The sequence below is a fragment of the Globicephala melas genome, chromosome 14 (assembly GCF_963455315.2).
Source record: "Globicephala melas chromosome 14, mGloMel1.2, whole genome shotgun sequence".
NCBI classification, from domain to species: domain Eukaryota; kingdom Metazoa; phylum Chordata; class Mammalia; order Artiodactyla; family Delphinidae; genus Globicephala; species Globicephala melas.
In genome coordinates, this window is record NC_083327.1 from 80,935,449 (window position 1) to 81,055,318 (window position 119,870).

The 119,870-nt window shown below is 51.0% G+C and overlaps 1 protein-coding gene across 2 annotated transcripts; it reads left to right on the forward strand.

Moving 5' to 3' along the window:
* Positions 1-2,875: 2,875 nt before the first annotated feature.
* On the forward strand, positions 2,876-111,622 carry IGF2R (insulin like growth factor 2 receptor). 2 transcript variants are annotated; one of them, XM_030853009.2, is made up of 48 exons: positions 2,876-3,189; positions 23,466-23,605; positions 33,036-33,160; positions 34,734-34,832; positions 40,230-40,362; positions 41,607-41,736; positions 43,503-43,608; positions 46,140-46,302; positions 46,465-46,639; positions 47,476-47,579; positions 52,899-53,063; positions 55,490-55,630; positions 56,742-56,882; positions 57,948-58,085; positions 58,666-58,813; positions 59,317-59,494; positions 60,165-60,280; positions 60,723-60,891; positions 62,424-62,603; positions 64,908-65,009; positions 66,160-66,261; positions 68,555-68,750; positions 71,598-71,768; positions 72,567-72,710; positions 72,791-72,966; positions 73,229-73,316; positions 73,771-73,986; positions 80,948-81,078; positions 81,307-81,404; positions 87,053-87,189; positions 88,325-88,515; positions 89,999-90,125; positions 90,798-90,917; positions 91,214-91,470; positions 91,734-91,952; positions 93,907-94,056; positions 96,164-96,325; positions 97,445-97,652; positions 97,982-98,128; positions 99,394-99,628; positions 100,335-100,471; positions 102,678-102,792; positions 103,523-103,669; positions 104,238-104,425; positions 107,293-107,479; positions 107,964-108,116; positions 109,088-109,157; positions 109,876-111,622. In XM_030853009.2, exons 1-48 carry the CDS (start codon positions 3,041-3,043, stop codon positions 110,272-110,274), a joined length of 7,473 nt encoding a protein of 2,490 aa, XP_030708869.1. In that variant the 5' UTR covers positions 2,876-3,040; the 3' UTR covers positions 110,275-111,622. The 2 variants fall into 2 exon arrangements, with proteins under 2 accessions (XP_030708869.1, XP_060139265.1); XM_060283282.1 differs by lacking the exons at positions 2,876-3,189; positions 23,466-23,605 and adding an exon at positions 30,534-31,663.
* The last annotated feature ends 8,248 nt before the right edge of the window (positions 111,623-119,870 follow it).

Consider the following 119,870-nt stretch of genomic DNA (forward strand, 5'->3'; position numbering starts at 1 on the left):
CAAGGACCCTCCCTTGGCAGCCCATCCCAGGAACTCTCCAGAGACCTGGGAATTCTCTCACTCACCCTTTTGCGACAGTGGTTCTCATACCATCATGTGTATTAGAATCCCCTACCAAGCTTATTGAAACAATTTTCTGGGGCCCATCTCCAAAGATTCTGAGTCAACAGGTTGGAGTGAGGCCCATGAATTGGCATTTCTTTTTTTTTTTTATTTGTTTGTTTGTTTGTTTGTTTTGCGGTACGCAGGCCTCTCACTGCTGTGGCCTCTCCCGTTGCAGAGCACAGGCTCCGGACGCGCAGGCCCAGTGGCCACGGCTCATGGGCCCAGCCGCTCTGCGGCATGTGGGATCTTCCCGGACCGGGGCATGAACCCGTGTTCCCTGCATCAGCAGGCGGACTCTCAACCACTGCGCCACCAGGGAAGCCCGAATTGGCATTTCTAACAAGCTGGTAGGTGATGCCGAAGCTGCTGGTCCAAGCACCACACGTTTGATAACTACGGATCTAGAATGAGGGTTGGCAAGTTTTTTCTGTAGAGGCCAGATGGTAAAATACTTTAGACTCTGTTGCAACCAGTTAATTCTGCCATTGTAGGCAAAAGCAGCCATAGGAATACATAAGTGGGCGCTGCTACATTCCAGTAAAACTTTATTTTTTATTTATAAAACAGCTACCTGGTCAGATCTGACCTCAGTCTGTTGTTTATTCTTGCTGTTTTTTTGGGGGGGCGGTGGGTGAAGGAGGGAAGCGGGACATCTTTCAGAGCACTGACATTTTTGAATTGTCCAGTTCAGTTTTCCTGTAGAATGTTTCACAATCTGGATTTGTTAGTTTTATCTTTATTAGATTTAGGTTAAACATTTTGGCAATAACACCACATAAGTGATATTGTGTACTACAGGGGGAAATTGTGAAAGACTTTGAAATGGACCAAAAAAATTATTGGGTAACTTCAGTGGAAAGCTAGCTGCTGCCTAATGCAACTTTGGGCATTAGCTGATTCTATGGGGTTTTGAGCCTTTCATTATCATTGAGCTATTTTACAACTCTCTAAATTGTGGAATACTGATGGTAATGTCTAGCATTCTTGTCTTTAGAAATGCAAATTTTGTTCCTTTGACATTCATTTGACCTATAAGCATTGACTAATCTTCCATCTATTAGGCAACTTAACTTCAGCATTCCTGACTGCATGTGTATGTGTTGGATCGTCTTTGGATTCTCTTTTGAACCAGTTGGAACATGTTAGTGGTCTGACATTAAGGAGTTAAGTATTATCTTTGACACATGTTCATTTTACACCTGCATCTGAGTCATGATTATACTCTTTTACATATTATCCTTTAGCAGTATTTTTCATTGCATCATTTTAGGAAGCAGAAAATGTTATTTTTCCAAATCTTGGTGATATTAACTTTAATTTCTCGATAAAGGTGGTTCTACCAGACCTTTCCATTGTAAAGATATATTTTTCTTTATTAGGGAAATATCCTTTGAGACAAAGTGAATATTCCGATTTGCAATTATTTTTCACCTGATGGTTTTAGTTTCCACTGAAGATCTTTGCCTGTATCAATTATAACACTGGAGTTGCAAAATATGAACCCTTTCATGATGCCCACAGTTGGATATCTGAGCACGCCCTTTGAGCCACCACACCAACTTTCCTTTCTTGGGCCATATTCCTCTTTGGCAATAGAGCATCGTGGCCAAGCCACACGCTCTGGGACTGTCTAGCTTGAGCTTAAACCCTGGCTTCTCCGCTTACTAGCCGTGTGACTTGCAAGCTTTTTAATCTCTCTGTGCCTCAGTTTCCTTATCTGTAAAATGGGTGCTATAAAGACACATCTCTTATAGGATTGTGTTAAGATTAACTGAGCTAGATCAAAGCACCACAACCGTACTTGGCACATAATTACCTGCTCAATAAATGTTAGCTATTATTGTATGCGTTTGAATTCCTGCTTTGCCACATCAAAGTGGCTTTGGGTAAGTTACTTAACATCTTTATGCCTTCGTTCCTCATTTATAACGGTTCCTGGATTCATGCATGTTAAGTGCTAACACAGTGTCTGGTATGGAGTAAGCATTAAAAAGGATGAGCAGTTACCATCATGATTATTCTGTATAATAATCAGATTATTCTGTGTAAGGTAAACTTTTTGAGTTCATGTCTTTTCGGATTTACCTTCTCATTTTCATTGTGCCTAGCTCAGTCAGTCACATAGTATGGGTTTAATAAAATACTTGAATAGAGGGATTAATAAAGCTTTGCTGAGTGGCACTCGTTTGATAGTTACATTTTTGCCTCCTCTATATTTCAAGTTCCTATATTGGCGCCGCCCTTCCTTATTGTAGGAAGCCCACGCTTGGGAAATAACATTGTCACACAAGGTTGTGAGAAGCTCTGCTGGGCAATGTTAAAGCCTCTGTTAGGGCTCTGCGATCTACTTCCGTAGGGCAAGAAAAGTGGGTTCCCATTCATCAAGGATCCGAAATAACAGGGCTGTGCGGTGGCATTTACGGCACCTTAAGTCTAAGCCTTATTTTCCCCTCCCTAACGGTCGAGGGTGGGAAACGGTGACTCCAAGTTGGGAAGCACCTACATCGCGACCCAGAGCGCGCGCTGGGAGAAACTGACGCGGTGGCCGGGTCCCCACCGTGGCAGCATCCGAGACGCAGGCCTCGAGCCCGCACCTGCGCCCGCGAGGCCGCCGCGCCGCTTCCTGCCCGGCGCGTGCAACGCTCACGTGACCGGGCCTGGGCGGAGCCCGGCGGGCGGGGATCACCTGAACAAGCGAGTCATGTGAGCTGGGCGGGGGAGGGGGCGGTGCCGCCCGGCGGTCACGTGACCGGTTCCGGGGCCGCAGCTGAGTCCAGACAAGCCGCGCGCCTCTCGGGCTCCTGCTCTGATCCAGCTCCTCGCGCTCCTCTCCGCCTCCGCCTCCGCCCTGGCGGCGCAGCCATGTCCCGAACGCGGCCCCCGGCAGCCGCGCGCCGCTAGCTCCGCTCCAGCCGCGCAGCCGGGGCCCGGCGCGATGGGGGCCGCTGCCGGCCGGAGCGCCCACCTGGGGCCCGCGCCCTCTGGCCGCCCGCCGCGCTCCCTGCTCCTGCTGCAGCTGCTGCTACTGGTCTGGGCCCCGGGGGCCGCGGGGACCCAGGGCGCCGAGTTCCCCGAGCTGTGCAGGTGGGTGGCCCGCCTGGGTGCAGGCTTCTGTCGCGGTGCCCCAGCGCGCGGCGGGCGGGGTGGGGGGCAGGGGCGCTCGGGGGAGGGGCCGGGGTCCCCGAGTCGCCTCTCGTCGGGGCTTGGGTCAGCCCGTCCCCGAGGGAAAGTTGCCCGCGTGGTGGCGGAGGATAAGAGACTGGGGGTCATGGGCGCGGGCGGGGGGCGCGGGGGGCGCGGGGGCTCCGGCGGCCCGGCGCTGGCTGGGGTCCGTCGCCGGACCACTTGTGGCTGTCACTAAGTCCGGGGCGGCTTTGTGTGCGAGCGGCCGGCCGCCGCCACCCGCCCGGGTGACACACTGCGGCCACCTCACGCCCAGCGCTTGCCCTCTCAGCGGCGTGCCTGCGAAAGTTGGAGGACGCAGGAACTGCCGCTCTGCATTGTTCCCACTCCACGTTTTCCTCAAAGTTCCACCAGCGGGGCTTTAGAGGGGCCATTAGTGTGGAAAGACTCACCCGCACCAGTGGCCGTGGAGTTGGGGGGTTTTGGTTTCATTTGCTGATTGCTTTCCTCCATGTGGGTTTTCCATTTTTTCTTTAAAGTAGCCTTTCTGCAGAAGGTGACTTTTTGGGTTTTTTTTTTTGGATCGGGGGAATGGAGGGTGGTCATCCAGTATTGGCTTTCAAGACTTCACCCTTCACTTCTCCGAGCCTAACTTCCTGTCTAGTTGTTCACATGATGTCATTGTCTCCGGGTGGATTATTCTAGTGGAGTCTTTTGCTCTGGGAACCATGATTGTATAATCACACGTCCCAATGAGGGCTGTTAGTGTCCTGCCATGGCCGGGAGTCCTGGGGCTGGGGAACTGCCAATTCCGAGAATTTTCTAACCAACTTTCTCTGGACTGTTTAGGATGATGGAAAGTACAACTTTTATTTATTTTTTAAACTTTGGTTAAAAAAAAAGTATGAAAAGTTCTGAAAGATGAGTGAACAGTCAAGTTATCCCTGGTGTTAGCAAGTTACTTCGCAGAATGAAGTGAGGTTTAGCCCACTTTGAGCTGAATTTTGAGTTTGTGGTGCCGTTTATGGGGTTCATATTCTTCCCTGGCATCAGAGATGGTCCTATTACCCCTGAATTCAGAACTTGGAGAGTGAGGCCGAGCTCACAATCGAAACGGAAAGGCCCGTATTCTTTCTTTTCCCTTTTTTGGAAAGGGGTAGCGGAGCGGGAGGGAGAGTTTACAGCACATAAGTTAGTAGGCCAGTTAGCCGCCCTAAGATAGTAGTTACTCACGGAAGCCCCCGTTACAGAGAAAAAGGCCCTAGCTGACACAAGGTCAAGCTGCAACTGACCTTTAAAGGAGGACGTTTTGGAGTAATGGCTGCTGTGACCAAACGCATCTGTGAGAAGTTAGCTCAGCTGGGCTCGTGGTGTTGAAGTCTTGGTGGTGTTAGCAAATTGGAATTGATTTCTTAATAGTTGAGGTTAAAGTTGGCCTCGAGGGCAGACCCCTACTCCGCGGCTGCTGCGGGGGCCCTCACTTCTGCGTTAGGGTGGTATTGTCCCAGCGCCTGGAACCTGGTTTATGATCCTCATCTCCAGGTGGACTTTGGCCTCTTGGTCCAGTAGGAAATGGCCGTTGTATCTTGAAATGCTTCGCCTCATGGTCACACGTGGGCATAACTTAGGAAGTGCTCCATGGTGTTCCGAGGGGATATGCATTTAGCGTGTGCCCTCTGAGGTCTTAGGAGAGCTTTCACGTTGGTTTGGGTCCTTTCTGCCAGCCTTCCTCAGGACCGCAGCCCCAGGCAGGTCACAGCTGGGCTTGTGCACGTTTCTTTGCCGTTACTGCTCTGTGGTTTCTCCTTGAGCCTTCCCCATAGCTGTGTTTAAAAATCTACACTTCAAACTCCCTACCTGCAAAGTGAATTCTTTCTATTTGTTCCTGTTTCAAATGGATTCCTTGGCTTAAATACTCATTAAGACTTGTTTCTTTTTTTTTTTTTTACCCTTGGGGAGGGGGTTTAAAAAAATTGGTTTTCGTGAATGAGGTAACACTGGCTAAAAGTTCCTTAACTCTAGCGCATATTTGAATGGGAACGTGGGCTGAACGTCTTTTTAAATGCAGTTTGAAAAATTCTACCAAGTAGCCCCAAAGCCGGATGTTTTCAGCTGCCTTTTATTCCACCCCTGGGCGTCCACTTGTAAATAACTCCCCAGGTCTCACTGTGAAAAGCAGACTTCTGCTGTTACTGTTTGTGCAGCTTGTCGGTGGTAGCAGTCCCCATAGACACCGGGTCACGTTCCAAATGTTTGTAAATTGGTTGCTTGTAACGAGAAACATGTTTTTCTGTGGAAGACTCTCCTGTTCCTGGTGGTTTGGTGCCTGGCGCGGTTTCCAGATCCCCTCAGGCGCAGGTTTGGGGTGCCCGGATGCCACCCAGCATCAGCTAGAGCCCTGGCAGGCAGTTCTCGTGTCACTGGAAAAGGGAGTTGGATTTCTGGGAAAACCACCTCTCCTCCCAAGCCCAGCTCTCTAGAACCTGAGAGGGTACTTTTCACCTGCAGTCCCTTAGGACCGACACGAGGGAGGTCTGGGCCTGCTTCAGGGTTGCCTGCAGGGCACCCGTGTGGCTCTGACCCCTCCTGGGGTGTGAGGGTGGTGGGCAGGGTGCTGTCCCCTTGCAGTTCGTTAATGGCGGGGATGAAGGCAACAGCGAAGCAACTGACTCAGCAGCAGCTTTCATATCTTTGTGTCTGTGGAGAGAGCTGGGCAGTGAAAAGCAGGCACGACAAAGGCAAGTTTCCCAAAGTGTATCTGCGCTCTCGGCACTTTTAGCGCTTGTTCGTTGGAGAGCCTCAGTTGTGTGTTTTTTAAGCTTCACAAGGATTGACGCACCAGGTGAGTCCTGTGCTGTGCAAAAAGTCGGTGATTCTTATCACTCACCTATTTCTCGGGAGGTGGTGTGTAGTAGAAAGAAAGCGCTTGAATCCAGAGGCCAGCGTGAGTGCCCGTGGGACTGGCACGCATGGAGGGCCTGGGGCCCGAAGCAGTGCTGTGCTGGTGAGGGATGTCCAAAGGTCGCTGGGGCAGGACCCACGAGAACAAGAGGTGAGGGGGGCAGAGGGCAGCCATGCAGAGTCACCAGAGTGACCAGAAGGCCCTCCACTTGCCCACAGCTTTACTCTTTACTGTGTGAGATACATTTTGTAAAAGGCCATCTTACATATGTAATCGGTTAGTTTCCACCCTTTATTTTGGTGTTAACGTTCTCAATGAGTGCGGTTCTAACAGTTTGTACTAGTTATAAAGTAACGCTTTGGGCTGGCTTGATTTAGTTAGTTAAGTACCTTAAAATTTATTCAGAACAAGTTTTCCCCCAATTGTTTGGGTATAAATGCTGGAAAGTTTTTGTTACATTGAGGACAAGAGAATAATGAAGCCAGCTGGGAGTTGAGGTTGGTTTAGTTGATGTTTCTAAGGAGATATTTTTTTTCCCTGTGATTTTTCTGAAGGAATAGTGCTTATATGCCTAATTTAGGCCACATGTTGAACCTGGACCACATCCATTTGTGTATGTTTCTTGCAACAATAAGTGTGTGTAGCCCAAGATTGTTAATTAGGGGTATGTTAGACCGCATGCTTTAATTCTTAGAACAGCCTCCTGACAGATTCCCAGGAAATGAATTCCTGATTGGGCTTCATGTCTTTTATCAGTGTTTCACGGAGGGATTTTTAAAAGATGGGGTTGAGTAAAATAATTTAGATGTCTCATCTTTATTTTGATCTTGGCCTATAAAACTGTAGTGTGCTGGGCAGAGAGAATTCATGAGGGTCGAAGAGCTGGGACTGATGGTGGAAAGTAGCTTGTTCCTTTGCAGATACTGTTCTTTTTCTCCTTTTTCTTTTCTCTTTCCTTTTTATTGTCCCAGCCACGAGCCCTCTTGGTAGTGCCCCCGCTGGTCATGGAGGTGGAGGTAGCTGAGATCCAGTATACCTGTGGGTCCTTTGTATCTTCCTCATAGCTGGCTCATGACCAGTGAGGGACAGAGGCCTGAATTTATGCTAATGGTGTCTCCTCCCTTTTAATCCTGGCAGGGTGACACAGGATTCATTTATTCTCCAAGTATTCCTTAGGCATTTCTTAAGCAGAGGGGAAAACTGGGAAGGGCCAGAGCTGGAGTGGAGACACCACCAACTGAACAGATCCAGGAGACTGCTCCCCCCAGGGAGGCAGCAACAAACGTCCTTTTCCCTTTAGTTTTGCTAATTTTATTTTATTTATTAAAAAATTTTTTTTTTTGCAGTTTTTAAAATTTATTTATTTATTTATTTATTTTTGGTTGCGTTGGGTCTCTGTTGCTGTGCACTGGCTTTCTTTAGATTCGGGGAGCGGGGGCTGCTCTTTGTTGCAGTGCGCGGGCTTCTCATTGTGGTGGCTTCTTTTGTGGAGCACGGGCTCTAGGCGCGGGCTTCAGTAGTTGTGGCACGCGGGCTCTAGAGCGCAGGCTCAGTAGTTGTGGCACACGAGCTTAGTTGCTCCATGGCATGTAGGATCTTCCCGGACCAGGGCTCGAACCTGTGTCCCCTGCATTGGCAGGTGGATTATTAGCCACTGCGCCACCAGGGAAGCCCTGCAATTTTAAATAATGTGTAGTCTTAGTTTTGATTTTCTTTTTGACCCAAGACTCATCTACATGTTACTAGTTTTTGGCTATTATGAAACAAAGCTGTTGTGCATATTTGTGTGTAAGATTTTGTGTGGACATACGCTTTTTTTTTTTTTGATACCTAGGAGTGGGATTGTTCAGTGAATGGGGAGTGAGTGAGTTGTCAAACTGACTTCCAAAGGGGTTGTCCATTTTGTATTCCCATCAGCAGTGTGAAAGTTCCAGTGTTTCTACATCCTTAACAACACTTGATCGTATCAGTCTTAATTTTAGTCATCCTAGTGCGTGTCTAGTGGTACCTCAGTGTGGCTTTAATTTTCATATCCCTGCTGACTCGTGGTGTTGGGCATCTTTTTCTGTATTTCTTGGGATGCCTAATGATGAACATCTCTCATGTGCTTATGGACCATTTGGATATCTTTTGTAGTGATTCTTTAAGAAAAATTGTTTTTGTTTTTCCCTCTCATCCCTTAACACACTTTTTTGGGTGGTCATTTTACTGTGTTTTAGGAGTTCTTTATATATTATGGATCAAGTCCTTTCTCAGGTACGTATAATGTGTATTTTCTCCCAGTCTTTGGCTTGCTTTTTTATTTTCTTAATATATTCTTTGAAGAAAGGATAGTTCTTAATTTTGATGGGCTTCAATTTATCTTTCTTTTTTTTTTAATTGTTTGTGCTTTGTGTAGCCTAAGAAATCTTTGCCTGTACCAAGGTTTCTCAACCTCAGCACATTTGACATTTGGCCTGGATAAATCTTTGTTGTGGGGCCCGTCCTTAGCATTGATAAGAGCACCCCTGGTCTCACCCATTAGATGCCAGGAACAACCCTTCCCCCCATTTGTGACAAACAATAATGTCCTCAGACATTTTAAATGACCCCAGGGGGTGGGGAGGAGGCAAAATTACCTGCAGTTGAGAACAGCTGGTCTACTCTAAGGTCAAAAATATTCTCTCCTATGTTTGTTTCTGGAAGTTTTACAGTTTTAACTTTATGTTTAGCCCTGTGATCAATTTTGCTAGTTAATTTTTATGTGTGATGTGAGGAAAAGGTGAAATAGAAATAGATCCGTTTCTATTTCTTGATGTTTTATATAGGAGGCTTGCAGCTGTGTTTTTAAGTGAGCTTGGGCTATAATTTTCTTTGCTGTACTATTCTTGCCTGAATTTAGTATAAAGAATGTTTGCTTTGTGGAGAGAGCCAGTTAGCTTTTAGTATTTTATATGCTGTGGAACAGTTTTTGTATAGGATGGACAATTTCTCTTCCTTAAATTTTGGTAGAACTCACTAGTAAAACTATCTGGGCCTGGTGCCTTTGTGGAGGTAGAATGTAGTGGAAGAGGAGTTTTGATTATGGTTTCCATTTCATCTACTTTGTTTATTAAGATTCTGTACTTTCTTTGAGCCAATTTTGATGATCTGTATTTTCTGAGGAAATTGTCATTTTAATTATGTATTCACATATAAACATGTAGCATGCTACATATTTGCTTTTGGAAATACTTTTTGAATCTGTAGGTACATTTTAAAAATTCCTGGTTTTTTTTCCCTTAACATATTTACTAAAGACTTTTCTACCCTTTTTTAGTCTTTTCAAAAGAACTAGCATTTTAATTAGTTAATTTATAGTTGACTGCATCGGGTCTTCGATGCTGTGCGCATGGGCTTTCTCTAGTTGCGGCGAGTGGGGGCCACTCGGTTGCGGTGTGCGGGCTTCTCATTGCGGTGGCTTCTCTTGTTGGGAAGCACGGGCTCTAGGTGCACAGGCTCAGTAGTTGTGCCTTGTGGGCTCAGTAGTTGTGGCTCACGGGCTCTAGAGTGCAGGCTCAGTAGTTATGGTGCACAGACTTAGTTGCTCCGTGGCAAGTGGGATCTTCCCGGACCAGGGCTCAAACCTGTGTCCCCTGCATTGGCAGGTGGATGTTAACCACTGCACCACCAGGGAAGCCCATAGCATTTTTTTTTTTTTTTTTTGGTTCACCATCTCTATCACCATTAAATCTTGATTTAATTAATTTCTGCTATTTCTAACTTCTACCTAATTTTTATTTTTTCTTTTTTTAAATTTGTTTAATTGAAGTATAGCTGATTTGCAATATTGTGTGAATTTCTGCTGTACAGCAAAGTGATTCAGTTATACATATATATTATTTTCCATTATGGTTTATTACAGGATATTGAATATAGTTTCCTGTGCCACACAGTAGGATCTTGTTGTTTATCCTCTTTTTTTCTAGTTCGAGTTGAAAGCTTAGATCTTTTAAATCAGTTTACGTAACTGAGGGATGAATTTAAAGCTACGTGTTTCTTTGTCCTGAGTCCTATACTACTTAGGTTTTGATACATAGTTTTTTCCTCCTTCAGTTCTAAATATTTCCTTCTTGTACCCAAAAGGTCTAACTATTTAAACTTCCTGGGCCCACTAATTTTTAAAAATCTTTTCTTTCCCCAGGTAGATGGAATCCCCACCCCCACCCCACCCCCGCACTGTGGGCAGTAAATGTGGTGAAACTGTGGCCTAGCACCTGGTCAAGTTAATAGTGTTCTGTGTGTTTGGAAAAAATGTTCTCTGCTTGGGTCAGAGTTTCATTAATTGTGCTGTTCAGCCGTTCTTTATCATAACTTACATTTTGTTCTGCTTGGTTTCTCTTTTATACTTTGTATCCGACTACCACTTTGGTCAGGGTTCCAGAAGAATGTCTCGTGTTCTGGCTCCCAGGCCAGCAATTCTCCTGTTGTTCATAAGCTCTTCAACTTTCCTGTTTTTTAAAAAAATTCCAACAAGGTTTAGAGTTGATATATATTCACAGCTGCCTGTTCTTCATGGATGCCACAGCTCTTCTCATCCCGTGGGAGATGCATTGTGAAGTCCTGCTCCGATTGCTCTATTAATTCTCTTTCCTTGGGCCCAGTTTCTTTGTTGGCATTTGTCATCTCATTTTCATGGTGTTGGTGCCCTCGTGACGACGGGTGCTTCTTGATCGTGCTCTTTGCAGTAAGCCTTCTCCGGGACATTTGTGGTCTCTTTTTGTGCAGCTGTGCAGGATCGAGCTGGGAGCAGTTGTTGGAGCTTGGCTGCAAGTTGCTGGGGGGAGACTGGGGGATGGGCAGGGCGTTCCTCTGGCTGGTGTGTCTGTGTGGCTGGTCTGAGGTGCTTTTCTGTCCCGAGTATCACGCCCAGCCTTGTTCCTGCTTGGAGACAGCTGCTGGATCTCTGTTGATTGCGGTCGGCAGGGTACAGTGAGGGCTGCCTGCAGGTGGAGTCGGGAGAGCCGGGTTCCTGTGCTGGTGTGGCAGATCACCTCTTTTCTCTGGATCTCCGTTTCCTCCTCAAGAGGGCCGAGAGTGGAGTTTTGGAAGTCAACTGTCCAGCTTTTGAATGTGGATAGTTACCGATCTGCTGAGTTTTCGTTTCCTTCTGTGTCAAATCAGGGTGCTAATCGGGTTTTTAGGGTGGTGTGAGAACCAGAGTGCGTTTAAGTGCCTGGCCATCCTCAGTGTTCATAAACGGCGGTGGCGGCAGTGATTGCTTTATTTCTATAGGTTAAGAGTCTCTGCGTTAGGTCAGTGATATTTTTAGCTGGTTACTCTGAACCCCTGGCTTCTCCGTTAGTGCCTAGGGCTTTCTGCCTCAACCAGAGGGCGTTTCGTCTTTATCCATTCTAGCCATTGGCACTCCGTGTAAGAGTCCTTTTGAGAAAGAAACATCTCCATCATTTAAAAAAGCTTTAAAACCACTGGGCTGTGTGACTCTCAGGGTCCATTTTGCATCCAGAATTCTGTGGTTGCGAGGTATGTATCCTTCAGGATTCCTTTAGCTCTGAGTAGCAGAAAGCCCAACTCGAGTTCGCTTGCACAAGGAGGTGTAGGGTTGGGCGGGTGCCAGGTGCCATATGTCAGGCGGCCCCAGGCCCTTTCCTGCCGTTTTCTTGGCATCGCCCTCCTTCCTGTGGTGGCTGCATTAGTCCACCATCCAGGGGAGAAGAGAGAGCCTCCTTGTTTGTCTTTTGTAGGGGCCCTGGAGGCCCAGAGGACTAATGCACGGTGTCCGTGGTCAGAAGGGGCTCCCATCCCGGCTTCCCTGGAGGGGGTGGGTGCTGGGTTCTGGGGCGTTTGTTGTAGGTGGGGAGCGGGTGCAAGAATGCGGCCAGCGGGATGGATGTGAAAGCCCTTCGTCAGCTCCACTTTGCCGTACAACTTAAGAACCAGCTGCTGCTGCTGGGGTTTTGAGGTGCCCGAAGCAGTGTGTCACATGCCTATTTCTGTCCTTATGGTAACCAGCACGGGGGGGGGGCGGCCTGTGTGCAGGGTGGGGAGATCCCAGTCCCTCTAGTTTCTGGGAGCATGAAACTTGCCTTTCAGATCGACCAGAGACCTTCGCTGGCATTTTGCTGTTGCTTTTAGATCCTTTGGTGAACCTGCGGAGGGCAGCTTCCCCAGGGCTACAGAGCAGAGTCCTGCACGTGTCACTGCTCATTGGGGGCCAGGAGAGTTGCAGGAAATCAGAGGTTGTGAAAGTATCAATTCTAGTTTTGTTTCAGGATATGGAGGGGCCAGGGAAAGACGAAGGAATGTGGAAAGAGTGAAATGTGGCCTTTGCCGGTGGCAGCCTGGGAGGAGCTGTCTTTTATATCAGAGCCTTTGTGCTTTAATGCTGTAAATATCCTTCGCACATACGTGTGTGTGGTAATAAAACATGCGGAGCGCACACGGAGAGCTCATCCAGGGGTCGACAGCCCACTGGGTCTTGATCGTGTGTGACGTTAATTTGTTACCATCTGTGTGATTCTCTAGTTGAAAACCAGTTAGACATTTAAAAAACACTGTTCTGTACTGAAAGCCACTCCCCAGCACTCCTGGCCTCTCACCCCTGGCCTGCAAACAGAAACCCAAACCACCAGCTTGGACGTGCTGAAGGGGTGGCTTCCTAGAAGTGACAAGGGCGCGCCTCCACCGAGCCACCTTCTGTGTCCTCTGAGGCCCCTCCACCTGCTGTCTGCCGGAGGAGTGTTACCACAAAACAGAGTGAGAAGCCCACAAGGCTCTCTCTCTCTCTGCCTTTTGAGGGTGGATCCTTTGCAGGGGGCCGTGTGAGTTAGACACTTGGGTGGATGGGCTGAGTGAGGCAGGGGAGAGGGTCTGTGGGTGGAGCTGTTGCATGGAGGGTGCACTGTCCCGGGGTCTTGCTGTAGGCGGAGACCTGCGCGTCTAACAGGGGAAGGGTGTTCTAGGCAGAGGGACCCACGTAGCAGTGCTCCGGCGAGGATGCTGGCTGACGTGGCTGGAACACCGTGAGCAAGGGAGAGGGTGGAAGGCAGGAATGTTTAGCAGAGGATTAGCTGGGGGCCAGGTCCCACAGGCCATCAAGATGACTCTGAAAAAGAACGTATGTGTACGTATAACTGAATCACTTTGCCGTACAGCGGAAATTAACATTGTAAATCAACTAGACTTCAATAAAAAAATGAAAAAAAAAAGTACAACTCTGGCTTTTATTCTGAGGGAGGCGGGAGCCTGGGAGGATTTTGAGCACAGGAGTGACCTAGAGGGGAAGCTGGTATTTCTGATGGACCAGGTAAGAAGTTATAACAGATTGGACCAGGGTTGTGGTGACAAGTGGTCAGATTGTGGATACTTTGAAGGTGGAGCTGATAGGATTTGCCCATGATTGGGTATGGGATGTAAGGAAAGAAGGAGAAAGGCGGACTCTTAGGTTTTTGGTCTGAGCAATCGAAAGGATGGAGTTCCGTTTTCAGAGGTGGGCAGGGTTGTGGGGAAAGCAGGTTTAGGGACTGCCTGGAGGGATTGGGTGGAGGTTGTGACAGTGTTCGCAGGTCATTCAGGGAAAGTGCTTGGGGAGGGGTGGGGGGATATAGTAGTTCTTTTAGATGAACGCAGGAAGGTGACCGCTGACATGGCACTGTGCTTCCGGTCCCCAGCTGGGTGTTAGGGTTTCTGAGTTGTATGACCCCAGCATCTTGAAGGCAGAGTCTTCTCCTGTGACAACATCACTGGCCTTTGTGAAGAACTCCCCCCAGAGAGTGGCTTCATCAGTATCGCGAGCTAACCAGCTGAGCTGACTGCCCGGAAATTAGGAAGGCAGACTTCCTCTTGTACTGAGGGCTCTGAAGGAAGGGTACCAGATCTGGGAGGGTTTGGGGGACATTGGTGATGGCGTATGAGGGGACCGAGCCTTAAGGTTTGATATCTTTGCTGTGGGCTGGGTTGACATTAAAGGCAGTTGAATTCCGACATCCACATAATTAAGGAGGAGGCTTAGGCTGGAATTCAACCCTTCTTTCTGCATTTGAGGAACAAGGTATGAGAGCATCTAGATTTTAAAAAGGTCCTCAGCGAGCAGGGTTTCGGGTTGAAATCCTGGCCTGCATCCTGGTACCATAGAGTTGATGGGAGGAAATACGGCAGGTGTAGCAGAGGCAGGACAGGCGGTCCTTCGTGGTAGATTTCTGTTGTGGAGGGCCGTGCCGATTCACCAAGAAGCCCAGCCTTGCAGTGCGGTGAAACCTCTTGAGGGAGAGTATGACCTATCCTTTTCCACAAGGTTCCGATTCATCGGACCTCTGTTCTGGTGGCAGCTGGTGGCTGCATGGTGCAGGCTTGGGTGCTCCCAAGTGCCTGTTCTGTCTTCTGAGACGTCCCAGGAGGTGGCTGGTGTGTGCGCGGATCTCTGTGTGTGTGAGCGCGTGTGTGTCCAGAGCCCCCGGTCTCTGTCTTGAGCTGCTCCTGGAGATGGCCCCCAAACAAGGGTCTGCCCCCCCCCTTTCCGTCTCCTCTCCAGGGCCTGGCAGTGTCGTGTGACAGTCCTTTAGGATGGACTCAGCAAGGTAAGTCGGTGAACTCAGTTTTTAGGCAGTCTGAGTCCTGCTGTTGATCCAGGTGAGAGCTTAGATCGTAATAGTCTCAAAAGCTCCACGTTCCCAGTCTTGATTTTCCTCGCTGTGGCTGTGAGGTAGACAACTTTGTAGACTGGAAAGGTGGGGCTCACAGAGCTTAAGTGTGTCCCACAGGGCTGGTCAGGGCGAGGCAGGATTCAGGCCCAGGTGTGTGGGCTCCTTCCCCTGCTGCCCTGGCACCTTTCTGGGGGAGCTTGCCTCTAGATCACGTGACCTCTCCCGGTCACTCACTCACGATGCCGGGTTTAAAAGCATCCCTGCCAACCCCCTGGTGCCTCGGGCCCTAACGCTGACTTAGAGCCTCGCCTCCAGCGGATCCCTCTCCAGACACTGGCTTCCTGCTCCCAGACCCTGCGTAACTACCAGGGAAAACCAGAGACTAAAGTCTGGCATTTCCTTGCTTTTTTTTTTTTGCTGGCTCCATATCTTTATCCACAGCTTTGTGGGTTTCTTAGAATAGGAAGTGAAGTACTTCCTATATAAGCGTTGGCCGTGATGCTGTGTCAGACTCATGTGTCCCCCGGCCTTCAGATCAGGGTGCATATTTATTGTGTCAGATCAGATTTTTCTCTCTTAGTGTCAGCAGCAAAAAGTTATTGACAACAGTGGTTACATTATGCTCTTGACATTTCTGCTGCAAATGTCCGTTTTGGAAACCCTGCCTCTTTCCATGACCTCCTTTCCCTCTGCCATTTCCCACCACTCCCTCCCCTCTTCCTATTTTAGGAGACTGTTGCAGATTTTGAAGGTTGGTGGTCTGGAGGTATGAGCTGAGAAACTATCTGATGATGATAAGGGGCAGTAGTGAGCCAAATGTTTCCTGAATGTTCTGTTAGAGGACTTGGATGCAGGCCAGAAGCAGAGAAATCCTTTTTGATGTTCAGGTTGCAAAGACTTTGCATTCCCCTCATCCCCCAGATTTGGTATTCGCTGCTCACTCTAGATTCAGAAAAACATTCCCTTTAGCCAGTGACCATGCTATGTGACTTTAGCTTGTATATCTTTTTTTTTTTTAAAAAAGGAAGCCAAATTATAGATTCGTACATGCTTACTAATTTTGTTACTGATTACATCGTACCTCTATCCTGCTTTATGTACCAATGATTGTAGGCCGGTAATCAAGTGTTTAACAGCCACATGGCCATTACCATAACCCCAAGACTCATGGCGAGTGGGGGAACTAAGATTTCAAAAGAGTGTGGCCGTGTGGCCACATGTGAGTGAAGGACAGAATGAAGGTTCATGGAGCTGTTTTGGAGGGAAGGGACTCAGTTTTCTTTTTTAAAATATTTTAAAAACTTTAAAAAATTATTAGTATTTTTGGCCACACCACATGGCTTGTGGGATCTTAGTTCCCTGACCAGGGATCGAACCCACGCCCCCTGCAGTGGAGGCTTGGAGTCTTAACCACTGGACCACTGGGGGAAGTCCCAGGGACTCCGTTTTCTAAGATTTTTTTTTTTTCTTTTCTTTAAGGGGTTGGGCATACCATACGTTTTATAGTGGGACTTTATATACTTCATTTTAGATGTTAGCTCTTTTAAAAATTTAGAAAGAACCGCAAATTATATTTGCAAGGTGTTGCAATTTTGCAGGTATTCAGTGATGATAATATATGAAAACTTGAGAGGTGTCACATTAAGACACCAGTGTCACATAGTTGAGAATAATTGTCCAGTTGTAGCCTTCTGGCTTTTTTTTTTTTTTTCGGTACGCGGGCCTCTCACTGTTGTGGCCTCTCCCGTTGCGGAGCACAGGCTCCGGACGCGCAGGCTCAGTGGCCATGGCTCACGTGCCCAGCCGCTCCGCGGTAAGTGGGATCTTTCCGGACCAGGGCACGAACCCGTGTCCCCTGCATCGGCAGGCGGACTCTCAACCACTGTGCCACCAGGGAAGCCTGGCTTTTTCTTCTGACTGCTCTCTTTTGGACAGACGTTTGCACCGCATTCAGTGGAGATGGCTTTGTGTTTCTCTTCATGACGCTTTCTGATCTCTAGGCACTTGTGATAGCCAGTTAGATTTGCTTCTTCCTTGCTACCTCTAGCTTGGTCCCGTTTTGACCAGGTTGCGTTCTCAATGTGGCATTTGCCGAACAGGACTGGGAAAGTAGAAATGCCTTCCTGCCTCTGGGTTGGTTGACACAAGTATGCTACTTGTGTACTTCCTTCTAATTGGTGATCTGCCAACACCTTTCAGGATATTATGAAATGTAAACCAAACGAGGTTAAAATGGAACCTCTGTGCCACCGAATAGACGCAGACTGACTGCCATCGTCCAGGGTAGTTTCGGCAGAAGCGGTGGGATTACAGTCAGGGGCAGATGGTCTCAAGTTTTCTTTAACCAAGGGAACGACATCCTGTGTGCTCACCTTATACAGTGAGATGAATTGTCCACCTCCAGGGCATATCTCAGCCACAGAATTCATTTTATTTTTGTATTTTTTAATATAATTAATGAATTTTGGCTGAGCTGGGTCTTTAGTTGGGGGATGTGGGCTTCTTAGTTGTGACATGCATGTGGGACCTAGTTCCCCGACCAGGGATCGAACCTGGGCCCCCTGCACTGGGAGCGTGGGCCACCAGGGAAGTCTCCAGAATTCACTTTAGAATCAGATGTTATCTCTTAAAGCCATTTGCCTTGTGTGCGACTTCTGTCCTCTCCCCTGCTCCCTGCTGGCTCGCTGGTTCGATCGCAGAATGCTTCCCAGTTACTGATGACGCTATTGGACTGTTGGCTGAGGTTTTCGGAGGGCAGCTTTCTGCTGAGCTAAGGAGTCATTTTAAAGGAGGGTGTGCATCTGAGGCGGGGAAAACAATACAGATGTGTTCCTCCTTAGTGGAATCCTCAACCGGCCTGGATACAAAAGTGAGGTGAGGGCAGCCCATGGGGAGGAGGGGGCTGAGGGAATTGATATTCTTTCCATGGAAACCAGTTGGGTGTGGGAAATAGGTTGCTGAAGGCAGTGCCTCTGGTGTGTGGCAATTCAGACTGTGCAAAAGAGGAAGCAGAACTGGACGGGATGGGGGGGAAATAGTAGCAGAAGTTGAAAACTTAGGCAAGAACTTGAGCTCAGAAAAGTGTCTCATCTGTTGATCAGTTTCACATAGGGTAGCCTGGATCTTCACAAAGGTCACAGCCTCTCTCTTCTCTTGTTGTGGAGCATGGGCTATAGACACACAGGCATCAGTAGTTGCAGCTCGTTGGCTCAGTAGTTGTGGCTCGCGGGCTCTAGAGCGCAGGCTCAGTAGTTGTGGTGCACGGGCTTAGTTGCTCCACGTCATGTGGGATCTTCCTGGATCAGGGCTCGAACCCATGTCCGCTGCATTGACAGGCGGATTCTTAACCACTGTGCCACCAGGGAAGCCCCTGGAGCTGCCATTTTAGGGGCATCTATTGTGACAAGATTTAAATTGTAAAGTTTCCTGGAATGGTTTGCCAGCTTCAGTGTTATAATTGAAAGCAAATATTTTCTGAAAAGTTAAAAAAAAAAAACGTAAAAAAATTGAAAGTAAATGAGGCAGTTTATCTTAGTGTAAGCGCTGGCCCGTGGGGCCGAGACAGGCCTGGCATAAGCCTGGCCTTGTCATTTCATACTTGGGTGATGTTGGGCAAGGAGCTTCAAGTCTCTGAGCCTTGGAGTCTCTGGCTCTGAAGCAGAGGAGTTCGGGAGAGTTGATTAATGGCGTGAGGTGCTTGGGTGGCTTGCTGAGTGGCCGTCAGCACCTGTGGTTGAGAGTTTGCTGTGACGCGTTCTTAGTTCACTGACCGGCTTCCTTCCCAACCTGCCAGCATATATTGATTCTGTCCATATATATGTCCATATGTCATTCTGGGGCAGAGGACACTCCTGTCCAGAGCCACGGGGCAGTTGGGGATGCCAGACACCTAAGAAGATCTAGTGATGGGTGGTGGGAAATGCCAGGAGGGCTGGCATCAGAGCTAAGGATGCAGCAGGGACTAGCCCACGTGGTCTGGGGGGCATTGCATGCGTACCCGTGTGTCTAATCGTCAGGTTTGCTTTCAAATGAATTTGGAGTTTTTAAGAGGGCGAGGGGGACATTGGCTAGCAGCATGTTATACTCTGGAAAATGAGGTAAGAATGGCAAGGATTTTGCTTGCTTTTGCTGATTTTCGAAGCCAGGGTTCTAACACAGGTGGTTTTGTGTCCGGAGGAACATTTCTAACCGGGATTAGGCTGCCTCCACAGAGGATATGAACTGAATTTTGCAAGACTTGGAAGTGGGTGGGGCTTCTGGGTGATGCTCCCCGGGGGCCACCCGCTTCCTCCGGCCTTCGTGGTTCTTCTGCGCCACCTCTTTGCATCCCTGTTTCTCACAGATGAGATGGAGGACGGCATAGAACCATGGTGTCTTTTAGAAGAAGACTTGACCTGATATGAGTGTCAGAGTTTCATGAAAATGCCCGCTGGGCTTTCATACCTATCCTGCCGCAGGAGATGCTTGTAGCGCAGATGTATTTAAAACATTTGTGTGTGTGTGTGTGTGTGTGTGTGTGTGTGTGTATCTCTGAACGAAGACTACATTTCCACACAACTTGCAGGTATTTTATTCCACCGTTTGTTTCCTGCTAAAAGTTTAAAATTTTAATATTACAGCTTAGTTTTCTCTTTGGTCTAATATGTTGGTCTCATTTTTTTCCTGTTAGTTTTTTTTTCCTCTTTATTTGTGTAAGTCCAAGTAGCTTAGTTTAGAATGTAGACTTCCCTGGGAATCTCAGCTGAACAGTCTCAGTTGCTTGGCTCTTAAATAAATCATACTGTTGGGTTTCCTCATTTTGGCTGTACATGTTCACTTTATCGCAGAGAATTTTCTAGTGGAAAACTTTTGGACAGAAGATTATTATTCATTAAATGTATCATGAAATGTTATTTAGTCTATGAACTTTTATTTCTGAAGCCATTCTCTGGTTCTAGAATATGATCATGGTGCTTTAAAACTTTAGCATAAATTTAAAGAATGGTTTCAGCCTAGGCCATTCTGGTCATGTGGCCTTCAATCTGGCCAGGAGTGTAGGATCATCTAGTTCCAAACATGTAATTTTCTTAAAAAGTGCTATCAGATATTTCTGTGATTTTCAAGTTTAATGAAGTCATCTTTAAAAAATATTCCCTCCTAGTGAAAGCTTATCTAGATGATACTTGAATCTAACTGGGGGCATAGCAGGATACACTGTAGTTTTGGGAGTATGCTCCGTGAGTTTTCAGATCGATGATTTCAACGGAGTGATTATCCCTGAGCTCCTGTTGATACAAGGCACTGGGCATGTGTATCTGTTTTAAAGCAAAACGCGTCCATTGGAATCCAAGCGTTTCAAGCCCTGACAGCCTGCAGATGCCCTTTCTCCAGTTTTAAGGGAGATGACTAAGGACTCTTTGCCCAGGTGCTGCAGTTTGGATTTGTGAGTTGCTGCCCTGTGGTGCGTGGTTAAATGAAAGTCCTGAAGAAACCCAGCACTCACGTACTTTCACAGGGTCCTCACCCCTTAATCTGATAACCGCTTATCATTTTTTTTTTTTTTTTTGCAGTACGTGGGCCTCTCACTGTTGCGGCCTCTCCCGTTGCGGAGCACAGGCTCCGGACACGCAGGCTCAGCGGCCATGGCTCACGGGTCCAGCCGCTCCGCAGCATGTGGGATCTTCCCGGACCGGGGCACGAACCCGTGTCCCCTGCATCGGCAGGCGGACTCTCAACCACTGCGCCACCAGGGAGGCCCACCGCTTATCATTTTGATAAATCTTGACAGAAAGCAAATATGATGAGATACAAATAGAGAAAAGAAATATAGTTGACTAGAGCAACGTCTTTCTTTCTAGGAACGCTGCTTTCCAGATAATCAGGACAACATCCCGCATTTTACTCTTTTCCATCTCTTTTCTGCTCCACAAACACAGGCACTTTCCATCTAGCTTACTTAACTATCACCTCTGCAAAAACAGCAGTGGGTTTCTGTTTTAAGAAAAGCGTAGCATTTTCAGTAACCACATGGATGTCTTTGGAGTTGATTCCTACTCATTCAGTCATTCTCAAATACCTTCACACACCTCTCATGTTCTTAGGATTCTGGAACACTTTAATGATGCCATTGCTTTAAATTTGGCTTTAAATCTGACGTCTGCTATCCTGGAAAAACTTAGGGGTCCTGAGTAAGAGATTCACGATTTTCCTTAATTAACTATAATTAATAGAAAAGTTTACTAATACTCTGCACATGAAAACCCTAGCTTAAATTTTTAAGGAAAGATCCGCAGAGTGGGTCTTTGAGTGGCCTTTCTTTGCTTCAAGTACAAAATCAAAACTGCTTCCTTTAATCTGTGTGACCAGGTGTCCCCATCTCCTGGGCGTCATCTTCTCCTGGTCTCTCTATCCACCTTGCTCCAGCCACAGGGCCTTCCTTTCTTTTCCATCCACATGCTGAGTTTATTCCTGCCTCAGGACCTCAAAAGGGCTAGTAAGTCTGCTGGATATTCTGCCCACCACGTCTCCCCCTGGGTTGCTCTTTGTCATTCAAGCCCCAGGGTGAGTATGATCTCAAAAGACTTCCCCAACGACATTAAGTAACTACTGGGTCATTTCCTATCCCATTCTGCTATTTTGTTTTCGTAAAAGCATGCTGGTGTTAGGAGATGGACTTTTCCTGTGTATTTCTTTACCTGTTTATTTTCTGTCCTCCCCTGGAATATACACTCCAGGAGGGCAGGGGTTTTTTGGTCTGATTGTTGTTTGATCATCGCTGTACTCCTCACTAAGTACTTAAGAAAATACCTTGTGAAGCGAAATGAATGAGGGTTAGTGTAGGTCAAAAGAAACAGGCCTTGATGGCTGATTTTCTCGTGCCTGGTATTATTTGGGTCATTTCCTCGGGCCATGTAACTCTCCTGACTCTGGGAGGTATCTCTAAGGTGTTACCGATGAAGAAGCTGCGTTCAGTGGTAACTGCTTTTGAGCCCAGCTGGGCCCTCACCAAAGCAGCCCAGCCTGTTTTTCAGGTTTCTTGCACTTCAGAGGCTGTCAGAACTCCCAGGGGAGCATTCTGCAGCCCTGCCTGCGTGCTGACTGTGCCCAGGTCCTTGGCTTCCTAGCAGGTGGAATTGATGGGTCCCCAGACCTGGGTTCAGGAGAATGCTTGGCTCCTTGCCTGCCAGTAACCCTGGGTTAGGGCTCCTCCATTGCTGGGCGGGGCTCTGGGGAGGCGGGCTCTGGTCAGGGAGGGGTGTGTTGCCTGGTGTTTTGTCTCCGCTGTGGTAAGTGGACTCCTGGGGGAGTGCATTCTCTCATCCAGCTGGTACTGCTTTGGATACTCCTGACACACACACAGGCTCTTAGGGTTTAGCACCCTCAGGGTCTCACACCCAGGCCCTCCACAATTCCAGGATAGGCCTAGCCGAAGCAAGTCTGATTTGATTTATCTTCCGTTCAACAATACTGTTGCATGAATGTATCCTTGCGTTTTGCGGGGAACTTTTTATTTTCTTTCCTCATTTCCTGTCTACCCTTGCTGAGGAAGTTTTACAAAATGGACACAACATTTTCCCTGGGAAGAGTGGAGAATTGAGAAGAATTTTTATGACAGGACTGACAGAGCATTATCGTTGACCCTTGCACAGTGTGGGTGTTAGGAGTGCCACTCCCCTACCCTGCCCACCCCCATCGAAAATTCGCATATAACTTTACAGTTCGCCCTCTGTATCCGCAGTTTGCTTCTGTGGATTCAGCCAACCGTGGATCATGTAGTTCGGTATATGGCAGTACAGTACTTAGGGGAAAAAATACACATATTAAGTGGACCCATGCAGTTCAAACCCATGTTGTTCAAGGGTCAGCTGTGTTTTGTCCCAAGTGTGCATTTTGGTTCATAGGCAGTTTGCTCAATATCTACTTTGCCAGAGATTTGAACAGACAGCAAGTTTTTTTTTTTTTTTGCGGTACGCAGGCCTCTCACTGTTGTGGCCTCTCCCGTTGCGGAGCACAGGCTCCGGACGCGCAGGCTCAGCGGCCATGGCTTCATGGGCCCAGCCGCTCCGCGGCATGTGGGATCTTCCCGGACCGGGGCACGAACCTGTGTCCCCTGCATCGGCAGGCGGATTCTCAACCACTGCGCCACCAGGGAAGCCCCAGACAGCAAGTTTTAATGCATGTAAAATGCTGGATAACATTGAATCAACCTAAAGTAAATTTTGTCTGATTTTGGATCAGTTGCCTCATGGCACAGCTTCATCTTGTCAGTTCAGATCTGAACTGTAGCTGTAAAAAGTAAAACCAGAGCTAGAACTGTCTTTCATGCCATAACTAGTTTTTAACTAAGATGAAGTTAAAAACAATCATCTGGCTTTTCAGCATTCCAGTGTGATTGGAAAGGTCACTATCTTAAAATTCAACATGATTCTTGAGCAATGACTTAGACATCTGAGCTGCTATTCTTAAATTAATGGTAGAATTTTAAGTATTTCAATGTTCATGGAGTCTTGAGGCTGCTTCAGGGTGGATTGAACCAGAGTGAGGTGGTATTTAGCGGTTTCTGCCCTGGCTTCTATTCAACTTAACATAGTTTGACTTTAGTATTTTTGGCTAATGAAAGTGTATCTTCTGGGTTATGGTAATCTTAAGCAACTGTGGCTTGAATATGAAACTAGAGAGAAGTTTAATTATTGGCAGATCAGTGACAGTGACAAATTGCTTTTCTTCCTTTCTAGTTATACATGGGAAGCTGTTGATACCAGAAATAACATGCTTTATAAAATCAACATCTGTGGAAATGTGAATACTGCCCAGTGTGGAACATCAAGTGCTGTTTGTATGCACGACTTGAAGACAAACAGCTTTCGTTCCGTGGGTAAGTAAAACTACCCTTAAATTACTGGATGTGCAGGAGCCCAATTTTGCAAAAATGACTCTATGTATATACAGCTGTCTATACAATTACATATGCTTATGTACATAATATACATTTTATGCTGTATAGGAGTTAAAAGTGGTAACAATTTAAACGTCCAATTTGAGACCAGATTAGGTTACTCCCATCTAGCGGATACTATGCAATCATTGTGAAGAATTACGCACGTTTGTGTTTATTGATATAGAAGGATGTTTTCTCCATGGATCTGCCTCCTCATGTTTTTCTTAAACCCTGTCCTTACTTTTCTCCCTGTTTCACCTCATTTCCTCTAGTACCTAGATCCCTTCCCCCTTGTATCTTTCCGCCTTCTTCTGTGGTGGTTTGAGTCTCAGGCAGTCTGTATTCACATGGGGTCAAAGACGGTCACTGGTTTTGGGCTTACACTAAAAACTAAATAGTCCTAAGGACTGCCCATCCCAGAGGAAAAAGCACAGACCTTTCTCTCCTAGGTAGGGCTCATTTCATTTCCCCCAAAGCCCTCTTTTTTTGGTCAGTATCCCTTTCCTTTGGCAGGGTAATCCAAGTGCTTGACAGCCCTACCAAGTTACATGGAGTGGGAAAGGGGCAGATGCCTAAAGAGACGTAGGGCAGACATAAAGGCAGCCAGTGCCATCCTTGGATGTGATGTCATGGATGTCGGTGGGTGGTGACCTTTTGACCAAGGTGTTCTCAATGGTGAGGTCTGATGGTGAGGGTCAGTCATGAAGTGGAGACAGCGTGTGACCGGGGACAGTGCAGCAGTGAGAAGAGGGAACTCGGTAGGTTTTTGGAGTTGGGAGGGGCAGCTTACTTTGGTAGCTCCATCTCTATCTTGAATGGAAATTCCTAAGCACAGTTCAAAAGGGCTTTTTAGAAAGTAATGGTTTAGAGTAAGAAGAGCGAGGTCTGGGAGGTCTCCTGGTCAGGTCCAGCGTGTGTTTGATTTCCCTCTCTTCCAGCACGGAGACGGTTTAGATTGAAAACACTGCTAAGAGGGATTTGAGGCCCTGGGTAGAGATCTGAGAAAGCACCAGGTTGTTCTGAATTCTTGGACCAAATTTTATTACTTTGTGATATACTTAAAAAACTTGGAAATGAGATCACCAGTTTCCTGGTTGGGATCTTCTGACCATTCAGAGAGAGAGGCCACAAGTGGGCCTGTTGGCCAGTGTTACTTAGGTTTTCAGAAAGAGGAAAAGTAGTTTTCCTCTTGACTTTATTATAATACTTCGCTATAGCATTTTTGGCTAATGAAAGTGTGTCTTCTAGTTTGTGGTAGTGCAGTATAGTGTAATGTAACGTAGATGTATACCAGATGCACACAAGTCACTAGGAGGGTGATTTGTGAGGTTGGCACAAAATTTGAGAATGACCAAGTCAGGTCGGCTTTGAAAGCCAGGCAGGAGAGTTGATATTTTCTGGGGTAGGTAGTGGATCTGTTATAGGTTCTTTGTGATGATAATGGGGGAGGTAATCTGATAGAATGTGTTTTTAGAAAGCTGGGCCTGATGGACTAGGAAAGGTTGGTTAAAAGGGAGAGTTAAAAAGATAAATTGTTACTAGTTGATGATGATATAAACCAGCTGTTTCTAATCTCATTTTACCCCCAGACACACATGACATACTTTTCCTAGGGCCTCAAACTCCCTGAGGGAGAGAATGGTATGCTAGATGATGTGTACTTTCAGCACTAGTGGTTATTACCCTGTCCTTCAACTCGGGAAAGCACACTACTATGAACGAATGAGAGGGACATTAACATTATCACAGATAATCTTGAATCTGATCTAATTTTGCTAATTTGTGTTGTACGGTAGAAATAACTAAATTTGTTATTGTAAATTTAGTTTTATAACTAAATAATAACGAAATTTGGTGTGCACTTACATGCCAGGTGTTATGTTTTTAAGTAGACTATCTCATTTAATTCATTCAACAACTTTTGCAGTAGATGATCTCATTTCCCTCATTTTATAAATGAAGAAACTGAAGCATTAAATGAATAAGCAGCTTGCCAGAGGTTGCATGCTTATGGATTTGAATGCTGGCAGGCCAGCTGCAGAGCCTGTCGATTTATTCAGGGTTCTTGTTCTGCTAGTCACAGGGTCACATCAGACAGTTGTAGAGCTAATATGGGAACTACGGTGGGTAACCTGAACTCCTGGCTCTTAGAGGACAGCTGGAAACTAACATGAACTTCCTAGAAAGGAAAAAAAATGTGAATTTTGAAAATAGCCACAAAAACTGGAGCAGATCAGAGGAACAGAAGAGTTAGTTTAACAATAGATCCAAATACATACGAGAACTTAACGGATAACCTAAAATTTGTATGTAATTAAGCTGTTTATCTGTTAGGAAACAACGTTAGACCTCTCCTTCATATTGTGTAACAGAAATTATGGATTAGTTAAAATTAAAAGTAAAAAGACAGTAGAACATTGGGAAAAACCTAGTAACATAGAAACTTAATCTGGAGGAGGTAGGAATTTCTCTTAATAAATGGTAAGAAAACCCAGTAGAAAAACGGCAAAGTCTAAGAACAGGCAATTCACAAAAGAAGAAATCCAGATGGTCAATTCAGCTTCATTAGTAAGCCAGGCGTAAATGCAAATCAAAGCAATAATGAAATCTAGTTTTCCTTCAGTCACATTGGCGGAAGTTTAAATGGTTGAATCATGGACTACTGGCAAGGAGCCTAGAAGCGGGCACATTCGTACATTGCTATAGGAAGATGGTTGTCTGTAACGCTCTGGGAAGATCGTTGTTGATGTGAGTTTTATAGTGCCCGCAAGGGCAGTTTTTGTACTTAGAAACAAATATTAAGACCTCAGTTTTGGTTTAAATAATATTACATTATTTTTGATAAAAATCCTGTGTTAGTTCTTCCTTAGGCCAAGGATATTATATTGTTACATGTATAAATCTAACAGAGTTTAGCAGTCATTTATATGGGGTCTGTGAACAACCATTTGGTTCCATTTACAACCGAGTTGAATCATCTTCACATTTTAAAGTGATTTATACATTTTATATATTTGATTTCTCTTTAAAGTACTTCAGATGTCTGATCTGACAGTAAAAACTTAAGGACTAATAATAATTCTTAAAAATTTAATAGTTTAAATGTAGAAATATGATAAACCTGAAGTTCCCTTAGTTGTTCAAATACTGTCACAATTCTAAATCAATTGCTTAGTTATAACCTTTGAATTAGTTATAAAATTAGACATTGCAAGTATGTAAAAATACTGAATATGTTCACATTCCTCCTAAAATCCTAAATATTAATACCATGGTTTTCATTTAATTAATCTTTCTGAGGGTTAAAAACTAGGTGTCCACTTCGTGAAGGCTGTTACCAGCCCATTTTAACCGAGGTAGCAGACCCACTAAGGAAGGATGTTACGTGAGGTTACTCACCACCAAAGCCTGGGATGCTGCCTGGCTTTTTTATAGGTGACCTGGGTGTAGGATAGAGTGAATTCAATTGTAGTTGCTGGTCATGTGACTTCATTTACTCTTAAGGAGCCTGACCCTTGACTTCAGGTGATACTTACTGTCTGATTCTTGTGTGCACTCACAGAAATCTACAACAGCTATCCAGGTTGATCGCTAGATTCAATTTTGTGTCTCTATTAACATGTGAAAATACCTTTTCCTCTTGTATCTTTAACTTTCTAAAATTATATAATTCTATTGGATATTTAAGGTGATATCTGGTTGATTTTTAGGTATAACTCATGTTTTCATCTCATTTATAGTCTCTCCTGGTTGTCTGGCATTGTCCATCAAATTTAAAAACTTAGATTCCTGTAATGTACTTTTGTAATCTTACCAACAATGGAGGAATTAATACTGTACATAGATTTTTGTACAAAAAAATTACTTGGAGCATTGGTAATGGTGGCAAATATGCTGAAACAGCCTAACTATGGGGATAGTTCAATAAATTTTAGTGTACTTTATTGATTTACTTGGTTAAATCACACCATGACAGATATATGTATATATAAATATTTTTAAAACAGCCAACGCTTAATATTCATTTATTTATTTGTAACAAATACTTGAATCAGTCACCAAAACAGACAAAAATCCCTTTTCTCATGGAGCTTACATTCTAGTGGAGTGGGAGACAGACAAGAACAAACAATGGCTCAGTGGTATATCAGACTGTGATGAATGCTGTAAAAAAGAAAAGGAAGGAGTGTCAGGAGTGCTGGGGGTCTCAGGAGTGTGTGTTCAGGAATATTCAGTGGGGTAAGTGTCGCTGAGAAAGTGACATTTGAGCAAAAGACTTGAAGCCGAAAAGCCGTGGGTCACGTGGCTCTGGGGGAACAGCCAGTGCAGGGGACAAGGGGAGGGGAGTGTCTGGTAGAAGCGAGAGTAGAAATCTCAGAGTGTTCATATAAAGAGGAGCGGAAAAGTGAGGCAGTATAGCTGTAGGGGAAAGTTGGACAGAGGGGACTCTTAATTTGGTGAAATAACACGTGAACAGCACACGTCGAAAGACACGGTACAATAGAGAAGGGAGAGTGGACAGCGAGGGAGGCCTTCCTTGCTGGAGCACGTCGGAGACTAGCACGGAGAGGGCTGGCGGCCTGGCTGGCAGGCTCTGAGCGAGGTGCTGAGGAGGCCCGGCGGCCGCGAGCTGGGCCCCGAGGCAGCAGGGGGAGGCGCGATTGCCAGGCCCGGCAGCCTCAGCGAGGCCGGGTTGCGAGCTCGGCTGGGCTCGGCCGCGGACGGCGAGGGTGGCAGGCGAGGCCTGGCAGGCCCGGAGCGCGGCCTGGTCGGGCGGGCTCTGGTGAGCGCGGCCTGGCGCGCAGGGTCTGCAGGACCCGGCGCGGCCTGGCTGGCAGCGCGTGGCCGGGGCTGGCGGGCGCGGGCGAGCGCGGCCGGGCGGGCCTGGCGCGCAGGGTCGGGAGGACCCGGCGCGGCCTGGGCTGCGGAGCGTGGCCGGGTCTGGCGGGTGCGGGCGAGCGTGGCCTGGCGGGCGCCCTGGCGCGCAGGGTCGGGAGGACCTCCCGGGGCCTGGCCGGTGGCGCGTGGCCGGGTCTGGCGGGTCCGGGTGAGCGTGGCCTGGTCTGGCGGGCCCGGGCGAGCGCGGCCTGGAGGGCCCGGCCTGGAGAGCGCTGTCTGGAGGGCCCAGCGCGTGGTCTGGCGGACCCGGCGCGGTCTGGTGGCCCCGGCCTGGAGACCGCGGTCGGGCGGACCCGCCACGGCCTGGCGGGCTCGGCAAGTGCGGTTTGGTCTGGCGGGCCCAGGTGAGCGCGGCCCGGTCTGGGGGGCCCGGCCTGGAGGCCGCGGTCGGGCGGGTCTGGCGGGCCCGGGGTGCGTGGCCTGGTCTGGAGGACCCGGCCTGGAGAGCGCGGCCTGGAGGACCCGGCGCGGTCTAGTCTGGTGGGGCCTCGCCAGTGCGGTCTGGTCTGGTGGGCCCGGGCGAGCTCGGCCTGGTCTGGCGGACCCGGCCTGGAGAGCGCGGTCTGGATGACCCGGCGCGGCCTGGCGGGCCCTGGTGAGCGCGGCCTGGCGGGCCCGGGGCGCAGGGTCTGAAGGACCCGGCGCGGCCTGGCCTGGAGAGCTCGGCCTGGTCTGGCGGACCCGGCCTGGAGAGCGCCGTCTGGTGGGCCCGGCGCGCGTGGCCTGGTTTGGAGGACCCGGCCTGGAGACCGTGGTCTGGAGGACCTGGCGCGCACGGCCTGGCGCGGTCCGGAGGACCCGGCGCGATCTGGCGGGCCCGGCGAGCTCGGGCTGGTCTGGCGGGCCCAGCGAGCGCGGCCTGGTCTGGCGGACCCGGCCTGGAGAGCGTGGTCTGGAGGACCTGGCGCGCGCGGTCTGGTGGGCCTGGCGCGGTCCGGCGGGCCCAGCGCGCGGTCTGGAGGACCCAGCGCGCGGTCTGGCGGGCCCAGCGCGGTCTGGCGGACCCGGCCTGGAGAGCGCGGTCTGGAGGACCCGGCGCGGCCTGGCGGGCCTGGGCGAGCGCGGCCTGGTCTGGCGGGCCCGGCCTGGAGACCGCGGTCTGACGGGCCTGGGGCGCGCAGCCTGGTCTGGAGGACCCGGCCTGGAGAGCGCGGCCTGGAGGACCCGGCGCGGTCTGGTCTGGTGGGGCCCCGCCAGTGCGGTCTGGTCTGGCGGACCCGGCCTGGAGAGCGTGGTCTGGCGGGCCCGGCGCGCGGTCTGGAGGACCCGGCGCGGTCTGGCGGGCCCGGCGAGCGCGGCCCAGCCCATTTGGCGCCGTCCTCGGGAGCTGGCCGTGGGCCTGGCGTGCTGGCCGCCGCCCCGCAGTCCTCGCCCGGCTCTCGTCCGGGGAGGACGGCCAGGCTGGCCGGTTGCCGCGGTTGTCTGCCGCGGTTCACTGCCGCGGTGCACTGCGGCCTCTCTCCGAGTGCCGGGGTCGGCAGTCGGTCCTGGCCGCCAGGTGGAGCGGGCAGAGGAAGAAGGCAAGGTGGACAGGCGGGCGCGATGCCGATGGGGCCTGACGCTGAGGGATGCCGGTGCCCCGCGCCGCGGTGGCAGAGGTCGGCCGGATCCCTCCCGGCCTGAGGCCAGAGCCCTCCTCGTTTTCTTTTCAGGGCGAACCCAGCAGTTATGAGGAGCCCCCAGGAGCTCTGGGCACAGGGCCGGATGGGGCCGCCGTGTGGGGGGACAGGAGGCGTGGGGGGAGGGTCTTTAAGGTGGGGGACCCGCAGCCTGGGAGCGCCCCCTCCTGGCCGCTGCGCGCCGCTTCCCACCGGCCTAGCCCGCCCTCCGTGTCTCCCGGAGCGCAGCGCTGTAGGGCGCGTCGAAGCCCCACCCTCTCTCCCGGTCCCAGGCACGCCCACTGTGGGCGGGGCTACGGGCGCTGTCCTCGGTCCCGCAGCCGCCTCAGGGCTTTTGCGCCTATGCAGTCGAAAAAAGATTTTCAAACAGAACCTTGGAGTTTCTGGCAGAGAAGGACGATTCTGGCAGGCCGAATCACGTAGGCAGGCAGGAGAAAGAACCGCTGTACTGTTGTTGGTATGGTGCTGTGGGTCTGAAAGCCATTATCCGCTCTCCATTGGCGTCTTAATTTTTACCCTTTCTACTCTGTCTCTCTCTTTTAAAGATCTCTGGTGTATTTATCAAATTGGACCAGTTGTAATCCTGAGGTCATGACACGCACTCATCATCAATCTGTGAAGTCACCTCTTTCTGTTTTTTAATTAGTTGTTTTGGATAATGCAACGAACCCCTTCTCTAACAAAATCCAGGACCTTGACAATAACCACTGTCTGTGTGGTCTTCCATCCTCCTGTCTCTCTTCACTGGAGGTAATCATTCGCTCACATCCTGTATTTGTGAGCGAATGATTTTCTTTCTTCTTTCCTCTCTTTTCCCAGAGTCTGTCTGTCTTTCTCTCTTTCTCAAATGTCTGGCTGTATGTGGTGTTTTCAACTTAATAGAAAGTATGTATCACGCTGTGTGTAATGTTTTGGGACTTAAGTGGTAACAATATTATATTGTTGAAAAACAACTATATTATCTTTCACTGTGATTTATTCCTCTGATTCCTACGTAATATTGTAGATCTACCAGAGTTAATTTGTCCACTCTTCTCCTGATGGGCATTTGAGTTGTTTCCAAGCTTTTAAGAAATTAATTAATTAGGTTGCTCTGGGTCTTAGTCGCGGCATGCGGGATCTAGTTTCCTGACCAGGGATAGGACCTGGGCCTCCTGTGTTGGGAGCGCAGGGTCTTAACCACTGGACCACCACGGGAGTCCCTGTTTCCAGGTTTTTGCTAGTGTGAAGAACACGAGATGGTCTTTCACATGTTTCTTGTCATGTATACGTCTATGGCTTTCGCTTATGTATTTACCTAAGAGTTGAATAGCTAGGCCGTAGGGTACATGAACGTTCAATGATAGGACACAGTGCCATGCCCACTTATGTAGTGGTTGTACCAGTTCACACTTCCACCAGCAACACAGGAGAGCTCTGGAGCTTCTCTTCTCCCACATTTGGTGTTTAATTTTTGTCGATAGAATGGCTGGAATTGGTAAGTCGCATGGTCTTGATCACCAGTGATGTTGAACATCTCTTTATTTATGAAGGTGTTTTTCTCCTGTCTGATCATGTCTTGTCCATTTTATATTGAGTTATCTATTGCATGTGATCAATTCTTTCCCTCTAGAAGCTTTAGAATTTTATCTTTGCCTTTGATATTAGAATCACCATACTGTGACTAGGTGTGGGTTTTCCCTTCTCTCTCCTCTCAGTGTGTTCTCTCTGTCATACGTCGTTCATTTTATTTCCTAGAATTATAAAAAAACTTTTTTTGTTTTTGTGTGTGAGTATATATCTTCTTGATGCTAGTTCTTTGCCAGCTCTTTGTGTCTCCTAGTTTATAACTTGTTCTAAACTTTTTTAAGCTATTTTTTAAAAATAGCTTAAATAGTTTTCCTTAAGCTACTTTTTCATGAATATAAACTTTTTAATAAGCCACAGTATAATTTTTTTTTGTAGTTAATGCTTTTGAGTCTTCAGTATTTCCCTACATTACGATCTAAAAGATAACTCCAGCTTTTACTGAGTTAAAATTTGGTTTCTGATGTTTACATCTTTTAATCCATTTAGAGTTGATTTTTGTATACAGTGGTAGGTAGGGATTCAGTTTTTATCCTTTTTCCTGTATGGATTGCCATTTTGTTTCCAGTATCATTTATTGAACAGTCTCTTTGCTCACTGACCTGATACGTTACTTCTATTGTGTATCAAAGTTTGACTCATAGATATGTCTGTGTGCTCTCTGTTCTGGTGTCTTGATCTTTGTTACAGTCTGTTTGTCAGTTTATTTGTTCCTGTGCCAACTACCATCATATTGATATTATGGAGACTTTTTATTGCAATAATATCCCAGGCAGACTGAGAAGTGATCAGCGTACTTGTGGACCATTCTAAAGAATTTTGATTCTATAGCATGTATGATGGGAAGTTATTGAAGAATTTCAGCAGCCAAGCTATATGTTCTGATTTATGTTTTTGGTGCAAGATGGATGGGGAAGAGAGGATGGTGAGGAACGAGACAGGAGTTGGAGGCAAGGGGCCCAATTAGGAGGCTGTTGCCAGAATACAGGTGGGAGGTGACAGTGGTTTCAGTAGTTGTAGAGAAGGAGAGAGGTGGACGCATTTGAGGTGCAGGTAGAAGCAATACAACTTTCTGATGTGACAGGTGAGAGGAAGATAGGACTGAGTGCAATGTGTTTGGGGCTGTGTGGGGATGCCATTCCTGAGACGGAGAATTCTGGGGAAGGGGCCGTTTGTAAGCTTTCAAATGAATTATAGTGCCATTTTTACTTTGCTGATGCTTGGAAATAGCTCTATGGTTATGAATGTTTTATGGCTTGTTCATACTCTTTTCTTTCGAATAGGTGACTCTCATTTGAAGAACGCAACCAGATCTCTCCTGGAATTCAACACCACAATGAGCTGCGGGCAGCAGAGCACAAATCACAGAGTGCAGAGTAGCATCACCTTCTTATGTGGGAAAACCTTGGTGAGTCCACACAGAGGCACTTTATAATCTTTCTTTTAAAAACGTTTGTCCTTGGGGTGTTCTTGCTGTAGCGGGTATTCTAGGACGACCAAGGGAGCAAAATTAAAAACACGAGCAAACAGATGAACAGGAACCCCAGCCTAATTACCGTCACCATTAAGAACCAATAAGTAAACAAATCCTAAGCCTATAGTTACAACGTTTCAGTGAAATTTGACCCACATCCTGTGTAAAACTCCAGTGTAAAGGTTAGGGTGTTTAAACTCAAAGCACTGTTGAATGTTTATGTTGCAGCATAAATTTTTTTTTTTCTTTCTGAAACTTCTTCTCCCAGCATTTTATTTTGATAATTGTCAAGGCAATGTGTTTATTGTTTTAAACATTTGTCGTCATTTACATTAAATGGAACATATTAACATCTGTCTAGAAGAAGCCTTGACCAGTGGGTAATGGGGTTCCCAACTTTTGGGATATCACTAGTGTTGAAATGGGACCTAATTGTCGAAAGCGTGATGCTGGTGTTCTCACTATCTGCATATTGTATGTGATTTTTTGATTTTAATCTTTAGTGTTTAGAAAGGGGCTCTCAGCAAATGGTTGCTGGCTTTTAGCAAAAGCAATTTGTGTACAAACCCTGTGAATGTTCTCTAATAAGAGTAAGAATCCAAGTGTTCAGAAAAATCAGGTTGAGTGAAACTTAGGCGGTTACCAGATTGCTTTGAAGTATCATTTTTAGAATTTGGTGCTGTGACTGTTGCATTTTCAGGGCCATACTGTCTTGTCTGGAGAACTTTAAAAATAGAACTTATGTTGTTAATTTTGGACCAGCCTATCAGTTGCACTGCTGCCCATGTTGAAACCTTGGGAAAAAAATCTGTTTGCAGTGGTATGAAATCTGGAGGTCTGAGTTACAGAATAAGCTAGCTTGTTGTTTGAATTTTAACTAAATTGTCTTCAAGAATTCTGTGTTCACCCTGTGAGAACCAGAATTCACAGAACTCTTCAGATTTGCACATGGGCGCCCAGAGGTAAGTCCCCGCCACGTCTCATCAACCAGCCACACTGTGGCTGACCAGTTCGGAGTCCTCGCTGGTCCCCTTCTGCTGGGAGGGGCCGCCCTCAAGTGCAGGGGCGTCTGAGCAAGGCTGGTGTACGAGCTCGGTCAGGTCCAGATGGGCCTCCTCCCGCGGCTTCCAGGAAGCATGAGGTCACATTTTCTGGCTTCGGTTTTGTTGGCTTTTGGTTCAGAGAACATTTGGAGTTTGAGAGTGGGAGGTCAGTGAAGATTACTTCCCATGAGCTTACTGTACTTACATAGTTGGGGCAGTAGAACAGTTTTGGATCATTTATAGCCAAATTCCAACATGATTTTATGAAGCTTTTGTCTCAGAAGTTTTGGGTTTGGGAACTTCTTGATGACCTTGTTTAACTAAAACAGTTGTGTGTCATTCCCCGCCTCCCGCTGCTAGTTTAAGATTTTTCGTTAGCCTTCACTGTTTCTGACTTAAAAAAAAGAACACTTTACAATATGCAGTATGCTAACTTATTTTTCCTTTTTTTTTTAAAAAAAAAGGGAACTCCCGAATTTGTAACTGCAACAGACTGTGTGCATTACTTCGAGTGGAGGACAACTGCAGCCTGCAAGAAAGACGTTTTTAAAGCGAATAAAGAGGTAACAAGGGCCCTTCAAGGTTACATGCTTGTGCAATACATCTTGGGACCTTTAGGATTTGAAGTACTGACGCCAACTTTTTGGGGTAGAAATCTTATTGTGGTTTTCAAACTCCATTTGAGCAGAGATACCATGTGATTTAATTGTTCAGTTGTCCTGGGTGGTTCTTATTTCTACGACGGGGCATTTTAAATACACAGGACGGACTGGAAATGGAATGGCTCACTTGCGTAGAGCAGGTTAGCTCTTGGTTTCTGATGCCATGCAACTCAAGAGCCGAGTCCCAAGTCGAGCTTGGGTTTAGGTGCCATGCCACCTACAGATGGCATTTCCTCAGCCTTGGGGTGGCTTCTGGACGCCTTGTGGATCCAGGTCAGGTGTGCCTGGCCCTTCAGTTCTTTGCCAGCTCACCTCAGAGACTAGACGACTGTCATCATTACTTCCCTTCTTTCTCTGGTATCTGGTCAAGTGTTCCTGGTGGTTGATGAAGCACCCTCTTCCCTAGCCTAGAGCCTCTGACTTCCCCTGGTGCTGGAGGGGGCAGAAGACAGTTTCCTCTGCCGCTTCCCCACTCCCACCAGCCCGGGTCTTAAAGGTGACTTCCTGTGTTCACCCAGACAACAGTCTTCATGGGTTGAGTTTTCTCACTTTTCTCCGTTAGTTTTCTGTTCTGAAGAAGGGTTGAGTTCAAAGACTCTCAGGAACTAGGAACTGACAGATGGGAGTCATCAGTCATTTCTGCTGATGACCTAATGTGTTGTCATTTAAGAAGGGCAAAAAGAGATGTTTGTTCTTAAAAAATAAAACTGAATTTAGGGATTCGCAGGGGGAGGGGGAGGGAGCGGGAGATTAAAAAACAAAAACAAATTTAGTTATGAATAGTAAGTTATCACCGACTCTTCAGCTGTGGCAATCTACAAAAGAAAAGGCAGTCGGAATGCTGCCTCCATGGGTGTAAGGAATGTTCCATGGGAGGAAATTTCAAAGTGTGGGAAGAAGTAAGGCCTAATGAAATGACACCGATATTTAGTAGGAGATGGTGTCAAATTTAAACTTTGCATTTTGAAACTTAGCTTCAACTATTTGCCAATGTACAGTTAACGGCAGGAAAAGCATCTCTGAACCGCAGTGCCAGACACCTTCTGCTCTCCTGTGAGACCCCAGGCCTTCCAGGCCCCATGGAGGCTCCTTCTCTTGGGCCCTGGTTCTCCAGCTGACAGTTATTACACCCATTTTCCCTGTTTTAACCGAGCGTCCTTTTTCCTTGCTTTGCTGAACTGACAGTTGTTTCCCACCACCTAGGGAATAATTGCTTCCCCAAAGAAATAAAGAAATAGTGACTTGTTTTTGATTTTCTTTGTGCTATAGGTCAGAAGTCACAAACTACATCCTGTGTTTGTACAGCCTCAGAACTAAGAATGGTTTTTACATTTTTATAGGATTGTAAAAAAAAAGCAGAGAAGAATACACAGCAGAGACCTACGTCACTCACAAAGCCTAACATGTTTACAGAACAAGTGTGCTGACCCCTGTTCTAAGTCGTTTTGGGGGGTGGGGACGGGAAGATACAGTCTGTGTTTTTCTCAGAAGTGACGTTTAGCTGATCCAAAGATGCAGGAGGAGTGCTGGTATGTTCCCAGTGATCAGTTCTTTGGGCCTGGTTGGCAGCCGGGCTTTACTTGTGGAGTTTTCATTTATCGAGGGCATGTTGTGGGCTAAGCATTAGGAATTTCCTTACATTTTGAAAGGGTTGTTGCATTCATGGAACTCATAGACCGAAGGTATGGAGGGCGTCGCTCTGCCTTAGGTGTAGCTAGATTAGACGGGAAGAACCAGAGAGCATGATGGCTGCAAAAGCAACGCTGTCACCGCCAGCGGATCACTGTGAAGCATAGTCCCTTTTCTCTGTCTTCAGTAGGATTTGATTAGACCTTGCAGGCTATGATAGAACTTCAAAAATTACATGAAATGTCGAAACACTCATCATTCCTTAAACCCCTAGATCCCACACCTTATCGATAGCTCCTCATTTCTTCTGTTGGTTTGGCTTTGTCAGATTTAGAATGGTGTGATGAGCAAAGAACACGGTGGTTCCAAAAAGTGCCTTTTAAACCCACCGGTGTAGTGCTTGTTCAGTGGATTCTGGTGGGGTCGTTTTAGATCGTAATTTCCGTAAAAGCTCGTGGACACACATCCCCTACCATCCTACTCTTGGGACACGCAGAGAATGCAGAACTGGCAAGCTAGTGGTCTTACCGGAGTTACATAAATACGGTTAATGTACATCCGTACACCGTTAACAAGGGTGACTCAGTGCGCAGTGTGGGGAGCTGGCACCAGCCTCCTTCCCCGGCCGCTGCATTCCTGCGCTGATGAATGTCTCCATTGCTCTGCTCGGGGGAGCAGGAAGTGGGAGGACTTTCCCCAGGAGCCTTGCTTGTTTTTCCGATGCTCCCTCTAGTTCTGGGGGGCGCTGCACTGGGCGTGTCTCCTGTTCCTTCCTGGAGTCGGGAGACAGCCAGAAGTTGCTCACGGCCTTGAGCCGGGTGTCCGCATCAGGCGTGGCTCACTGGAAGCCTTCAAGCCTTTCGGTGACATCGAGCTAGTTTCAGGAGTGTGGCCCCATCTTCCCTCCTGCTGTGTGCCGTCCCGCTCCCTCGTCTTTATTTTGTAGCTGGAGAGTTGCTGCTTTGTCTCCTTTCTTGAATTGCTGCCCCGTTGGGTTGAGTTCATGTTTCTGTGTTATCCTGCTAGGGGTTGACAAGCTCTAGATTTGCAGGATTATGGACGCGGGTTACTTTTACTGGAGCCTCCTCCGGGTCTGCAGTCCTCCCTTTCTTGCACTTCCGTTGCCTTTCTGCAGGACGTAGTGCCAGGCGTGGTTCTGGCCTCCTGACCTCACCTGCTCTGTGCCCATGCTTGCCCTCCTTGGTTGGCGTCAGCATCTCTGGCCAGCGTTGTAGGCAACGGGAGACTTTGCTTTAAGGGTTTGGTTGAAGTGAGTTTAGGTGCCCCCCTGAGGCTCCGAGGGGGTGCAAGTCCTTGGGTTCCATCCGTTTGCTCTCCGCGAAGTCTCTGCAAACAGGACAGGGGAAGAGGGTTAGTGGGTCAGCGCATTCCTGCGGGTTTGATAGCATCTTTCTGAGAAACATTTAAAAGCTAAACATTAACTTTTGTAAACGGACCTGCCTGTGAATAGCTTCAGTTTTCTAAAAGCCAATTTAAGGAAAATTATCCATAGGAAGGGATGAAACAAAGTATTTTGAAATGATTGCAGCGAACATGAGTTTTTAGAATACTCCTTGGCCGAGGAGATTAAAATGATATGGGGATGTTTCACGTGAAGACTGGGCGACCCGGGCCTTTACTCGGGGTACATCTCTGGGCTGGGACGCCTTGCCTTCCGAATTTGGTGGAACTTCGAAAGCACAGGGTCTTGCCACCTGTAACGGGTTCCTTGACATTCTTCCTACACCCCTTTTTCTCCCGCTAGCGTTATTGAGGTATAATTGACAAATAAAACTGCATATACTTAAAGTGTATAACGTGATTTGATATACTCCTTGACTTAAAAAAAAAATAAAAGACCATTCGTTCATAGAGATTAGAGAGTGCTCATAAGTTAGAATCCAGCTAGAGGCCCAGAGGAGGAACTGCTCTTCATGTTAGTGAGCAGGTGTTCAACGGACCCCTGTTAGGTTCTGGGTACTGTCCTAAGCCTTGCTTAGGGCTACAGCAGTGACAAAGGCCCTGTCCTCGGGGAGCTTACACTCAGGTTAGCAGGTGGAGGTGCCCGGTGATAGACACCAGTGCTCTGAAGAAGAGAGCTGGCGATGTCAGAAACGGCCCCACTACGCAGGTGGCCCTTCACCTGAGGCCGGGACGCAGTGAGAGAGCCGTGGGGCTCTAAGGGAATCATCCCAGGTAGAGGCAGCATCACTTCCACGGGGCTGATCTGTACCCAGAAGCCAGTGTGGCTGCGTGGAGGGTCCCCGAGGTTGGAGACCGTGGAGGAGCTGAGATTTCACCCTCAGTGTGATGGGAGGCCGCTGGTGGATTTTGAGCAGGGAGTGATGTGACCCAATGGAATTGTAAAAGGATTGATCTGGTGCTTGTGGAGACATTGGCTGGGGGAAGGGGACACGGAAGCTGGAACCAGGGGTCCCGTTAAAAGAGACTGTTGCAGGTGAGAGGTGATGGCAGCTTGGACACGGGTGGTAACGGAGGAGCTGATCCAGGGTTGGGTTTGAAGCGCTGAGAGGACTTGCCGATGGTTTGGATGTGGAACGTGCGGGTTCTCCATGGCCTTCATGGTTTGGCCCTGAGCAACGGGCTGAATGATTGTGCGTTACTGAGGTGGGGAATGCTAGGATGAGAGCAGGTTTTGAGGGGAAAAAAGGCCTATTTTAAATATGTTAAAATTCAGATGCTTTTGTGTATCTAAGTGACAATGGTAAATAACAGCAGGTGACACTTACATCGACTCACCAGCACCTGCACCAAGAGCATTACGTGTATTAACTCGTTCAGTCTTTACAGCAACCCTGTGAAGTATCGATAGTTACTGTTATTATTCCCACTTGACACATGGGGAAACCGAGGCACAGAGGCTCGATTGGCTCGTGGTCATACTAAGTGTCAGCCCCGGAGTTTGGACCCTGGCGTTCTGTCTGCAGAGTCTGCTCACGAACACATCTTTTGTGCTGGCGTTGGCTGTGAAGTCTGGGCTTGCGGGGAGAGGTCACGGCTAGAAACATACACTTGGGAGCCAGTGGCGGGTACCTAATGCGTCGTGCACGAGGTCACCAGGGGAATGAGCGGCCGAGAAGTCAGCCGTGGGACACCTCTGCACTTAGGGTCCGTTCAAAGGAAGTTGAGGCACATTCCCAGCAGGCTGAGAAAGCAGGCTGTGGGCACAGGGACCCCAGGAGCCCCTGGAGGCCAGGCAGCCAAGTGAAGAAAGAGTTTCGGGCAGGGGAAGGCCATTGGCGTGAGGCCGGGGGGGAAGGCCGAGAGTGGTAGTGAGGTCAGAGTGGGTAGTGGCTGCGTCCAGCAGAGGGTGACGGAGAGGGAGAGAGGACAGTGAGGGTGGGCAGGCGGGAACGTCTGCGCTGGTTGCAGGGCTGCGGCGTGGTGGCCGTGGGGGTGTAGGGACGGGATGACGTGCGTGAGAGGCGGCAGCAGGACAGCACGCCAAGGGGGGACGGGGATGGAGCGGCTGGGAGGGAACAGGTGGGCAGAAGCAACCGGAGCCCTGTCGGCCTTGGCTTTGCTGTCATCGGGGAACCTCACGGCGTGGAGACTGGTGTCCCATGATGTGGGGCATCGGCTTTGCTGAGCCCCTAGCCCCCAGGAAGGTGTGTGTCAAAGCCTTGTGTTCTCTCCTGTCTCTCCTAGGTGCCGTGCTACGTGTTTGACAGAGAGCTGAAGAAGCATGATTTAAACCCACTGATCAAGATCAGCGGTGCTTATTTGGTGGACGACTCTGACCTGGACACTTCTCTGTTCATCAACGTTTGCAGAGACATAGGTCTGAGTCCGGGGGCGTTGTGGGTGGGGATGGTGAAGGATTTCTCTGGAGGCTTCAGTATTTTTGCCCCTGCACCGTACTCCTTTGTGGATAACCCTGTCGCTGATTGGGCCCTCTAAGAAAGCTTGTCCCCAAAGATGCTCTCTGCACAACCCTTCCCCTTTGCCCCCAGGAAATTCTGATGCCATCGCAAAGTCCATTCTGACCATTGGCCATGCCAACATGTTCTGTCTGCTGGATGCTTTGGGTTTCAGGATTCTCAAGTAAACCTTCCTTCTCACGATGAGGGGAGAATTGGCTGATTTGGGTACTGGGGGTGCTGAGAGCTGCCGGGGCAGAGGAGACATGGAAACCCTGCCCTCGATGAGTGCTATAAGACTTGAACTAGGTAGAGCCCAGGCTGGGTGATATTTACCCATCCACGGCAGAACTATTTTAGGGCCCCTGTTACGTGGTGGCCTCTAATTTAGGCGCTGAGCTGCAGCACTGAGCACGTGGAGGTTCCTGCATTCTTGGAGAAGATGCACAGTAAACCCCCTGTAACGTGTAAGGTGGCAGGTGACGATAAAAGTAACGCAGCCTAAAGAGAAACACAGCTGTAGTCATTGTGGTATTGCTGCCGGCAGGCTGTACTGTCTGGCTGTTATCCCAGGCACATCTAGTTTGTTCTTTTCTTTACTCCTCCCCCGGACTGGTGAGGTAGCGCCCTGACAATTGGATCCGTCTGCAGTTTGACCAAAGTTATAGAGACAGAAAGGAGTGGATCTAAGATTCGAACCCAGAACTGTCCATAGGTTGTTTCCATGAATCTACTCATCCTTCCACCAATCCACTCCACGGAGACCCTGCCTTTTCTTGTCTGTAGGTGATTCTAAGGTTCCTGTAGCTCTAGGAGAAGGGCTGTGTCCCTTAACTACCAGTAGCACCTTAGTCCCTGTTTATCGGCACCTCTTATGTACCAGGTACAGAGTGAGCATCTTACATTGTTTCGCCCTCACTTCCCGGCTGCCCTGCAGGGCAGGAAAGCTGTTCCCATTTTCCACTTTCAGATTGGTCGTTGGCTTGCCCAGGGTCTCGCGATGGGATGGGATCCTACTCTTCTGGGTTTCCAGACCTCTGCTACCTTATATCACTTATGGAGACTTAAAAAAATTTGATAATTTTTTCAAGGGACCCTGGACCTAAGGTTAAGTGTGATTGCTACACTTGACACATTCTCTGATTCAATGTCACACATTTTACAGAGGTGCTACGGGCCACGAGTCCGGAGGTGCGTTCCTGTCCCACCGGCACTGCCGCCTGCCTGGTGAGAGGGGACCGGGCATTCGACGTCGGCCGGCCCAAGGAGGGACTGAAGCTCATGAGCGATGACAGGTCGGTCTGCTGGTGGCATGTGTAATCTTCAGCAAGAGCCTGGCTTTTCGGGGAGCTGCAAGAATATCCCTTTTCAGCAGGGCTTGCAGAGTTACTACTTCGCATAGGCTTGTAAAGTTAGCGGTCGTTGCTTGAGTCACGTAGGCTTGGTGACTTAGGCAGGAAAATGTGTATCAGGATCCAGCCCATGTCCATACGGGTATCCACTTCATGAAGTCACGCCTACCTTAAGGTGTGTTTGGGTATCTCCCTTGCTTTGTCACCTGTGACGTTGGTTTTACGTCCGTGGTTTTATCTGTTCTTTAAAAAACACCGTCCTGGAGGCGAGTGACAGGAGGGCCGCTTTGCCACCGCCCTTCTGGGTGCAGAGTTTGCTTCCCGACTGGGACGAGGGGGCGCTCCTTAGTTCCCGGTGGGGATGTTTCATTTCTCCTGATAAGCTGTGTTGTTTACACACGTTTTTCTCATGCGTTTGTACCTCTCTCGGTGGGGAGAGGTTTTTCTCCAGTGTGTCACACGTGGCCACATCCTGAACTTGGATCGAGGACTTTGATTTTCTCCCTGTTCCAGGAGCCTTTGGTAGACGCCTCGCTGCACCTGCTCTAGTCTGGAACTAGTGGTGTGTCACCGTGTGCAGTAGATCACACTTCTGTCCCCAGGGAGAGCTGGGGCATAACCTAAATTTAAAAACGTCTGGGAGGTTCCTGTACGTGCGTCTGAATTCGTTTGCCAGAGCGGCCACGGCGGTGCCGCAGACTGTGCGGCTCCAGCAGCAGAAGTTTGTTTCCTCTCAGTTCCGGAGGCCGAGCTGTCAGCGGGTCCTTCTGAGACCTTTCCTCTCGGCTCGTAGACAGCCACCTCCTGCGTCCCCTCACAGCCTCTCCTCTGTGTGTCTGTGTCCTGATCTCCTCTCCTTATAAGGACACCCATACTGTCCGATTAGGGCCCACAGCAGCGAACTCAACTTAATCACCTCTTCCAAGGCCCCGTTTCCAAATACGGTCACATCCTGAGGTCCTGGGGGTTAGGGCTTCAACATACGAAGTTTGAGGGGACACAGTTCAGCCTGTCGCACCGTCCTAAGTGATAAATGGGTGTCTTTCCCTACTGGGAGGGCTAGAGACGAATTCGGAAAGCGTGGGCGTCGAGCGAAAGCCTGAGCGTGTATTCAGAGGAAAGGAAGATCATCTGTTTTCGGTGGTCCTGTGGCCGGTGCACCGGGAACTGTGGCCACAACCCACAGCTAGGCCAGCACCCCCATGGGCGGTTCCAGGCTCTGCCTGGCCGCGGGAGGCCGTGTCGCCAGCACGCTGGGCTGTCTTCAGGCTTAAAAAAAAAAAAGATCTTCCGCTTGCACTGAGAAGTGGTCGTTTAGAGAAGAAGTGGTTGTGTAGCCTTGCGGGCTGAAATGCAATTGGCCGGCCGGGCGGTGTTTGTTTTGTTTTGTTAGATTGTTTATAATATTTTTTGTTGTACTCAAACAGCTTTTCTTAGTATTTAAGTTTATATGTTGGTTGTTCTACTTATTTTTTTAAAGCACTCATTGAAGTTTACTTAAAAAAATTTTTTTTTTCCCAAATGGAAATAAATTTAACTGACTTCGTACTATGGCTCCTTTCACAGCGTAAGCTTCTGGTCTCCCTTTCTGCACACGTGGGGAAAGGGAGAACAGACGCTTGAGCTGACGGCTCAGGGCAGCAGACTAATTGGAATGTAATTTGTACTTTCGTAACCCTAACCCTCTTTTCTCGACGTGTGTCCTCCAGGCTTGTCCTGAGTTATGTGAAAGAAGGGGCAGTTCACCCAGACTTCTGTGAGGGTCACAGCCCGGCAGTGACTATCACGTTCGTCTGCCCGTCGGAGCGCAGAGAGGTGAGTGGCTTGTCTGAGAGGACGCCCCAGTGGCGTGAGCACAAGTCAGGGTGGGGCTGGTGCAGGACAGATGCCTCCGTGGAGGTGGCAGCCATGCTTCCCGGGACTGACTCGGACGCACGTGCTTGGCTTGCTGTTTGCTGTTTCTCAGCGATCCGGGGGGTGTCTATGCTAAGAGAATGGTGTTTTGTTCAGGGTTCGAGTGCGGTGTTAAGTGTTTCATAGACGGATTTAAAAAAATTGTAGAGCGATGCTGGTTGGAATGAATATTTGAAAAGACCGTACGTATCATCCTAAACCTGTGATTTCACGTCTGTTAGTGCTTCAGATGAGGCACGGTAAAAATAGCTAATTGGTTTCTAGCAACATAGTGAGAAGGGAGTAGTACAGATGGCATGTAGACCTGGCAGAAGTGGCTCGGGCCAGCGGCTGAGGTGCCGGGGGTGGGTACCAGTGTAGGAGAATTAGAGCCAGAAGCGGGGAGGTTCCTGCCAACTCAGAGTGGAGCGTGTCACCCCGTCGCCTGCCCGCCTCCGCCCTGCCCCCCCACACTCTCCCAGGCAGTTGACCACCCTGTCCTCTGGCTGTTTACTCAATTCGAGTGCGGTTGTAAACTCCTTGAGGGTAGGGCCTGCGTCTGGGGTGTCCTTGGGCCCCGTGCCCAGTGGTGTCTCACCGGTCCACTGCTGCTTAAGTGTCTTTGCAGATGCGGTGCAGATGAGGGGAGACATCCCCAGGGAGGAAGGAAGGGTAGGGCTTTCCTCCAATTTATTTCTGCCTTCTCCTTGTAGAATGAAGTAGGAGGAACTGAATTCTTTTGCCAAAGAATGTCCTCCCCTCCCCCCAAACAAACATGGAATTTGCTCTGGTTTCTGGCAGGCAACTGGCCTGTTGTGTGCGTGTGCGTGTGTGTGTGTGCGTGTGTGTGTGTGTGTGTGTAGGGGGGTGTGTATGGAGACAGAAGTGCAGTCCAGCCAGCTTTCCATTCGTTGTCCCCAGACTTCTAGGGTCGCGTGATGTCCGCTCAGCAGAGACCTGACTGACCAGTAATCAGCGTTAGTCCTGAACGTGATATTGAGGACTGTTTATTTATACTATCCATCCTACAGATGTGAATCAAAATCTTTTGAGCCTGATGAGATGTTCTAAGCCGGCAGTGGTTTCAGTGTTTCCCTTTCTTACTTGTGCTGCATTCAGTGAGAAATCATTTCACACTATCACGAGGGAGAGAATGGAGAGTTCCCCTCTGTTCTCCATGGGATGTGAGGCCGTTGGGCTGGTGGGCTATCAGTGGAGCTGAGGGTTCTGTTTCCAGCCTGACTGTTCCCTGGGTAGAACTCGGGTGACGTGGGCTTGGACCCCTTAATACTTGAAGGTTTACTGAAGAATTTCCACTGGCTCATTGAATGCCTCTAGGAGCCGGAACTTGAGTAAACATTCACCTTGCCACACAGATCTTTTTAGAAGAGTTTTATTGAATTTATGTACTATAAAAATACACCTGTTTTAAGTACAATTTAACGGTTAGTAGTGTACTAACAAAATTGCACAGTCAGCGCCACGGTCCGTGTTAGAACTTTTCCATTACCCCGGAGAAGCCTGCTGCCCAGTTGCCATCACTCCCCTGCTCCCCCAGCCCCGGCAGCTGGGGACCACCTTTCTGTCTCGCCTTTCCTGACATCCCACACAAGTGGAGTCGCACAGCACGTGGTGTCCAGCTTCTCTCACTCAGCACTTGGTCCACATCCCTGTATGTATGTCTGACTGCTCTGAGCCAAGGGCTTAACGCGTAGATTCTGAGTCAGTAGTCGGGGCTGGACTGCAGCTCCGCACCTCACTAATCATGTGACGGGAAACCCGGCGCTTAGTCCCGTGCCTGGCACGTAGCAGGTGCTTAGACGCTTGCAGAGTGAGGGGCCTGGAATCAGCACAGCTACTCCTGATGCTAAGGCCAGGGAGACGTTTCTCCCAGGGAAGGTTAGAAAGATGACACCGCCCCCCGGTGAACAGTGACTTCGTGGCATCCTTCCCAGAAGCCGGGTGTGTGGTGGGCGATACCCTGGCTTCACCCAGGGGCAGGAACAGTTGTGAATACAGGTGAAGTGTGCCCTAGAGCCATGGACGTTCCCGTGGAAAGGGGTTAGGGACCATCTCCCCAGATGCATGCAGGCTCAGTGATGTCCACCCAGCGGGCAGGGGCGGGGGGGGGTCCATCTGGCACAGGCTCAGCGGCACCTGTGATTGAAAGGAGTGCACGGACCACAGGCCCTTCACACGTCATGACTGCTTGCCAGGGGCGTGGTGGGTGGGTGATACCGCGTTCAGGGCGGGCTCACAGGCTGACGCTTGCGCGTGACTCTGGAAGGGACTGGAAGGGTTTCAAGGAAATGCAGTCGTTGTAAGGCAGACAAAAGAACAGAAAAATGTCAAACCCCAGTAACATACCTTTGGCTTTTCAGCAGCACAGAAACATCTGCATTTAAGCTTCATGAAAAGAATTAATTTGATTCCTTTCACCCCGTCCACGATAGGGCACCCTTCCCAAGCTCACGGCGAAATCCCACTGCCGCTTTGAAATCGAGTGGATCACTGAGTACGCCTGCCACAGGGATTACCTGGAAAGTGGGAACTGCTCTCTGAGCAGCGAGCAGCACGACGTCGCCATTGACCTCCAGCCGCTCAGCCAGCTCGGAGGTGAGTGGGTGCCTGGGGGCCGGGAAGTGGGAGAGGGAATGAGAGCCCAGGGGCCGAGCTCCCCCTGCCTTGGGGTGGGCGTTTCGAGTTTGATGCTGTCACTTTGCCACCCACACCTGTGTGCGTAACAGGGCCTCTTCTTGTTTATTCCCTTTTCCTTAGCTTCAAACTCCTCGTACTATACCGCAGAGGGGGAGGAATATGTTTTTTATTTGAATGTCTGTGGAGGAACTGAAGCACACATCTGTGACAAGAAGGATGCTGCAGTTTGCCAAGTGAAGAAGTCAGATTCCACTCAAGTCAAAGTGGCAGGGAAGCTCCAGGGCCAAACCCTTCGGTGCGTACGGCCTCCACGTAACTTCCGGTGCATCGCGCGTGTTCCTGTGGAACGTAACATACTCCCCCGCCTTCCTCCTCCTTCCACCTTCCGCAGAGCACAGGGAAATCAGTTAAGCTGGCATGATTTTCCTGCATGAGTCAGGCAGGTGCCGTTTGTCCCTGACCAGTGGATGCTTTTCCTGGCTTTACAGTAAGAATGCTTCTGTTAATGTGGTTTCGCTTTATAATCTGTTGTTTGCAGGGAACCGTACTGTAGGAAAGCTATTTCATTAGTTGATATGGCTTTTGTATGTTACAATTTACGTTTCCGAGGAGTTTTGATTTTTCTCTGGTGGTTTGAGAATCTGAAACACCATTGGCATCACACACAAGCGTTGAACAACTAGGAAAACGCATTCATCACAATTCTCGTGACCCTTCCCTCGGTAGCTACCTTCACAAAAGCTTTATCAGAATGTAGTTTCTCTGACCTGAGGGACCAGGATCCCTCAGGTCAGACTTCATGGCAGCTGCTGGAAAAGCTGTGTCTTCTTGGGCGTTACTTATCTTGTACCAAATCCGAAAATGAGAGCAGAAGAGGCCTCATGGTCCTAGCAAAACCTTCAGTGCCTTTTCCCAGCCAGTTATTACTTTGAAGTAAGAGGACGAGAAGCCCGTCCATTTGGAACTCCTCTCCTGTAGACGGTTCTTCCCCAGCCTGCGAGAGGGCTCGCTGTTTTGTGTCGCTGCTGCTCTGTGGATGGTATGCGAAGGCTCACTGTAGAAATGTTTAAGGATTCAAGTTTCTTTCTTGGTTCTACCAAACACGTGCGTGTGTGTATCACAAAAACCTAGGTACTCAGACGGAGACCTCACCTTGGTATATTTCGGGGGCGACACGTGCAGCTCCGGCTTCCAGCGGATGAGCGTCATCAACTTCGCGTGCAATCAGACCGCGGGTGAGTGCGCCCTGGGTCAGCCGCGTCCCTGCGCGGGTGGGCGGGCTCCGTGGAAACGTGGAGCGCTGAGTGGGGTGCTCAGACGTCCTCCTGCAGACGTGGCCCCTTTGAGGCCCCCTCTGTCGTAGCGGGTAGGAGTACCCCACCCCGCCCTGCCGACGCCTGACACACACGTCTTGTTTCCGTTTTCTGTTTGTGTGGGGACTGGGCCCAGCGTCAGGCTCGCTGGGAAAGCCTCTCTGTCCTGAATGCTGGCTCTCCCGGAGTGCGCTCAAAGCCGGCAGTCTGGGTTTACTCACCACCTTCTGATGGCTTGTCACTAAACAACTCTTCTTTTAGGAACTGAGTTTCTAGGTGACCCTTTTTGCAAATGGTGGCCCTGCTGTAGAGGTGGGATTTGGGGATCTCGAGAGACCCCAGGGCAACTTTAAGTGGAATGTTTGGTTTTTCTGAGTGACTCGGAGAAGCTACCTTGACATCACAGTGGCACTGGCATTTCACAGAGCCGCACTGCCGTCCGTATCTCAGAGATTCTGAACACAGTTTGCATCTCTTGAGAGGTGATGGGATCCCACCATCTTGAGAGAGCCGTCCAGTCAGTGGACCCCCAAGCCGTGACCCCAGGTGCCTTGCAAGCCGGCTGAGCCCCCGCACAGAGCTCCGGTCTGGGAGCCGCCTGGGTCTGGCCCCGTCCGCAAGCCGGCACAGTCTCGCACGGCTGCCCCACCCCTGAGGGTCTCCTGGCCCCTCACTGTTTGTTTTGTGTGTTTCTATGGTAGAGCTCTTAACCATCTGGTCACGGGGCAGGTTCCTTCGTGACTCACTGCAGGGCCTGGGGGAGGCAGCTGTGCGTGACGGGAGCCGTGCTCCAGAAGCAGGTCTGGTGGTGGAGGCAGGCAGGAGGGGTGGTGACCACCGCCGAGCGCTGGTAACCCGCCCGGAGAGTCGGCAGAGAATCACCTGGGCTGAAGCAGGAGGGAGACCTCACAGCAGGACACCCCTTGACTCCTGGCGCCGCTGGCCATCGTCACCGTTGTTCTCAGCCCACTGTTGCCTGTCAGCCCCCTACCCCTGCCACGTGCGCTCTGAGCTTACGTTGGAGGCATGTTCTCAGTTGATGCGTTGAACACATTATATTAGTACCTGTTTGCTCAGACCCTGCGAAGCCTAGGGATGCCGTGATGGCTGAGAGCTCCCCGGGCATTTACACGCCAGCAGCAGAGAGAGAGATGAGGACGGTGATGACGTAGTGCAGGGGACGCGGGCAGGCTGCGGGTGCCTGGCAAGGTCTGTCACCTGGGCCTTTATCCAGAGGGAGGCCCTGAGGTCAGGGGTCTGGGGTCTGGCTGCCCCCGAGGACCGAGGCAGTTAAGAGGAGGTGCTGGGTGAGGGAGCCCTGCAGGACAGTTAGGGGCAAGCTGGGCGCAGAAGCCGGGTGGCCATGGGGGCTGGTCTTTGTGGCAGGAGGAACAAACAGCTCATGCAGAGGCGGGAATTTGGGTAGCCGTGAGCAGGTCAGAGCTGGGTGTCCAAGCCATGGCTAAAGAAGGGGGTGGAGCAACGTTGTGAAAAGCTTGTGTGTCCTGCAGAGGAGTTGGACTTTATCTAGAAATCAGCGTGAAGGGACTAAGCAGGGGTGGCCATGCATCTGGCTTGGACGTGGCCTTTGGATCCATCTCCCTTTGGTTTGAATGCCCGCCTTGCCTTCCCCAGATTCTCCATCTTTCTTCCGTCATCCTCACCTCTTCCAGGCTCGTAGGAGACCCTCTCCAAAGTCCACCCCTTCTACTCCAGGCCCTTGGGAAATGCAGCCTCCTTCTTATCCCAAGTCCCCAGACCCTCAGGCACTCGGGCTGCCCGGGTCTCCCAGACTCCCCTGCTGCTGGGCTGCTCTGCGGTGGGTGACTTGTGTGGGCCGAGGCTCCCTCTGTCCTGTCGCTACCTCCTTTGGCCCTGTTCTGTCCGCACTTTTTATAAATGACTTGGCCGCGATCTTTGGGAATGCGCTGATCTCATTTGGGCATGTTGGGAGGATGGACTAATGATCCAGAAAGATCCCAGCAGACGAGGAGGATGTTGAGAAGGGCCCGTGGTCAGGGGCTCCCAGGGAAGAGGGATGGACATCCAGGAGTCGTGCCAGGAAGGTAGAGCCCAAGGGGGCTGAGACGGGAAACAAATAGGAGAGGCCATTTGTTTTTCCTTTATTCCTTTTTGTCATACACGTTTTCGAATGTATAAGTAGAAAGAACATTATAGTGAAAACCTGCACACCCACCACTCAGGCTTAACAGCTGTTAATGGTTCACCAAACTTGCCTCACGTTTATATGCTCTGTCACGTCACCAGTGGATCGTAACACTCCACCCAGACTGCAGGAAAGGACGTCCCTTCACGTAACCTCAGTGCCATGATCAGACCTGACAAAACTAATGGCAGTGCCTTAATCCTGAAGACTCATGTCATGGTGATCGTGACACGGAGACCAGATCCAGAGACTTTAGGTGTTTTTGAGCCTCCTCTCAGGCTGGAGCTGGATTATGAAATATTTAAGACTCCTTCCAGCTCTGTGATTTGGAGCCAACTGTAGGTACTATGCTCTGTGTATGCTAAAACTATTCCATTATTACCTTGTTTGAATTTAAATTTAGAGTTTTTAGAGAAAACCCCTTGGTGGATTCTGTGTTTACTGGTAATTATGTATTTTTGCATGTTGAATTGGGTGTTGATTGGCTATGGAATATTATGAAATGTGGCTTACAGGAATTATTTATGCTTCTGAATCTAGGGTTTCATGCATTTCAGGACACAGAGGTGCATAAGTTTATTTTTTTGTCCATAATATATATATTTTACCATTTGTTTCAATAACTTATATCTAGTTGGATGTAATGTGATACCTGATCATTGGTGATCCCGTCACATAAGGACATTAGACCGTTTTGCGGGGAGGAGTGCGGTGTGTTAGCATAGGCCAGTAAAAACTGTCCACAGATTCAGGTGACTCATGATCACGCTGAAGACTTATTTTCTTTAATTCCGTTCAGGCCTTAGGGGGCTGTGCTCCACGTGGTCGTGTGGGGACCTTTGCATTTTCCACCTCGTGTTGCTGCCGTCTGTGGGCATGGCTTCCAAGGACTCTGCAGAATGGGAACAGCAGTTGTTTTCTTAATGGACCAGAACTAAGAGGCATGGCCCAACCTCAGAGGCAGTGAGGCGGGAAGTGCAGTTTAGCCGTGGGCCTAGAGGGAAAGATAAACCGGTTTGGTGAGCAGGCAGCACGGGTTTCTGTCCCAGAGCGGTGGGGGGATGGGGCAGCCGCCTGCTGCTCAGGCCAGAGCTGGGTTTCACTGGGAGGGTCCACTTTTTGCCTTCAGCTGGTGCAGAATCCACGTACCGCCAGGCCACGTAAAGGGTGTGCTGGGGGATGTGCTGGAGCCTGGAGAGCCAGGAAACTTTCAGGGATGAGATTGATGGAGAGATTACAGAAAGTCATCCTCATCCTGCTGGTGGCTGGAAACCGTAGGGCTTAGCGGTCCTGATGGCAAGGCCGTTGTGTTTAAATAAACAGCGTGGTTTGGTAGTGGGGAGTCTTCCTTTACTATTCTCCTCAAATTCTTGGAGAAATTAAATAAGAATGCAGGTCGGGTGCATGCCAGTGGTTATTTAAATTTTATTTAAAATGGGCTCTCCCAGCAGATCATTAGTAAGTTTCAGATGCAAATCTAGCTCCTTAGTAGGAATGGACCCTGGAACCATTCATAGTATCATTTAATCGTCTGTAAACTTATCTGGTAAAAGAAAAACACTGTGAGTGCATCAAGTTTTCAGGAAACACAGATCTTTTCTGAACAGTGAAATACCAATCCAGTGGGACTAAACTGTATGTAAACCTTGAAGGGGCAGACGGGTGGGGAGCATGTGGGAAAGAGGCGAAGCAGCTTCACTGCTCCCTCGGTGGAGGGCACGGCGGACCCCCAGCTAGAGCGGGAGCTGTCGGAAGGGAAGTTGGGAGCGCTGGTTCTTAAAAGAGAATGGCTTAGAGGACTTACTAAAAAAAAAACCCAACAAACCAAAGACACACAGTAGCGCAGGGAAGTCTTGCCTTGCGGTTATGAGTCTGGCTCCGGGGCCAGACCGTCTGGGTTTGATTTCTGGCTCCTCTGCCCTCTAGCTACGAAGCCATAGCGAATTATTGAGCCCCCCTAAATCTGCAAAACGGGACTAAGGTCGTCCCTGTGTCGTAGGATTTCACGGTTGAGATACGCGAATGTATGTGAAGTACCTAACACAGAGCCTGTTCTCTGCATCCAGCCCCTGTGGAGGGCTCAGTGCTTCGCACGGCGCCTGCCTCAGCTTGTGCTCCGTGTGCCTTAGCCGCTGTCGCTGGTGTTACAATCATGATGTTTATAATATTAAAGATTCAATAGAAGTTGCAGTTGAAACAGCATTCGCCCTTGGTACAGAATATTATTTCCGTTAGAACATTGTGCACTTCAGGACCCTAAACCTCAAGAAAGGTAAATCATGTAGGAGGTCCAGAGGAGGATTATTAAACCATCAAGGAGTGGAAAACGGACCGTCGTGCCAGCAGTGCACTAGCTCGGAAAGGCGAGGGGATAGAATTTCTGGTACGGGAAAAGTCAACAGAGTTTGCTGAAGCCCACGCTACGTGGACGGGGGGTGGGGGCGGCACATGAAGGCCTGGCTTGCAGAGCGGAGCTGAGCCGGGAGGGCTCACGGTTGAGAACCCCGTGGGGCTCCCTCGGGCTGATTGGAGCGGGGCGTTAGAGACCCACACGTGCCAGAGTCCCCAGGATCCAGGATGCCGGCCCCTCTCGGGGCGAGGTTACTAAACCTCAGCACCCTTCAGTTGGGAGCGGCTGCAGACCTTACCCCTCTTCCAGGCTCATTTTAGGGGCGAGTCCTGGGGAGCGTGTCCTGCTCACACGCACATCACTAAGCCAGTGGCACTCCTGGAACTGGAGCCCTGATCTCTGCGCCCCTTTCGGTGACTCCCTGTTCTGGCTTGGTGTTTATGAGCCTCTCAGAGACTGACCGCTGCCTGGGGCTCACACCCCGCCGAAAACAGGCTTCTGTCCTCTTGAGACCATCCCACCAAGATGAAAGGGACACAGGCCTGCCCTTGCAGGGTTTAGGTCGTGTGAAACGCAGTAAAGCCACTCTGATCTCTGGGGTTTGAGCCCGGAACTTGTTTGCCTGCACAGCTGCTACGGGTGTCCTGTTTGCGATCTCTGCTCCTGGGACGTTCCTGGGTTTTGGTCACATCATGGGTGCTTTCTTCCTTTTGATGCGGCACAGGTAACAACGGGAGAGGGGCTCCCGTGTTCACCGGGGAGGTGGACTGCTCCTACTTCTTCACGTGGGACACGAAGTACGCATGCGTGGACGAGAAGGAGGCCCTGCTGTGCGGCGTCTCCGACGGGAAGCAGCGCTTTGACCTGTCGGCCCTGGCCCGGCACTCAGGTAGGCCCACCGCCCGCTCCGTGTGTGCTCGCGCACGTTCTCTCGCCTCTTTCCCGCGAGCACGTTTGGAAACGCTGTTACAGTTTTCCTTGTCAGCTAACTGTATCGTGGCCTTTCCCCGCTCCTCACGGAGCAGTATGAATTATCAGAAATGACACTGAATCAGGAGGCGAGATATCTGAACTTGAGGTCGGCGTTACCGTTTTCTACTTGGAGTATCTTGGGCTCATCTTATCGTAGTTCAGTAAAAACGGCCAAGTGCCTTCTGTGTGCCAGGCCCTGTCCTGTGCTTTGTGATTAGAAAAAAAAATTTTTTTTTTAAACTTTTGTTGCTAAGAGGGTAGATCTTAAAAGTTGTCAAAATCCCCACGAAAATTGGTACCTCTGTGTGGTGATGGTCGTTAACTGCACTTACTGAGGCAGTCGTTGCGCAGTGTATACATACGTCGACTCGTACTGTACACCTAAAACCGAGGCAGTGTCGTGTGTCAGTCATAGCTCAATTAAAAAGAGTTTAAGCTCTTACAGCAGCCTTCAAGCAGGCAGTGTTCCCACTTAACACAGAGACTGTGAGGCCCAGAGGGTTGCACACCTGTGGTGACAGGTGTGTGTCGTCTCCCCTGCCCCGTCTCACTGCCTCTTTCCTGTCTCTAAATCAGGATTTACATTCCCTGACCAACCTCAGATTCTTTTGTGAGGCTGAAAGGAGGCGGGATGTGGGACCTGTCACAGGGACTGGCTCATGGTGACGACCCAGCGAGGTTAATTTATTTGTCCCGTGAACCAAGGCTTGCGGAGTGTTTGTTGCTGGCGGGGGCTGGACGAGGTGCTGGGGATACGGCAGCAAACCTGGCGAGCACGACCCCTGCCCCCTCGGGCCTTGGAATTTAGCAGGGGGCACAGAAGACCGAGCAATAAGCGTGGGGTCACCCCACAGGGATAACCAGATCTAGGTGGGGATTTCTAGTTTCACCCTTTTAGCAGCCCTGGAATTGGGCATAGATAGAAGCAAGTTGCCTCTGTAAAGTGCAATAGTGCACAAGACAGGGAGACCGGCCTGAAGCCATAGTCACCAGCTACTATTGGAACAATTACTCGCGTGTTCAGAGTTCCAGCTGCCTGGGAAAGTATCGTATTAGAAGGAGAATTCCTCCTTCGTGGGGTGCTGGAACGCTCTCCTTTGAACACGAGCCCCACTATAGATGCTGTCGGGCAGCGAATTGCCCGGGGGGAATAACCGTCTCGGTGCTTTCCTGGTTCAGCACCTTTGAGCCCTGGGGCTGGTGCCGTGGTTACAGTCTGTGCCTTGGTCAAGAGGCTGGATTTCTGTCTGCCGAGTGGGAAGAGCTCTCACCTCTGGTCAGACATGGGTTTGAGGCCCCGCATCCAGGTGTGTTGACTTGAGCAAGTTACACTCCCGCCCCCCAATTTTCTTACAGTAAACTGAGTGGTGGTTTCAGATAGTAGGATCTGCGAGGTTGCAGAGATGCATTCGTACTCAGCTGACTGGGGCCACCTCTCCGGTTCTCTGGGACCCGGGTTATTTGTGTAGCGTTTGCACCCAGATATCTAAGGAAGCTGTGAGGTGAGAGCTCACATCCTTCTCTGACAGTTTAAAGAAGTCGTCCTGCCTGAAGCCCTGCAGCCCTCCCCAGCCCAGCCAAAGCTTTCAGGACAGTGTTTGTTGTGGTCGGCCGTGAGTCCTTCCCGGTTATTGACACCGGTGTGTAGTGACTGTGTTACCACGGACGCGGGATTTTCCTTTTAAACCCCAGTCTCCAGTCCGCAGAAGGAGCATCCTCACTATCTCTGTGTCCTTCCCACACGGTTCCAGTGATGCCTTTGGGGGCTGTCTGGGGATGGTCCGCCTTTGACTTGCTGTCTGCTCTCAGCCTGTGCTCCTTCTACCTTCCACGGATTGTCTTCTGTTCATGCATGACTGAGTCATGAACCCTTTGAATTAAGGGACCACGTATCTTGTTTATCTTCCGGGGGCACGGAGCACGAAGCCCTGGGCCAGGTCTGCCTTATCTGTGGTCTGGAGGCAGATGCGTCACCAGTGGCATCTCAAGTCTGGGCTGGCGTCTGGCTTTGCTTTTCAGTTTCTGATTTCAGACTTTGGGGCTTGGGAGAATTTTGCTGTTTAATCCTCTGGCGGCCCCCCCCACCCCCCCTTAAGCCTCCTCTTCTGAGGAGCTGTTCGGGGCTGGCTTGTTTCTGTCACATTCAAGACAGGCTTGAGATTCTCGCTGAGTTTGTGTGCCCTCAGCCTGCCGGGTCCAGAAACGTGAGTGCCTGACGTCTAGCAACCACAGGCCTGGTGAGCTGCAGGCCTTTACCTTCCGCTTAATCACCATTTATGGTGTGACTCACAGAGAAATAATCACTGCCTGTGGCTGGAAGACTCTTTTTTTTTTTGGTTACAGAACTGGAACAGAATTGGGAAGCCGTGGATGGCAGCCAGAGGGAACCAGAAAAGAAGCATTTCTTCATTAACATCTGCCACAGGGTCTTGCAGAAGGGCCGGGCGAGGGGCTGCCCCGAGGACGCGGCCGTGTGCGCTGTGGGTGAGTGGTGCCCTGTGCTAGGTAACGCGGAGCCCGGCTGCATCCAGGTTGGAGTGAATTAGAAGTTCTTCCTGTGGTTTATCTCAGCCTCCTTTCTCTGCGTTCAGCGTATAAAGGATGGTGAAGAAAAGAGTTTAATGACTCAAATGTAGGGAACTGGTGCATTCGAGTATCTTGAAGTTGGCTGAAGCCTTCTGAGGTGGGCACACTGGAAACAGGAGGAAGCGGCTGGGGGGAACTTGGTTATCTTTCTGCTCCGTCCCCTGTGGAGGAGCATTGCCAGTGCTCGTGTAGAACTGATTTTGATTTTTAACAACCTTTCTGCCTGGAATTGTTCAAGTGTTACGGCTTCAGGCCAGTGGACTCTCGTAGCCTCGTGTGAGAGCACTGGACCCCTTGGGTTCCTTTTGCTGTAACTGTGTTGGTTGCGACTTCTCAATTGGATGTAAGTGTTGACAGCATATTAGTTGTTTGTGACTTAAGACTCACCTGGAAAATGACAGACAGTGGGAGTAATTGGAATCTGTTACAAGCATTAGATAAGGGATTGTGAACCCGGGTTGGATTTTAGGAATTATCCCAGGATTCAGAATTGGTGGTGTGTCTTTTAAAAGCAGGTCCAGCCATGTCCCTGCCTTCATTTAAGAAGGACTTGAGACAGACCTTCAGTAAAAGTCAACTGAACCAAGAATTAAAAGGTCACGTTTTTTGGCTGGCTGCACAGGTTTAATTAGTTTCTGCTTTGGTCATGGGACAAATGCTGCCCCCTCGGTTTCGACAGACCTTGTGTCTCAGGAGAGCTGAGGGCCCCACAAATGGGGGAACAGTGTTATTTTCCGGGATGGTGTAACGTGCGTTCTTGCCTTTCTGCCTCTTGTGCCCTCAGAGGACGTTGTTTATTCACTCTCGTACTTTCCTCCTAAGCTTGAAGGTGCCCTTGGGGTCCTCAGTGTGGCTGCCACTGCCCTGCCAAACTTGTCACTCAAGAGAAACCCACTGACCCTGCGAACACCTGCGGGGTCTCGGCTCATTTTTGGTACCTCTTCGTCTGTGTCATTCTCATTTTTAATCACGTCTTCTGTTTTTTTCCCTTTTCTTTTCTCTTTTCCAGATAAGGACGGAAGTAAAAATCTGGGCAAATTTCTTTCTTCTCCCACAAGAGAGAAAGGACACATTCAGCTCTCTTACTCAGATGGCGATGAGTGTGGCGACACGAAAATAAGCACAAATATAACACTCGTGTGCAAGCCAGGTACACGTTGCAAACGCGTGGCGCCTTCGTGGGCTTCCCCAGCGGCAGCCGCATTCTTTAGTTTTCGGTTTGCCGCCGGCCCCTGCCTGGGTGCCGAGGCAGAGCGGGCTCGGGCCGAGCCCCGAGGCTCCAGAAGCATTAGTGTTGGTCCATTGGACTCGATCCCCCTCCCCAGCCCCAGCGCAGCGATGAAGAAACCATATGGTGTCCAGGGGGGTTGTGCTGCAGCTTTCCAGATGAGTTACGCTCCTGGCACGGCTTCCTCTTCCTGAGGCCTGGTGCAGGCTGATGTGGAGGCCGCTGCACTTCCTCCAAAGGGGGAGCATCACATCACAAGTGCTTGAAAACACTGTCTGTGATCTCAGCGTCGATACACACAATGCACCTTGTTTTTCAGGGTCAAGGTCTATATAGATCCGCACATTTTTATGTTCCTCACAACATAGTATTTTGTGAAGACTCTTTTATGTTTCACAGTTGTGTTTATAATTTTTAGGGGCTTCCTTGTTGCTAATGGCTTGGTTTTACTATTTTTAAGCATTTTCCCTATTGTTGGGTTAATAGCATGTTTCCATTGTTGGTGATTGTGCTGTGACATATCCTCTCTACCTCTTGTTGGAAAATTTCCTTTGGATAAATTCCCAGCTGTGGGATAAGTTCAAGGACCAGGACAGTTTTTTTTAATTTTTAAAAATGGTAAAATATACATAATATAAGATTGATCATTTTAAAGGAATTGTGATAAAATACATGTAACATGCAGTTCACCATTTTAATCATTTTTGAGTGCACAGTTCAGTGGCAATTAAGCACCTTACACTTACATTGTACCTTAAGTATGTTTACACCACCATCCATCTCCAGAACTTTCTCGTCCTCCCAAACTGAAGCTCTGTCCCCATTAAACACGGACTCCCCCCAGCCCTGGCCCCCAGCCTTGTCCTTTCTGTCTCCGAAGGTTTGACCACTCTAGGGGCGTCAGATTGGCATTTGTAGGAGTGTATTTAGAACAAGGGAAGCTTTTTGAGACCGGATCAGTGATGGGTCCTTCTTCTCCTTCGGCAGGTGATTTAGAAAGTGCCCCAGTGCTGAGAACTTCTGCGGCGAACGGTTGCTTCTACGAGTTTGAGTGGTACACGGCGGCGGCCTGCGTGCTGTCCAGGACCGAGGGGGACAACTGCACCGTCTTCGACTCCCAGGCAGGTGTGTGTCCGAGCGCCGTGTGGGGCAGGCTCTCCTGCACCTGCTTATTAGCTTGTTTTTGTTTTGTTCTTAACATTTTCTATGAGTGTTTCAGAGATAATCTGTGTTAGAATTAGGTTAATACTGTTTGACCAAAACTCTGAAAATCTGGTGTTTCAGGCTTATCTGAGATAATGAAAAACCTGTCATATTCAAAGTCGAGGTAGGTTTGCTGATCGCAAAACCTGAGGAGCACAGGAAGTAAATCATGTTTGAAAAGGCTTTTCGCATGAATTTCTGGCCAGGAAACCCAGCACCGTTGACTTTTCACGGCCGTTGGTCGTCCCGCTTTGAACACACTGGTTGTTTATTCACCCAGGAGTTCTGGGCTCTGACTCGGGTCTTCGGTGAATGCAGCAGAAGGGGCGTGGTGATGGGGGACCCGTCTCCAAGGGGAGAGTGTTGGTGATGGCGGTCCTGGTAGCTCCCGTCCCAGCCGTTGGGCAGGCCCGGCCGCGAGCTTCTCCTGGAGGCCGGGAGCTGAGGGGGCTCTGCTTCGCTGTGGTCTCGCTGACCTGGGATGGTCTTGATTCTTTTCTAGGGTTTTCTTTTGACTTGTCGCCTCTCACAAAGAAGAATGGTGCCTACAAAGTTGAGACGGAGAAGTACGAGTTTTACATCAACGTGTGTGGTGTGGTGTCCGTGGGCTCCTGCCAGCCGGACTCGGGAGCCTGTCAGGTGTCAAAAAGGCAAGTAACTGTTCCCAGTTCCCGGTCTTTCGTTAGGTGTCTTGTGCTCACAGGTGTTTTATTCTGGAGTAGGTGTGTTGTCTGCTGACCTCTTTGCTTTATGATGAGTGTTAAAACTCTGGGAAGACCTGGACTGAAAACCAGAGGATGCTGCTGGGAGCTTTCGTTTCCCAGGGAAGGAGCAGGACAGGAGTGGACTCGTGCAGCGCCTCCCTTCTGTGTAGTCGGGACTTGGCAGTTGTTGGATGGGTTTATGTACACGCTTCTCCCTTCAGTGTGTTAGTCCAGGGAGTTGTGCCTTAACCCAGCCGCGCTGAGCGTGGATTTGGGTCTGGTGTGGGGTGGGATTGCCCTCGCACCGCCGCTGCGCTGAGGTCCTAACCGCCGTCCCGGCACTGCCACCCCCTACGCTGTCCCCGGCGCTTCCTTCAGCATCGCAGCATCACAGAGCTTCTGGTCTTGGTATCTTTCCTGAGAAATGTTTGTTTGTTTGTTTGTTTTAGTGGTGGGAAGTCTTGGAACTTGGGACGCAGTAACGCTAAGCTTTCGTATTATGACGGGATGATCCAGCTGAATTACAAAGATGGCACGCCCTACAACAATGAAAGGCACACGCCGAGAGCCACGCTGCTCACCTTTCTCTGTGATCGAGACGCCGGAGTGGGTTTCCCTGAATATCAGGTAGGAATTGTGCTGTGTGTGTGCACATGTGTGTGCCCGTGTGTGTGTCTGCAGAGCGACAGGCAAGGAGGGAGAGAACGTCAGTCTTGTAAAGGCAGGGGAAGAGAAAAAAGTGGTCAAGACAGGGCTGTGACTTCTCTGGAGCGAGACAAGATTCTGTTGCGGGTGACGTAGGAGCTGGGATGGTCCCTGGGGATAAACCATCAAGCTGTCTGGCTCCTCAGGACTTACACAGGAGCCTGTCCTGGGACCTTTATTTAGAAGGAGAGCTATTTTTAGTCTGGTTTCCTGGGCAAATCATCATCTCCTATGATTTTAATTAATCCTTTTAGATTTGCCAGAGGACACGGGCAGTATTCATTTTCTGAGCTGTTGCTTCAGTGGGCTGTACACCTCAGTCACAGCCCGTGACACTGTTGGTTTTGGGTACAAAACACACAAAAGCATCAAAACCATCCCTTATTCCCGTTTAACAGAAGATAGGTTTCCATCTTAATTTATTGCTGGGCAATCTTCCTTTTAATAAAATGAGAGGGATGGGCAAAGTAAATTAACTTTCCTGTGGTTTTTATTTAGAAAAAAGTGCCCCGTCTTTTTAGAAATGCTGGCTTTATGTAATGATTACTCTTTTCTGCCACCCCTCCCATGTCTGTCCTTGTCCTGAGATTAGGAAGAAGATAACTCTACCTACAACTTCCGGTGGTACAGCAGTTACGCCTGCCCGGCGGAGCCCCTGGAGTGTGTGGTGACTGACCCGTCCACGATGGAGCAGTACGACCTCTCTAGGTGAGGCATGTCAGCCTGCCCTTGGCCGGGCCCCAGTCCAGATAGCGCTGACTGAGCTCGATTAGACCCTGCTGGTGAGCATGTAACTCAGCCGATGATAGGGAATCAGGTTAGCTCTAGGTACAGGACCGAGGTGGGAGCTTTAAGCAGAAGGAATTCTGCTAATGGTCCTGTAGCCTGTGCGAGATCAACCAGTCTTCGCCCAGCAAAACCTCAGTCTTCACTGCATCATTTAAACCATGCCTGTCGGTGCAGAGGTGCGGGGCCAGTTCCAGGTGTGCCGGGGGCTGCATTTAGTGAGTTCAAGAACACAGGTGTGCCGGCTTTGGTAGTTTGGTGGGCGGGGCACGTTTCCTTCAGTATTTCTCTAACTGCTTAGAAGTGAATCATAGCACCGAAATCTGTCAGCTTGAAAAGCATGCATTTCCCTTTGAAATTTCAGGCTAGCAAAATCCGAGGTTGGTCATGGAGGAAACTGGTATGCCCTGGACAACGCCGGGGCACACAGCACGTGGAGGAAGTACTACATAAACGTGTGTCGACCTCTGAACCCAGTGCCGGGCTGCGATCGGTACGCGGCCGCTTGCCAGATGAAGTACCAAAACGACCAAGTGAGTCTGCCGTCCCCTCCTGAGCCCAGGACCTGGTGGTGGAGGGGCCTGTTTCGGGACTCTCAGATCTAAGCAGGCCTGGCTGCTGACGAGAAGCCCTCTGAGTGGGAGAGGGCCTCGGGGTGAACTCCCCTGCCCCCTACAGATGTGATCCTATTCGAGTCATTGTTCAGATTTAAAATTTTAAAAAGCCTGGGCGTCGGGGACCTCCTGTGCTCACAGTACTCGGCAGAGGAAGTGTCTCTGCGTGAGCAGCAGACATCTGTAAAGAAGAGTTTTTGCTTCCCAAAGCTCTTACTTCTGGACTAATTAGGGGGCCACCTGCTCGGTAGAGTTGCTGTGGATGAACTAGATCCAAGTGTTAGCTCTCGCCAGGGTGCGAGCTGCACTTTGTCATCCGATGGAATGCAGTTACTGCTGGAGCTCTGGTATGTTTCCCTGGGCTCCGTGCACACGGTGCATCTTAAAATAAAGATGTATGTGTGCTTCTTTAAAAATAGCATGTCGGGAATGTACTTTCCTGGCTTCTGTTACACGGCAGCTTGGAGGTGTTTTAAGGGAAGCTGGCGAGCGCTCTCTGGTGGTTCAGAGTGAGCACCCCGTGGTGTGTACACGTGTACATACGCGCGCGTGCTCTTTGTCGGAGCAGCGGCCTCAAAGGGCAGTCAGTCCTCGTTATTCTCAGATTCTGTATCTGCGAAGTTGTCTACTTGCTCATGTTTATTTGTAACTCCAAATCAGTACCGGGTGCTTTCACAGTCTTCCGTGGACATGCGCAGAGGGGCCTGACGTGGCTCTGCGTTCTCGTCTCAGCTCTTCTACCCAGACGGCCAGAGGGTGGAGACACGGGGGGTGGGCAGTGCGGTGTCGGAAGCTCCTGGCCAGGTGGGCGGGGTTTGAGTCCTTCCTCTGATGCCCGTTAGTGGGGTGGCCTTGGATAAGTCACTTAGCATGTCTGAACTTCGTTTTCTCTTTTGTAAAATAAAGAAAATAGAATCTACCAGGATCTTGAGTATTCAGGATCACAGTCTGTGTGACATAAGTGTACATATAGGTCCCTCCAGTCGTCCCTTTTGGTGCGTGGGGTGAGGATTGGTTCCAGGATCTCGGCAGATACCAACAGCTAAGGATGCCCAAGACCTTTACATACAGTGTCGCAGTATTTGCACATCACCTACACACAGCTTCACTTTTGAGTTCCCTCTAGGTTACTTATAATACTTAACACAGTGTAAATGCTACGTTAGTAGATGCTGGTGGCAGATTTAAGTTTTGTTTTTCCTGGAATTTCTTTCCCCTGAATATTTTCGATCTGAATTTGGTTGAACCTGCAGAGGTAGAGCCTGTGGATATGGAGGGCTGACTGACTGTGTTTCCCCTCTGTGTACGAACGGTGGTTCAGCATTCACTAATTCAGCATTGGTAGCGAGTTTATGGAACACAACTACTGTGAATAATGAGAATCCACTGTGTTAGTAATGAGGAAATCAGTTGTTTTCAGAAGGAAACATAACGGACACGCCTGTTTGCAGGGTTCATTTTCTGAAATCGTCTCCATCAGCAACTTGGGGATGGCGAAGACGGGCCCCATGGTGGAGGACAGCGGCAGCCTCCTCCTGGAGTATGTGAATGGCTCAGCCTGTACCACCAGCGATGGGAGACGGACCAACTACACCACCAGGATCCACCTCGTCTGTTCCAGGGGCAGCCTGGTAAGGAAGGCGCTGCTTGTCACCCATGACCTTGGCTGCTTTGGGTGTCTCTTCACAGGGACAAAGGTTGATCTTAATTCTGCTTCAGGCCAGCATGTGATACAAACTCAAGGGGGCAAGGAGCACGGTGATGGTGCTTGTGTGGCTCTCCCTTCTCAACTTTAAGCCTGATCTCTTACTGCTGGTTTGTGACGTACACCGTATGGTCTTCTGTAGACTTGAGTTCTTTCTCTGAGTGGCACAGATGCCGCCCTGCCTGTTAGTCCCTGTGAGTTGGTGATCTGAGGATCACGGCTGCAGAATAGGTCTTAGAGACGGTTCAGTCCAAACAGCAGACTTCATAGAGGAGACTGAGGCTGGGTGCAGCTCAGGCCAGTGGGTGAACACGGAGGGAGGTGTGTGTAATACGTCAGAAAAGCAGGAATGAAAAATCAAGGCTGGGAAATGGAGGAGGTGATGGAGATTGCATCTGGGCCCGAGTTCCTCGGCCAGGGCAGAACAGAAGAGAAAACTCCAAATAGAAATGCCCCGGGGTCATTGGGAATAGTCCCCATTGGTTTTTTAAAAACAATGAGGTGGAAGGTGTCTAACATAAGATTTACCATTTCAGCTATTTTTAGATGTACAGTTGAGTGGCATTAAGTGCGCCTACAGTGCTGGGCGCGCATCACTGGTGTCCATTCCCAGAACTCTGTTATTCTAAACTTAATTTTTTTTTTAACCTGGAGCTTTACATTTATACCTGGGTCACATGTGTTTTTGAATAATTGCCAAACTCTTAGATGAAACTGAGTGGGAATAATAAAGAGCTCATGTTTATTATCACACAGATTCTTTCCAAGGGCTGGTTCCACTTTTTAAGGGTCTGCTACAGCGTCCTCTCACTTCGTAGACAAGAACCCGGCCCGGTGTGTCCACTCCTCTCCGCAGGCAGGGGGCCTCAGTCACTTACATACTAGGCGTCCTGCAGACGCCAAGTTTTCTCTGTCCTTTGCCAGCACACGAGGTTTTCCCAAGAGATAATGTCTCTAGAGCTTAAGGTCACTCTGATAAGGGAAGGAAAATGTTAGCTGGCTGAGCACAGCCTGAGTTGTGCAAGGAAAGTGTCGCATAACTGAGCTGTAAACACACACTCTGATAAGCCAGAGTCGGCTTCCCGAGTTCTGCTCTCCGTCCCAGGAAGGAATGCTGGCTGCCCAGCCCGGCCCTCGCCTCCTGCTGGGCACGTCCGGGCGTCCCCTCCCTGGGCCTCATCCTGCTCCGCTTCCTCTCTCTGGTGTCTCGTTGCCACAGAGATAGTGGACAGTTCCAGGCAGTTCTCTCGGACCCTTGTTTTTCCAGCTCTCCTGTGACATCCTATTGGGACGGTGCTGGTCAGTTTGCAGAGCGATTGCACGCTGTTAACTGTATCCCTCATCAGTGCTGCAGGGGGGGGCGCATTTCATGGGCCCAGGAAACACTGAATGAGGGTCATGTCCCGGGGAGTTCCGCAGCCCCAGGACTTTCCAGAGCCGCGTGGTGAGGCAGAGGGATGGGTGTGTGTTTAGTTCACTGTTGGAGATGCAGCGGCTGAGAGGGTGGGGACTTCAGAGGGCGCTCGGTGGGTGAGGCGCGCGGGACAGCCTAGCATCCCCTTCACCTGTGTGTCTGGGCGGGCGTCTCCCCTCCTCGGTGCCTCCATTTGCTCATCTGTACACAGGGGGCGGGTAGAGGTTGTCCTGAGGCTCAGGTGAGGAATGCTCATCACACTTGTTAGTGAAAACACACCCAGGAAAGTGCCCAGATGGTCAGCGACTCACCGCGGGATGAGCACACCCGTGTAACTAGACCCACGGCTGCAGATAGAGCCCGGGAGCCTCCGTGTGCCCCTTCCCGGTCCATTCCCCCGCCCCGTGCCGATACCGCGCCCCATAGGTCAGTCTCGCCTGCGTCTGCGCTTGCGTGGCTGTGATCACGTGCACCGGCACCTTGGGCTCTGCCTCTTGTTCCGCATCTGGGTGTAGAACGGTTTTCAGAAGCGTGGACTGGACTCAGACCTAGGTTTGGATCCCAGTTCTACCACTGACTCCTGGCGTGACCTCAGGTGAATTTCCCAGCATCCGAGCGTAAGAGAGAACATCTCCTCGGTAGGAAGGCTGAGGACACTGAGTTATAATTAGATGCGTCACGTGCAGCACCTGGCCTAGCACCGTCCCGTGAGAGTCCATAGATTTTAGCTCTTTTTATTTATCAGGCACGTATTCTTTTGGTTAGAGCAAGTTCCATTTTCTCATACTGACTTTTATCCCGGATTTGTCCTTTCAGAACACCCATCCCATATTTTCTCTCAGCTGGGAGTGTGTGGTCAGCTTCCTGTGGAACACGGAGGCTGCCTGTCCTGTCCAAGTAACGACAGACACAGACCAGGTACGGGTGCGGTCCCGGGCCTCTGGCCATTCCCACCCGGGTGTCCCGGCTCTGCACCCCTCCCCTTGTGCTTCTTAATCCCTTACAGCGTCTGCCTTTCCTCCGCCTCGACAGCAGGCATCTGGAAGTCATCCCGCGAGCCTCTCCCTCAGCCCCGGCTCCCAGTCCTGGGATGAGAACCAGGGCCTCCAGCTCTCCTCTGGGTTACTTCCTTTCTCTCCACATCGCTGTCCCTTAGGCGTGGCGGTGGCTCTGGGCTGTCCGTCACCACAGAGATGGGTGCTTAAATAGCACGACCATGCCTAAAACGTGCCCCATCGTCTGTCGGACACAGCCCGTGTGGTTTGACGTGACGTTTAAGGTTTTAATGCTCTGCTTCCAGCCGCATCCCTGCTTCAGCCCCGCGCCTGCTGCAGCGCCGGGCTCACGCCGCTCTTCGGCCTTGGCACGCGCTCCTGCCCTCGGTGAACCCCTGCCTGCAGAGCGTGGCAGCCAGCTGCTCTGAGATGTGTTCTCTGCCCTCCCAGGGGTGCACCTTGTGTTCACAGCACGGGGTGTTTTTCTTTATGATGAGACGGATTTCCCTCCCTCCCTCCCTCCCTCCCTTTTCAGGGCTCCATCAGGCAGCAGAGCCCAGGCTTACCCAGATGAATGTTCCCAGCGCAGAGTCCCGGGCTTGTGGGACCCAGGGAGGGTGGGAGTCGGGGCACGCCACCCTGGCCCGCCGGCAGTGTTTTCTGAGGGTGTGGCCACTGCTCCATTCTCTGCATGTGGCGGGTGGGGTGGAAAAAAGACACGAGGCGGTGGGGGAAGGGAGGGCTCGTTATCCTTCTAGAAGAGGGGAAGAGACGGGTTTATTTGTGGGTCTTTACGGTTCCTCACTTTTCTTTGGGGGTCAGCAGCGGTCTTGTTCAGGTAAGTGAAGCAGTCTTAGGAGCTCAGATGAGGTCAGCGTCTCGGAGCTGGTGTCCCACATGGAGCGCTTCAGATGCGGTATTGGAAGGGGCCGTGAGTTCTCCCAGGGCTGCTTCTCGGACGGGGTTTAGCGTCAGTGCAGTCCGCACGGGGCAGGCTTTGGAGCTGCTCTGTCTTTGCCATGTTCTCATGGACCAGGTTTGAATGTGCCTCTTTGCCTCTTTTGTTCCTGCAGGCCTGCTCCATCAGGGACCCCAACAGTGGGTATGTGTTTGATCTGAACCCACTAAACAGTTCCCAAGGATATGTGGTCTCGGGCATCGGGAAGACTTTTGTGGTAAGGCTTATGTGATGAGTTCCGATTTGCCTTGAAAGGATGGGAGGATGCGTGGAAGTCACCTGCAGCTGGCTGCAGGGGAGGCGGGTGCCCTCAGGAATTGCCCAGGGCCCTGTGATGGCAGCTTTTACCCAGGAGGAGATGAGAAAACCCAGATTGAAGGGGAAATGAGGTGAAACCGTCGCCCCATCCTGTTATGCTGCAGATGTGAGGGTGTCATTCTTTAGAAAACAGGCTATTCCTAACCCGTGGCCACGCGTCTGGAGTGGTGGTCCCAGGCCAGCAGCGTGGGCATAGCCTGGGAGCTTGCAGGAGGTGCAGTGTCTTGTGGGTGGGGCCCAGCAGCCTGGGTTTTTTGTTTGTTTGTTTAAACTTTATTTATTTATTTATTTTTGGCTGCGTTGGGTCTTAGTTGCTGCGCATGGGCTTTCTCTAGTTGTTACTCTGTTGCGGTGCGGTGGCTTCTCTTGTTGCACAGCCCAGGCTCTAGAGCGCAGGCCCAGTAGTTGTGGCGCATGGGCTCTAGAACACAGGCTCAATGGTTGGGGCGCACGGGCTTAGTTGCTCCATGCCACGTGGGATCTCCCCGGGCCAGGGCTTGAACCCGTGTCCCCCGCATTGGCAGGCAGATTCTTAACCACTGCGCCAACAGCAAAGCCCCAGCAGCCTGTTTTGACAAGGCCCCACGTGGCTCTGATGCCCACTGGGGTTTCAGAGGCACTGGTCAAGTGGAAACGATATTCCCCTATTAGAGGGAGACGACTGACGGCAGTGCTCTGGGATCTTCTGACGGCGCTTCCTTCACGGGCGGCCCTGACAGGGTGTCTGGAGCGGTGAGGAGGAAAATCTCCACTTAATGCTGTTCTGTTGTAAACTAAGCGCTGCTAGACAGGGAGAAAGCTTTTAAAAAATCTTTATTTAGGTTTAACTTCTTCTAGCAAAATCCACAGTGGAAGAAGAGAATACCCTTTGAAAGCAGGAAGTTGGGGTGAGAATGTCATAGCACTTTGATGCAAAGGGGACTTTGCAGGCACAGCGCATGCGGGAGGGCCTGCGGATTGTTCCAGAGCCAGAAGGCACCTGACAGGGCTCGTCACTCAGCAGCACAGTGGCTTGCAGCCCTCCCTCTCCCCACCCCCTCTCAGACCTGCTGTTCTGGAGTTCGGCTTGTACCAGGTTATCACAGGTGACAGTATATTTGGCTGTCGGTGTGAGTGTGAGAAGCAGACAGGACCTTTGCTGAGCCCCACAGGGAGCATGTCGGAAGAGGAGAGTCCCATAGAGGACATGCCAGAGACGGCGAGCCCAGGGAGAACATGCTAGCAGAGGAGCTCTGTAGTGGACATACCGGAAGAGCTGGCCCCGTAGACAGTGTGCTCGAAGCAGGCCGGAAAGGCTGTGCCTGTGCAGTAGCAGGGGCGGGAGGTGGCAGGTGCACAGTTGCGGACAGCAGGGACAGACTGTGGACGATGCAAGTGGAAGTGGAGTTGATTAGTGGGTGTCTAGGCTCCTGGGAGTCAGGACACAGCCCTTGTGCTGCCAGAAGGGCTCAGGACGCCACCGCCCACCAGCCGGCTGCTTGGCACTGTTCCCTTATCACCTGGCCCTGCCGGGCTCAGCTGCCCCTACTTCTGTGACCACGCAGCCCATGTGGCTGCAGGGCACCTGCCTGGGTGTAGTCTTAAGTGGCCATTTCTTAAGTAGTAAACTTTGGTCTGAAGGAAAAATACTTTGTACGTGTAGTTCTTAACTTTTATACGTCGTCCACATACCAGTTGTAGAGAAGTCTTTCCTTTTCGTGTCTCGTACCGAAGAGCATATCCTGCTTCCTTATATCAACTACTGGATTTAAATCGAATGGTATCAACAGCTTTAAGAAATACAGGGGTATCCTATTATATTTACTTTTAATTAATGTGACTTCAACCATACATGCTTTTTTTTTACTGTAAAATTCTGGCTACTTACAGTTCCTCTCTTATATATGCTGCATTGTTACGTGCAGTGTGTCTCATGCATTTAGAGATACGGGGCTGTATAAATAAAGCCTTACAGGCAATTTATGGGCATTGCCGTTTGGACTTTGATTTCTGCTTTATGTACTAGCTTCAGGGTTTAATTGCCCAGGCATGGAAAGTTGGTCATTTGCCTAATAAGGAACAAATTATGCAATTGTTTGGATAACAAGCAGGCAACCCTGTTTGGCTGGGCAGGGTTTGAGTTGTTCGGGGTTATGTTCGCGGTGAGTCACGTGGCCTGAGTTGGTGTGTGGTTCTCGCTGTCTGGCCTGCAGTTTAACGTGTGCGGCGCGATGCCCGTCTGTGGCACCTTGGATGGAAAGCCAGCTTCTGGCTGTGAGGCAGAGACCCAGACGGAAGAGCTGAAGAATCTGAAGCCAGGAAGGCTGGTGGGACTGGAGAAGAGCCTCCAGCTGTCCACCGAGGGCTTTATAACTCTGACCTACACGGGGCTTCCTTCCCACCCCAGAGGTGAGCTCACATCCCTGTGTTTGCAGCTAACCGGTGTCCTGGGGGTTCTATGACTGTAAACCTTTCAGAGTGTAACGGGAGTGCCTGTAGACTCTGAGTCCTGGCCACCCTCCCCGCCTCTGAGCCCCACGTGCCCAGCCTCTGGTGTGTTCTCCCAGCCGCCTGAGTGCATCCCGCGGCCGGAGGGGTCCCGGCCACTAGGCTCTGCTGTGCCCGCCCCCAGGTGTCCTCCACCTGCACCTCCAGCGGCTCCTCTGATAGGAGTGTGTTTGCTCGGCCTTTTGTGCTGTGTTTTTCAGGTATTAAAGAAGCGGTGGGTGAAGGTAACAGAAGTTACTTTGTTTTTTCCTAAATTTCTTTCTTTCCGCCAATTCCTCTACTCAGTCTTGATTGTCTCTTTAAATACAGTTTTGCATCTCCAGTGGGTTCACGTTTCTACTCCTTCCTGCAGCTGTGACTGTAAACTGAACGTTGCCATTTTTGGTGTCATAAGGTGCAAGGCCGAGTCTGAGGGCCTCGGGAGGACGGGGGTGGTGGAGTCACAGCTGCCGTCGTGAATGCTCGCCGCGTGTGCCCCCGTGTGGAGTGCTGTGTGCGCTTAGCGGGTTGGTTCTCCGCCAACCCCGTGCATCTCATTTGCGCTCACACCCTCTGCTTAGCCACCTTCTTGCTTCACAGGTGACGAAGGCCCCGGAAGGCCCTGTGCCCTGGACAGAGCCACTGGCTCAGCGCCGGGCAGAGCCAGGGCTGGCAGCCAGGTCTCTCGATCCTCATCCTGGCTCTGCCGACTCACACGCTTCTGCTTTGCGTTGAGGATCGGAGGCCCACAGAGGTGCAGCCACATCACACACACAGCCAGTGAGCGGCAGGGCGGAGGTTGGAACCCGCGCCTTCTGGCTTGTGAACCTGTGCTCTGTGCACCACACCGGCATGGACTCAGGAGGGGGCAGTCGTGTGATGTGTGGGGCGGAAAACATGAGGGGCGTCTGAGTCGACGTCAGAGGAACCTAGTATCCAGAAGGGAGTGGGGACGGCTCTGCCCTCCTGCACCCGTGGCAGTGTGCGGTCACTGGCTACTTTTGCGCATCGCGCTCAGGCTGACGGATCCACGAACACGCTGGGAAGAGAACTCTGAGGGCGTCGAAGGAATGAGTTCAGGATTCTTGTGAAGGGGATTGAAGAATTGGGGTCTTCTTCAGGGACAGAAAACATGGGGCCTGGGGGCTGCTATCAGATCCTGGAAGGGTTGTCCTAGAAAGGGAATTGATCTTGTTCTGTATCATTTGTTGGGGAGGGTTTGGACCACAGACTGAGATAATTTTAGTTGGTTAGAGGAGAATTAGTAGAGCCGGGGGAGTGGTAATCCTTTGCTTTACAGATGGAAAGCTCTTCAACTCTTGGTCAAAACAGTCAGGTGCTCACTCACTTCAGTATCCAGAAAGCAGCGTGCGTCATTCTGGTTTATAATTCTTCTGCTCTGCAGTTCCAGAGTGCTGTTTAAAAATGAAATAGATTAGGCATTTATATATAATTTTTTTTTTTGGCCCTAATCGTGTGGCTGACAGCCGCTGACACTTATTCTGCTGGGTTTGAATCCAGGCGCTGGCAACCCCAGGGGCACAGCACATATATAACCAGCCCTTTTTTTTTTTTTTACATCTTTATTGGAGTATAATTGGTTTACAATGGTGTGTTAGTTTCTGCTTTATAAGAAAGTGAATCAGTTATACATATACATATGTTCCCATATCTCTTCCCTCTTGCGTCTCCCTGCCTCCCACCCTCCCAGTCCCACCCCTCTACGTGGTCACAGAGCACTGAGCTGATCTCCCTGTGCCGTCCAGCTGCTTCCCACTACCTATCTATTTTACGTTTGGTAGTGTAGAGCCGTGCTGCCCCAGACTTGCTCCTTACCCTCTTTTTGCCTCAGTTTCCTCCTGTATTAGCCGGGCATCTCTGGTCCCCTGTGAGGGTTAACGTGTTGATGACCCTGGGGTTCTTCCCCTAGCGCAGCCTCCGGTGCTCACCACCCACCCGTGGTCCCCGCCCTGCGGGAGCCCAGAGTAGCAGCCAGCCCTGTCCAGTGGCCGAGGGACACTGGCTGCTCCTCTGACGGGGTCGCCTGCCACTGTGCTAGCTCACTCCCGCTGACCTCCTGCTTCTGGAACTGGGGAGGCCCATCCTCGCCCATCCTCCCCACCTGAGCCTTGGTCCTTGCTGTTCTCTCCGTCCGCAGTGCTCTCCCCTCAAGACTGCCAGGCAGTTCATTTCTTTTCTTCCCTTCTTCAGTGGGGGGGGGGCTCAGATGGCACCTTCTCAGGGAGCCCGGCCACTGCGTTGGAAACCGCCATGCCTCTTCCCCACCACCCTTGGGGTTTCTTAGGCCCCGTCCCTGCCGCGTTTTCCTTCGTTTCCAACTGGTCTGTGAGGGGTTGCCTTTTGCTTACTACTTGGGCGCTGGACTGGAGTGTCAGCTCCCAGTAGGGAGGGTTTTCTTGTTTCTTTCACTCCTGTGTGTAGTAAGGAACTTAGTAAATATTGTCCAATAAACCCGTAAAGGAGAGTGGATGGATAAACGGATATAGCATTTGCACACTTCCTGGAATAGAAGAATGCCAAGACACCGAGTTCACGGTGTACACCGTCTGTACGTGGGTCGCTATCACAGTGAACGTGGCCACTTTGTAGTTCAGATTGGGTCCCTGAACCAGACCCGGCGCTTCGCCGTGGTTGCCTTAGAGGGTGGCTTGGAGGCTCGTTCCCGGGCACACTGTCCTGGTGCCACACGCGTGTTAGGCTGCACCGTGATTGCTGTGGTTTCCTACAGTCTGGTCTTCTTGTTCGCAGGGAGGGCTGATACTTTCATCATCCGCTTCATCTGCAATGACGACGTTTACCCAGGGACCCCCAGATTCCTGCATCAAGACATTGACTCTGACCTGGGGATCCGGGACACATTCTTTGAGTTTGAAACTGCATTGGCCTGTGTACCTTCTCCGGTGGATTGCCAAGTCATGGGTGAGGCTGGGGGACCAGGAATTAAGAGGCCGGTCAAAAGCGTGTGTCTTTGCCTGCGTGTGTGTCTGTGTGTGTGCGCACATGTGTCTCTGTGTACTGTATGTTTTACTTTACAGGCAGCATGATATATGTGTTACATATTTTCTTTGAATGATACTGGAATTGTAAAGCTTCTCTTGAAGAGAATCTAGATACATAATTAATGGTTTTGAGCTGTAGTTTGGGATCAGAAGCTGGTTAAGAACGGAGAAGAAAACTAGGGGGAAAAAATCAAGTACACTGTCAGAGCTTCTTACAGTGTAAGAGAAGAAAAGAACAAGAGGATAAAGCTCCGTAAGGTGTACCTGGATGCTGAGCCGGGTCTCCAGCAGCCCTCATTCTTTGTGGTGGCCCCCAGCCTCACCTCCACACCCGTGGTGATTTGTTGTAATGGAGGTTTTGAGGGTCAGGGCAGGTGTATGTTTCTGTAGGAGAAGCCTCTCGGCTTCCTGAGGATCTCCTCATTTCTCTGTTACGAATATTTTTATTTTTTAAAAAATATTTATTTATTTGGCTGTGCTGGGTCCTAGGTGTGCCAGGCGGGCTCCTTAGTTGTGGTATGCGTGTGGGATCTAGTTCCCTGACCAGGGATCGAACGCGGGCCCCCTGCATTGGGAGCGCTGGAGTCTTAACCACTGCGCCACCAGGGAAATCCCTGTTACGAATGTTAAGTTCGTGCATCCTTGGTCTTTGGGGTTGAAAGACGGTGCCCAAAGCTGCCAGGAAGGCAGGGAGTTCCAGCGTTTTCATGTGTTTCAGACCTCGCTGGGAACGAGTATGATCTGAGCGGCCTAAGCAAAGCCAGGAAGCCTTGGACTGCGGTTGACACCTCGGCTGATGGAAAGAGGAGAACCTTCTACTTGAGTGTCTGCAATCCTCTCCCGTATATTCCTGGCTGCCACGGTGAGTTCCGAGCAGTGGACTCAGGTTCGTTCTGCCTTTCCTCCCACCCCCGAGTTCATCGGCTTTCCTGGCCCTTCCAGGCAGTGCAGTGGGGTCCTGCCTCGTGTCGGAAGACAACAGCTGGAACCTGGGCGTCGTGCAGGTCAGTCCTCAAGTTGCCGCCAACGGGTCCCTGAGCATCGTCTACGTCAACGGCGACAAGTGCGGGACCCAGCGCTTCTCCACCAGGATAACGCTCGAGTGCGCCCACACGACGGTGCGTGTCTGCCGTGCCTCATTCTCACGCCCCTCCAGTCTCCAGATCTTCTGTCTGATGTAGAACTTGCCTGAGTTTTCAGGGGTTTTAGGCCATCGATGGGGTTTGACTAGAATGTGCTGTTGCCCCCCAGATCTGATGTGTTTCGTAAGTGCCATGTATTTTTCTCGTGGAGGTTAAAAGTTGGGTATTAGTTCTAGCTACCATTTGACTCATTTTTTAAATAAATGAGAACACAGTGAGCTGTTGGTTTCTGTTGTAGGGATCCCCGACCTTTCAGCTCCTGGACGACTGTGAGTATGTGTTTGTCTGGAGAACCGTGGAAGCCTGTCCCGTCGTCCGCGTGGAAGGTAAGACCCAGCCCTGCTCACTGATGCTGGTGAATGTGTGAAGTAGGGGGTGTTCTAACAGCATCTTAGATGTGAAACCCCATGCATGATCATGAAGCATCCATTAGTGGACGGACAGCTGCTTATCCTTGATTTTTTTTACTCCACTCCATTGCTCACTTTGCCAGCTACGTTTTCCTCACCTACCCAGACTGATGGACTCTCGGCATCTCACGCTTGAGAATATGAACATGGGGTTTGGTTTTGTTTAAGTGGATCTTCATCCTGTGACCTAAGCTTTTCGAGAAAGCTGTTTGTCAGGCAGTTTGTCTTATCTATACAGACAAAAGGAGAGAACGTGGAAGTGATGTTTAATGCCTCTTTTAAGACAGTACTTAGCTGATTAAAAGTTGCAGAACTTTTGCCTCAAGGTGTGAGTGTGTGTAATTGCCCTTCCCTTCTCGTGTTCTTGAAGGGGACAACTGTGAGGTGAGAGACCCAAGGCATGGCAACATGTATGACCTGAAGCCTCTTGGCCTAAATGACACCATCGTGAGGGCTGGTGAATACACCTATTACTTCCGGGTCTGTGGAAAGCTGTCCTCAGGTGTCTGCTCGACCGATGACAAGTCCAAAGTCATCTCATCCTGTCAGGCAAAGCGGGGACCCCAGGGATTTCAGAAAGTGGCAGGTACCATGGTTGTTTCTTCTCTTTTTGCAAAAGGATGGAATTCCACATTTAAGATGTTATGATTATATCTTATGATTTAAGATCTAAAGATTATAACTTTCCTGAGTAGGAGGAATGTCTGCTGTGTTCCTGTAAAACAGTGTGTGAGTGATTTTTTTTTTTTAAATCTTTCTTGGAGTATAATTGCTTCACAACACTGTTAGTTTCTGTTGTACAACAAAGTGAATCAGCTGTATGCATACATACATCCCCATATCCCCTCCCTCTTGAGCCTCCCTCCCACCCTCCCTATCCCACCCCTCTAGGTCATCGCAAAGCTGATCTCCCTGTGCTATGCTGCTGCTTCCCACAAGCTAAATATTTTACATTCAATACTGTATACATGTCGATGCTACTCTCACTTCACCCCAGCTTCTCCCTCCCCCACCACCCCGTGTCCTCAAGTCATTTCTCTATGTCTATGTCTTTATTCCTGTCCTGCCCCTAGGTTCATCAGAACCATTTTTTTTTAGATTCCATATATATGCGTTAGCATACGGTATTTGTTTTTCTCTTTCTGACTTACTTCACTCTGTATGACAGACTCTAGCTCCATCCACCTCACTACAAATAACTCAATTTCGTTTCTTTTTATGGCTGAGTAATATTCCATTGTATATATGTGCCACATCTTCTTTATCCATTCATCTGTTGATGGACACTTAGGTTGCTTCCATGTCCTGGGTATTGTAAATAGTGCTGCAGTGAACATTGTGGTACATGACTCTTTGAATTATGGTTTTCTCAGGGTATATGCCCAATAGTGGAATTGCTGGGTCATATGGTAGTTCTGTTTGTAGTTTTTTAAGGAACCTCCATACTGTTCTCCATAGTGGTTGTATCAATTTACATTCTCACCAGCGGTGCAGCAGGGTTCCTTTTTCACCACACCCTTTCCAGCATTTACTGTTTCTAGATTTTTGATAATGGCCATTCTTCAGAATGGCCAGCGTGAGGTGATACCTCATTGTACTTTTGATTTGCATTTCTCTAATGATTAGTGATGTTGAACATCTTTTCATGTGCCTCTTGGCCATCTGTATGTCTTCTTTGGTGAAATGTCTATTTAGGTCTTCCACCCATTTTTTAATTGAATTGTTTGTTTTTTTGACATTGAGTTCCATGAGCTGTTTGTATGTTTTGGAGATTAATCCTTTGTCCCATTGTTTCATTTGCAAATATTTTCTCCCATTCTGAGGGTTGTGTTTTCATCTTGTTTATGGTTCCCTTTGCTGTGCAAAAGCTTTTAAATTTCATTAGGTCCCATTGTTTATTTCTGTTTTTATTTTTATTACTCTAGGAGGTGGGTTAAAAAAGATCTTGCTGTGGTTTATGTCAAAGAGTATTTTTCCTGTGTTTTCCTCTAAGAGTTTTCTAGTCTTACATTTAAGTCTTTAATCCGTTTGGAGCTTATTTTTGTGTATGGTGTTAGGGAGTATTCTAATTTCATTCTTTCACATGTAGCTGTCCAGTTTTCCCAGCACCACTTATTGAAGAGGCTGTCTTTCCTCCATCATATGTTCTTGCCTCCTTTTTTGTAAATTAGGTGACCATACGTGTGTAGGTTTATCTCTGGGCTTTCTGTCTCTGGGCTTTCTATCCTGTACCACTGATCTATATTTCTGGTTTTGTGCTAGTACCATACTGTCTTGATTACTGTAGCTTTGTAGTATAGTTTGAAGTCAGGGAGCCTGATTCCTCCAGCTCTGTTTTTCTTTCTCAAGATTGCTTTGGCTATTCGGGGTCTTTTGTGTTTCCATACAAATTGTAAACTTTTTTGTTCTAATTCTGTGAAGAATGCCATTGGTAGCTTGATAGGGATTGCATTGAATCTGTAGATTGCTTTGGGTAGTGTAGTCATTTTCACAATATTGATTCTTCCAATCCAAGAACATAGTATATTTCTCCATCTGTTTATGTCATCTTTGATTTCTTTCATCAGTGTTTTACAGTTTTCTGAGTACAAGTCTTTCGCCTCCTTAGGTAGGTTTATTCCTAGGTATTTTATTCTTTTCGTCGCGATGGTAAATGGGATTGTTTCCTTAATTTCTCTTTCTGATTTTTCGTTGTTAGCATATAGTAATGCAAGAGATTTCTGTGCATTAATTTTGTATCTTGCAACGTTACCAAATTCATTGATTAATTCTAGTAGTTTTCTGGTGGCATCTTAAGGACTTTCTATATATAGTATCATGTTATCTGCAAACAGTGACAGTTTTATTTCTTCTCTTCCAATTTGTATTCCTTTTATTTCTTTTTCTTCTCTAATTGCCATGACTAGGACTTCCAAAACTATGTTGAATAAGAGTGCTGAGAGTGGACATCCTTGTCTTGTTCCTGATCTTAATGGAAATGCTTTCAGTTTTTCACCATTGACAATGATGTTTGCTGTGGGTTTGTTATATATGGCCTTTATTATGTTGAGGTAGTTTCCCTCTATGCCCATTTTGTGGAGAGTTTTTATCATAAATGCATGTTGAATTTTGTTAAAAGTTTTTTCTGCGTCTATTGAGATGATCATAGGGTTTTTATTCCTTAGTTAATATGGTGTATCACATTGATTGATTTGCATGTATTGAGGAATCCTTGCATCCCTGGGATAAATCCCACTTGATCATGGTGTATGATCCTTTTAATATGTTGTTGGACTCTGCAAGTATTTTGTTCAGGATTTTTGCATCTATATTCATCAGTGATATTGGTCTATAATTTTCTTTTTTTGTGATATCTTTTTCTGGTTTTGGTATCAGGGCGATGGTGGCTTCATAGAATGAATTTGGGAGTGTTCCTCCCTCTGCAATTTTTTGGAAGAGTTTGGGAAGGATGGATGTTAGCTCTTCTCTAAATGTTTGATAGAATTCGCCTGTGAAGCCATCTGGTCCTGGACTTTTGTTTGTTGGAAGATTTTTAATTGCAGTTTCAATTTCATTTCTTGTGATAGGTCTGTTTATATTTTCTAATTCTTCCTGGTTCAGTCTTGGAAAATTGTACCTTTCCAAGAATTTGTCCATTTCTTCATAGTTGTCCTTTTTATTGGCGTATAGTTCGTTTGTAGTAGCCTCTTATAATCCTTTGTATTTCTGCAGTGTCAGTTGTGATTTCTCCTTTTTCATTTCTAATTTTATTGATTTGCGTCCTCTCCCTTTTTTTCCTTGATGAGTCTGGCTAAGGGTTTATCAATTTTGTTTATCTTCTCAAAGAACCAGCTTTTAGTTTTATAGATCTTTGCTGTTTTCTTTGTTTCTATTTCATTTATTTATGCTCTGATCTTTGTGATTTCTTTCCTTTACTGACTTTGGGTTTTCTTTGTTGTCCTTTCTCTAGTTGCTTTAGGTGTAGGGTTAAATTGTTTATTTGAGATTTTTCTTGTTTCTTGAGGTGAGATTGAATTGCTATAAACTTCCCTCTTAGAACTGCTTTTGCTGCATCCCATAGGGTCATTGTGTTTTTGTTGTCATTTGTTTCTATGTGTTTTTTAATTTCTTCTTTGATTTCTTCAGTGATCTCTTGGTTATTTAGTAGCACACTGTTCAGCCTCCATGTATTTGTGGTTTTTACAATTTTTTTCCTGTAATTGATTTCCAATCTCATAGCGTTGTGGTCAGAAAAGATACTTGATACAATTTCAGTTTTCTTAAATTTCCTGAGACTTGATATATGACCCAAGGTGTGATCTATCCTAGCGGATGTTCCGTGTGCACTCGAGAAGAAAGTGTATTCTACCACTTTCAGGTGGAAAGGTCTATAAATATCAATTAAATCTCTCTGGTCTGTTGTGTCACTTAAAGCTTGTGTTTCCTTATTTTCTGTTTGGATGATCTGTCCATTGGTGTAAGTGGGGTGTTAAAGTCCCCTACTATTATTGTGTTACTTTTGATTTCCCCTTTCATGGTTGTTAGCATTTGCCTTATGTGTTGAGGTGCTCCTATGTTGGGTGCATAAACATTTATAATTGTTATATCCTCTTCTTGGATTGGTCCTTTGATCATTATGTAGTGCCCTTCCTTATCTCTTGTAACAGTCTTAAAGTCTATTCTATCTCATATGAGTATTGCTACTCCAGCTTTCTTTTGATTTCCATTTGCATGGAATATCTTTTTCCATCCCTTCACTTCCAGTCTTTATGTGTCCCTAGGTCTGAAGTGGGTCTCTTGTAGACAGTATATATACGGGTCTTGTTTTTGTATCCATCCATTCAGCCAGTCTGTGTCTTTTGGTTGGGACATTTAGTCCATTTACATTCAAGGTTATTATCAATATGTATGTTCCTATTACCATTTTCTTAATTGTCTTGGGTTTGTTTTTGTGGGTCTTTTCCTTGTGTTTCCTGCCTAGAGAAGTTTCTTTAGCATTTGTTGTAAAGCTGGTTTGGTGGTGCTGGATTCTCTTAGCTTTTGCTTGTCTGAAGAGCTTTTGATTTCTCCATCGAATCTGAAGGAGATCCTTGCTGGGTAGAGTAATCTTGGTTGTAGGTTTTCTCTTTCATCGCTTTAAGTATATCCTGCCACTCCCTTCTGGCCTGCAGAGTTTCTGCTGAAAAATCAGCTGATAACCTTATGGGGATTCCTTTGTATGTTATTTTCTGTTTTTCCTTGCTGCTTTTAATGTTTTTTCTTTGAATTTAATTTTTGTTTTATTAATATGTGTCTTGGTGTGTTTCTCCTAGGGTTTATACTGTGTGGGACTCTGTGTGCTTCCTGGACTTGGGTGACTATTTCCTTTCCCATGTTTGTGAAGTTTTCCACTATAATCTCTTCAGATGTTTTCTCAGAGTCTTTCTTTTTCTCTTCTTTTTCTGGGACCCCTATAATTCTAACGTTGTTGCGTTTAGCGTTGTCCCAGAGGTCTCTGAGATTGTCTCCAGTTCTTTTCATTCTTTTTCCTTTATTCTGCTCCTCGGCAGTTATTTCCACCGTTTTGTCTTCCAGCTCACGTACTCGTTCTTCTGCCTCTGTTATTCTGTTATTGATTCCTTCTAGTGTATTTTTCAGTTCACTTATTGTGTTGTTCATCTCTGTTTGTTTGTTCTTTAGTTCTTCTAGATCTTTCTTGAGCATTTCTTGTATTTTCTCAATCCGTGCCTCCATTCTATTTCCGAGATCCTGGATCATCTTTACTGTCATTACTCTGAATTCTTTTTCAGGTAGACTGCCTATTTCCTCCTCATTTTATTTGATCTTGTAGGTTTTTACCTTGCTCCTTCATCTGTGATATATTATTTTGCTGTCTCTTTTTTTGTTGTTTGTTTTTTTATGAGTGGGATTGTGCTCCTGTCTTACTAGTTGTTTGGCCTGAGGCTTCCAACACTGCAGTTTGTAGGCTGTTGGGTGGAGCTGGGTCTTGGTGCTGAGATGAGGACCTCTGGGAGACCTCACTCCGATGATTATTCCCTGGGGTCTGAAGTTCTCTGTTAGTCCAGTGGTTGAGACTCAGAGCACCCACTGCCGGAGCTTTGGCCTGACCTCTGGCTTGTGAACCAAGATCCTGCAAGCCGTGAGGGGTGGCAAAAAAATTAAAAGAACAATAACAAAGTAAAAAATACAGTTAGACTAGGAAACTAACAGGTATGTTAGAAAAAATATATTAAAAAAAAAGGTGGAAAAGGCCTTGGCTGTGGAGGGCGGGGCCTTAGCAGGGGCAAGATTTGGCTGGTGGGCGGGGCCTGTGCTTAGTACCCACAGGGCTGGAAAAGGCCCTGGGGGGTGTAGGGGGTGGGGCTCAGGCTCAAGGAACAGAAGGGGCCCAGGCGTGCCTCCCGCCCGCGGGGGACCCCACCTGGGAGCCCAGCAGCCTTCCTGGGTTCGAGTGGGTGGGGCAAACGCCCTTGCTCCTTTCCCGCTCCTCTGGTCCTGGAGAGCCGCCTCCCTCCTGCCTCTCCTGTTCTCTCCTGGCCTCCCTCCTATGTCCCCAGGATCAGCCCGGCCTGGAGGGGACCTCTGAGGGTGTAGGACCTGGTCGGGGAGCTGTGCAGACTTCCCTGGCCGATTGGGCGGGGAAAACGCTGGGCCTGCTCCCTGCTGATCGGAGCCCCTGGGGGTCCCTTCAGGCATGGGAACCCCTCCCCACCTCAGCCACCCCTCAGGGGCGCCGGTCCTGTCGGGTCTCCACTTCTCCAACCCCCTCAGCCCCCCACATCCTACCAGTTTGGTCAGGGGTTCTTCCCGTTCCCTTAGATGTCAGGGTCCCCCACCAGCATCCGGCAGGCGCCTTAGTTGTGGGGAGATGCGAACTCTGCGTCTTCCCATGCTGCTATCTTGGCTCCGCCTCCGGCCCTCCCCCCCGCCCCCGCGTGCCCAATGATGTTTCTGATTTCACTTGATTTTTGTCATCATGGCATGTACTGATAAGTGTTGTTAGTGTTTATTTCATTCTTATTTAGCAATACCAGTTACCAATTCTGAGATTATATTCTTCTTTTTATTCCAACTTTGGGACGCACTGGACTATTAATGGGTGTTCTGAGGTAGTACTTTCTAGAACTGAGACAAAGGGGACACATTTCATACAGGGTTGGACTGTAAAATATATAAGACAGGCTGTTGGTCCTCATGCTGTCTCAGCATCTGGGCCAATGATGATAAGTTTAAGAATCTTTAAGAAAGAAGTTGAAGTAGCTGATGGGGTGAGTACATGGGCCTCCCTGAGGGGCTGTGAAGAGGAAGTGCTATCCTCTGAGCTCGTCAGGCCAGGGGTCTCTGTACGTCATCGATCCCGTGGTCAGTCTATAAGATCGTAGCCTTGGGCGAGAGGAGGACTGATTCTGGTCTCTACAGTGGCACGTGACGGAGCCGGTGGTCCAGTGCCAATAGGCCAGGCACACTTGGTCGTGTGTTTGTTCAGCGTGTGTGAGGCACCATGTCTGTGTTGACCAGCCTGGGGCTTCCTGAACTGATCCTTGTTGAACTGGCTGCTTCTTGAGCAGGTCTCCTTACGCAGAAGCTGACCTATGAGAATGGGGTGTTGAAGATGAACTACACCGGTGGGGACACCTGCCATAAGGTGTACCGGCGCTCCACGACCATCATCTTCTACTGTGACCGCAGCACCCAGGCGGTGAGTGTGCTCAACCAGCAGGGGGCCGCTCTGCCCTCACCCCTTTGCCTTTGTCTTTACAAAGTGAACCTGCTTTTACGTCTCATAAAACTTCCTGGTCACTGTGTTCACACCTTGATCAGTCTGTGTAGAGTGTAGTGAGCAGGCCCATCCCTTACCATTTGCATCCTTAAAGCGCCGACTACCTGACGTGTCCCGTTTCATGGACACGTCTCTCCACTTCCGCAGCCGGTGTTTCTCCAGGAGACTTCTGACTGCTCCTACTTGTTCGAGTGGCACACGCAGTATGCCTGCCCGCCCTTCAACCTGACCGAGTGCTCCTTCAAGTAAGTCGATGCGGGTGTTGACCCTGGGGCAGTCACGTTTACTTGATAATATCTTGCTTTAATAGTTAGTGGCAGGGGGCTTCCCTGGTGGCACAGTAGCTAAGGCTTCATGCTCCCAATGCAGGGGGCCCGGGTTTGATCCCTGGCCAGGGAACTAGATCCCTCATGCATGCTGCGAGTAAGAGTTCACATGCCACAACTAACGAGCCCACATGCAGCAACTAAGGCCCGGCACAACTAAATAAATAAGTAAATATTAAAAAAGAAAAAAAAAAAGTTAGTGGCTGGGTGGGGGATGGGATTAGATTAGTCAGGTGATTTCTCTAAGCCTTGGTTCCTGAATGTTAAACTGAGGAGTTGGATTAGGGTAACTGCTAAATCCTTCACGACTTCCATATTTTTTGATTACCTTGTGTTAAGGTACAAGGAAGTGACTGGAGTTGAAACAGAAAACCTTGTATGATTCGTGGGTGTGAGTGGATTGGAGTGACCAGGGTGTCCCCTGGCCTCTGCACCTCCCTGGATGCTGCCTGTGTTTGGTGAAAAGGACGTGGAGAGGGAGATGGTGGAGCTGCATGGTGGGGTGTGCGTGTGTGTGTGTGTGGAGAGAGCACCAGGGGGCGACACCCACCCTGCAGGTTCTCAGCTGCCATCACCGGTCCTTTGTCCTGTTTCCTGTGGCTCACGTCGGCTCCTGAAATGAGGTGGTTGGCAGCTCCTGAGACAAGGTGGAGGTCTTCACTGTGTGTGAATTTCATCAGCGTCACCCTCAGAACTGTTACAAAATACACACCTTGGGCTCCATCCCTGGAGATTTTGGTTTCACGGGTCTACACCTTTGTGGATATTTAAGGGACATGCTGACGTTTCTGTTGCATGAGGACCCAGCCTGAAAAGAATCACTGAGTTACAGCATTCCATCCTGGGGAAAAATTAATCATTTCCCTGTTTCCTTCCAGTTTTTATCCTTAATTGAAGAATCAGTTAAAATGAAAGCTTATGCGTGTATATTGTATGAGTTCATAAGTGTAGAAAACTGTGTCAGATGAAGTAAGCTTCCCCCACCTCAGCCTCATCCCACTTTCTACCGTGTCTTCTTGTAGTTCTGTCTGGAGCCTTGCATGACTCTACATGATCGATATACCCGTGCTTGTCAACCTCGAATGGTATCGGTCGACTCTGTCTTCAGACACCAGAAATGTAATTCTGGTCTCCTCTCCCCTCTCCCCTGCCCCGCGTTCATTAGTTCCATTTTTATTTCCTCTTCTGGCTGCCTTTAGAATACGGGATGATACCCTCTAAGCTCTGTTTCTTGTTTCATCACCTTTAGACATCTCTTGACTTCCCGCTAAGTAAGATGAGGGCCTCGGATGCTGCCTGTCCCTCAGCCGCTCCTCCCACTGCCTCAATGCCAGCAGGCTGTCGCTGGTGCATTGCCAAGGTTTAGAACATGTGTCTCCTGCTGGGTAACTCTAATGGTCTTACCTGCTTTATTCAGAGGGTGGTTCTAAAGCATCAAAAACTAATAAGTGGCGTTTACAGTATTGCATAAACATCATTTGCTGCAAAATCACACGGTCTGGTTGGATCTGCAGAGAAATGACATCATCTTGTGTCTCTTAGCTTCCTCTTAACTGAAGGAAGGTAGGCTTAGTGTTCAGGTCAGAAGATTCCCATTTGTTCTATTTCATAAGTTGCTCCAAAAATCATTCCACATTTAGTTTGCTTAATACTTGGAACATAGCTACCTCGAATAGGTTTTAAATCTTGGCATTTTACGTAGTCTTTCTCTTTTATTGTTGACAGAATAATATGCCTTCCCATCGTATCTCAGACTGTCAGGGCTCTTCACGATGCTGTGTCTACGAATAATCACCGTTCTTCTTCGGGAAGGTCTCAGTTCGGATTTGGGCCGTGTGTTTTCTGCTCTTTGATCAGAGCTCATTTGGGGATCACTCCTGGCTTGGATCCCCTGCTTCTTGGATATCACGCCCTCTGTCATGGCTTCCTTTTTCGTTTGGTTAGAGTGTATCCTCCTATTAGAGAGGTTGGATGGGAGAGAACCCACGCGTTGTCTGAAAATGCCCATAACTTGCTCTTAAATCTGATTGGCTGTAGTAGGATTACAGATTCAAATTAATTTCTCCTCAGTTTTGAAGGCATTGTCCCATTTCCTACAAGAACTGTGTATGTTTGGTGGAAAAGTTAATTGCTCATCTTCTGTTTTCGTGTTTTTACTCCGTTCTGGAATATTTTCTGAACTTGAGAAAATCAGCTATCCTTTGGAGATTTTCATTTGGAATTTCAAATAAGTCCTTCTAATCATCTCTGAGGATACTAATGATTTTTTTTTTTGTTTCTTTTTAAAAAAATCTCACCATGCATTCCCTGAATTATTCATTTTCTTTTAATGGTTGCCTTAAACACGTATTTTTGATTTAATGGAAAGCTAAAGTTAGTAACTATACCCATCTCTCCAACAATAAAATAACGTAGAGTGTCGTAGCCCCAACACTCTCTCCCCATCTCCATGGTATTGTGGTCGAGTGCTTTTGTTCTGACGTGTTTTCTTACCTCTTGAATAAGTCATTATTGTGATTTTTAAAAATATCCATTGGTTGCTTGACTATATAAATTTCTTCTTTTGAAGAGGAAAAGAAATGTCTCTATTTCTTTGGCTTACTTCTTCCTCTTTGCATTTTACCCCTTGCTTTTGACTCAATTCTCTTTCTTTAATCTGTTTAGTATAGTGCTGGTTTGCAAACTATTTGCTTCTGGTCTCTGATGGGGTGAAGAGCTGTGTCCCCTTGCACTAGGGACAGCGAAGGAACCAGTGTCCATTACTGGTTCATCTTGTGGCGCTGGCTCCTTCCACGGTTGCTGACTGGTCCTGGGTACAAATCACACTGAGTCACACTGCTTGGTGGTTCGAACAGAGACTCTGTCGAGTTAAATATTGGTCTTTACTTGAAGAGGCTTAGTTTTATTGTCACTAGCTTGGTACAGAATTCCAGGTGAATACTTTTTGTGTGTGTGTCAGCACTTTGAAGGTAATCTACCATCTTCCGGTGCTTAGTATTGCTGTTAGAGAATCTGCCCCCATCCGTCCTGTTTTCATTCCTTTGTAGATAACCTACCTTTTCTGTATATTTTCTCTCGTATTTGTTCTGCAGTCTCAGTCTGATTTGTTAGGTATGGCTTTGTTATTTATGTTGCTTGGAAGTTGATGCTTTCTAAGCTAAAGATGAATGTCTGTTACTCACTTAGGAATATTTGCAGTGATTGTATATTTGAAGGTTGCCTCTAACCTATTCTGTCTCTTTTCTTCTGGGACTTGTATTAATCATATTTTAGGCTTTCTTATTCTATCCACCATGTCTTCTATTTATTTATTTCTTTAATTTAAATTTATTTTTTTCATTTATTTATTTTTGGCTGTGTTGCGTCTTTGTTGCTGCATGCGAGCTTTCTCTAGTTGTGGCGAGCGGGGGCTACTCTTCGTTGCGGTGCACGGGCTTTTCATCGCAGTGGCTTCTCTTGTTGCAGAGCATGGGCTCTAGGAATGTGGACTCAGTAGTTGTGGCGTGTGGGCTTAGTTGCTCCGTGGCATGTGGGATCTTCCTGGACCAGGGTTCGAACCCCTGTCCCCCCTGCATTGGCAGGCGGATTCTTAACCACTGTGCCACCAGGGAAGCCCTCACCATGTCTTTTAGATATCTTATTTATCTGTTTTTGGACTGTATTCTGTTTCCTTAGACCTATTTCCAACTTAGTGATACTCTTATCAGCTGATTTAATTTGCTGTTTTGACTGTTCCCCTTCTTTAATTTTCATGACTGTCCTTTTCATGCTAGGAGTTCTGTTTGGTACTCTTTCTGTTTTAAAACTTATTTTAGAAACAGTTTATTATTTTTTTTAATTAAAAATTTTTTTAAAATTTATTTTGGCTGTGTTGGGTCTTAGCTGCGGCACGCGGGATCTTCGTTGCGGCATGCGGGCTTCTCTTCAGTTGTGGCGCTCGGGCTCAGTAGTTGCGGCGCGCAGGCTTAGTTGCCCCACAGGGCATGTGGGATCTTAGTTCCCCAACCAGGGATTGAACCCACGTCCCCTGCATTGGAAGGTGGATTCTTAACCACTGGACCACCAGGGAAGTCCCTGTTGGTACTCTGATTCATCATTTCTTCCCTCCATTCTACCCCCCTTCTTTTATTATAGTTACAATTTCTTCTTTTAGGTCTTTAACCATTTACAATAAGTTTCTATCAGATGGTCCATTATATGAAGTTCTTGAGGACCTGCATTTGCAAATAAATACCTGTGTCTCCCACATAGGCTGGTATCAATGCCAGCTCCATCCTTTCGCTCTCATCCCATTTATGGCCCATCAACTTTCAAAATACCTAGAGTTCTCTCTTGCGGAAGCACCTCCCTGCCCTGGCTCAGGCCGTCTTCATCTCGCCCCTGCATCGCCGCAGTGGCCCCTCAGGGGGCCCCTGACCCACGCTGGGCTAGTCCCGCAGTGATTACAGTGGCCCCGTTAGACTGTAAGTCGGCCCAGGCTGTTGCTGTGCCCCTCGATGCGGTGGAGCCCGTCTCTGCTGGCTGGAGCGCTCCGTGTGATGCTACGCTCAGCCCCTGCTGTGTCACTCCTCGTGTCTGCTCTGCTCCAGCCACATGGGGCTCCTTGCTTTCCTGTGGGTGCACCGGGCTCTCTGCACCTCAGGCCCTTTGCTCCCGCTGCTGCCTCTGCCTGTGCTGCGCTTTGCCGGGTCCCCGCGTGACTAGCTCTTCCGCGTTCTCCTGAGTTTATTCAGAGGTGGCCTCCTCAGGAAGGCCTTCTGCGGCCACTGTCTAAAACCTCACCTTCTCTTTCCCCTCCCAAACTTCATACCCACCCCCCCGCCTTTTTCCCTCTTCGCTCTAACTGCCACCTGACGCCTGTACGTTTTACAGTATTACTTTGTGACTTCTGCAGACTTCATAAAATGGGCGATTTTTATCTCTCCTTCAACACAGTAGCCCCAGTTGGCATGTAGTTTTTGAATGAATGGGTGATTCGCAGTCAGTCCCCTCTGATGTGCTGAGGTTACCGCCTGGTGAAGTGGCACCTGTGGCTGTCCTCTGTCTCCACCTGGGTCTGGCGCCCTGCAGAGGGAGTGTTTGTCTTGCTTACCATTAACTCTGCACCTGGCGTAGGGCTGGCTCTCGGTGTCTGTCCCTACTTGGGGTTCATGCAGTAAGTAAACCGTTACCTGAGCAGGTCCACGTCAGCCTGGTTTATTTCAGTGACTGTTGGTGTCCTCCAGCTTGGACAGGGCTGCCCGGGCTGCCCTGGGCGCTGCGTGTCTTAGCTGTCTGTGTACCCTTGTCTTCTCACCGGCCTGCGCAGGACAGGTGCTTACTCTTAGCTTTTTTTGGTTAATACATAATTTTGTTGAGCTAAGGCTTGACATTTCCTGAACTCAAGCTGTGTTGTTGTTGGTTCCGCCTGGATCTGGGAGAGTCCAGTGTCGAGTTCTGTCCCTGGCAGGGTCTGCTTCCCAGGGTGTCGGGAGTAGACTCTGCCTTTATACTGATCCTTTGCAGACGGAGCGCTAGACTCCGTTAGAATCCAGCCGAACCTCACCGTGGTGCTTTCTTTCCTTCAGAGACGGGGCTGGGAACACCTTCGATCTCTCATCCCTGTCGAGGTACAGTGACAACTGGGAAGCCGTCACGAGGACGGGAGCCACTGAGCACTACCTCATCAACGTGTGCAAGTCTCTGGCTCCGCAGGCCGGCTCGGGTGAGTGAGGTCTCTGGCGGAGGTGCTCATGGCTTGTAGTGAATTTATGGGTGAAGAGGAAGTAAGAGCGGATTCTTCGATGGCGCATTGCTCTCTGACACATGAGTGGTTTTGCCAAGAAGCAGCAGGAGGAATTATCTGAGGGTCTTGATGACCCATCCCTGGCGTGGTCCAGGATAAATCAGTGCTGAAGGCTCTGTTGGGAGCGTTGTAACCATTGTTTGAACGTGGGGAGCTGGAGGGTAGGTAGAAATAATCACCGTGGCAGGTAATTCTTAGCCAGGGCAGGAGATAGGAGGGTGGGAAATGGAGCTCTGGGTATGTGCCCCTCTGTATTCATTGAGAGCAGAGTGGGTGGGGTCTTGTTAGGATGCACCCAGACCCTTGGTGCCCGTGATGAGGCTAGAACTCAGTTGTGGCCGTGCAACTGGGAGCAGCAACCCACGGAGACCTTGGTGCCGCCCGCGGCCCCCTGGGATCCTGGGGACGAAACTTGTCCCGTTTTCTTGGAGTTTTACGCAGCCTCGCTGAGGCAGCCTCTTGTCTGGCTCAACTCACAGTGGGCACTGTTGCTGTCTTTTTTTTTTTTTTTAAAAAAAAACAAAAACCCAGAAAGTTATTTTTCTCCTCTGCATGGTTGAGGCCGTGGCCCACTTCCCCTCGCTTTGTATGCTGGCTAGATTGGTGACGCCGAGGCTCTTATTAATCCACGAAGTGGGACCCATTCTTTACCCAGCGCAGATGACTCAGACATTTCGGGGACTGGGAGATTGGCACAGTTCTTGGTGACTTCTTAAAGTAAGATAGCACGTGAACAGAGGCCATTTAAAATGTTCCACGGGCGTAATCTAGGTGTTTCAGCCTCATCTCGTTTGGGGATCAGAAGTAATTGAGGCTGTTCTGCCTTGAATTCTCCCCACACCTCATGCTCACCCCCAACCCACCTGTGGTAAAACGGCGTTTCATGGAGTGAGAACTCATGGTGTCACTGGCATCTGACTTAATGAGAGAAATCACCGACATTTTGAGGTAGTTGTTAGAATCAACTGTGTCACGTGCCGGACGTTACGTCCCTTAAGTCCTAGACTGGACAGGGGCTGACGGTCACTCTTAATTGTCTCTGCTTGTGCTGCAGAGCCGTGCCCTCCGGAGGCGGCTGTGTGTCTGCTGGGTGGCTCCAAGCCCGTGAACCTGGGCAGAGTGAGGGATGGCCCTCAGGGGAGCGAGGGCATGACTCTCCTGAGGTACGTCGATGGTGACCCGTGTCCGGACCAGATCCGGAAGAAGTCAACCACCATCCGCTTCTCGTGCAGCGAGAGCCAAGTCGTAAGTGACGCAGCTGTCTCGGCCCCAGTGCGAGTCCAGGGTCAGTGAGACCGATGTCTCGCTTCCTGGGATGTGAGTTGAAGAGCTCGGGGTGACCCAGCCTAACAAAGGGCGTGGGCGGCGCGGCTCGGGCCCGTGGTCCCGGGGTGTCCACCCTGGCAGTTCTTGTTCCAGAATTCGGTGGTTCTCTGGGGAGTCTGACTCAGAACCCTGAAGGCCGCAGAGGGAACTGGTGTTTGGTAACCTGCCCTTGTCCTCATGAAGGCACTTGGGTAAAGCAGAAGGTCGGGCAGACCCGGTTCCAAGGTCGCTCTTCCACTTCCTGGCCGTGGACCTCGGTCACTTAACCTCCCTAAACAGGGCACCTGTTACCAGCACGAGCTCGGCCTGTCCTGCCAAGTCGCCATGAGGTTAGAGGGAGGCGGCGTGAAGCGCCGGGCACTGTTTCTGGCCTGTGGTTGGTGCGTGGGAACTGGGTTCCCGTCTCATCTCTGGATGGTTCCTTCCCTGACGGGTTGGTACATGCAGTGCAGCAGGTGGGGGCTGAATTATTGGTTTCTCTGGACTGTGTTTTCACCGCGGGAGCATCTCTGCCACGGAGATGAAGGTGCAGCCTGTGTGCTGTCTTGTAAGATTCGGGAGTGAGGTCAGGCTGGCCCAGTGCACTCCATCCTCAGTGTCAGGACAGACCACCACTGTCCAGCTGCGTGCGGCCAGCTGTGGCGGGAGGAGCCTGAGGTCTGCCCCCTTGACGGGGTGGCAGCTGAGGTTCCGCCTCAGGAGGCTGTGCAGAGGCTGAGCCTGGACCCCTGTGCTGCTGGGGTCCGGACTCTTGGGCCCCCATAGACTAGCTCAGCTGTGTATCTGAGGAGAGAGGCTCACGGCAGAGCAAGACAGCTGCTTGGTCCGTGGAGGGCTCTGCACGCGGGTGCCGGGGGCTGGTTTATCTGGGAAGGAGGGCGCTGCTGCACGAATCTTACCCTTTTACCCTCGCTGTGTGGACGAGACACGTCTGAGAGGCAGGGAGCCTTAGCCCGGGTGGTGGAGGGATTAGTTAGTTCATGACTAGTTCTCCCTGAGGGTCTTCCTGTTATGTCCATCATAACAGATGTCGGTTCCGTTTTTCAGGACATTATCATTTATTTCCTCATTCGTGCCTCACAGTAGCCCTTTGAGCATCCTTCGCCACCCTGTCCCCGACCCCACCTCAAAAGCCTTAGCTGTAGGAAAACGTCCCTGCCCCCCAAGTGGATTTCCGGCTCTGTCTCACCCTGTGTGTGTCAAGCCCCCAGGGGTATCTCAGGAGCAAACCCTGACCCTTTGCTTCTCCCCAGTCCGCCCTCGTCCCGTGAAGACACCGAGACGGGTGTGTCACGGGCCTGTGGTGCGTCACAGGGGAGCTCCTGCTTGGCGCCAGTGGGCGCTGTTACCTGCGTCAGGCGCGCACCCTGTCAGCAGCTGTCTGCCCTTCGCTTGTTTCTAGAACTCCAGGCCCATGTTCCTCAGTGCCGTAGAGGACTGCGAGTACACCTTTTCCTGGCCTACAGCCGCTGCGTGCCCCGTGAAGAGCAACGTGCACGACGACTGCCAGGTCACCAACCCCTCCACAGGTGAGGGCCGCTGCCGGCCACCCGTCCCCACACCCTCAACACACACACAGTGCACACACACACAGGTACACACGCATACACGCGTACACACACGTGGGCGCACGTGCATGCAAGCGGTGAGAGAGACCCAGTGTGAGGCTGGGGGGCAGGCGCCCCGGGCAGCAGCGCCATGTCCCGTGGGTGCGCGTTTGGCCTTTTCTGCTGGATCTGCCCGGTCCTGTTGACTTGTGGTTCTTCAGTGGAGAGGAGACTAAGCACCTCCCTGAAAGCCGTGCTCCCCGTAACTCCTGTTTCTGGGGTGCTGGTCCCAAGCTTTAGGCTGGCGGAGCTGGAGTCAGTCTTCCGTTCCTTTCAGAGTTGACGTGGGGCAACGAGGAAACCACAGGATCTCAGCTCTGGGGCCCGGAAAGGTTTAGGGGTGGGTCACTGGCAGCGGGAGGGATGCCGACGGGCCCTCCCAACCCCACTGGAATCGCCGTGGCCCAGGCGCAGGAGGACGCCCTGAGCTGCTGTCTCCTGGGTACTTTCTAGCTGTCAGGAGGGTTTTGGGGGCCGCGTCAGTGAAGGGGGGCGGTGACACGTGACAAGGAATCAGGAGGCCCGATGGCCGGCGGGATCTGTGTGTGAGCGCCGGTGATGGGTCACGGTGTCCCCATCCTTTCCCCCGAGCAGGACACCTGTTTGACCTGAGCTCTCTAAGCGGCAGGGCCGGGTACACTGCCGCCTACAGTGAGAAGGGGCTGGTCTACCTCAGCGTGTGCGGGGACAACGAGAACTGCGCCCCTGGTGTAGGTGAGTGTGTGTGGCCCGCCCTCCCGGCCCCGAGGTCGGCCTCGGTCTCCGCGTCCCTCCGGCGAAGAGGTCAGATGCCTTCCTTCATCGGCAGCGGTGGGCTGGTAGGGGTGTGGGGGCTTCGTGGCCACGTGATGGAATACTAGATGTGTAACGTTTGCTAAAACCACACGGGACCCTCCGGAGTGTTGGCTGTGAATTTCAAAGTCTGGTCCTGCAGAAAGTTCTCATGGGAAAGCGAGTGGTTTGAATCCGTAATTGTGTGTTTTCCGCTCTCCCTTCTGTGTTTGGGACAGGGGCCTGCTTCGGACAGACCAGGATCAGCGTGGGCAAGGCGAGCAAGAGGCTGAAGTACGTGGACCAGGTCTTACAGCTGGTGTACGAGGACGGCTCCCCCTGTCCCTCCAAGACCGGCCTGAGCTACAAGAGCGTGCTCAGCTTCGTGTGCAGGCCCGAGGCGGGGCCCGCGAACAGGCCGGTGCTCATCTCGCTGGACAAGCAGACGTGCACGCTCTTCTTCTACTGGCACACGCCCCTGGCCTGCGAGCAGGTGGTGAGTCGGGCTGGGCACGTGTGGCACGGCCCCCCAGGGGCCCTGCTCCACCTCTCCTGCGACTCCCTCGGGCCCCCAGCCTGTCTCCCCCACTCCTGGGGCCCCCGTCATACTTGGTTCCAAGTGCCGACGTTAGGTAGCCAAGCGTTTGGGGGCACTGCTTCCACGCCTCGTGCTTTCTCGGTTCAGCTTCTATTGTCGTGGGGGCCTTGGTCAGGAACACGTGTTGCACACACCAACGAGGCGTGTTTCCTGCTTGACAGACGGAATGTTCTGTGAGGAACGGCAGCTCCATCATCGACTTGTCCCCCCTCATCCACCGCACCGGGGGGTACGAAGCGTACGATGAGAGCGAGGACGACGCCTCTGACACCAGCCCTGACTTCTACATCAACATCTGCCAGCCGCTGAACCCCATGCACGGGGTGCCTTGTCCCGCCGGCACCGCTGTGTGCAAGGTTCCCATCGACGGCGCCCCCGTGGTGAGTAGGGAACCAAGGGCGGAGACCATCCTGCGAGATTTTTAACAACCTCCTTCATGCCGTGTTTCTGGCTTTCACTGGAGAGTTTTCAGGCAGAAAGAATGGGGAAATGAGCCAGGACCACGTGAGTGTGAGTCCACTAGGGGAGGCGGGCTGTAAGGAATTGCGCGTCGAGCTGTCGGCGGAGGAGGGTAGTCAGCAGTTACGGGAGACAACGTGGACACACACGTGTAGACACACTGTTTTGTATCAGGTCAGGAGGCTCAAGGGTGTCGATGGAACTTGCTTTCTTGGCTTACACGCGGGTCTTGTGTCATTGAAACGCTTGTGAAGTGCAGGCAGGTTCTTTGGTAAATGAGTTGTAATTAAGGGTATAAGCTGCTTTGCTAATAGCCAAGTATTCTGCCTTCCGTTATAGATTTGGAACTCTAAACCTTGTCTCCATGAGTTGTATTCACGGTTTGTGAGATTCTTGGTATGTTTTATTTGAAATGCATCTCAAAAGTGGTGTGTTTCTCTGCATTCTTTAAACAGTGAGTCCTGTCATAAGGTATCTAGATGTCCTTTTAAAAAATGAATGTTGGCTGTGGTGTTGGTGGGGAGAGATGTTGGGAGGGGTGGGGAAGTTGGCCGTGTTATGAACTTGACAGAGGCGTAGCTACGTGACAAGTGCAGGGCCTGGAGCAACCAGATGTTGGCAGGAAGTGCTGTGGTGTCAGCCTTTCTAGTGGTGCGGGGGGGGAGCCTTGGGTGTGAACCACTTGCTTACAGATCCAGTCTGCTTTTCTCGTCTGGCTACCTTTTCTCAGATTTAAAAAAACGCAGGAAGTTCTCTAATTAGAGAACTAATTAGAGCGTTGTGTCATTGTGGACCTAATGTGCCCCACAGTGGTGAACAAAGCACGTTGTGGCTTCATTCACACACACATACTCAATACACACATACTCATCTCACACACACACACTCATCACATGCACTCATCACACACTCGTCACCCACACACTCACACGAGTGTGAGTCACATGCACACACACAGTCATCACACACGCACCTCACACCACGCACACTATCACACACACAGTCACCACACTCATCTCAGTCATCTCACACACGCACACATCGCGCACACATCACACACATCTCGTCACACGCATTCATCACACAGTCATCACACACACTGTCATCACACACACTCATCTCACACATCACGCGCTTATCACACGCACACATCACGCACACTCATCACACACCTCACACTTGGTCACGTGCATTCATCACACACCCTCATCTCACACACATCACACTCATCGCAAACTCATCTCACTCATCACACGCACACTCACACACGCACAGTCATCACACACACGTACATACACACTGTTCCTGGCCGGGCACTTTGCTTTCACTTGCGTGTTCATTTGCTCGAAAACACTTGCTGAGCAGCCAGTGTGTGCCAGGGGCTGTGCGAAGCCGCAGAAGACGGCGGGGGGTGAGTAAGCTTGTGCTCAGTGCCCCCTGAGGCCACACTGTGGGCACCACCGAGGAAGCAGCTGTCCTGGCGCAGTGCTGGGCAGGAGGAGACGGGCATCGTTGGGGCAGCCACGTGGGCTCCTGCTTCCCACCAGCCGGAGCCAGAGACTGTGCAGCCGCCCCGGTGTAACTGGGGAGAGAAATTCCTGTTGCCTGGAATCGTCAAAAATTGACCCTGAGTAGAAGTAGAACCATTGTTATTAATGTAGGACCGAAACTGATAACCACTCTGGCAAACTGAGGTTTCTTTGTGGTGCCTTCCTGTCAGGACGTTTCAAGTGAGCTGCTGTTGACCCAGTGTCTTTAGGTGCTACTCATCTTTGGAACAGATGGCATGTAATTTTTGCAATTCTCCGCTAGCCGTTTCTCCACTAACTTGGGGAAAAATTACTTTTCTGAAACATTGCTTTTTTCTTTGTTTAGGATATTGGTCGAGTCACAGGACCTCCGATACTCAATCCCATAGCCAACGAAGTTTACTTGAACTTTGAAAGTACTACTCCTTGTCTGGTGAACAAGCGTTTCAACTACACCTCGCTGATCGCCTTTCATTGTAAGAGGGGTGTGAGCATGGTAAGTGAGCGCCTGTCTACAAGGTAGGAGCCAAAGTGTGGGTCGATGGACCAGAGCTGGAAACGCATAAAATCTGTTTGGGACCAAGAATGCCTGTGTTCACAACGCCTGTCTTGCATCATGTGGTATGCCAGTGGTGCATGGAGTAGCTTAAAGCCATTAATTTAACAGTAAGTAAGCCCACCCTGAGTTACCAGGGCAGGTTTTGCTCACAGAGGCCTGTTGTAGTTTAAAAATGTGAGACACTTGAGCATAGACGCGGCCTTCACCTTTGCCTACCAATATACAAAAGTGTCAACTTTAGTTTTCTTAAAAAAAATTATAACATTACTGATCTTATTCGGAAGTCAGATGTTTTGGCAGCTGTAGTCACTCAGGACATAATCCAAATTCTGGAAGTTAGCAAACGAAAGAAGACCTCTGGAATCAAAATAGCTACAACAAATTCGTACAATCTGCTTTTAAGGAGGCCACTGATTTTTGTTTTACATGCATTTAAAAAACAGAACTGGTTTCCATTAAAAAAAAAGGGCTATTTTATAAAGAGTTTTGCATTAGTTTTCTCTCGACCTCGCTCTGAGAATGGGAGATAAATTGGTAGATTGTGGCCCCTGTTTTGCACTGACTCAGAAGGGCCGCCTGATGTCACATGGCTCTGCAGGGGCAGCTGGGCGCCCACCCACTGCTCCAGTGGAGAACTCTTTGCTCCAGGCAGCCTAGCTTTCGGCCCCTTACCTGTGCTTCTGAAATCTCTAAAACTCCAAAAACTTAAAATCCTTTGCTGTGAGTGGACTGGGGCTACTTATGGTCTGTATCTGTCTCAGCTAACATGAATATGTGGAAGTGTTAATGTACTTGATTACAGGACCGTGTGTGTGTGTGTGTGTGTGTGTGTGTGTAAGAAACGCATATCCTGAACTGCCTGGTGATGAATTCTAAGGCTCTTGTGGCTGAAGGAGTGCAAGTAAAGGTCGTGGTTCTGTAACATAGAATCTCAGTAAGATGACATTCTGATTCCCTGGCCTATAGCAGGTTTGTGAGGGAGGGGGGCTGTGGCTGCCACAGATGGGTGACTGGACAGTGGCAGGAAGTGGCCCGGCAGCAGCCTGCTGAGGAGGGACAGACAGTACCGCCATTGAGAGAAGGGGGAGAAACAAACCATTGCTTTCTGGGGCCTCTGCATATAGCGCCCCACAGCTCCCAGACAGACCTTTCCCTGTTCAGAGACTGTTGGGTGTGAGGATAATCCCGAGTGATCAAGGCGAGGGAAGCCGTGATCGTCGGCTTCCTTGTCTCTGCAAGTGGGGGCGTCTGGACACACGTCTGCAGGTACCCCTGGACTTGCGCTGATCTCGGAGCAGCAGTGCGCTAAGAGTGATCAGTATTTTGGGGTTTTAGAAACGGTATCTCACGCTGCATGTGCAGTCAAGTTTGGAAAGATTTTCAAGGAGATTTTATTTCCTTGTCTCTTATCTTTAGTGGAGATATTTTATTCACTTACATTTATAGAAAAACAGATTTTCAGCTACAGCTAAAAATGAAATTCCTCATCTGTTTTTGTGGCTGTTGCTGAATGAGGGAGGGAGAAAGCACCTTGATTTATATGTATTTCTGATACTTGGCCTGTGGAATGTCTTGCCAGGTCACTTCTCTACCTTACTGTAAACATCCTCAGCTTCCAGAGACGGTGGAGCAGAGATGCGTACAGAATCACCTGCCTCCGTCCTTTGCAGCGGGAGGGTCTTGGTTTCACACACTTCTCTGTCACGACGTTTAAAGATCCCTCCCTTTCTGCCTTTGAGCTGGCAGCGTGGAGCATTGAGACGCTGTCCCTCTCTAGGTGCAGGGCCACAGCCTAGGGGCAGCGAGGAGCTGGGGCGTGGGCAGGCCTGCCTCGCAGTGCTGCTTCCTTGCCGCTGGCAAGGGCGATGGCTCCCTCCTCTTGGAGAGGGGCCACCGTGGGTCACCCTGAGCCCCTGGCGGTCTGGAGGCAGCACAGGAGCCCGCAGCCCCCGGGCAGGTGTCTCTGGCACTTGGCGGGGGAACAGGGAGGACGCTGTGCTTATTAACCCGCGTGGGTTCAAGCCCGAGCCCTTCCTTAAAACAGGGGACTCCGAAGCTGCTGAGGACCAGCGACTGCGACTTCGTGTTCGAGTGGGAGACCCCGCTGGTGTGTCCTGACGAGGTGAAGGCAGAGGGCTGCTCCCTGACGGACGAGCAGCTGCACTACAGCTTCAATCTGTCCACCCTCTCCAAGAGCACCTTCAAGGTAGCGCTGCTCCCCCGGCGCCGCTATCTCGGGGCCGCCGCCTGGGTTCTTTCTGACGCTCGCTTGCATTTCGCAGCGTGGCACGTGTGATCATTGGAGGACATGTGGCCACGAGGCAGTGCATGGCCGGGGGTGGCCTTGCTCTGTCCCGGGTGGGGCTCGGACGGTGTGCAAACCAGTCGCGGCTCACACCTGAGACGAGCGTCGCGGCCAGAGCGATTCTTTGTTTTGGAGGGTTTCGCGGCCTGGTGAGGGGGCAGGGGGGCTCTTCATGTCGCAGATGGAGAGCAGGTGGCCGCTCGTGTGTGACCGCGTGTGGACACGTGTGTGACCACGTGCCTGTATGGGGCGAGGCCGGCAGAGGCCACGTGGACCCCCTCTGTCTCCAGCGTGACCACAGAGGTGCCGGGGGGAGGGAGCTGTGGGCCCCCCGACTCGAACATGTTTGGGTGTGTAGGCGGCTGGTCCAGTCCCGGCCTGAGCGCTGAGGACTGTTTGTTATGTGTCTGGGGCCGTGGCCTACGTCCCTGTGATGTAGGCATTGCTAAGTCGTATGGCCGTGGACCGAGCCCATGAGATCCCCTGCCTCCCAGGGGACGGCAGCTGGTGAGCGGTGAGCTCCGAGTTGCGTGCCCAGGTGCCAGCGGCCTGGCTGCTGTAACAGAGACCGTGCCTGGGTGCAGGCCCTTCTGACAGGTGCGCAGCAGGTGCGGCCTGCAGAGGCTGGGCGGCAAGGGAGGCACCTTCGGTCAGGCTGCGGCCACTCTGCGCTCAGCTCTCAGTCCTCGGCGCTCCCAGGTTACAGGCGGGACACGCGGGCTTCGGGAAGGGGGGCCGAGCTGGCTGGGGTCTCGCAGCTGCCGCCCCCCACGGGCCCGCGGGAGCACGGCCAGCAGGGCTGCCACCGGAGGGCAGGGCCTCGGCGTGGAAGGCGCCCAGCGAGTGGACAGGGCGTCGCCCTCTGGAGGGCGTCAGGGCCCCAGAGGAAGAGGTGAGCGCCAAGGCGCCCGGGCACAGCCTGCGGACCCAGCCGCCACTTGCCGGCACGCGCCCGCCTCCCGCAGTGCTGGCCCCCTGCACCTGGAGACACCTCACAGCCGCGGGGTGATGTCTCTCCAGGTGACCCGAGACTCGCGCACCTACAGCGTCGGGGTGTGCACCGCGGCTGCGGGCCTGGACCAAGGAGGCTGCAAGGACGGAAGCGTCTGTCTGCTCTCCGGGAGCAAGGGGGTGTCTTTCGGGAGGCTGGCGTCGATGAGACTGGATTACAGGCACCAGGACGAAGCTGTCATTTTAAGTTACGCCAACGGAGATAATTGTCCTCCAGGTAAATCTTTGCAGGGGGGTGCATTTTACGTTCCCAGGAAACATGAAAGTAGACCTGGCAGGAGGAGAGAGCTGAGGAATGATGCTGTAGGTGCTGCGAGCACTGGGACCTTGGCTCAGACCATGGGACGATCCATCCCAACAGCCCTAGGTGTGAGCTCTCAGGCCCGCGAACTGCTTGTTATGTTGTGGCCGGGAGGCCTGGCGTCCCTGCGTTGGCTGGGGATGACCATATCTACGGGGAATCCTTGTTTGAGGTGACGGCGCCTGGTAAGGCACAGCCAGCGTGGTGCTGATAATCAGGGTTACGCAGACTTCTTCTCTTTCCAGAAACTGAAGAAGGCGACCCGTGTGTGTTCCCCTTCGTGTTCAATGGGAAGAGCTATGAGGAGTGTGTTCTGGAGGGCAGGGCCAGGCTCTGGTGTGCGACCACTGCAAACTACGACAGAGACCACGAGTGGGGCTTCTGCAGACACTGTAAGTGGGAGAGCGCCAGGTCCCAGCCAGGCCAGTGAGGTAGCCTTGTACCCGTTGGAGGCCTGCTTTGTGCTCAGATCTTTCTGGACGTCCAAGTAAACGGCAGTGATTCTGTTGCATATAATCTTCTAGCCAGGCCTCTTTTCCATAAAGAAAAGTCATCTTTAATTGTTTCGTGGGGCGTATTGCGTAACCGTGAACGTGCACCGCGGCGGGGCCAGGTGAGGGGCAGGTTCGAGGTGGTCAGCTTGCCCACTCCCCGGCTCGAGGGACTTGTGTCCACACACCAGTTTTCAGCACCAGTGATTCATGTTCACTCTCAGCAGAATTGGTACTGTCCCGGGTCTGCAGGGTGGTGGTGGGGTGATCAAGCCTGCAGGGGCTCGTAGGTTGACCGTCTGCTCTGTGGGGGGCTGGGCTGGGCTGGGCTGGGCTGGGGCGGGGGTCACGGCCAGCCAGGTCCAGCATCCTTGCTGCTGCCGCGTGGAGAACCGGCACACGAGGGAGTCCTAGTAACACGTGTGGCACAGACTGATGCGAGTTCCCAAGGATGGCGATGGGATAAGTGCACGAGAAGTTGTTTAGTGTTTGTAAGTCATCAGGGAGCAAAATGATACAAATTAAGGAGTCAGAAACGGTAAGTGTACAAGGGACAACTGTAGCTCTCTGTGGAGGCTTATTGGGCCAGGACCTTTCTCCTGGTCTGTCGGATGACGCGTTTTTAGGTAATGAATTACAGGTATCTTATTGTTACTGTTTCCTTTTTTTTTTTTTTGCGGTACGCGGGCCTCTCACTGTTGTGGCCTCTCCCGTTGCGGAGCACAGGCTCCGGACGCGCAGGCTCAGTGGCCATGGCTCACGGGCCCAGCCGCTCTGCGGCATGTGGGATCTTCCCGGACCGGGGCACGAACCCATGTCCCCTGCATTGGCAGGTGGACTCCCAACCGCTGCGCCACCAGGGAAGCCCCTGTTTTCATTTTTTATTGCCATTCATACATTAATCGAACACTGAATACCTGTCTGCAAGGCACCGCGCTATCGCTGTGAGCTTGATGAGTGCAGAAGGAGATACTGTGCCCCGAGGGAACTTAGTCTATCTAGGGTTGAGATACATGAATGGAACACAACGAGACCTGGCCGGGGCTGCGTGGGGAGCGGCCAGGGATGCACAGGGTCCCTAAGGGCCAGCGCAGCGGAGGCGGGGAGGAGCCTAAGGTCGAGCAAGGGACAGGCCGGGTCTGACTGGTCCCCGTGTGCTGCCCCAGCCAACAGCCACCGGACGTCCGCGATTATCTTCAAGTGCGACGAGGATGCCGACGTGGGACGGCCACAGGTCTTCAGTGAAATCCGTGGGTGCGAGGTGACGTTTGAGTGGAAAACCAAAGTCATCTGCCCCCCGAAGAAGATGGAGTGCAAGTTCATCCAGAAACACAGGACCTACGACCTGCGACTGCTGTCCTCCCTCACCGGCTCCTGGTTCTTTGTCCATGACGGGACCTCGTGAGTACCCGCCCCCCACCTTGGCCGCGTGCCGACGGGCTGGGTGCTTGGTGCTTGAGCGCAGACTCTGAAGGCGGGATGACCTCGTTCCTCTGACGCTCAGGGCGGCCTGGTGCGCGGCGGGTGGTTTGGGAGCAGAGACGACAGAAACCTTCAGAACCCAGAGAAGCTGCTGGTCAGCTGTGGGCCTGGTGGAATTAGTCTCGGTTTGGTTCATGTTTGTGAGGGGCAGCCGTCCGTGGCTGTGTGTGTCGGGGCGCGTGAACCGTCCCAGCTCTGCTACCCCAAGTCCCTAGGCCATGCTGGCCCGCGGTGGGTTAGCTGCACTGACTGCTCCCTGCATAGAGCCGTCCCCCAGGCGCTCCGGGATCCTTCCGTCCACACGGCCGGGGGGAGCGTGGAACTGGAGGGCCTAAGCCGTAAGCGAGGGAACGACTTGCCGGGGTTTGAGCCGCTGCCTGTCCTGACTCTAAACCACCCGGGTCTCGGGGCTCACCCCGCGTGCCTGGTTGGCACACTCGCTTCTTTGGCATCCAGCCGCTCTTTGGCCTTTCTTTACCCAGAGACCTGTTTCAGTGCTGCGTCCAGAGGTGCTGTGAAATCCTTGGCTATCAGAGCGATTACCTTTTCTGAAAGGAATGGAAGGAGCTGCCCCTGAGTGCGCAGGACAGACACTGACCTTGCCTCTCTCTGTGTCATTTTACAGGTACTACATCAACTTGTGTCAGAAAATATACAAAGGGCCCCTGGACTGCTCTGAAAGAGCCAGCGTTTGCAGAAAGAGCCCCTCTGGCGACGTCCAGGTCTTGGGGCTCGTTCACACGCAGAAGCTGGACGTCATAGGTAAGGCCTGGACCCTTGTCGCATGGTCACAGGTGTTGTGTCAGATTCGGGAATGTGGAGGTGTCTTCCTGTGACCAGAGGGTCAGCACTGGCTTTGGTTGAAGCCTCCAGGTGTCATTTTCAGCCACTGTTTCTCAGGCACTTGGCACCTCCCGGAGCATCAGAATAGGTACCGCTCTGTATCCTCCGGGACGGCAGGTACCTAGTCTGTGTGTCTAGAACGCTGGGCGATCTTGGGAAGGTATTTGTCCTCAGGAGGAGGGCAGAACGTTCAGGGTTCCTGAGTCCCTGCTCCAGCCTCCGTGTATATATGCAAGTGTTTGTCCGGGGAAGCCGAACGATGACATGAGAGAACCTGGTAAAGACGATTCAGGGTGCATTTTCGTAACGTTTTAATTCGGAAACACAAAATGAAGCTTGTCTTAGTAGTTTTAATAGAAGATTCATCTTGCAGTTGGTTGTTGAAAGATTCTTTCATCACGTAAAAGGAAAAGGCAGGGTTTTCTTAGTTTAGGAGCAGTCAGGTGCGTTGGGAGGACAAGGAAGAAACAACGCTCACTGTGCCTGTCTGGCTGGAGGGGGTCCCCGAGCTGTCCTCATTAGAACACGGGGAGCCTATGTCCACTCCAGCTGTTGACAGGGAGAAAAGGAATTCTGGGGAACCACTGTCACCCTTGAGAAAAACCCTGACTCTGCAGGTTGGAAGTGGGGCGAGTCACCCCCCACCCCCCGGCAGGCGTGGCCAGACCTCCTGGCCCACGGCTCGCCCTCCGTTGGAGATCTTGGCCATAGCTGCCACGAAGGGCATGGGGCTGCAGGTGGATCTGTCCCTGCTGTCTCGTTCTCGCATGTAGATATTTGACCCGTCTCTCCCTCGGTTTCCCACAGCCAGGTGAGAAAAACTAGAACGTTGAAGCCTCGGGAAAAGATGAGCTAGTAAAACCTGTTCGCTGACGCGCCAGGCGGGGTCTTACCCTTAGGCCCCAAGAGGACGACCATCTAAGGCCAGTCGCCGTGACCCCCATGAGCATTTAGGGGGTGTGACCTTGTGGGGCGAAGAGTTGGGACTCTTGTCCCAGGAATTAACATTCCTGGCAACCAGGCTTTATACGTGTGTGTACGTGTGTGATTTACGCGTGTGTACACGTGTAGTCCTCAGTGGCCCGGGTAGGTGTTAGACTCCATTTCACAGGTTGGGTAACTGGATGTGTGGAAGGCTGAGTGTGTTGTTTATCTACTATGGGGCTAGGGGCACTTCGTCAAGACCTATACCTGTTGGTTCCACGTTCCAGAAGTTTAAGAATTTCTCTTCAAAGCTGTGAAACCCTTTCTTAACAAAATTTTCACCAAAGCCCAATATTTAAAACAAACTCACCCAGAGCAGCCTTGAGCCTGGGTGGGTCCGGGAGCGTGGGCCTCACCTCCTGTCGAGGGGTCCCCGTGCCTTGGCCACGCCCCGGAGAACACCTGGGCAGCGGGTGCCATCCCCTCCGCATCCCCTGCCTCGAAGGACATGGGTCGGGTGTGTGAGGGTCAGGCCGGAGGACTGCCCCGTGCTGGCCCCGAGAGCCACCGTCTGTGCGCTGAGCCGGGCTGGCCTCGGGCACCCCCAGGACAGCTCTCAGCTGCTGGTCGGAGTCGCTGGCCCCTGTGAGACGTGCCCCTGGAAGCGCGGCCTTGCTTTTCGCGGCCCCTGCAGGCTGGGCTTCCCCTGGTTCTTTGACCACGACATCTTCAGAAGCAGAAAGAGCTCCACGTGGAGCCAGGGGGCCTGAGGAAACCAGAGCTGTTGTGTGTGGAGTGTCACGCTGGAAGGTGGACGTCTGGCGCCTGCCCTGTCCTGCCCGGGAGGCTCGGGGTGGGGAAGCGCCTAAAACGGCACAGAAGTTGTGCACGGCGGGGGCCCCGCATGCACGCTGCACCGGGCGCTCCCCGCTTGGCCCCGGACCGCACGCTGCGCGGGTCTCCCGGCCGCACAGGTGAGGAGACGGCGAGCGGGGGTCGGCTGGGGTCTGAACCCCGGTCTCCTCTTGCTGTGCGGGCAGCGACGCGGGCCGGGCGTGGTCGCCAGGCTTGGCGGTGCTGATGAGCCGCGTGATGAGTCCCCAGAGGCACCGACGTTTGTTCGTGATGCAGGATTCGCTTCTGACGCTGGGGCTCCGGCGATGCCCTGGAAATAGCGTCAGTTCTGTCGTTTGTGTTTCAGATGACAGAGTCATCGTGACTTATTCAAAAGGCCATCAGTGTGGTGACAATAAGACAGCATCCGCCGTCATCGAGCTGACCTGTGCGAAGACAGTGGGCCGGCCTTCGTTCACAAGGTGAGGGGAGGGGGGTCCCCCAGGGAAGCTGTGCGCAGGGTGTGCCGGGATCCCATCGGAATTTCTCCCCGTGGTTTCCCCTTGGGGGCGGCGAGGGGCACCGGCCGCTGAGACCCGCGGCCTGATGGAGCCGGGGCTGCCCCGCACAGGGAGGGTTCCCTGGATGGGGGCTGCGACAGGCAGAAAAGCAGGATTTCACCGGCTTCCGGCTTTGAATGTCACAGTGTAACCAAAAGGGCATTGATGGGTGCCACCCAAGGCCAGCTGTTCAAGCAGCCTGTCTGGGACCCGCGGCCGGCACGGTGGCACCTGGGATGCTTGCTCTTGGACTATCCTGGAAATGTCTGGGCAGCTCCGTGTCTGGGGCTGGGGGCGGCACCGTTTGGCCAGCAGAGGGAGCGTGTGAGCTGCTGTGTTTGTGAACCAACCGATTCCTTCCAGAAACTGGGCTTGGGAAAGGGGAGACCCAGGCGTTGTCAAAGGATTCAGTCAGTTGGAGAGCGTGAGGTGCTTGTAAAGCAAATATTCAAAAATCTAGGAGCAAATCGTTCCAGCTTTTAGACGTTGCACAGTTTCTAAATTTTAAGAACACATGCAAGCGCTTGCCTGCTTTTCCACGTGGCAGATATGCTGGGTGGGCATCTTCCTGATCGGCAGTTGCCCTCCTAGCTCGGCGGCGTCCTCTGGTTTGGGAGGGTGGCCGTGACCGTGGTCTGTGTGCCGCCTGCAGGTTCGACGTGGACAGCTGCACCTACCACTTCAGCTGGGACTCGCGCGCAGCCTGCGCCGTGAAGCCGCAGGAGGTGCAGATGGTGAACGGGACCATCACCAACCCGGCCAACGGCAGGAGCTTCAGCCTCGGGGACATTTATTTCAAGTCAGTGGAGCATTTTCCTTCCGGGCGCGGCCATGTATTCAGATCTCTCCCCGGCCGAGGGCCGCGAGATAAAGAGGCCCAAGCGTTTGTGTGTTTTAGTTACTGTTTCCAGGTAGTCGTCATGTTTCGCTCAAGCAGAGGGCAAGCACTGCCCAGCTACTGAGTGTGACACCAAAGGTGCTGAGTTCTCTTGAGCGTAAAAATAAAGTCGCCCCTCCTCCCTCGCCCAGGGGTTGGAGCTAGAACCTTCTGAAACAATTTTTGATGAGGAACTTCTGGGCTTACTAGTTTGTGAATTAAAAAGTCAGTTGCTCAGCGGTGTCACTGGGTGGGTCTCGGGGTCCGGGGCTGTGCCTGGGCAGGGGGAAGCGGGCATGGTGCGGGGCACAGCACCTGAGAACAGCACAGCGAAGCCCAGAGCACAGAGGGGTGGGCAGTAGGACGGAGAGACGGCAGGTGCCCTCGGCAGTATCCTGCAGCCCTGCCCCGTACCTGGGCTTTGGGTCCAGGTGACAAAGGGCTCTCTTGAAGGACCGTTGGAGTCACCCGACCTTTACTGTCTCTTTAGGCGATTCAGCGCCTCTGGGGACATGAGAACGAATGGGGACAAGTACCTGTACGAGATCCAGCTGTCCTCCATCACGAGCTCCACGAACCCCGCATGCTCCGGGGCCAACATCTGTCAGGTGAAGCCCAACGACCAGCACTTCAGTAGGAAAGTTGGGACTTCGGACAAAACCAAATACTACGTTCAAGGTAACTCTCCATCCGTGTGCCACGTTTAACTTCCTTGGAGGATCTGTAACACATTTTCATGAACAAACGCCCTGCGGTTGAAACGTCAGATCAGTTTTAGCACAAAAGCCCTGGGTCCGATCCTGTGTCTTGACACGCGCTGTCATAGCGGACTGAGCAGCGTGTGTCAGACCCGAGCGGTTCACTGTAGGGAAGATTTACCGCCTAAACAAACAAGCAAAACCTGGTCTAAACCAGAGGTGGTGAGGTGGGCGTGCATGGCCACATCCGGAATTCCCTTCGGTTTAGTTTTTGTCACAATACATCTTTATTTTGAAACTTCAGATGTTACTGTAGAAGGGTAAGAGGTTTCGTGTTTGTCAGAAGGATGAGAAGAAAAGAGAGGCCTGACCCAGGTGTTTGGGTGGGTGCGGAGGGGAGGGCGCGCCGCTGCGCTGAGGGAGCTTCTCCTTTGTTCCTTTTGTTCCCTTCCAGCTTTATTGAAATACAATTGACATACAGCACTGTATAAGTTTAAGGGGCGCAGCATCATGATTTGACTTACATACATCATGAAATGATGACCGCAAGTTTAATGAACATCTGTCATCTCATGTGGACACAAAATTAAAGAGAAAAACAAATTTTTTTTTTCTTGTGATGAGAACTCTTAGGATTCACACCCCTAGTGACTTTCAGATATAACACACAGCAGGGCTAATTATGTTCAGCATGTAGTGTATGATATCCCTGTTATTAATTTAGAATTAGAAGTTTGTACCTTTTGACCACCTTCATCCAGTTTCCTCTCCCCACAGCCTCTTCCCCCGGTAACCGCAAATCTAATCTCTTTTTCTGTGAGTTTGTGTTTTTTTGAAGTACAGTTGACCTACAATGCTATTTCAAAATGATCACCCCGCTAAGTCTGGTTACCATGTGTCACCACACGAAGATATTACATAATTATTGACCATATTCCCCACACTCTACACTTCATACCCGTGACTCATTTATTTTGCGCCTGGAAGTTTGTACCTCTTAATTGCCCTCGCTTACTTCTTTCCTAATTCCTTCTTGACCTTGAAAGAATATTTCCAGGAGGCAGCTCATGTGCTTTTGTTTTAAACAGCTAGTCTTTCACTATATACCATTTCATGATTTGATTTTCTTTTAAATTAATTAATTTATTTATGGCTATGTTGGGTCTTCGTTTCTGTGCGAGGGTTTTCTCTAGTTGTGGCGAGCGGGGGGGGCCACTCTTCATCGCAGTGTGCGGGCCTCTCACTATCGCAGCCTCTCTTGTTGCGCAGCACAGGCTCCAGATGCACAGGCTCAGTAGTTGTGGCTCACGGGCCCAGTTGCTCCGTGGCATGTGGGATCCTCCCAGACCAGGGCTCGAACCCGTGTCCCCTGCATTGGCAGGCGGACTCTCAACCACTGCGCCACCAGGGAAGCCCCATGATGTGATTTTTGAACGAGGTGAATGAACTCGCTTTTTAAACAATTAAATGTGTTTACAAAACCAGCTGACTTCGACCTCAAAGGGCTGCTGAGAGAGAGATTCCCGGCGAGGAGGGGGGAGCAGCTGCTCCCTGAGTAGGTGTAGCTAGAAGAGGGCGTGTCCGTGCTCAGGCACCGAGCTGGTCGCTGCACTTGACAGCGCCCACCAGGGGCCGGGCAGAGACCTGCCAGGTCAGTCTGGCTCGCTTCCGTGATTCCCTGTCATAGGGTCAGCCCGCGGGGCCGCGCCTCGGCCGCCCTCCGAGCGCGCTGCCGCACACGCTGCACTCCCTGGTGCCCCAGTGGTGGCCGGTCGTGAGGATTTTGAGTCTCCAGCCACAGAGTTGTCCACACAAGGCAGAGTCCACACAAGCTCCTCTCACTTGTGACACCAGCTGCAAGTTCAGGGGGCTCCATCCCCGCCTCAGATTGGATACTTCACTAGACGGATGCTCAGAACCGAGAGCTGTTTCAGTCGTGCGTACAGTTTATTACAATGAAAGGACGTAGAGTCAAGTTGGCCAGTGGGAGGAGTGTGTAGGGTACGGTCTGGGAGGGAGCCAGACGCTTCTGGTGTCCTCTCCCTGTGGAATCAGGACGTGTTATGTTCTTAGCATAAACGTGACAACGCACACACAAGAGCTCAGGAGCTGACCAGGGAAGCCCACCCATCCCTCAGTGTCCAGAGGTTTTATTGGGGCTTCATTACGTAGGCTTGACTGATTGATCACTTGGTTGGTTGGTTGGTTGACTGGCTGGTTGGTTGGTTAACTGATTTGTTAGTTGACTGGCTGGTTGGTTGGTTAACTGATTTGTTGGTTGACTGGTGGGTTGGTTGACTGGCTGGTTGGTTGGTTAACTGATTCGTTGGTTGACTGGCTGGTTGGTTGGTTAACTGATTCGTTGGTTGACTGGCTGGTTGGTTGGTCAACTGATTAGTTGGTTGACTGGCTGGTTGGTTGGTTAACTGATTCGTTGGCTGACTGGCTGGTTGGTTGGTTAACTGATTCGTTGGTTGACTGGTGGGTTGGTTGGCTGACTGGCTGGCTGGTTGGTTGGTTGGTTGGTTGGTCAACCTCGGTCTCCAGGTGCACTGATACCGTGTAGGCAGCCCCCCCTCCAGGTCATACTGTTAGCGGAGGACAAAGGCCAGACCTCTTTTTGGATAAGGTTCAAGTCTTTCCCACATTCTGACTTAGGGCAGGGGCCCCATAACGTGTGTTGAGCAGTCTGTGAGAGCTCATCTGGGACATTTGATGAAGGACCCTTACGTCTGATTTTAAGTCTCTGCAAACTTTTTACAGGCTATGAAAAGGTAAACTTGGCCCACTACTGAAACACCAATGGTAATGGTGCTGTGCTTGTGTGTGCGCCTGCCTTGTTGACAGATGGCGATCTGGATGTGGTGTTTGCCTCTTCCTCCAAGTGTGGAAAAGACAAGACGAAATCTGTCTCCTCCACCATCTTCTTCCACTGTGACCCCTTGGTGAAGGACGGGATCCCCGAGTTCAGCCACGAGACCGCCGACTGCCAGTACCTCTTCTCCTGGTACACCTCTGCCGTGTGTCCTCTGGGGTAAGTGGGGTCCTGCCCCGTGGTGTTCCCTTAACTCCAGGAGCATTGAGGCTGTGTCCCAAGGTGAGTTGTTGAGAGGGAGAAGCTATTACCTGGGCTGTGATCACTGTTTCCTCCCAGAGAAGAGAGCCGTGTTCCCGGGAGACGAGGGCGGCCAGCGTGTCCCTGAGTCTTTGCTCCAGAAGCGCCTCTGTGCTCTCGGGGCCTTGCAGAGGATCAGAGAGGCCTTGGGGAGGCATGTTGCCCAAAGCTCGGCTTTTCTTGTTCCCTTAGTGACGAGGGTCGTGTGGCTGGGGGGTCGCCTTTCCTAGTCCTCTTGCCTTAGTCTCATGGTCAGAGGGGTTTGTCCGCTGTTGACCTCCACCTCTGGTGGATCCCGCCTCACTGTGCGGGGCTGCGAAGGCAGGGCCTCCGCCTGAGCTGGGCCTCGCTAGGCACTGGCGGTGGCGCTGGCGGTGGCTGAGTGTTGTGGCCTTCCCCGCAGGGTGGGCTTCGACAGTGAGAGCGCCGGGGACGACGCGCAGGAGCGCAAGGGACTCTCGGAGCGGAGCCAGGCCGTCGGGGCCGTCCTCAGCCTGCTGCTGGTGGCGCTCACTGGCTGCCTGCTCGCCCTGCTGCTCCATAAGAAGGAGCGACGGTAAGGAGAGGGGAGTGGGCCGGGGGACGGGCCAGTGGTTCAGAGTCGATATCTGGGCTCCTTATTTTGAGCCCGTCAGCAGCCAGAGTGTGGAAGCGGTCCCCAAAGCTGTGTTTTGTAAACGTCTGCATCCTTGTGACGATGTGTCCTGTCTGACCAGGGCTGTGGATCCTGTCAGGTCACGTGGCAGATGCTCTGCGGGCCTTGGCCTGGCCCACCTGTTCCCAGGATGTGGCTCTCTGCACGTGTCCACAGATGGACAGAGTTAAACACCTGTCACAAGCTGACTTCCTTCTGATCAGCTGGCTTGTCTGCCCTTTAAAAGGGGAGCATTTGTTAGGGACCGGCTGTGACACCTTCTCTATGGGCTCCTCTTTGCTGGTGAAAGGTCTTGTCACTCACAGGCAGCACGACTGTCCAGCAGGTTTCATGTCACACACGAATGAGGCCCAGGGCTCTGTGTGTAGTCAGCCCTGTCCAGAGCGCAGGGATGGTCCAGCTCTGGGGCTCCCTGTTGCCTCTCTCACTTGCCCGAGGAGCCAGAGGCAAGCGAGAGAGGGTCGGGGAGTGCTGACCGCAGCCATCCCGACCCTGAGAGGCTGTCAGCGGGACTCAGGATTGGGGCAGGAGGTCTGGGTGGGAGCCGGCCCTGCGTTCGTCCGTCGGCCCAGTAATCTCAGCGCAGCCCTGGGGTGGCGGGAAGGTGTGGGTCATCGTATTGACGTGAAAAAGCAGAAGGACAAATGCTGGCTCACTCACTCTGGCCCTTCTTACACCATGAAAACGGGGAGCAGGATTTGGACCCGCGTCCGTCTGGTTGTAAAGCGTCCTTCCTGCTGAGCTGGTTTACAGCCCTGCTATCGTGGGTTGAGGGAGCGCGTGCTCTTGGGGGTGCAGCCTCCCGGTAGCAGGCACTCGGGAGCTGGAGGGGGGCGCGGCTCCAGCCTGGAGTAACTTGGGTCTCCTTTCAGGGAGACGGTGATGAGCAAGCTCACCAGCTGCTGTCGAAGAAGCGCAAACGTGTCCTACAAATACTCAAAGGTAGTTCCCTGCTGAGGTCTGGGTGACTCAGCGCGCACGCGCGCGCTCGAACCGTTTTCACGCTGTTGGTCAGTGACTACGAGGAAACTGGTATCGCGGGAAGCTTGAAATGGACAGAGGGAAAATGTCCCTCTGCTCTTAACCCGAACACACTTTTTGTTCTTTTTCCTTCAAGTTTTTGTCGTCGTGGTTGCCGCTAATTTCTTACAGTGTTCAGTATTAGCTTACTTCTACTTTTTTGGCTATTCTACAAAAAAAGATGGTAATGAAAATTTCTGTGCCTCTGGCATTTAGATGGCTTCCTTAGGAGAAGTGTCTTGAAATTTAGGCCAGAGTGCCTAAATGCACTCACGGCTCTTGACTGTACTGCCAACTGCTTTCTGAAAGGCTTCCCTCAACTACAGTCATCCACGTGTCCTGCGCGCGGCCCCTCTCCCTGCTGCCCGAGGGCACCTGGAGCAGAGGGGCTCCGTCCCCCAGCACTGCCGCCTTGTCGCTGGCCGCCTTCTTGCCTCCTGACACCATCTGCCTTGGTTGGGTCTCAGCAGGAGCTGGCAGTCGCCAGCCCTCCGCTTCTCCCTGAGGAGGAACATGGGACCGTGATGGCTGTGGTGGGCTGGGAAGAGGTCCCCGACTCCGGGTGGGTCATGGAGGGAGGGGGGCAGAGGAGGCTGACGAGGTCTCAGGCGGACCCACGGTCTCTGCTGTGTCCCGGCAGGTGAACAAGGAGGAAGAGGCGGACGAGAACGAAACTGAGTGGCTGATGGAAGAGATCCAGCTGCCGTCACCGAGGCCCGGGAAGGAGGGGCAGGAAAATGGTCACATCACTACCAAGTCCGTGAAAGCCGAAGCCCTCACCTCCCTGCACGGGGACGACCAAGACAGCGAGGATGAGGTGCTGACCATCCCGGAGGTGAAAGTGCACCTGGGCAGAGGGACCGGGGCGGAGGGCGTGCAGCCACTGAGGCCCCCGCCCAGGAAGGCACTTCGGGAGCGAGCGGACGACCGGGTGGGGCTGATGAGTGGGGAGCAGGCCAGGAGGGGGAGGCCCCGGGCCGCGCAGAAGGCCGTGAGCTCCTTCCACGACGACAGCGACGAGGACCTCCTGCACATCTAGACTGCGGGGCGCGCTCGGCGCCTCCGCCGGCACCTCCAACCAAATGAGACTTTTGACTCCGTGATGCTTCTGTCATTTTTGCCTTTAACAAAAACTGTTTCAAAAGGGAAGAGTTTTGCTGATGGGGGAGAGGGTGAGGAGGTGGGTGCCGCTCTCTGTGGTCACCGGGATGGGGCATCGCTCCAGCTGCCAGAGGGCGGCGCCGGGGCCCCGTGTTCAGTCCCAAGTCCTCGCACAGAACGTGGCCGCCGGGCGCTTCCTACCGCGCCCGGGCCAGACGCGTCTGGGAACAGAGGGCTGCGTTTGCGGAAAACCCGTGCTGCTTTAGGCCCTGTAGGGTATTTGATCATTATATTTTAGCATTTAATTCTCTCCTCCTATTTATTGACTTTGACAATTACTCAGGTTTGCGAAAAAGGAAAAACACAATAACAACAACAGTTTTTTCCTGCCGGCAGGGGGTAATCTATCTGTCTGTCCCTTAGCGGGGAGGCTGCTGGGGCGCTCGGGTGGTTTCATACGAGGTTTTGAACTGCTCCACGACACGTCCTCTAAGTTAGACTCCGCCGTTCTGTCTCTTTTCCCTTTTGCTTCTGTCTCGTAAGGGCGTGTGTGTGCGTGCGCGCACACACACACACGTGTGGGTCCCTAGTGCCTGGGCTCTGGAGGGTCTGCCTGCTGTTTGCCTCTGGTCAGTAACGGCTGCAGCTTTTTGCATGACGTCTTCAATCCTAGGTGCACAGAGCACAGTTATCAGTATTTCTTTCGCCAGCTGGTGAAGTCAGACAACCCACCCAAAGATTGATTTGTGCGTGCGTGCGTGTGTGTGTGTGTGTATGTGTGTGTGAGAGAGAGAGAATGGAGTTGAGATGTCAGACTTTTTTCCGGACTTGGGGGTGTAGGTCTCACCTCTTCAGGTTCACATGATACCACCTTTACTGTGCTTACTTTTTTTTTTTTTAAGAAGAAAGTGTTTATCAACCATTCGACCTATAAGAAGCCTTAATTTGCACAGTGTGTGACTCACGGAAATTGCATGAAAGCCAGTGGGCCAGATTCTCGCTCCTAGCGTTGCACCTGGATTCCTGCTCGGTGGGGGGTGGGGAGGGGGGCGGCCAAGGCCGGCCTCTCAGTCTGCAGGACGGGAGGGCGAGACCACTGTCCTTCCCGGCTGTCGGCTCCTTTCTTGAAGTGTTTAATGAATGACCTTTCTTGCATTATAGAACTGTATATAGACTCAGTGGTATTCATATCCTGGAAAGCAAACCAGCCTAAGGGCTCCTTGCTTTGTACTCCGTTTGGCTGATGGCTTATTTGATTTCAACATGAGTGTATTTTTAAAAGTTGATTTCTTTCCTCATTTTTTTTTCAATCAAATTTACTGTAATATGAAGTATTCAACAATTTGAATAAAAGATAAATTATTAACCGGGTGTTCCTGCTTTTTCCTCACGGGAGTGAAAAGCTGCCTGGTTAGTTGCCAAGCCCAGTGCCCTCTCTGTGCCTCCTGTTACACGTCCGGATGGCAGCCGACCCTTCACGTGCAGCACGTCAGCTTTCTCTCTGGAGTCTCCCTGCGTGTAGGTGCTCACCCGAGGCCCCCAGGGCTTCTGTCAGCTTCATCCACGCCTGATTCTTCCTCCTTCCGAGAAAGGGTATTGTTACCAAAACAGCCACCGTGTGTGCAGATCCCATACTACCAGAAGGCATCCTGGTGCGCAGCCCGAGCCAACATGGGGGCAGGAGGGCTTCTCTTGCACAAATCGGGTTTCCATCTGAAATTACTGACTAGTGATGAGAGCTGCTTAGATATTAATGTGCAAGCAGACCCGACAGGGAGTTACTACAGTGTCAGACTAGACTTCTCCGTGTTAGCATCCTTCCCTCCTCATTTTCTGATTATTTCCAATTGGGGTGACTTTTTTTTTTTTATGTTTAAGGATTTTACAATGTCACTCCTGAGACAGGCACTCTGGGGTCTTATCAAGGTTTACATTGTGACCCCAGAGTTGCTGGTCCTTGGACACTGCCCAGGGGGCTGTTCTCTAAGCCACTCCCCTCTCTTCCGGGGGCGGGGCACTTGCAGGTGCTCACTGGCCCTGTTGGTGAACTTGATGGTGGGGGAGTTCTCCGTCTGCACCTCGGGCCACCTGCCCTGGTGCCCAGCTTGTGCCGGCCGCAGAGGGATGGGGAAGTGGCCGTGTGCGTGAAGCTTTCGCTCAGGCTCTTTTCTTGAGCTCCTGCAAACAGACTAACAGCCCGTGCCAGCTGTGGTCACAGGTAGTTCAGGAAAACGCTCCCTGACAGCAAATAGGAATTAGAATCTTCTAGATTCTAGTTAGTTTCCTTTTAACCAAATTCTTTAAGCCCCGCCGCTTTTTTGAGACTGTCCATTGAATGGCGGAGGAATGGGATAAGTGGAGGGTCAGGACGGTGTAGGCAAACCCTGGGCCCAGGAAAACCACGGGAGAGTGGAAACGCGGCTCCCGCCAAGAACATTCTAAACGCAGCTGAGTCCATTTCTCCACCAACCTCTGACATAGGCTGATCCTCCGACGATTCCTTTAGGGAGGCTGACTGCCACCCGGGCATTCAGAAGGAATTCTCTGGTCCCTTTGTACCAGTTCAAGAAGTGGGCATGGAGGTCTTAGCTCCCTTCCAGGGGATCAGGTCACAAGGGGATGGTGTGCCTCGGAAGCGGAAGGTACTGGCCAGCTTAGATCGATAAAACCCCCCTCACCAGCTTTGGAGAATCCCCGCGACTCTGACGTCACGGCACGACTTATTTCCCCAAGTGAACGTGGCTGATGTGGGGCCGGCGTCTCTCAAGGGAAGCTGAGCGTGCTGTGCCTCCTGGAAGGACGGGCACCCAGGGTGGCTCGCTGCACAAAGCCGGGGCGGGGTGGCCTGGCCGGGTGGTCCTGCAGCTCCTCTCTGGGCTGGGGTGGGCCCGGAGACAGGCAGCTGTGTGCTCAGGGGCAGAGGGGCTGGAGGCGCTGCAAGGGTAAGGCTGGAACAGTCCTGGAAATTGGAGAGTCCTATGGAAGTCGCTGTCAGTACCACCCTGGGGGAAATGCAGTGTTTCCCCTAAAGGTAGAGGGAAAGGCCAAAGGCAGGGAAAGGCCAAAGGCAGGGAAAGGCCAAAGGCAGGGAAAGGCCAAAGGTAGGCGGCGAATTATTAGCTACTCATGTTTCTTTCCCTCTTATTCTATTTTGGGTTTTTTTGTTTTTTTTTTTTTTTTGCGGTACGCGGGCCTCTCATTGTCGTGGCCTCTCCCGTTGCGGAGCACAGGCTCCAGACGCGCAGGCTCAGCGGCCATGGCTCACGGGCCCAGCCGCTCCGCGGCACGTGGGATCTTCCCAGACCGGGGCACGAACCCGTGTCCCCTGCATCGGCAGGCGGACTCCCAACCACTGCGCCACCAGGGAAGCCCTCTATTTTGTTTTGACCAGTTTGTGAATCAAATTCAGTGAAATTCATACTGTTACTTTGATACTCGCGGAGTCAGAGGAGAGCACAGCTGAGTGGGGTCTTGTTGGCCGTCGCCCCTGGACAGGGTGACAGTGCAGGTCACTCGACAGCTGCTCTCAGCGCCGTCCTGGAGAAAGCGGCCCGGGGAGCAAGGCTCATTCCACCAGAGCAGGGAAGTGACGTGGGCGCTGGATCCCATGGGGTGGGTGCGTAGAGGGTCAGGTCCCAGGCAGACCCTGTGACCCTTGGCTTCAAATTTAAAAAAAAGGTTGACAAAACACAGAGAATTTGAACATAAGGACAAAGAACTTTTTTCCCGCAACTGGGAGAGTGAGCTGCCTCCCTGGTGCCTTGTCATCCCAGGCCCCTCAGGATGTCACCCCCCACGAGCACAATGCACCCTCTGGACCCAGAACACCCACGTGGTCCTGCCAGTTGTCATGGCAACACCGTTTTCACTAAGAGGACCCCATTCAGAATCCTGTCCAATTCAGTTGCCCTGTCTCTTGAGTTTCCCTCAGTCTGGAAAGTTCCTCACCCTTTGACTTTGGTGACCTTGACACGTGAGGTCACCCTCCTCATCCTGACGGCGCTCTGACACGCCTGATGGTCACTCTCCCCTCAGGGATGCCCTTGCCCACCCTGCCGCTGGGACGAGGCCTGTCCTGCTCTGCCCACCTCACGGCTTTGGGACTCGTTCTAGAAGCACAGGGCAAGAGGCGAGGGGCTCAGGATGAATGAAACCACACCTGAACTAGAAGATCGCGTTGGCATGCAGACGGATTGTCGTATAGTGGCATTTCCCGAAGGGCACCCCACGGAACACTTGTTCTGTGTGATTGTGACACATGTTCTGCAAAAATTGGAAACGATTTATGTGCAAGAAAGTTTGGAAAATGTTGAATGAAAGGTAAATGCCTTTTCTTGCTATGAGGCTTCTCAGAGAGTCTAGAAGGAGACACTGCTGGGCGAAATTACAGTAGGAAACGTGGCCGGTGAGTCTCCGAGCAGGGGAACGGCACGCAGCAGTCCCTGGATGCTCGCCCGTGTCCCCTTGGGGGACCTGGTGGGGTGTGGACAGCCCACTGAGGGTGCTGTCACCATGGGCATGGCTTTGTCGTTCTCTGGACAGTCCCAAGGGGCAGGGTCGTGGGTTGTCTGTTCGAGAACACACCACTGCTGATTAACGACCACAAGGCCAAGTGGGCACCCACTACCTCAGACCTGCCCTCCCCAGAGGAAGCCTCCGCTGCCTCCCCCACCCTTGCCCCCGCCATTTGTGTCCCCCCAGTACTTCTCTCTCCTTGGGGTCAAGTTCCCCAAGAAGTTGACCCTGAGCCCTGATCTTGAAGTACAGTTGACCCTTGAGCAACATGGGTTTGAACTGCACGGGTCCACTTAGACGCGAGCTTTTTTCAGTAGATACCACAGTACGACACGCTCTGTGGTTGGCCAAATCCGTGGGTGCGGAGCTGTGAGTGTGGAGGAGGGTGACTCTGGGCTTGAGCACCCCCGGATTTCAGGACACGGGGGGGTCCCTGGCACCAGCCTCCTGTGGATACCAATGGGCCACTGTACTGGAACCACAAGTGGTGCTCTGGCCCCATCCTTCATCTGTTTCCCCTCATTTGAATACTGGGGTATAGACGTTGTTACGGGTTGAATCTCGTCTCCCCAAAACCCACATGTTGAAGTACTAACCCCAGCACCTCTGAATGTGACATGGAGACAGGGTCTTTACTGGGGTGATCAAGTGAGGTCAGTGGGGTCAGTCCTAACCCACTAGGGCTGTGTTCTTATAAAAAGGGGAAATTTGGACACAGGGACAGACGGCACCGGGGGAAGAGGTGTGAGGAGACAGGGAGGAGCCCGCCAGCCACGGGGCAAGGACGGAGGCCTGGGACAGCCTTCGCTCGGCCCTCAGTAGCAGCCAACCCTGCTGACACCTGAATTCTGGACTTCTGGCACCCAGATCTGTGAGGCCATGTATCTCCGTTGCTTAAGCCACCCTGCCCATGGTGCTTTGCTACAGGAATTAATCCAGAGATCAGAGGCCCAGCCTCTGGCCTCCAGGAGCTCACAGCCTCCCAGAGCGGCCGGGCAGTGATGAGACTTGTGGAGGGCGACCCCACGGCTGTGCTGGGCGCTGGCCCCTAGGCCAGGCTGCCCTACGTGACCTTTCACTACTTTTCATGCCCATCATGGCCCACGCCAGTTGCCTTTCCTGGAATTTCCTGAAAACACTATGAAGAAGATCCATGCAAACAGTCCTGAAAGTCTTTCAGGCCAGGTACCATGAGAGATGCTAGCACACCTCCTGAGTCACGATGCAGGTTACAGTCGTGCCCACAGGTGCAGGGCCCTGGGGTGGTAGCTGGTACGGATACACCTTTAACTGTGTGCCAGGCAGTTGACAGATACCAACTCATCTAGTCCTCACCTCATGGCAACCCTGTAGAGTGGATACTCCTGGTATCCCATTTTGCAGATGGAAAACTGAGGCCCTGAGGGTTAGGCAGTCAGTCTAAGGTCACAGCTGGTGAACGACGGAGATGGCATTTGAACCAAGTGTTTCTGGCTCAGGATTTGCGCCCTTAACTGCCTGTGTATAGTAGCCCCTCAGAGGCCAGTTCACGGGTGGGAATGAGGCTGGAGGAGGCCGGTGGTTTGGTTGTGAAGGGAGGGGTCAGGCTTGGCGTTGGCTTTGCATCCAAGTAGCTCCTGCAAGTTAGTTACTTAGCTTGGCTTCTCAGGTGAGGAGAGAGTGCTTCCTGCTTTACCGGGTTAGCATGGAGACTGAGAAGTAACAGCTGGTGCTTGGTCCGCCCTCAGTGCATCAGCGTCGTTCTTCGTGGCAGAGAAGGGCCCACAGACTGGGGCTTCAACAACAGAAATTAATTTTCTCACAGTCCTGGAGACTGGAGGTCTGAGGTCAAGGTGTTGGCAGGGCTGGTTCCTCCTGAGGCCTCTCTCCTTGGCTTGCAGACGGCCGCCTTCCTCCGGGTATTCACATGGTCGCCCTGCCCTCTGTGTGTGTCTGTGTCCTAATCTCCTGTATATAAATAAGGAACTCTATGTATAAGTTTAGGGCGCAACCTACTGACCTCATTTTAACTTGATTACCTCTTTAAAGACCCTGTTTCCAAATTCTGAAGTACTGGGGTTAGGGTTTCAGCATGTGAGTTTGGGGTGAGGGAGAGCACAGTTCAACCCCTAACTGGGAACAGAAGCTACAGTCCACTCAGGAGGTGGGGAACACAGATGCTTTTCAGGCCAGGCTTCTGGGAACCTCTGAACACCCCTTAGGGGCACCCCTACGTGTGTACACACATACACACACAGTGCTGGCACACCCGTAAAATTAGATCCAGTCATAAATGTAAGAACTGTTTCTTGAATGCTTTCTATCTGCTGGGCACAGTGGAGCTTGGCAGTTGTGAGCAAAATAGAGGTTTCTGAGTCCCATGGTCCTGAGTCTCTTCCTTTAACTGTCTTTTCTTTTTTAAATTTAATTTAATTTTTTTTTTTTTTTTGGCCCCATGGCACGCAGGATCTTAGTTCCCTGACCAGGGATTGAACCCATGCCCCCTGCAATGGAATCAAGGAGTCCTAAGCACTGGACTGCCAGGGAATTCCCTTAACTGTCTCTTCTTTTTTTCTGTTTTGGATTTTCACCAGAGACCAGTCTGGGAAATGCATGTCATCCAAGAGGGGGAAGTTGTGCATTTGTGCACAGCCAGGAGGAGTCATCGGACTCCCTCCCCTGCTGTCATAACAACAGCTCACCCCGACCCAAGGCCTGAGCTTTAAGTCCATCTGCTGTGTCCCACCTGAGTTGGTTCGGCCCACAAGCTAAGCATGGGGTTTATGTTTTTAAATGGTCGAAAAAAATTAAAAGAAGAAGAATATTACGTGACACATGAGAATTGGATGAAACTGAAATTTCCATGTGCCGAAATGAAGCTCTATGGGGAGCTGGGCGCACGTGTTCATTTACGTCTCATCCAGGGCTGTGTTAGTGCTTGGACTGAAGGGGAGCAGCTGCAGAGACCAGACGGCCCAGAAAGGCCACTACGCCCAGGCATTTACCACGGGGCCCTTTACAGAAAAGCTTACCTCCCGCCCCAGGCTTTCTGATCCGCATAGCCGCGCCATGGGGTGGGGCAGGTGCAGACCCATTTTGCAGTCGTTGAGGATTAAGGCTTAGAAGATGAATAGCGTACAGCTTGGTGCTGATGGAGGCAGGCTTTGAACGAGCTCGCTGACTCCAAAGCCCCTCTCCCATGCGCTGTCCACACGCTCTTTGGACGTGGCACCTCTGGACCCCTCCCTTGCTCTCATACCCACACTCAGTCCGTCAGCAAATCCTCTCCTCTCTACCTTCAGTCATATCCTGAGTTTGATTCTTTCCATCCCGGCCTCGTGCTCAGGCTCAGACTGTCTCCGGGGGCCCGCAGGGTAAAGCCCAGTCCCGGCGGGGCCTGCAGAGCCCTGTGCCCTGGCCCATGGCCCCTCCGGCGTCCGTCATTTTGCTCCCTACGCTGGCTCTCCGGCAGTCCTGCTGGCCTCCTCGCTAAGCCCGCCGGGCCCCTGCTCTTGCCGGCCCCTCTCTCTGGAACACTCTTCCTCCAATCACAGGGCTTGCCCTCCTCCCTCCCTCAAGGCTCACATCACCTCTGAGAGGCCATCCCTGACCACTGGTTCTGCGGTCACAGCCCACACCTTCCTGCTTAAGACCTTCTCCGTCGCTCTTCCCACCTACTGTGATACAGTCTAGCATGTCCCTTGCTGAGTACAGACCTCTGCTCTGAGATGTTTGTTTCTTCGTTCACTGCTGCGTCCTCAGTGCCCAGAGCAGAGCCTGGCAGACAGTAGGCACTCTACTTTGTGCAGTGGGGGAGTGAGTGGGTCCCTTTGTGGGGACAGGGCGGTGGGTAGCTGAGGGCTGAGCGGCTTCCCTTGGACAAGGCTTCCACACAGTGTCTCGAGGCTACCCCGCCCTGGAATGTTGGCGCCTCATCAGGGATAGAACCGAACTGGCTCCTGCCTGCGCTCGTGGGCTAGCCCACGCCCCAGGAACCCCAGCCTCAGTGGTGGCGTCTGTGCGCACCCGGCCCTCTGAGCTCTGGAGGTGGGGAGGGTAAGTAGGGATTTAATAATGCCCTGCTGCCTGTGTCCTGGGACAGGTGAGGACAAGAAGACTGTCATGGGCAGCGGAGGCAGATGCAGGCCATGGGGAGGGCAGCCCCGGTCCCTGGAGGACAAGGCGGAGGCCGAGGACGCCTCTGCTTTGTCCTCTGGTTGAGGCCTGGGTGGGAACATCCTTCCTGGCAGCCTTCTGTGTCAGTGGCTTGGGTGCAGGCAGAGCAGAACCGTCGGAGCTGGCCGCCGGCTTTGGGGAGGAGCCTGGGGTGTGAGGGACAGTCCGTGCCCCTAAGAAAGGCTGGGCCTTTGATGGCCAGGCTGGAGCCTCACGGTGGCCTCCCGTGCTGCTCCCACGCTTCTGGCCGTTTCCGTGCTTCTTGGTGTAGTTAACACCTGTCCCCTAATGGCCTTACTGAGCGGTGCTGCTTTGGAAGAAGGTGCCGGGGTCAGGGGCTGAGAGGAGAGGTCTGCTCCACCAGGACGGTCCCCTCCTGACAGCACGGAGAGGGAAACAGCGACCCTGGGGTTTGGTGCCGGGGCAGCGGCGGCCCACCCCGTCCCCGCCCCACTGCAGCACAGCCCGGGGGGCGGGGGATGCCCAGTGGCGGCAGGTCAGGAGCTCCAGGGCCGGGATCGCAGGGTGGCAGGCAGGCCCGTTCTCCCACAGCCCTTCTGGAAAGTCAGCCCAGTCGTGGTGGAATCACGCCACTGTGAGGGTCACCTGAACCTCAGGAGCCCTGGTGGCCAGGTTTTCACCTGCAGATCTGGGCTTGCCCCTAAGGCCTCTTCCTTCTCTGTTTTCCCGGAGGGGATCCCGGCCTCTCTTCTTGCCTCTGAGGCCTCAGGAGGTCCCAAGGCCTGGGGTGAACAGTCCTGAAACGAAAGAAGCATATTTGCATGAAATCTGTGTTTCGCTGGCCGTTGGGCGAGTTGAGTGGCGGCGTGAGAGTCCTGGAAACTTGGTCGCTGGTCACTGGCC

What these genes read in the sequence shown, in the direction of transcription:
- IGF2R (XM_030853009.2), top strand. Translation starts at nt 3,041, where the DNA reads ATGGGGGCCGCTGCCGGCCGGAGCGCCCACCTGGGGCCCGCGCCCTCT. An exon ending in CGCGTGCAATCAGACCGCGG is followed by an intron (nt 47,580 to 52,898) that starts GTGAGTGCGCCC and finishes GATGCGGCACAG; the next exon opens with GTAACAACGGGAGAGGGGCT. An exon ending in TTTGTCCATGACGGGACCTC is followed by an intron (nt 99,629 to 100,334) that starts GTGAGTACCCGC and finishes GTCATTTTACAG; the next exon opens with GTACTACATCAACTTGTGTC.